This window comes from Anomalospiza imberbis, chromosome 4 (assembly GCF_031753505.1).
Source record: "Anomalospiza imberbis isolate Cuckoo-Finch-1a 21T00152 chromosome 4, ASM3175350v1, whole genome shotgun sequence".
Classification (NCBI taxonomy): Eukaryota; Metazoa; Chordata; class Aves; order Passeriformes; family Viduidae; genus Anomalospiza; species Anomalospiza imberbis.
In genome coordinates, this window is record NC_089684.1 from 22,298,382 (window position 1) to 22,442,258 (window position 143,877).

General features: G+C 38.8%; 6 protein-coding genes across 7 annotated transcripts in view; 5 read left to right on the top strand and 1 right to left on the bottom strand.

The window, feature by feature from the left end:
• The first annotated feature begins 23,610 nt into the window (after positions 1 to 23,610).
• Positions 23,611 to 30,143, top strand: LOC137472407 (radial spoke head protein 4 homolog A-like). The gene is made up of 6 exons (XM_068187475.1): positions 23,611 to 23,941; positions 24,409 to 24,643; positions 26,248 to 26,994; positions 28,201 to 28,336; positions 29,142 to 29,259; positions 29,872 to 30,143. The coding sequence occupies exons 1-6, from the start codon at positions 23,709 to 23,711 to the stop codon at positions 30,089 to 30,091; spliced, it is 1,689 nt and encodes a 562-aa protein (XP_068043576.1). The 5' UTR covers positions 23,611 to 23,708; the 3' UTR covers positions 30,092 to 30,143.
• A 1,246-nt stretch (positions 30,144 to 31,389) lies between these two features.
• On the top strand, positions 31,390 to 72,493 carry CENPE (centromere protein E). Its single transcript, XM_068189199.1, has 51 exons — positions 31,390 to 31,487; positions 31,693 to 31,784; positions 32,646 to 32,735; positions 32,814 to 32,932; positions 33,995 to 34,114; positions 35,025 to 35,106; positions 35,304 to 35,371; positions 35,453 to 35,524; positions 36,607 to 36,658; positions 37,471 to 37,558; positions 37,741 to 37,867; positions 38,506 to 38,625; positions 39,695 to 39,853; positions 40,204 to 40,348; positions 41,337 to 41,431; positions 41,744 to 41,800; positions 41,881 to 42,048; positions 44,001 to 44,075; positions 44,325 to 44,447; positions 44,803 to 44,937; positions 45,546 to 45,723; positions 46,173 to 46,327; positions 47,782 to 48,096; positions 48,900 to 49,211; positions 49,359 to 49,517; positions 50,005 to 50,214; positions 50,754 to 51,041; positions 51,147 to 51,305; positions 52,074 to 52,316; positions 52,830 to 53,056; positions 53,321 to 53,354; positions 53,945 to 54,232; positions 54,338 to 54,496; positions 55,265 to 55,507; positions 56,021 to 56,230; positions 56,771 to 57,058; positions 57,164 to 57,322; positions 58,091 to 58,333; positions 59,527 to 59,769; positions 60,638 to 60,838; positions 60,917 to 61,063; positions 63,564 to 63,776; positions 64,984 to 65,193; positions 65,720 to 65,929; positions 67,029 to 67,250; positions 67,880 to 68,083; positions 68,666 to 68,778; positions 69,270 to 69,367; positions 69,937 to 70,096; positions 70,505 to 70,767; positions 71,541 to 72,493. Exons 1-51 carry the CDS (start codon positions 31,432 to 31,434, stop codon positions 71,636 to 71,638), a joined length of 8,295 nt encoding a protein of 2,764 aa, XP_068045300.1. The 5' UTR covers positions 31,390 to 31,431; the 3' UTR covers positions 71,639 to 72,493.
• A 1,727-nt stretch (positions 72,494 to 74,220) lies between these two features.
• Positions 74,221 to 84,221, top strand: BDH2 (3-hydroxybutyrate dehydrogenase 2). Its single transcript, XM_068187491.1, has 10 exons — positions 74,221 to 74,518; positions 75,837 to 75,917; positions 77,470 to 77,548; positions 78,577 to 78,673; positions 79,136 to 79,244; positions 80,429 to 80,489; positions 81,154 to 81,267; positions 81,787 to 81,845; positions 82,514 to 82,606; positions 83,938 to 84,221. Exons 2-10 carry the CDS (start codon positions 75,846 to 75,848, stop codon positions 83,989 to 83,991), a joined length of 738 nt encoding a protein of 245 aa, XP_068043592.1. The 5' UTR covers positions 74,221 to 74,518; positions 75,837 to 75,845; the 3' UTR covers positions 83,992 to 84,221.
• On the top strand, positions 82,538 to 104,477 carry LOC137472417 (sodium/hydrogen exchanger 9B2-like). Of its 2 annotated transcripts, none has more exons than XM_068187487.1 (12): positions 82,538 to 82,606; positions 89,583 to 89,682; positions 90,852 to 91,032; positions 92,361 to 92,531; positions 95,131 to 95,273; positions 97,040 to 97,167; positions 98,084 to 98,259; positions 98,781 to 98,887; positions 100,033 to 100,182; positions 102,524 to 102,632; positions 102,791 to 102,927; positions 103,917 to 104,477. In XM_068187487.1, exons 1-12 carry the CDS (start codon positions 82,602 to 82,604, stop codon positions 104,154 to 104,156), a joined length of 1,647 nt encoding a protein of 548 aa, XP_068043588.1. In that variant the 5' UTR covers positions 82,538 to 82,601; the 3' UTR covers positions 104,157 to 104,477. The 2 variants fall into 2 exon arrangements, with proteins under 2 accessions (XP_068043588.1, XP_068043587.1); XM_068187486.1 differs by having other exon boundaries at positions 82,539 to 82,606; positions 90,849 to 91,032.
• Positions 104,478 to 109,519: 5,042 nt separating this feature from the next.
• On the bottom strand, positions 109,520 to 116,991 carry CISD2 (CDGSH iron sulfur domain 2). Its single transcript, XM_068187494.1, has 3 exons — positions 116,832 to 116,991; positions 110,878 to 111,089; positions 109,520 to 109,879 (listed from the first exon to the last, which is right to left on the bottom strand). Exons 1-3 carry the CDS (start codon positions 116,932 to 116,934, stop codon positions 109,790 to 109,792), a joined length of 405 nt encoding a protein of 134 aa, XP_068043595.1. The 5' UTR covers positions 116,935 to 116,991; the 3' UTR covers positions 109,520 to 109,789.
• A 13,194-nt stretch (positions 116,992 to 130,185) lies between these two features.
• The window catches only part of UBE2D3 (ubiquitin conjugating enzyme E2 D3), a 22,976-nt gene continuing 9,284 nt past the window's right edge, over positions 130,186 to 143,877 (top strand). Inside the window, exon 1 of the mRNA XM_068187492.1 lies at positions 130,186 to 130,836. Coding sequence (XP_068043593.1) covers positions 130,813 to 130,836 — 24 coding nt within the window. The 5' untranslated portion in view covers positions 130,186 to 130,812. The remainder of the gene's footprint in view (positions 130,837 to 143,877) is intronic.

Here is a 143,877-nt window from a genome sequence, read left to right on the forward strand (position 1 = left end):
AATTTGAGAAATGATAGCATTTAACAGAATACATCGATTTAAGCAATGACCTCTTTAAATAAATGTTACAGATGCAAGATTGCCAGAGCTCTTTGGAGAAATAGCCATCCAAAGACCAAAGTGTGCCTTTAGGACTCAGGAGATCTTGTTATAATTCCCTCTTTAGTCAGAGGCTCTCTGTAAACAGATTCGTAAAATTATTTAGATAATCCAAATTAATGGAATAAAGACATTTAAACGCATCTCAGCTTCAGTGCCCCGTTTTTTCAGCGCTCTGTCATCTAAGCATTCTCCTATTTCACCAGTGCTGGGAGAGAATAAATATATCAGAGAGTGAAAAGTGTTCATATCATTGTGAATGCATTATTTTTTATGTATAATAATAGGAACAGGCATTACATGTGTCATGGTTTGACACTGGTGCAATGCCAGCGCCCTTATGAAAATGCACTTTCCTAAATAATTGCTGTGAGATGTGATCAGGAACAGAGCAGAGCACACCCAAGCTTAATAACAAAAGAAAAAAACTTTATTAAACTACTACTACAGTAAAAAACACAGACACTAAATCTAGGATGAAGACCTTCTAAAACACCCCTCCTCTTCTCACCCAGTTTCTAAACAAAACTACAGTGAGACACCACCCAGGATTCCTGATCAAGTTGCCACCCTTCAGATAATCAATATTCAGTCCCTTAAAGGAGAGAGAAGTCTCTCTTGTACCACAGACTCCCCCAGGAAACACAACTGCCACCCTTGTGTTTCCATGTCACACATGGCAACCGCCCAGAGAAAATCTGCCATGGTGACACTCTCCTTTCCATGTCACAGTGCTCTCACCACCGTGCACAGACAGACTGCCCATAGGGCTCCTTTAAGGATGCTTTGCCAAGGACCAAAAGACACAACAGTTCAGCATCTCATCTTGGGACTACAGTCTCCCCCATTTTCCCCCTGGGGCTGAGGGTCTAAGACCAAGAAATCATCTTCTTCTTGACGACAGAGGGCGTCACTATTTCCTCCTCAGCTTTCTTCTGTTTTCTCCATTTCTGCGCTGGTGGTTGCCGAAGCATGTATCTTTGGTTCACCACTGCATCCCCCTAAAATGCAGTTTCTATTGCAGGAGAATTTGGTTCAGTCTATGGCTAACAGAAAAAGTCCAGCCACAAGCCACTCCATCATCTCCTTCTACCCAAAAATTTCATCTTCTAACATCTCAGATCCCAGACTGTCTCTTTTCTACTTCAAATCGGGGAGGCGTAATATTTTACAAAGCCTTAATTTCTCAGGAAAGGGTTAAAAGTTCAGACTCCCTGGATGGCTGACATCTCTGCCCAGAAGCCAATTCCCAAGGCTAAGGCTGGGCACCTCCCTCCCCCTTCTCCTCCGCTGGGCTGGTGCCGTCCGGACTCTCTCTCTTCCCTCTGGGAGGTGGGGGGACGACAAAGGCATCTCCGCTTCTCTCCACCCTTCTGTCCACAGGAGCTGGCTTGGTTCCAGTCCTTCAGCCCCCTCGGCTCACCTCGACCAGGCCACATGGCTTCCCCTCTCCCACCCAGCCTGTGGCTGGGCAGGGGAGGTCTGCACTGCATTCTGACCGGAACAAAAGAGAGACAGTTCTCCTGGGAGTTCTTGCTTTTAACCCCCTGTGTTCTCAGAGGCGTGTCCATACCTTCAGTGGTCACCTTAGGTGCCAATATCTAAACCTGACCACTGATTGGTTTGACCCAACTTCCTGAAAAAATTCACTCCCATGTCAAACCACGACAACATGTAATTTGGAATCTTATACATGTTCCAATGCAGAGGAAACAGCAATTAGAGCCTTATTATGAAACACTGTAAACAGACAAATCACAATATGGTTCTCTATTAAAGAACTCCCAGTACCAGATGTGGCTCCTGCCATTATCTATGCACAGCCATAACTCAACATAAGTAGTCCACTGACTGATTTGTGACTCCAAGTGTTTCCACAATCAAACCCAAACTATTTGATGACAGGCAACAAGTGGATTATCACCCAGACAGGGAAAAATAATTTCTGAGTCATTTCTGTGCTGAAGCACATTAATATAATCACCTTTAAAACATGTTCATTTTGATTTTCCAAGAGACTGCAAAGTAACTATGCACCCAGGTTTTGATTTAACAGGATTCTACTAACTAGCAATCTCCCAAATGCAATCATGGAATTCTCTAGCATAGAAGCTAATTATCCAAAATACCGCTAATTCTGACTCTTATGCTATGCTAGTCAGAGAAGATTCTAATTAATTCGTATTGCCCTGGAACTTGTCTGCACACAAACAAAGGAAGAAAGATGTCGTGTGGCACCAATGAGTATGAAACGAGAACTACAGCACCCCCAGCTGTTCATCCACAGACAAGCTCTGCTCCTCAGGACACAATGCTGCATGGAGACTTGTCCTCTGACACTTTGTTGACACCAATAACACCTTTATCCTCCATAACTGATGTTCAGATATCAAAGCCTAACAAATCTCATAATGAGGAAACAGGCTAAGAGTTCCATTAATAAGACTCTTTACTGCTGTTTATACTCATCAAGAATGATGCAATCCCTAGTTTTCACAGCAAGCTTTTTCAGTAAGACCATTTTAAAACTAACATATGTTCACACCATATAAACTATGGCCAGCCAATTTTCATAACTTTTTTAATGCATAGAAGTTTTAGCACTTGTCACAGGGAACTGTGGTATTGTATTGGTTCTGTGTCTGATAATGCTTCAGAGACAATTCAACAAATTCTGTAACACATAGTTATGTAGTAGCATCCATACAGATGCTTACTTCACGATAGTTTATGTCATCAGGCACAAGGTTTTGAATTTAAGCCAATTCAACTGGTCTTCCCGCGGCTTTTCATCACCAACCCCATACTCCTCACTTTCTCTACCTTTTCAAAACAGACTTCACAAAAAGCTGTAACTCAGTTTATCACATTCAGGCATTTCCTTGCTTTCTTTCCTGCCTTTCAACTCAGAATTTTATCCTAATTAATTCAAAATACATTGTTTTCTCTTTCTTTTCCTTCCAGTGAACACAACAGTACTACCCTAAGAATAAGACCTCCAGACTCCCATCTTCAAGTGTGATACTTTTAAAATACAAGCTCACTCAACTTCCATTACAACATGAAACCAGTTTGTATATATGATTACCCATCGACTATTTTTTCATTTACATTTTTCATACTGTTGCTCCTTTTCATGTAGACCATTAGTCTGATGTTTTAATAGTATTTACTTCTCAAATTACCTCTATTCAGTAAAAAAAAGTTACTGAAATATAAGGAACTAGGGATGGAGAATCATCATACATCTGAATATACTACTTCAAGGATGCATTTTTGTAAAAAATAAGAGATCAAATGTAAATAGCTTACTTCAGAGTTGTTAAGTGCCATGACAAGACAAACACACGAGGCCTTCCTTTTCCTAAGTTTTCCCTCTCCCTGTTTGGCAATTTTAATCTACAGACAGCTGCAGAACCACATCAGTGTGCAGTGTGGTCACTGCAGTGGCTGCACAGGTCAGCACAGAGGACCCCAGATGTGACTTCAGGACTCTCAGATGATTCAGGACAAACCTCCCTGGAGTTCATTCTCATGGCTTCTGCTGCACCGTGAGCTACAGCTCAGTGAATCCAGTCTCTGCTTTACTAGGACACCAATTAAGCACAATTCTGTGCTTACCCAAACCTTGCTGGGACTGACGTTTGTTCTGTTACCCACCTCAAACACAGGGCTGAGATCTTTGAGTGCCTGTGGCTAACAGCCCCCCAGATTCCTTAGCAGCATGCTCAAGTCAAGGAAAACATTGCCCTGTGCAGACCACAGAAATCCTGGGTACTCAGCAGAGGAAGTGTAGTGAGGAATGGGGCTCTACATCTCTGAAAGAAATTTAGACTGTGGAAAACTGCAGCTGACTTAGGATCTGTTGATAAAAGACTAGCAAGTCATGGAGAGACCATTCTCTTTTCAACGTCAAGTATTAGTATTGTTGCATTTAAGTAGCAACAACTTAAACATTGCTATGTTTTAATATGTTAAAATAATTACACCCAAAAGCATCAAATGTATAGTATCTTGATAAGACAGCAAGTTTACCAAATGAAAAATATTCACAGTAATTCTTCCAAAGAATGTCCTTGAGAACATTATAAATTAAATATGTTTACAGATGAAAAGTATCAGAAAGAAAAACAGAGTAGAAAGGTTATAAAAGACTAACAAAATTAAGTTTGACCAAGTACAGCCAGTGGAACTTCATTATTTATTTCACAATTTTTACCAGATTTTTGAGCTTTCTAGTAGGGAAACAGAAACCACTATCAGATCTGGACATTTCAGAGAGCTCCTTGTTTAGTTCAGAACTGATTTCTACTACTTGTAATTATTCCATCCATGTACATTTTCTGGAAATACTGAGTTCTCAGTATGCCTCCCCCTCTTCCAGGCAGGCGGAAAACTGTGAGCTTCAGTAATCAGTTACATGTAATGACCTTGCTGCATTTAAAATTTACTCCTTGCAACTAACCTTAATAAACCTTGCCTTCTAGTAAGATCAAACCATGGTCAGCTCCAATTTCTGTCTGTTATCCAACCTCCTCAAAAGTGATCATCCAGAAACATTTAAAATTCCATCCTTGCTCACTAACCAAGTGAGAAATAGGTTACATAAGGCCACAAAAACTGTAACTGCAAAGTAATTCAATACTTACATTGCCAAATAGTCACAAAGACCAACACAAAACTTCCACCTTGTTTTATCCATGTACAAATACAAATAAACACACCAAATATACACTATATTAACTGCCTGCTGGTACACCACAGTCAATAATATACCACTATGCCCAACATTCAACACATACTCTGAAGCAACCAATGGCAAGCTCCACCCAAGTATTTGGCATAATCTGACTGCTGTTAATCAAGCTGAACTGAGACTTAAAAATATGAGAGGAAAGCCTGTTAGTTTTTAAACACTTAATTTTCTTTGCATATTTAATAAAGTCAAGATGTGTTGGTAGTCATTCAAATATGGAAATGAAATATGCAAGAAAACCTGAGCAGCAGAGTAAGTGCACTCTGCTTTGACATGCCCCCATCATAGGAGGCATCTTGCTGAGGAATAGAGGTTGGGTTTTTTTTTTTTTTTATTTAGCTCAAAACTTGATAAATTGGTAAATAGGTGATGCAATTCCCATTTCTTGCACAAAGAAAAATTAAATTGAAAAAAAATCGAGGCCAAATTTGTGTATTAGCTTTATGTTCCTGCTTCAAAGCATAATGCAAGCTGACAATGTTTATCTGTCATACATTTAATGTGTCCAAGGGAGCACAGAAAAATACATTATATTGATTTTTCAAAATGTGTTAGATATCTGCCTACTCTGAATAACTTAATTCAAATGGCATTTTAGCTGCTGGAAGACAGTGTTCTGCTCTCCCCTCCCTCTGTACTGCAAAGGACTTCACAGAGACAACATGAAGGAAAAGATTACTAATTTTCCATGAGTCTGGATCTAACCTTACTAAATTTTCACAATCTTTTGCCACAAACTCCACAGCGATATCTTTAGAAAGCCAAGAAACAGCAGTAAAGTAGTTTTCCCAAGTCACTGACAGTCAAACACAACAGCACTGGAGAAACAAAGAAAACAGTAAAACAGACTCTGTGGCTGAGAAGAAATACCTGAGTTAACACCACTTTAGCACAACTACTGACATCTCTTATTCTTTGCTTTCCATGGCATGCAACATTTTAAAGAACCAGAACCTGAGCCAAGGATAATGACAAAAAGCTGTTGCACCAATCACATTTTGGCAGAAAGTCTTCACACCTTTTCTTATCAACTTAGCCCAAATTCTTGGGCAAGGCTCTTTTATATTACACTTCTCAGCTTGCCCACAATTATTATAAAGAATCATCAGAGCTACAAGCTCCAGTTGAAGGTCTCATTGAGATCTAGTTCCTTTACACCACCATGGGACATTAATTAATAGCAGGGCTGATAAGCAACTTGTATGTGGATCACCAGCACTAACTGTGTCTTGCAACACTTCCACATTCCAAGGCAAGAGGACACAACTAATATGACTTGGTAACACTTTTACCTTGTGTGGAGTCCAAAATCACCCAGCTATGAGAAAGCAGCAAAGCAACACTTTTTTTTCTAAGTTACATATATAGAGAAGAAAGTACTAATAAGTTTAAAAGGTTCTAGTCTACAGAACCAAAAAAAAAAAGAAAAAAAACACCACCAAAACTGTTGTGTCTGTATGTATTCTTTTGATAAAATGCATCTATAAATTTGAAGATTTGATCAAATATCCTTGCAGCTTTACACAAGATTTGGCAAGTACAGAGCCTGAAAGCTGACAGCAGATAAAAAAATATCAGCATTATTTTGTATTTTACTCCTCTTCTGAGAAAACTCAGTTTTTATCTTCTTTGCCTGCAAACTACCAAAACACATGAAGTCTCTTCAGGAGACTGTTCCTGAGAAACAAAACATTATTTTTTGGAGTAGTAGAGTAGTAGAGTACTTTGGTTTCAGGGAAGAAACTGGATGATAGGTGTGTTATTTTGAAGTTTTTTATTCCTACCTATGTTCTAGTCAAAACTAGGTTCCAATTTGCTAGTAATTAGGACATTTGGGATGTCTTTTCCTTCCCTTTCCTCCTCTTCAAGACACTATGTGACTAGTTTTCTTCAAGCTTCCAAGTCCTCAGCTGAGTGGCTATGCTAAGTAAACTGCAGATACACATTTTATGCAACTCAAAAGCAGTGAGGTAACATATCCTCCCTATTCTGCAGAAAAAATGAAATACAATGTATAGTGTACAGTGGCTAACAAGTAAAATTTCCCTAAAGCACTTCTATCTCAACACAAGAAATATCAAAAAACAACAATCAAGGATTGACCACGACTCCTGGTAACATAGGAAATATGTTACCATAGGCTTTATTTGGATAGGCTGACTAGCAACCAAATTTGATAACATTTTCACCTCATATGTCCTTTTGAAGAATATACAGCTTCACCAAAAAGGCTGGTTTATTTCCAAAAGGGAAGGAAGAAGTAAAAGCTACACAAACAAAATGAGGCAGTCACTGGAGAATGACCTTACTGGGTCTAGCATTCTTTATGACCACACTAGTGAAACACCCGAAACCTACATTCATGGTGGCACATTAACTGTTCATTGCAGCACCCTGCTTCAGTGGAATTATTTCCATGCTTAAATTTGAGCAAGCGCATGTCTGGCTGATCTCTCCCAAGCTGACATTCCACATGCTCTCTGGACAGTTCTGCTCACATTAAGCCAATTGTGCTACGTGCAGCTGTGTGGGTGCAGCTTTCAACCACAGCCTGTGTACTCCTGAATGAGGGCTGTTAGCTCAGGCTCAGAGCCACACTCATAGAAGGATATTGTTTTGGACAGCTTGAAGGGCACATGGGGTGAGATTGTATCTCCAGGCAAATAACACCATGGACAGAGTATTATGTTAGATTAAGACCTGAGATCTGGCAGATCCAAACTCTAGGTTTCATACCTCTTGCCCCAGAGGCAAAACTGTACACACATCTAGAGTTTACAGATGTAAAGCCTTCCATAAAAGTCTTGGAAAGCTACCTGTCACTCCTAGGAGAAAGCTCAGGATGGTCTTAACTTCCTTCCTGGAAATACTAATCAATCCTTTGACTATAAATTATATATTTTTTAGTTGCAACCTATCAGTTAAAGTTCACTGCTGCTCTGCGCTATCAGAATTGCAGCCCTACCCTGCATTTACAACAGAGACACACAACCATATGTATCTCATATTCAAGGGGAGCAGCCAGAAGGATAAGCTTATGAGTCCCTGTTTGACTAAACAATCACCATGATCCACCACCACTAAAAAACTGCTTATGTAATTCAGGGCAAATTTGAACTTGGAAGGATCTATTACATCAATTTCTCTAAATTAAGGAGACAATATAATGCACACAAGCAAAAATGTTTGCATTGGAAAAAAAAATCAAGTGGTTTAATATAGCAAAAAATTTTAAATCATACAACAATCAATCAAGATAATTAAGGACCTAAAAAACTGCATTAGTGAATATAAGGAAAATTTATGAATTGGTTTCCTTCGGCTGGCATTCTAAGAAATCCACTGTGTTCAAAAAGAAAGTCAGGATCCATACTATTAAAAATAACATATGTAAAAAAAAAGGTTCAGAACTAGAGTGTGCACAGAAGACTTAAGCTAGAGGTGTAAAAAATTCACAGCAATCACCTGATGCTGCTAGTGCCATTTCTCAGTGTGACTTTCAGGTCAAAGTCCCCACACGTGCAGAGAACTGAGCAAAGCAGTTCAAAATTTTTGTATTAAGTCCAACCAGTAACTGTGCTTTCTCCTGCCACTGAAGTCCTCCATGAAGTCTCACAGGGAAAAGTATGAAAGAAAAAAGATATATTAAATAGATTTTTTTTTAATTATAGGGAGTGGGTGCTTTTTTTTATACTGATCTTCTATCAGCGTTCTTTTATTCTATACCAATTTAGAATCAGAATCAGTTCTTAGCCATGCCAGAGCTGACTATAAGGGAGACATATTAAACTCATTGCTGAGATTCGTAGGCACAGATGGGGCCTGACATTTTAAAAGCAAACCAGAAGTTTAGTGCATTCAAGTACAAAGGCTTCAGGACAAGATTAGACTTCAGTTTACACCCCAAACACCCATGAAAGACATAGCCAAAGCCTCTTCTCCTCTCCTCCCCAGCAGAATTAGATCTCTAAATTATGCTGAGAGACTATAACCAACACAGCTAAGGACAGAAAATAAGCACATTCATTCAAACTCAAACCAATTGAAAATGTTAGAAGGCAGATATTATCTAACCACAGGACAGCTGCGGACCAAAGAAAGGAAGACTAGGACAGAATCAAATAAATTCTCACATCATAATGGTACAAATATATAACATCTGGCCACCCACATCTGATTTTTGTGGAAGAAAAACATTTTCCTTCCAAATACTTCCCCCAGAAAGAATAGTGTTCATATCTCTTTTAATGCTTCTTTTATGTTCTGTGACAGAATTTGATATTTGTACAGACAAACCAAGGATCCTCAATATTGGATTAAGGGATTATGTGCAGTGGGTTTTGCAACCATTTTCATTTTCTCACTCCTATCATACCAGAATTTGCCAAGCTGAAGTGGGCTGGAGGCAAGTTCAATTTCCATCTTTGCTCAGGGGAGAGATTAAATTTAACTGATGCTGAGAAAGGAAATTCAGTGTGATGAACATAGCAAGACTTGACTTGCAAGCCTGTGAGACAGGATTAGTACCACAAGCAGAGCAGAGCTACTAAAACACCAGCAGAAAACACAGGGACTTACACTTACAAATGTGGGGGGGAAGTAGGAAGGAAATAGAAATTTAACCTTTAAAAAAAAAAAAAAAAAAAGCAAGCAAAACCCAAACACTATCAGCCCAGGACTAAAGCACATTAAACTCAATTCTGTATTTCAATACCAAAGAGCATTCTAGTAAAATTTTAGTTTCATGAGAATCCCCTTTAATTTTGAGACAGTTTGGAATACAATTTGAGGTTTGGATTGTGTGGCTAATATTCATCTTTTAACAGAACTGAAATGGAAACCTAAGTTCCACTAGTGTTTGGAGCTGATTCAAATTTTACAGGATTTATTTATTCCTGGCAATAAGACATTAAATAGCTGCCTCTGTTAGGAAGAACTATTCAAACCTTTGCTTGTGGCAAACTGGAATAACCTTTCCTACAAACTGAAACTTTCCACCAATAGGAAGAGCAGGCACCTCTTCCCTCAAGGAGATCAATGACCACTTCAAAATTAACCATTGCACAAAAAGGACAATTTCTACTCACACAGTCAATTGAACACCTTATTTTGGAGTTCTATATTAGCCCAATTCCTTCTTTTTTTTCTAACTTAGCTAGATTCAACTGAGAGCACCACCTTGTCAAGACTGGCAAAAAAACGTATTGGCCCAGCACAACTATATTCCAAAATTTTCACTATTTTTACTATTTTAAAAGAGCATGATGTCATCTTAAGAACATCTTATCCCTCATCAGAATGAAGGATTAGAATGTATTTTCCAAGACTGAATCAAACATATGGAAAGAAGGGATTTTCTTTTAAAACCCTGCTTTTCCTCAAGAAGGAAAAACACAAAGGTGTTTTGGGATTCTCTTAGCTTTTTTCTTTTTTTATGAAAGCAAGCAGATCCTCTAGAGTTAAGGCTTGTAAACTTGAGTAAAAGCTAAGGAATAAAAGAGGCCCAAAATTATTTAATTCAATTTTCATTTTGAATCAGTTCAAAATTTTCAGTTTTGAATTAGGAAAAAATATAATAATAATAACATAAAATTATACAATATATAACTGTATTTTAATTAAGCTGAAATATTTATAACAACTATGTCAGATACCAGCATATTAATATCAACAAAATAACCCTGTTCATCTTAAACTGCACAGAACCATTTCTATTTAAAAGCAGCTCAATTTGATGAATTACCATCCACAATATGTGTGTGGATTCATGTGTGTTTTAAAGAAGGATCATATCCACAACTAATTTACTAGTTTACTGGTTTAATAATTTTAATAGTAAAACTGTACTATGGCATGGCCCGCCTGCCCAAAGCAGTGCTTTGTTTTGTCTTTTCATTTATTCATTTTAGCAAATTCACTTTGTATGGGAAAAAACAATTAGCAGAGAAGAGCTCAGTTCAGCTGCTCCTTCCAGATAGTTCATGTTAATATCAGCACATTGATACTATCTGCTCTTCACATAAGACTCGAGAATTAGACTTGAATATGCTCGAAACATTGACCATCAAATTTTATATTTTATATCAAACATAAAATATCTTTTACATCAGGAGCTGAATATATTAGAGTATCTGTACTCTGTCATATTAAGAGTGTTCCTGCCATAATTACACAACCACACTGAAAGAAAATGCCCCATGCTAACACAGATGCCAGCTGACCCAGCAGCTGTCGTAAAAATGAATTCCTACCTTCTACAGGTAAGATGTTGGTTGGTGTTCTCATCTGCATGCACATTACCACCAAAAAATACAGCAAATACACCTGTAATCACAAGACAAAACTCCTTAATGACAAAAGGATAAGAGCTCCTTGATTTTGCACGTGGAGCCATCTGACAAATAATGTTGTACTTGCAGCTCCTCAAAAGCTACAAGAGTTTTCCTAATTGCCCTCTATATGAAGTTGAGAAGTACATTCTAAAGAAATGTATCTAACTTCTGTAATTCATCTTGCTGGAAAATAATAAAATATTTCAATAGTGAATTATTTAATTACAAACAGCACCATCAGTCAGATCTTTCCTTATTTTGTCTCACCAGTGTCTCATCAGATGGCATCTAGATTATATGCCATAAATATACAAGTCCCAAGTAATATAAGGAAATCTCTTTCCTCTTTTCCCAGGAGGCTGAGTGAACTGTCCACTGGTGAGGTTTTTACAATATAATCATTTGTGACATCAAACCAGACAGTGAGCAAATGCTGCCCTAGTGTGTGATATTTACAAAAGGGTGAAGGACAGAAAACATTCATTTAGTTTCAGATTTGCTTTCAAGTTCCAAAACTCATTCAGTCACAGCAGAATCAGCCCACACTTTCAAATCTTGAACTAGAGCTAATCCTTTACAAGGCTTCACTCTTTGGGGATTCAAATCTCCCATGTAAATAAGGCATACGATTTGCTAGCCCAGCTACTCCTTCACATTAAGCAAATGGGCAGTGCCCAATTTTAGAGAAACATAAAACAGTGATTACAATGAAGTCAAGGGGGGAACTGTAAGGGCAAATATTCTAATTGGCTAAAAATCTAGACTAAATAAAAACTAAAATAATGGCTGACATAAAATCCATAACAAGTAAACATTCTCATACATAGCTATTCCCTGTTATATTTACTACTGTGTATTAAATGACGATTGAATACTTCCAAGCAGCTGATTTGTGGGGTTCGAGTTTTGGGAATCAAATAATTTATTTACTATTCATTTGCTAAAATATTTCCCACTCTTTCCCTAAAGGGATTAGCAGAAAAATCTTTCAAGATTTTCCTTTCAAAGGCCCTTCTTCATAGATGACATGTAAAAGCTCCATTAGGACAAGTATTTGATACACAGAAACTAATGAGCTATTATTTAACTTCATCCTAAGTGTCAGAAGCCTAAAGCAAATAGGCTTAATTAAGATGATGTGTGCCCCAAGTCTTCTCCCAGGAAACAGGTGAATCACAGCAGATTCCGTTCACTGCCAGATACATGCACAGAATTATCTGAACACATCTGTCGTCAATATATGAATGGCATGACATCTCCTGCTGTTAATTCAGATTGATTACTTGTTAAACACATTTAATTGAGGCAGAAGGGAGCTTAACTGATGTTTACATAAATATATTTAAAATAATGGAGAAAAAGTACTTGTGGCATTTAAAGAGAGATAGAAGGACTGTTTGAACATCAGATCTTATACATGTTCAGATACAACACATGAAATAACCATAACAAAACTAAAGTTTCCTTTATCTTTTACTGTAGTGTACCTACTGATTTAACCAATTTCAAGGTTTGAATAATATAAAGTAGACATGGCAGACCCTTTATTGTTTCTGACAAGAAATAAATTATATTCCTTCATCAAGCAATGACTGCTTCTAAACCCTAATACTTCACTCTACAGGCTGTTTACAGAAACAGATGCCCTACTAGACAAAACTTATGCTCCTGAAAATACATTACACCTAACTAGAGAAATATTTTCTAAAAATTTTGTGTCCTGTGTTGTCCTGTCCTTCCATTGAATCTCAGAACCAGGGATCCAGCCAACTCAAACTGAAAGATTGCAAACATTCAGTGAGAGTCAAACATTCAGTGAGATCTTTTTCAATTTTTGTAAACTCACCACGATTTTGCCTTGATCCCTCTGGGCTAGATCATGGGAAACCTACCAGAAAAGTCTCGGCTTCTTCTCTGGTAATTGTTCATGCAGAAAACTCTGATTCAGGAAATCCATTTTAGGAACACAGCTATTGTCACTGCAACCCCAACCTTTTTCAGTAATGTCATCTCTACAAGTAAAATAACTATTGCCTTTATCTGCTGACTTTTAGGCATAGTGTTTCAATGTCTTCTGAAATACTACTAGTCAAAGCTGTTTGCCTTTCCTGAGACTTAGCCAACTTGTTGATTAGTAAAAACATCCATTGCTTTGCCACTTTAATCTTACCTGCTCATCTCAAAACACTCTTGATCTTTCACTTTGGAATTAAAATAGGTCAAGAAAGTTGGAAGGGAAAAAGATAGCAAGACAGTATTAAGAATACCACAGATATCTCAAGAGAGATTTTCATCTACCAAAGGGATGCAGTTTTATGGATTACAATAGAGCTATTCTGATTCAAATCTGTTAAAAATAGCCTTCTAAGTACAATTGTATCAATTCAGAAATTATCATGACCATTTATCTTTCTCTCACTATCTTTGTCCAAAATAAAATGTAAAATTAATTTCAGTTGCAAATGGGGCTTATTTAAGTACAGTATCTTCAAATAGTGACACATTTAGTGAGTTTTTTTTTGTTAAAAAGTGCCAATCTCTTTTCCCCAAAATTCATGCAGTAACTTCTTGTATAATTAAACTAGAATGAAAATATACAAGCTCTCTGAATTGTTTTTCTGTTAACACTGGACCAAAAATCTCAAATCAGGGCAAAAGGTAATTTGTGACCTTACTGCAGGAAGAGACAAGAGGACAAACTCCATAACACAGTAACCAAGTTCCTCCTAGCAGGAAATTACTTATTAAACTTCCATTCCTCTCCCCACACACCCCAGGTGAATAGAGCTCGCAGACCCTAAGTTATGAGCTCTCAGACTCACTCAAGGGCAAGTCCACAGTCAGGAAGAGGAGATGGAATGGAAGATAGTTGTTGGCAAATAAATTTATAGCAGATGCTTAGAGGAAATGAACAGCCTGTCAGCTGCAGATACACCTAGGTCAAGAGAGGCAGCTTTCAAGAAATGCCTAGGACCGCAACTGAAAAGGGGAGAAGGAAAGGCTTGGGAAAGAAATACGACTTCTGGAAAAGATCCAGAATTTCACAAACTACACTGTTTCCCAAAAAAAAAGATACATGGCTAGCTTGCCATTACTGTGTTTTGATTCTTATTATATTCGGGTTTCTGTGTTTTTCATAACACAGCCAGAAACCTGTAAAAATGTTAGGATTAAGAGATGTAAAATTCAAAGTACTAATACTTCTATTTAGAAGCCTTTTTTTCCCCCATTTTTGTTGTACTTCAGTATTAAGCAAATGAGGAGAAAGGCAACTTGAACTATACAAATTAAAACTGGACCTGATTTTTTTTTTTTAAGCACGTCAAATAATCCAGTTCTATTACTGCTTGGTTATCAAAGGTGAACTTTCTGATCACACAATTATTTCATACACAGAGTGAAAGGCTGATTATGAACACAGGACAATCATTGCCCAATTAATAATCATATAGAGGTCAATACAAAATCTATACCTCATTCAAGTAAGTTTCAAACTCTGGATTACATATTAAAAGAAGCTTTGAGTCTCTAAGATCTCAGGCTGAAGAAGTGCCTCTTAAAAACAGGTAGAGCATTCACAAACCTGGTAATGAAACCAACTGGATGCTATTTTCATCTCCACAGAAAGAATATTAATACAATGTGTCTTCAGGTGCTGGGTAAACTAATTCAGCATCATATGGTGCACAATTAAATCTGTTAACTCAGAATTCCTCAGCCATTATATTCTTTTGAATACAAATAACAAACTGTCTAAACCTATTCACAAAGGTTTTGATGCTTGTCTCAAAGCAGCAGGTAAAGCAGCACCTCACAACACTCTGCAGTATTTATTAATAATTATCTCAATCCAAAGCACCAATTACCATGAGTTGTCAAGAAGAGTGGAAATGCAACACAGGTAGCAGGCATGTTAAGACTGCTGAAAGTTTTCCTGTTATGATTTATTTTCATCTGTAAATACACCACCTTGTAAATAAGAGGCTTGTTTTTCTTCTTTTAAACTCAAAACATCATTCTTATTGCTTCATACTTATCTGTGCAAAAATTTGGGTTTTTTTTTAATGCATGAGCTTAGTATGTCCTTCTGTGAAATATCATGTATGAAAAAAATGTAATGCAGATTCCTTTCAGACAAGATTTTTGAGCCATAACTGTCTCTCTGAGATAACTAAGTAACTCTACAAAGCAGTTTGGCCCTCTGAATGAAATCATAGTTACTTCAGGAAGCAAACCACTGCAGGAGTAACAGACAGTGCCTGGACCTAAATTTCTTACAGAGAAGTATAAGCTCTATTGTGAATTACTTTAATGCCTGGACTTTTCGCTCTCCATGTTTTCTCCTCACAGTTATGACTGTATCCTGGAAAACCACTGCTGGCTGTCAGGTATTAGCACTCATCGTTTTCATGTTTTCACTGATGGTACTGGAATCTCATAAGAAATCACTCACACCAGTAGTCCAAGGTCATGGTTTTGCTTTATCAAAAATGAAAAGAAAAACTTTGAATATTAAGCTAGGAAAAGGTTAGCAGAAATTTTTAGTGTACCCAAGTCCCCTCAGACAGATCCAGTTCCCTTATTTAGATGAGAGGAATGTGGTTTGAGTCCTGGCCTGAAAGGAGCTGAATTCAGGTCTCTCCCCCAGAGAGCTCTACCCAGGCAAACAAAGGATTTGTGCATGAGCACCTGTTCGTCAGAAAACAAGCCCTGCTCATTTCTTTGGAGTGTAAAGGAAAAGGCAGAAAGTTGCCTTCTCCTTCAGTAGAAGATCAATAAATTTGGAGTCTGAAGCAGATAATTGTGACCCCTTTCTGTCATAAGAAAGGTGCTAAAGCCTGAAGAGATGCATAATTTATAGCATATGATGACAGAATTTCCCAATCATTCACTTAAGCAATCTTTGCTCAATGCACAGATTGTAATGTCTTCTAAAATTCCAAACATTTTACCCCATGCATACTAACTCCAGGCAGCAAAGAGTTCTCAATCTCACTCCAGACAGCTATAAGTGAAATGCCATAGCTCCAAAGTTTTACATACTTAAGGGCACATTTTCTGGTGTTCTTATATTTTCTTACCTGGAAACAATATTTTTTTATATTTTGACAAAGGAATGCAAAAAAAATATTATGGTATAATCTGAATGCTTTGAACATTTATTAACACTAACAGCTGAAACTGTTTTCATCAACAAAGCATAGATGGAAACAAGTTTCAAATGCAGGTGAGCAAGATACTGTCTAGAATGGTTCTATAAATATTTTGCAAGAAAAACACAGACTAACAGAATCTGTTGTACCATCTAAATTCACACTGTATTTTCTATGGAAAACTTATTTATATGTAAAACAGGATGGACAGTCAAGTCACTGCAAAGTTATTAATGTAAAGTAAGGAGAAACACCTCTGAGACACTTCATAGGTACTTCTGTTTATTTCCCCTAAATATAGTATTTTGAATGCTGATGCAAATTTTTGCTTTGTTTATCTTGTGCTTTTCATAGAGGAGAAAAAGAACATGGTGACTAAACAACTAACTGAAAATAAAAGCTCTAACCAACATAATAAAAAGGAAAACAAAGAATAAAACAAAAGCAGTTTTCAAGTGAGCATGTTTGTTACTAGGAGAAGATTGTTTACAGGAAGTTCTACAAGTCTGGAAAAAAGAAAATGGGACAAAATTGTCTACAACAATGGATACTGATCACAGACATCAAATTTACCATGAAAGAGTGTTTGAATTTGTAGGAATTATTTCCAGATAAAATGACTGATCTAATGGCATTTCATGAAAGCTCAAGGATAAAAGATAGATTTCTCTTTAATGGAAATCCAAGTCAACTTTATAGGCTTACTTCCCCACTACACGTTGAGTATTATTTCCAATTAAGAATGCAGTTGCATTATTAACTCAGTGGATACAATTTAAACACACTATTTTCAGTAGACTGCTATCCTCAAACACGTCCATTATTACATATCATACAGTCAAAACACCGTAATATAGGACAACTTGATTGGGTGCTGTTGAAAAGCAACATGGCCTGAGAAGTTGATTTTTTTTTAAGTCCTATTCAGTAGCATGAATTTCATGACAGGAATGCAGTATGAAAATGGATTTTTGAGTAGAATTTCATATTCATGGAGTCTAACATGGCAAGCTCCTCCTGTAAAGAATCAGGTTGAACTTACATATGACTAATGCTAGGGAAATACTTAAACCTTTTTTATATATCCCTAAGTCCCACAAAACCTCATAGCTATTTCTAGTTTCTAATGGAAACAATTCCATCTACACTTCTGGCAAATTTTGGTTTTAGAATATTTTATAATTATTTGATAAATAGCAAAGCATAGGCTTCTATCCTCCTCCTAAAGGGAAAGGGGGAAAGCATCAGGACTGGTTCTCTATTTCCACATGATTTAGATAGCTTTGGTAAAATACTGCTGAATCATTATACCCCGTTTTACACCACTGCTGCAGACTAGAGGGCTTACCATAGTAGGGGGGAAACGAAAGAATCCATTCTCTACAATGAAAGTGCTGTGACACACACAGCTAGGGAAAACCAAAATAAGGAACGAAAATTTTAATCATCTTGAAGTACTTGCACTTGCTCAGCTTCATGCAAGAATAAAACCTTTCCACATAATCATTGTAAATTGAACACAGTCTTTAATAAATATAAAAGATGACTCTCAGAAATACAGCAAAAGTTCCAGATCTGCAAAGTAAAAAGTGAACCTCCCTTCCAGTAATGACAATAAATCATTGCTCCATTTTAACTGTTATTTAATTGACTCTTCACTGAAACAAAATCGCCAAGAATTTTCACAATGAACAAAGCCTCCCCTCCCCTAACCCATGCCCCCCAAAAAGAGAAATTCACATGCACAGCAAGAGAAAACAAGCCTGGTAAGGTTTCACAAGCCTTCAACCAGAGGTGGTTATTTGAAGTTAATTCCACCTCACTACTGCTGCCTGGTTACACTGCTGTAGCAAAGATCCTAAACTCCCACAGTCTGGTTTTGCACTGTTGCAACACAATGATCATCAGGATCTGTACTGCTCTGGGTGTCTTCAACATGAGCCACAGGTTCAGCTGATGGGAACAGTGCTGCAACACACAATTATGCGTAGTCAGAACCTTTTAAGGGAAGACCCCATCCCACCAAGACATTCAGATTTCTCTGTACACCAGTTGACAAAAATATGTAGCAGAAGCTGAGCATCCGAAACAGGCACATTTGAACCCTGTATCGCATCTGTAACATGCTAGCAAGAATCACTCTGCCTTTCTCCCACCCTAGAAAGGGTCACACAACTTCAAAATCTGCAGTTGTGATCTAAGAGACTTGTAGGAAATGGACAGCTCTGAGCACCTTGGCTGGCAGCAGTTAAACTCAGCATTTACTTTAAAAACTGCCATACCCTCTTTGCCAGAAAATTCAGCTTTCTCTTCTTAAGTATCAAAAGTACCAGCACAGTCTGATAGTACTGGCAGATAAGATATTACACATAAACATGATGAAAATTATTACAAATTAGAGACAGCACTCAGGAAGTACTAATCATGCTGTCCCGTGCAATTTTTAGCCAGTTACACAGTGACATACCAGAAAAATACCATTACCTTCAGTAATAGAAATCATTTACACAAAGACATGACATTCCAGAGTCTAAAAAACTATCAACTTCAATTTCTTGTGCTTCTCCTAACAAAAATCCTCACCATGTTGCTGTAATAACATAGTTTGAACTAAAGCTTAGTTTACAAAAAACCTGTAGAACTCAGATTACTAGGTGATAAAAAAAATTTTCCCCATTTGAAACTTCACTGGTCCATGCCAACGCTGCTGCCACTGCACCACCACCTGTAACTCTGAGATTGAGAAGCAAGATGTTTTTCTCTTGCCATCTGTGTAACAGTTGTCTTCTGGGCAGTTTTCCTTATCTCCAGTTAAGGGGCTCATCAATGTCTTGCCATATGGCTCAAAGATAACTCCCTCCAGGAGCCGTTTTCTGTTGTACAGGTGATCAAGGACTCACCCCATGACTCAGAATGACATCAACCCATTGTGAAATGCTCCACCCAGGGGGGAGGAACTAAGCATTCCCACCTAGATATATGCTGGAATTTTTGGGCAGAGAGGCAACCTTCCCACAAGTTTCCAAGAGGATACAGCTAGGGTTTTCACTAGACAACTACACCTTTTCTACAAGACTACTGCTCCAACAGAAACCACATCTGCCACTCCAAGAGGACTGCAGCCGCTCCAACTTAGACTGCTACCAACACACTGGACAAAGGGGTGCCAGGTTGTATTCTGACTTTGTCAGTGGTCTTCCTTTTGTATTTTTGCATGCATTTTGTTTCTTTTCCCTTTCCCCAATAAACTATTTCTGACTTCGAGTCTCTCACTAGTTTTGCTTTCAAACCAGAGCAAACTCATGGTGATTTTCTGAACACAGGGAATGTAAAATACAGAATTCACAGATCAGGATGCAAAGTCACACTCTGCATCAGCCACAGGAACTCTCCACAGTAAGTCAGAATTAAAACCAGTTTGTCTCCCAGCATATATCCTAGCCTACGGCGAAACATGAAAATGAAATGACAAAGGACCTAATCTCACTTTCACAGAAGTCAACAGCAAAGCCCCTGCTGACTTCAATAAGAGCAAAAGCCAGCACTAGAACTCCAAAAGTCATTATTACTTCCTTCAGAGCACCAAATGCATTTCCTATCAGTCCCAGCAGAAGGATGATGGTCTCTCAACTTTCCAATAATATTGAAAAGCATCTCAGACTGCCAATGCTAATCTAATGTCTATGACCACCTGAGGAATACAGTTTGACTTCAGCATACAGCCCAAAGAAACTGAAAGAATCAATTTCCCTATGAGAGAAGATGCATGCCTACAGTAATTACTCAGTGAAAGCTTTGGAACTAAGAGAAAAAAGTCTGCCATATTTTAAGGAGAACTTGTGTGAGTATCTCTTCCTCTCTGCACCATAAACAGTTAGGATTCAGGCAATAATATTTACTTTTATATATACAAGAACTTCCTTAGATATTTACCAGGAAATTACTATCAGAAGTGACATACAAAGAAGAACTTTGACTCGATGGAAAACCATGAAAAAGAGATTTAAAAGTAGTTATGTAGTTAATAGACTTTTAACAAGAATTAACAAAGGTAGCAAGACAAAATCTGTATTTTTCAAGTACCTTTCTTCTTGAAGTCATTTAGAAGCAGTCAGAAAAAGCATAATGATTTAATCCATAAACAAAGTGTAAAGGAAAAGCTATCTCCAGACCCTCAGGAACTGGAGTCTTGACCACAGCAGGCAGTTTGAAACCTATGCTGTAAGAAATCCAACAAGAACCTACTACTTATGCTCTCCTCTTAAGAGAGTTGCCAGAACACCTGCAACTACTTGATGGAACAAGCTCTGAGCAGAAAGCAACAACAGCTGCTTCCTATTGTATAGGCTGGAATTTAGTTAAATTTACCTTGCCAGCTACACAGGAGAGACCAGCTTCACCTCATTAGTTACAGGTGCTACTTACTGGTCCAGAGAAGAAAGCATTCTTCTAGGAAGACACACGTGGGACCTGAATCTGGGCTTTCCAATTCAACACTTGTTTGCAAAGAAATCAATAGAGCAGAGAAGGATTATCAGCTGAAAAGTGAAGCTTTCTTCATATTGTCTGTTATTCCCTTCCCAGTACAAAATTCACATGTTCAAAATTCACAAATGAACCTGTATAGAAACACAATAGCTGTCCAGTTCTATGTTCAACATTTTTTGGATGTCCATTTCAAAGTCAGTAACAGGTAGGAGTTTAGTTTAAAAAAAAAAAAAAGCTACTGAAAAGTGGAATTGATTCCACAGGACAAGAAACAATGGCTACCTGGCCACAGCAGAGACAATACAAACCTCCTTTGGAAAGGGAAAACATGAATACTTTGGTTACTGTTCTGCTAATTAACCCATGCTACTGACAATGATCAGAGTATGTTTATGCTGCAGCATTGCACATACCCATTTCCTACTTTTCTCTATCAACAAAAGACCATCATAGCACCTTGGTGAAACATCCTTCTGCACTGATGTGTTACTTGTCCTGAGCTCTTGCACATTTCACATGTGTCCTAACTTAAGCAACTGCAAAATAAGTACCCCCAGTTTCCTTTCTTTGCTGAATAAAATTGAAAAGACAAAGCACTTGCCCTTTCTTGAGCAGCTACTTCACTCACAAGCAGAAAGGTAACTTAGTTCATACAGTTTCAATAGAAGTGAATTATTAAAAAAGTTTTCCCTCCAAACATGAGGTATGAAAATCAAATAAAAGGGAAGCCGCAAGTAATTTGCAAGTACTGTATCGCCCTCTGCAGTCAATGGATAAGTTCTGCAAAATGAACCTGGGCACATTCCTTGCAAAGATCAATTAAAAAACTTCTACAAGTAGAAACCCAGCAGATCTTTTTTATCATGTCTTACTTGTTGGAATCATAGAAACACAATGCATAAACTTTTCAGTTCTTAATATAAATGCTCCACCTGTTACAGATGTGGAAAAGTATGTTCTGCTGCTCCTTCACAATGGGTCAGATTCCTCAATACTTCTAGCATTTACTCTCTTGGAACGTGACAGAAGTTTGCCATAGCTATTTCATAATTTTTTTCTGGTTGCTTCTCATAAATATCCAAAATAAACCACACTTTTTAAAAGTTACGTTAGCTGATCCATCAATGACAGAGAAGTATATTGTACAGTTCAGGTACTGCACTACTTTATTTAACACAACTTATAACTTTCATAGAGCATTCTGCTGAGATTTTTACAGCACTGTATTGGTTTCACCCTGGCTAGATGCCAGGTGCCCCCCAAAGACAATTTTCTATCATTTCCTCTTTTGAACTAGAGAGGGGAGAAAAAACATAAAATGTCAAGATAAGAGCAGGAAGATCATTCACCTATTCCTGTCACGGGCAAAACAGACTTGTCTTGGAGAAACAGACCGAATCCTTTACCAATGAAATCAGAGTAGGATAATAGGAAATAACACCAATTCTTTAAATATTGTAGTGTCTGAATACTGTTGCAAACGAAGGTTAACTCACATTATGGTCAGCTGTCTACTTAATTCTTCACTTTCTTGACCTGCGACAGGATTTGAAGAAACAGCATGAAGCTGAGTCAGGGGAGGTTCAGGTCAGATACCAAGAAAAGGTTTTCCACCCAGAGGGTGGTTGGCCACTGGAACAAGATCCCCGGGGCAGTGGTCACAGCACTGAATCTGTCTGAGCTCACCAAACATTTGGACAATGCTCTGGGGCACGTGGTGTGACTCTCAGGGTGTCCTGTGCAGGGCCATGAACTGGACTAAGTGATCCTCATGGGCCACTTCCAACTCAGCAGATTCTGTAATTCTCTTATTAACACTGCACCAAATGACAAATTGCTTTCTATCCAAGCACCTCCATTCCAACTAAACTTACAACTGCTTGGGTTTTCCCCCTTGGATGCAGGAATATAATTTTTTCTTTCTCTTAAAAGAAAAACCTTTGTACTTTATGAGCAGTGTATCACTACTAAAATGCACATGAAAGCAATGAAGGCAAATTAATAACCTCTCAAAATAAGATTAAACTTTTGAAGACCCACTCTTTTGTTCTCAGCAGATGGCTGAAAGGATCATACCGCAAACGTTCAAGGGAAAATATTAATAGCATTTCATGGTTTCACAGAACAGGACTGGTTTGGGTTGGAAGGGACATTAGCCATCACCTACTTGTCACCTGGTACCACAAGCAGGGACACCATTCACTAGACCATGCTGCTCAGAACCCGGACAGAGTATGCCCGACAACCCCTTTTCGCCATCACCCTGTGGGTCCCTCCGAAAGTAACGAAGAAGGGCGTAAGAGCCCTCTGGAGAGGGGCGTGGCAGCTGGGGCGGGTCACTGGGGCGGCCCTGCCTCCCTCCCCGCGTTCCCCCGGCGACGCCCCGCCCGCCGCCGCCGTTGCTGCTGCGGGGCCGCGCGGTGTCCCCGGGCCGGGCCGCACCGCACCCCGGGCCTCCAGCGAGCCCCCGCCCCAGGCCGGCCCGCGGGAAGGGCCGGAGCGAGCCCGCCTGTGGTCCGGGCACAGCCCTCACGCTGCTCACCCGCCCCAGCGCGGCCCCGGGCAGCCGCCCTCTGAGACCCTCCTCAGCCCCAGACGTCGGAACCGGGACCGGCTCCCTGGGAATACTGGGAGGCTCTGAGCAGCCACGAGGGCTGAGGAAAAGCATCTCTCATCCGTACCGAGCACAGGACCAAAGGGGAGGTGCCGGCCGCCCCGTGCAGCAGGACAAGCGCGGTGTCGGTCACAGAGCCCAGTTCAACACCTGGGCCACCCACGGCCAGCAGCGCAAGCCGCTGAGCAGCTGCAGGTGCCACCGCCAAACATCGGCCAGAGACGCGCCGGGACAAGGCTCCCGGGGCACCGGGGGCACGGCACAGCATGGATCAGTCGCCAGGATCAGACCCTTCACAGCAACCACGAAGTGCCTACCCACAAGATGCCTATGAAGGTGGGCATGGCCCTTACCAGCCACACGAACCGGGTTATGGCCTTAACCCGCCCGGATACAGCCCGTATGAGGATGAGATTCCCGATCCCCAAGCCCGGATGCTGGCAGTCAAGAATGCAAAAGCCTATTTACTGAAGACCAGCACAAAATCTGGCCTGAATTTGTAAGTCTTAAAAAGGATCACAACAAAATAGGATAGGACGTATGAGTAGAGAAAAAGGTAAAAGGACAAAGGGACGTGCATAAAGAATAGGATAATATTATACATGCAATATTTCATCACTGGTGATACTTGCATGTGTCCAACATCTTTCAGAACTAAAATTCCCAATGGAATTTTATAGACAGTTCAAAAAGAAGTTGATATGATTGAGAATAAGTTTAAATTCAGATTCGGCTCATAGATAGATGGCGTATATACTAGAAATGGAGGATGGGAATGCTCTTAAGTATAATCAGACTAGTCTTAATTCTAATTTGCCTTAAGGCTCCATGATCCCCTTTCTTCTAACTATTCCAATGATTTCTCCAAAGATCCAGATGATTAGCCTTTACTTTTTTTTTTACTAAAAGCATAATATTCTAAGACTTTTGTATAGTAAGCCAGCAATGTTTACATTTATATGACAGATATGATCATTTTGCTAATATACTAACAAAGATCCTGGATGAACAGCCCACAAATACAGTAGACATAATTGAGAATATCAGCAAGGATGTGAAGTGGGCGCAGTTTCGGAAAAAAATGGACACTCTTCGAGATGAGCATCTGATCCCTCCAACATTTGAAGCTGCAGAAAAGTATAAAGCCTTGTTTGTCAGGGAAGGTGGAGAAGATGAACATGAAGAACTAGAAGAAGAGATGGTGAGTTATTATTGGAGTGAAACAGGTACCAAATATAACAGGGAAGGGGTGGGTGAATGGTGAGAAGGGAAAGGAGAAAGGGAGGAAGTTGTAGTCTCTTCTGTAGTGCTGCCTCTCCTGACCATACAAATAATTGCAGTCACAGCGCCACGTACCCTCCTCACAGATCGTCCCATGTCTAGTTCCCAAGGAAAAAACCCATCTGGTTACTTAGTTGAAATTTTTTCCTGTAGTAAATCTAATATTCTGAGCTGTTTAAATCAGGGATGTCCTAGAGGTGATGAACAGAAAGTAAGGTTTATAGCATCTCCCATATGCCAGTTCAGCATGGAACACTGCATCCAAGTTTGTTTTCTTTTTATAAAAGGGATGTTTCTTTACCTAAAGTGAGCATAGTTCTTGTTACCAGTTTGACAATATTGTGCACAACTTCTACTGTAAAATAGCAGAATGCAGAATTTTGTGATTCTTCCAGTTCCTGGTGTGGTCCCAGTCTGTCCTTCTCCAACTGAAACAAAGTATACTTTTAATGAAGAACTAATGCAATTGAAAAGCCACTTCTTATAACAGGATTTTTTATTATTCAGTTGCTTATATACAGAAGCATTTTTACCCAAGAAAAAAATGAGAATTCTTATAATGAGACATATAAGAATATAAATGAGAATTATTATAGCCAAGGGAAATCATTCAACAAGATGTTGCTTTTCATATGAAGTTTACTAGTATATATTCAAATGTATTACCATTGCAGAGTACAAATACCAACCACAGAAGAGATAGTCCTTCATGTTTCCCATAGCCTGTTATGTATCTTACATTAACAGTATAGGATGCTGAAAATGAAAAAAGGTAGGGTATTTCCAAAAGGAATTCTGAATTTTTCATAATCCTGTCAGTCTTGCTTTGGTATAAGAAACCTGTCAGATCCAAAGAAATTCCATATGAAACTAGCACTAATTCTTCCAAATTCCCAACCCTGTCATGTCCAACTTCTAATAACTCTGTGTTATATGATCACCTGACCCCCATTAAATGAGAGATGGGTGGTAGAGCAACTGGAATAAATTATCGACCTAGTTCTGCTTCCACTGAAGCCAGATGAAGTCTTACAATGGACTTTGATAAGAACAGAGGGCAATATTTTAAAAACTGCAGGCAGCTATATGCCAAACAACATTCACCCCAGAGAAATGTTGTTGGTCTGGTGCCTAAATATATAAAATCTGTATTATCTACAACACAAGGCAACACAGTGTCACTGTTTGCAGGCATCAAGGCCTCTTAGCTGACATGCCCTAGCACTGTAGATGCCTTGTAGATCTTGTGTAAGAATGCTGACTTCCCTTATTTTGCAGTAATTAGGAGTTTGAATATTGAAAATCTGTGGTCTAAGAGCTGCTGTGTTCTCTTCTCTACCACTAAAAGACTTTAATTTTTCTAAATGATAGTAAAAAAGTAGTGAATGAATGTCTGCAAAGCACTTTGAGATAATAAGTGGCACTACAGGAGAATGAAGTATAATGTTCAATAGATAACATGTTCAACTTTTAAAATAGGTAATTATCCTATTGTTATTTCTAACTCTGAATCTTCTTTCCTAGGGAAAGCCCCCTCTACCAAATGTGATGGAAACAGCCTTTTATTTTGAACAAGCTGGAATTGGCCTGAGCAAAGATGAATCCTATTACATATTCCTTGCCCTTAAAAACCTAATTAATATTCAGCCAATCCAGACCTGTCGCTTCTGGGGCAAAATTTTGGGCCTGGAAATGAACTATATTGTAGCTGAAGTACAGTTACGGGAAGGGGAGGAGGAGGAGGAAACAGGAGAGGAAGGAGAGGAAACTATTGCAGAAAGACAGAAAGAGATGGGTGAGGCTGAAGAAGAAGATGAGCAGAAAGAAAAAGAACCTGAACCACCGAAGTCCACCTATAAACCCCCACCTGATATCCCAAAAGAAGCAAATGGGACTGGGACTAATAAATATGTCTACTTTGTCTGTAATGAGCCGGGCAAACCCTGGGTGAAGTTGCCTCCAGTGACACCAGCCCAGATTGTCTGTGCCAGGCAAATCAAGAAATTCTTCACTGGTCGCTTGGATGCTCCCATTGTGAGCTTCCCTCCTTTTCCTGGAAATGAGGCCAATTACCTGCGTGCACAGATAGCTCGAATCTCAGCAGGAACTCATGTCTCTCCCACTGGATTTTACCAGTTTCCGGAGGACGAAGAAGAAGAAGAAGGAGCAGATACATATGAAGAAAACCCCGAGTTTGAGCCTTCTCCTGTGGCTGAAATGGTGGAGTCCCTTGCCACGTGGGCACACCACGTCAAGGGCATTCTAAAGCAGGTGTGTGCCAGCATAGCTCACATGGGCCTTGGATGCCACTCACACTGCAGTGCTTGTAGGGTTACAGAATGTGAGTAACACTCCTCACCTGCACATGCAAACTATTCACCAGAAATGGTATTGCTTTGAAAGATTTTTATATAGGAAATACGTTTTATATCATATATATTATCAAAATATCTTACACATAAAACATGTATCTTTATATGTTATATAATACATAAATATCTTGCATGTATTTACATATACTATTTTTATGTGTGTGTATATATATATATATATATATATATATATATGCATATATTTAGGAACCCTCTAGGTTTAGTATATTTTCCAGTGATGTGTTCTTGAGATTGAAACTTGTCTTTAAATAACAGTATGGAGTTAGGCCCTGATAGATAACAATAATTTCTTGCAATCTTCTGTATTAGGTTTTCTGCTTTGAAATCCTTATTTGATAGAAGTGTTTAAAATTCTCTTTTCTTGAGTATTATGCTAAAAAGCAGATAGCTTATGGTTGTATGCTGAATGGAACTTAGGTGGTGTTTTCTTCTGGTTAATTTTTTGTTTTATATTTTCTGCTGTGAAACATTCACATGAAAAAACTTAAAAACATGTTTTATTGGACTAGTGCTAGAAAGAGGTATTACTAATTCGGTTTTTATTGCTGGATGATTTGATGGCCAGTTAACCAATTCAAGAATGCTAGTGTAAAATAACAGCAAACGATAGGAGATAAGTTCTAAACTTACTACCAGCAAAACAATAGTGTAAAAAATAAAATTAAGTATGCATTATAATCTTAAGGTCATTCTGTTATGTTCCTCTGACTGGTAGCCAAATAACAATGCAGATTTTTAAAAAGAATAAGTCCATAGTTTGCAGTAACTAGTAATCTAGCAAGGATATAAACTAAACTGGCCAGGAACTGAAGAATACAAAATGACAAAAAGCTGTTATCAGAGGTATAAGGTTATTCTCAAACAGTAAGCAGGAATGAGTGAGGGGAGGAATGAGGGGAACATTCTGCCAAGAGGATGTTGGCAATAATATTTTGTTAACAATATTCCAGTTATGGAATACGTATTTTTCTTCTTCCTATCCCTTAACTGTGTATGTCTCTGAGCCAATTGTTTTAACTAGTTTTAACTTGCATTCTTTCAATGATTGTTACCTGCATCTATAACTTTTCCACATCAATTATAGGGTCGATGTGTTTGGATTAATCCTGCTCAAAAATCAGAGGAAAATGAAGAAGATGAAGAGGAGGAAGAGGAGGAGGAAGAAGAACAACAGGAAGAAAGAGGACAACCCCTTCTTACTCTAATCTCTGAAGATGAAGGTATTATTTATGGAATATGAAGTTTTTGATAGAGAGTCCCTAGGAATGTTGTCATTTAGCAGTAAATATTTGAAGTTATAAAACTCTGACATTTCTTGGAGCAATATACTTTGCCTCTCTAGGGTAAACACGTTCTTTTACAAAAGCAGTCAAAAGCAAAATGGTTAATAGTATTGACATTAAAACTGAAATCATCAGGTTTACTAGGTAACCATCTTGTTGAGATTAAAAGGAAAAAATAACTTAGACTTATCATGTTATTGCAAGTTCAAAACAGCTTGCTACATGAAATACATTCAGCTATTTTTATCTCGTCTTTTTAGGAAAAAAGAAAAATGTGTGTTTATGTGTAAGTAAATAGAATAATATGTACACACATGCACTGATATACATTACTTGTATAAGAATTTAGATCTTTTAGCATATCACTGCAGCAAATCATGGGAAGAAGGGAGCCTGAATATTAGGTTACATCAGTATTTGATTATTTTCCTACTCTCCATTCTTTAATCAAGGTGAAGTATAGCTATACGATTTATCTGCAAGTGATAAAAAGTCCTTGACAAAAGACCCGGGGTGAATGCTACTGAATTTTTTCTGTATGTGGGGGTCTATCAGCATTCCTGTGTTACCACCTGTTGGAAAAAGAGTGCCTACACTTACTGTTTCTGATTTTCTGTCATGCAACTTAACATAAACCTTGCTTGAATTCTGTGCAAGTCTCACAGAAGCTCAGTCTTAAGTATTTTGTAGAGGCTCATCAAGTCCATTTATTCATAGACAGTGTGTGTTTGGCTGTCTTCAGGCATGAAAAGTATCCCTGCTTGGACGGCTCAGGCTTCTACAAACCTGATCCCGGAATATTCTGTTGCAATCCTGCAATCTAACCGATGGCCTGGAGCTTATGCCTTTGCATCTGGCAGGTGAGAGTCCACCTGACGTGGTTACAACACTGACTGTATGTGCTACACACAGGTGCCTCTCAAATGCAAGCAGAGTTCCTTTATTATTAATTCATTGACTGAATTCCAGCTATTCCAGAGACTGATGGAGAAGGCCACTTAAATGTGCACAGCAACAGTAAATAGGTATTTAAGACTGAAAACAAATAATCATTGGAAAGGCTGGCATAAAGTTAATGCATGTAAACGCTGAGTTAGTATTTGAGCACAGTCCTTGATTTAAAACACATATTCTTGTGTTTGTGGGACTTTTTACAAAACCAGCTACATTCTGTGGTTCTGATGTTCATTTGTTTCCACTACACGTGGTTATTACCTCCATGTATATTTCCAGTACACAGTCATTCCACTACACTGTACTGCAGTGCAGTGCAGTGGCACGTCATCATTTTAAATAGAAGATGCATTAACAACCATTAGGGCAGTTAAAAAGAGGTGCCATGTTTAAAATTCTTCTGCTATAGGATATCTGCACCACAGTGACTTCTTGTGCAGCAGAGTAAGGATGCCTGACAGTCTCTGCTAATATTTTGTCAGGGGGTGAATGTGTGATCTTTCACTTCTCTTTCTCAGGAAATTTGAGAACATCTATTTTGGCTGGGGTCACAAATACAGTCCAGAAAGCCACACTCCTGCACTGCCCCCGCCAGCAGAAGCAGAATTCCCCAGTGAGCCAGGAATCACTGAGACAGTAGACCCCACTGTGGAAGAGGAAATGGCTTTCAAGGATGCACAGGAAGAAGCCTTAGCTGCAGCTGAGGAAGAGGAAGATGAGGAAGGGGAGGATGATTAAAATATGGAAGAAAACAGATTGTTTTAAAAGTTTGAACATAAAAAGAATTTTCTTTTTTAGTATTTTTTAGGAAAAAAAAATTAGTCTTTTTTTTGCTGACCTCAAATTATTTTTGAGTGTGCCTTCTTTTTTGATTCCTGTAGGCTTTTCTTTGCAGCTGTCTTCCTCTCCTTCCCCACCCCTCAAACCTGTCCACACTGGCATGAAGGCTTTTTCTGTTTGTTTGACTAAGCAAACATGGTCTGTTTCCTAAAATGATGCTGCTTTGAACTAAGAACTACCACCCACAAGATGTTCACACTGTTTTTCTAGCCCTCATTTCAATACATATATACATTTTACTTAAATAAACTTTTTTAAAAATCCCATTACGGTGTCAATCTTATATGTAAAAGTGTACTATTCAGAGTCAGTGGGCAGCTTATTGAGGTACTGGGGCTGAGTGCACGGCAGTGATACCGCTCATCATTGGCACTGGGGGCTGCATCCCCAATCCCGTGCTCAGTTTCGGGCTGCATCCCCAATCCCGTGCTCAGTTTCGGGCTGCATCCCCAGTCCCGTGCTCAGTTTCGGGCTGCATCCCCAGTCCCGTGCTCAGTTTCGGGCTGCATCCCCAATCCCGTGCTCAGTTTTGGGTCCCTCGCTGCAAAAGACATGGGGATGCTGGAGCGCAGACAAGGGCAGTGGAGCTGGGGAAGGGTCTGGAGCACTGTGAGGAGCGGCTGAGGGAGCTGGGGGGTGTTGAGCCTGGAGGAAAGGAGGCTCTGGGGAGACCTTATCACTGTATACAAGTGCCTGACAGCAGCGCGTAGCCAGGTGGGTGTTGGTCTCTTCCCTCCTCAATTCCAAGCGACAAGAGGAAAGAGCCTCAGGTTGCACGGGGGAGGTTCACATGGCATATTAGGAAAAACTCCTTAACGGAAAGGGTTCTCAGCCTTGGAACGGCTGCCCAGGGAAGCGGCGGAGTGCCCACGCCTGCGGCTGTTTAAAAGAGCGGCACGTGCGGCTGTGCGGACAGCGCTTCATTCCCTGGCCGCTCCCATCCGGGCGCTGCCGGCAGGCGGGGGGGGAAGCAGAGCTCGGGGACTGCTCAGCCGTCTGTTCCCGACCCTGCTTCCCTCGGCCACACCTCCCCGCCAGTTTGTGCGAGTGGTGCGCTCCACGCACGGCGTGCGTCCCTCGCGAGCCAATAGGGAGCGGCTGCGGGCGCAGTTCAAACTTCGGCGGCGGTTGGGGCGGGTGCTCCCTGCGCTCCCGGTCCCGTCCCTTGTCCCGGTCCCTCTCCCTCTCCTCCTGTCCCGGTCCCGGTCCCTCTCCCTCTCCTCCTGTCCCGGCCGGTCATGGCGGACGAGGGTGCTGTCACGGTGTGCGTGCGTGTGCGGCCGCTCATCGCCAGGTGAGCCGCCGGGCTGGCGGCAGTGGAGGCTCCCTCCGCACCCCTGGGTGCCGCCGTGGCCCCGCACCTGGGGCAGGGAGGCGGACGGAGGGAACCGGAGCGAGGGGCTGGCGAGAGCTGGGGAGAGGGGGTCGCGGTAAAGGGGCCCGCGGTTTGGGAGCAGAATCCTCGCCCAATAAAGGTAACAGAGTGTCTCTTCTTTTAGAGAAAATGCCTCAGGAGATAAAGTGTCCCTGCACTGGAGAAGTGAGGATAATACTGTTTCCGACGTGAGTGGTACCAAAATATTTAGTTACGGTAAGAATATGAAAGCAATTGCTTTACTTAGATGCTTACGCGGAGCTTTGCTACTGTAGTTTTGAACGTGTCGACTGTGGTGAATGCCCTGAGCTTCTTGAAATGTCCTCCCAGCTTCCAATTCCGAAGGAGTGTCATTGGGACACGCAGGATTTCTGGTGTAGGCAGTACTGGGATGTGCTTTTGAGGTCAGCTTCCCGATGGACGTTACTTTCTCTGTTCTGGTTCATGCTGTAGTGCCTTTGGAACGCATTTTTTTGATCTGAAATCCAGTTGTAAATGGACTAAACAAGGGCTAGTCCAGAGCATTTAGGGAGAACGGTATGGGAGAACACAGTCCCAAAAGTAACTAGTGTGAATGTTGGATCCTCGTAACTAAGTAGCTCCCTTTGAGTCTTGTCTTACTGATTCACTCTACTTGTTAATATGAGCCACTACAAATATTTTTCCCAAAATACAGATTCAATAAAAGCATGCACCAGTCTAGGAGTTTAGCAATTAACCTGTCTTGTCAGGCTTACCATCCTTGTAGATAAATTAGCCAAAACCTCTTAGGATTAAATAGGAAGACTATTTAACTGTGTTCATCGTTCTTAGGTTTGTGTTTTTTTTTTTTTTTTTTACTTGTCTATCATCTGTGCATTGTGTCTTTCTTGATTTTGTGTTTAATATTTATTTTAAACCAAAAATTTTAAAGCTTGTATTAGTGGTGCTACAATGATATTTATATTGGGGTTAACCTGCAGGTGATTATCCAAATTTGCTGGATTTGGAGTCTGCAATATTAAATGACAGCTTGTTTTGACTTGCAATAGAGTGGCTTCATATGCTTTATTTTTTTTTTTTGTTGTTTGTTTTAAGATCGTGTCTTTCACTCAAGTGACAACACTCAGCAGTTGTATGATGGTGTAGCTGTTCCAATTATACAGTCAGCTGTGCGAGGCTATAATGGTAAGCTTTAAAACTGTGTTTAAAAAACTTTTGGAATGTATTTCAGAGATAGTTGGTAAAACTTAACCATCTTTCTAGGCACAATTTTTGCTTATGGACAGACTGCTTCAGGGAAGACTTACACAATGATGGGGAATGAAGATTCCATGGGCATTATCCCTAAGGCAATTCAACATGTGTTCAAAATTATTTGTGAGGTGAGCAATTCTATTAAATTGAAGTGGCTGAAAGGACTAGTAATATTTTTGCTGGTTACATAAAAGTTAATTTTAGTAGCAAGAGGCTTATGAAGGAATTCAAGTTATATCGGACTATACGTTGCAGTTACTTTGCCAGCCTGGCAAAGATGAGTGTTTCAAACAAAAAGCTAATGGCACTCTAGTAGTTGAAATCAAATCAGAGCAAAACTGAGGAGGGTTCTTAACTTCCTAATATATTAAACTGATTGCAAATAAAAATATATACTCATTTATTAATGTGGTAGATAAGATAATGCAAAGCTGTGTTTATTCTGCCACTTTAAAAGTCTAAAAAGTTAACAATTAAAGATTTTTTTTTTTAGTGGGAAGAATGACACTATATTTACTTATTTTAGGCTTACAAAAGAATTGCTAATTGCTCAATATTAATAAAAGTAAGGAGAAAGTGTACAATAAAACAGTGATTTCCAAAACACAATTGGTGGAGTGTTTGCTTCTGCCTTGAGGGTTTCAGGTAGTTATTACCAGTGAAGTGAAATGGTCACTCCTCCTTTAAGGAGGTGCAGAGTGCTCTTAGAGGGTTTATAGAAGTAAATAAAAGCAAGAAAATTTTTCTTGAATCCATTGTGCAGCCTTTCTTCATGCCATCATTCTCTGCCAAGAAGGCAGGGGAAGAAGCAGCAGCAGCAAAGTAAATCCAAGCAAGCAAAGAGAGAAGACAAGGTACACAGAGAGGAAAGAGCCTAAGCAGGAGGAAATTGGTTATGGAAATGGCATTTAAGTAGGTGAACTATTGTCATGCTTCTGTTCAGCAGTTACCTTAATTTTATAACCTCTTAGAAGTGATATACCATTAATGCAGCTGGAAGGAGGTGGGATAGAAGAAAAATTATTCTGTAGTGTTAGATGCTAATGTACAGTAAAGATGAAGGGAAAGAAATCTGTGGAACAATATCCAAATATCCAAATCTTTATCTCCAATTTAAGAATACTTGTATTAAAAGATGTTCATCAATTAGTCTGGTTTTGGTTTGATTTTTTTTTTCCTTTCCACATTAGATTCCAGACAGAGAATTCCTGCTAAGGGTTTCATACATGGAAATCTACAATGAAACAATTACCGATTTGCTTTGTGATAATAGGAAAAAGAAGCCTCTGGGAATTCGTGAGGATGTTAATGTAAGTGCATGTTGTGTTTAAGTACTGTATCTGCTTGGAGTAAAAGAAGTTGGAAAAAAAATGCCTTCAGAAGCAGCCAGTGGAAAACTTTTCTGGGACAAACTTTGTAATTGTATCTTCAGCATTAGCAAAAGGGCACTTGATGTAGTTGAATAAGTGACTTTGGGCTTGCTATTGCTAGTTCATCTTTATAAAAGGACTTAATCCTCAAGGTTTCCAGGATGGTATATTTGAACAGCAAAGACTCAAGAGTTGTTTAGCTAGTGACACTTCTACAAACATGTTGTTAAGCTCCATGTGTTACAAGTTTCTGACAGATATACAGAGTTACTTTAATATCATCTTCATATCGTCTACCAAGTAGATACACTTTTCTTCTACTGTGATCATAGAATAACCATGCGACTAGAACTATTCAGTAAGATGATCACTATAGAAAATAAATCGGTATTAACACCATCTTCAGTTTCTTTATATGAAGTTTTGTAGGAAATAATAAAAATTGTTGGTTTGGGTTTTGGGGTGGTTTTTTTTCCTTTGGTTCCCTTAAGTGGTCATGGTTTTGGAACATAGGAAGAAGGGAAATTTACCAGCTGTATGACTATGTCCTTATAAGAGTTACTGAGAAATAGACTCCTAAATTCCCTCAGAAAATGTCAAGAAGGATATTTCACACAGCCCTTCTGTTTTTAGGAAACTTTCTAAATCTTTCGTTTGATTCTTGTGCCCTTAGGCAACAATTGCCTTTGACAGTTTTGGTCAAAGTCTAAACTTTACCCATCCCTTGTGTTTAGCATAAAAAGACATTCAGCTGTTGAAAAATACCATAATAATTGCTGGTAATGTTTACATTATGTATTGAAGTGTGTTTTGGAGTTCAGTAAAATTTATTACTGTGTTTATTTTATAGAGGAATACATATGTAGAAGATCTGATTGAAGAAGTGGTAGTTGCCCCAGAACAAGTTATGGAATGGATCAGAAAAGGAGAAAGTAAGTATTTAGACAGTGTCAGCTGATAGCTTTAAAAAGTGTTGGTTAATCAGGTACATTTAGAACCATGGGCTATCTCTTTGGACTTATATTCATAAACCAAAGTTTTTCAGAAAATCTTAAAATGGTACTTTTTTCTGTTTATCTCCAGTTTATTAGATTATAAGCAGAAGTATTCTAATATTGTTTTTTGACAGGAAATCGCCATTATGGAGAAACAAAGATGAATGAACACAGCAGCCGTTCTCACACTATCTTCAGAATGGTAAAAACTGTTTCGCTATTGGAAGTGGTTTTATTGTTTTCAAAGTAATAAAACCTTTATTGCACTTCATTGCATTTTTAGATCATTGAAAGCAGAGAACGAAGTGACCCTGCAAATGCAAACTGTGATGGAGCAGTCATGGTTTCCCACTTGGTAAATGTCTATTTAATACCTTCTTGGAGTACAGGTTAACTAGAGAATTGAGAATTTGCTGTTACTACTTGTTTGAGAGAGTAATGGCACTGCATAATGACTTACAAGAGTTCTTTGTTGTTAACTCTGATAGATGTTTCTTAAATACAGAGGGAGACTCCTGTGGCATTATCTAGAGCAGATGTTCCCACCAGAGGGAGTTCTACATGAGTTATTCATGCTGGATTGGGGAGTGTTATGACATTCTAGAAGCATAAGGGACTATGTCAGAGTGCTCTTGCATTTTGTTCAGTATATTTTCCCTACAATTGTTTCTGACCACTGACAAGTCCAGTGAAATAACTTGTAAAATGGGTAACCTTAAGACTTCCCTTATCCTCAAATTTAGTTGTTGTTTAAAGAACATATGGCCTACATCTGCAATGGCCAAAAGATTCATTTTTTTCAGAAGTGACCCCTCTTAGCATCTCTTTCGTGGATTACTGGTATATGAAATACCATGAACTGGGGGGAATACCACTGGACATCTCTAGGGAAATATTAAGGTTTCAGAAGCCTTTTCTACAGCCTGCTTGAGGGCTACTTGCTCAGGCAAATCATTATGGGATGCCATAATGTTCAGAGTGAGGCTTTTCCTCTGGTAGTTAATTTATTTTCCTTATCTCCACAATGATAGGCAAGGAGAGACATACAGCCAGCTTAGGACCAGACACTAGATCATCTCAGCTAGGCTCTTTCCCATGAAAGATTCCTACAGCTGGAATTAGTAGTTAACACTTCTGTATTGAGAAACTTCTATATTTTTGTGACCAAGGGTAGAGGTTGTTGCACTGTAAGTTTAAAACACTATTTGGGATAGAATAATAGAGTTCATACAAACTTACTCCACACCCTTATGTACCTTTGAAAGTATTGGTTGTGTATAGTAGCTATGCATTAATTCCAGTAATGACAGACCCTTTACTTTTTTTTCTTTGAAGTTTAACTTTAGTTTATTAAATTCTTAGCAGAGATTTAGAATTCCGAGGGCTTTAAGTAAATTGCCTCAGAACTAATGTGTGAAATATTTAATGCATTTGCAGAACCTGGTAGATCTGGCAGGCAGTGAAAGAGCTAGTCAAACAGGAGCTGAAGGTGAGTTTTAAATGAGGCTCTACTGACAACTTCTGTTAATTAACCTCTGTGAGAAACTACGATAGAAAGGAAATTATTTGATTCATGTGCTATTTTGTTATTTATTGTTTATAAATAAGGCCTTTTCCCCTTGGTAGGACAGGATCTACTCAGGAAAATACTGTAAATGCTGTGAAGTGCAAACAATTAAGTAGTAATATGACTTTTCTAGAGTTGCAGGCCCAGCAACAGTCCTGCACTGAACTAATACAATGGGGATGACTCAGTGAAAATGCACCTGTAATAACAAAATCACAAGAAGCTTTTTAGGCACTTGTGTGTAGAGGTGAAGAGTGAATAGATGGCTCAATCTTCAGTTCAGAGGAAGCTCATCTGTTAACAGTCACAGCATAAAGCTGCGCAAAATGCATTGATCAGAAAAAAGTGATCTGAGAGGGACACAATAGCCTCTCTTACAAAGAGTGACTAACCTAAAACTTGTATCTAAGATAGGTTTGTTAAATGTGTAAATGTGGGCACTTGCAAAATTTAATCAAGAAGCAAAATTGTAGTTGTTATGGCCTCAGGTTCTTACTATGTAAAGGTTCTAAATGTTTATTTTTCATTGCTGTTTTATTTCAATGTATTTTGGCTATCATAAAGGATTGGGTACTGCCTGCTGATGGGTCAATAGTGCATTGTGCACTTAAGGTTTAACTCTTGGACAATCAATCCCTCTGAGCATTACATAGCACAGAAGCTTGACAGGTTGAAAATGTATCTTAATATTGTTATAAATTTAAAATAGTAATAATAAAATGTGTGGTACCTAGGTGTTCGACTGAAAGAAGGCTGCAATATAAATCGGAGTTTGTTCATTCTGGGTCAAGTTATCAAAAAACTTTGTGATGACCCTTCTGGGTAAGCAACTGTTTGTGTACCTGTTATAAGATAAGGCACTGCTAACCTAAGGAATTAAAATCCTTCATTTATAATCTTATGTAGGTAACTGTTTCACATAACCTATTACCTCTAGAAAATTTATTTACCAGCTTTATGCAGAAATCTGACATTTTTTGTTGTTGCTGCTTCTTTTTTATTAGCTTCATAAATTACAGAGACAGCAAGCTGACTCGAATTCTGCAGAACTCCCTTGGAGGAAATGCTAAAACAGTTATTATTTGTACAATTACTCCCGTTTCTTTTGATGAGACACTCAGCACTCTTCAGGTAAAGCTTCTCACCTCTTTTCCAGGACTAGTCATTGTAGACAGGTTTGAGGGGTGGAAAATGTAATCTACTGGATCTTTAATGAGTTGGATCTTCTGAAGGGCTTCTGTAAACTCAGAACTTGAAATATTTTTTGTACACAGCATCTTTTCCCAGTCATCTTGTGCTAGGTTGTCTACCTAGAGCTTTTCGGAAGTTGGAACAAAACTCCTTCTCTCACTTAGCAGACAGGAGATAACCACTCTTATCTCGTTTGCCTTTTCCAAACATAGTTAGAGAAGTCTTTGCTAGCACAAGATGGTAGGCACTGCAAGAATTGAACTGTTAATAAACAGTATATATTCTTTAGGTAGGATTGTCTCCCTTTTTGATGATCTTTCGAGCTTTTTATTGAAAAAATAACTCTTACTTAAATGCTCTGCTTCACGTTTTAGGTATTACTATCAAGCAAGGAAAATGTCACCTTTTCAAAGCTTAGAATTCATTAAAAATAAGCCAATTCAAATATTTGTGTCCTATTATTTGCTGCTCTTTATCTAATAAACTCTCCCTTTAATTCTGTTGGGAAATATGGGACAAAATAAGTCGTTTTAGATATTTATTCTTCAACTATTACCTATGAAAGACTGTTCTTCCAGTTTGCCAATACAGCCAAAGGAATGAAGAATACACCAAAAGTCAATGAAGTTCTTGATGATGATGCTCTCCTGAAGAGATACCGCAAAGAAATTCTGGATTTGAAAAAGCAGCTGGAGGAAGTATGTAATAAACTCAAATAAATCAATCCTTAGTACTGATAACTGTCTGGAGACTAGCTGTTTTAAACCAAAAGCAGTTAAATTTGGAGGGGTAGGTGAACTCTTTAAAGTGATTTCTGCCACTTTTATTGAAAGAAGAAAAATTGAATGGGTGATGAAGTCTAGAGCAACTCATGATAGTCAACATCTCTGTGTGCAAGCTAAGGCTGAATGAGATCAACTGACAGAATTGTGAATTTGTTACACCTGATCAGTAGGTTAACATAATTAAGAAATAGAAATTTGTGATGCCTATAGCACACTTTAATGGATCAAAAGAAACAATTCATATAATTAATCTAAGAAGTGATTGAATGTCCGTTAAAGATCCCAACTTCATGTTATTTCCTCCCTTACTGATGCCTAACTTCAGTTTGAGTTGCAGGAAGTTGCAACTGCATGAATATCACTGGCAAAACTTAGGTCATGTATAGGTGGAAGTTGCATTTAGAAAATGTACAATAATAACTTCTCACCAAACAATGTAGTTTCTGATGTTTTTCCTTCTCTAAAAATCTGTGGACCTGTGGAACTATCTTGCAAGTCTTGTTAGACCACAGATGATAAAATATAAACACATGAAAATAACAATGCCAAATGTACTGTTCTAGTGCCTTAAATCAAATAATGCACTTTTTTTATTGCAAATTATAAATATCCTTAGAGAAATTTTTTAGAAAAATGATTCCTTATTTTTAATGATAATGAATTTGCAACATGAACTTGGGAGTATGTTTCGTATCTTCTGTGATAGCAGGTAGTGAGTTATATTTGGAAGAACGCTCTTTTTATACCTAGAAAAATCTGGGGCTGTATGTTTCTGGGAGTTTTGACCACTTTTAAATACTAAGTCTGCAGTGAAAATGTAGACTAAACTGTCAGTTTCATTCTTAAGGATTAAAGATTTCTCTTCCAGACTAAAAGGAGTATATGTGTGTAGTTGTTTTTAAGTATCAGTGATTGTGTATCTTTTGTAGGAGTGGTTTCTGCTTTTAAGATGTCAGTGTGATTAATATTCTCTTTTTGGAAGGTGTCTTCAAAAACTCAGATTCATGCAATGGAAAAGGACCAACTAGCCCAGCTGTTGGAAGAAAAAAATTCCCTTCAAAAAGTACAGGAAGACAGAATACGAAACCTAACTGAGATGCTGGTGACTTCTGCTTCCTTTGCCTCAAAACAGAATGTTAAAGTAAGCGCCTGTTCCAGATCTTACCTGATAACTCTGAAATACTTTGCAAAGGCAACATTACATACATAGGTTTATATTGATAATAAAGAGTAGGTATGATGGGAAATTTTCACTTTTTTCATATTTTAACAGCCTAACTTATAAATTAACTTTTGTCAATTCAATGTTGCCTTGTGGTGAACAGACTGCAGGGACTTTTTTGCTTTCCAACTAATTTTGAGGAAACTGCAAAATACTGTCTAGTTAACTGGTGATACAGGGGTGCTGATGCAGAACTAGCCTGAGGCAACATTTACTCTCTGCCTAGTAGTTTGGTTTTATCACTTCTTCTGTAAACTTCTTTTTTAAAGGCCAAGAGAAGAAGAAGAGTTACTTGGGCTCCTGGTAAAATAAACCAGGCAAACGTGAGCTTTTTTGAAGACTTTGAAAATGCAATGCCGACTGAAACAAAAAAAATGAAGTTGTCTCTGCCAGCAGTACCAGATGTGGAGGATTGTAAGTAACTAGATGATCTTTGAGGTCCTTTCCAACCCAGACCATTCTATTTCATTTTCTGTGAAATTCCCGCTAAATAACTTTGCAAGCATTGCATTACATTTCCCAAAGGGAATAAGTTGGGCCTTTGAGAGCAGAAATTAAAAATCAAATTAACAAGACTCCAAGTGTTGTTCTACACACTTTTCAATGAAAACTGCTTCTACCACCCCAACTTCCCTGGATATTGAGTTTTTAATTCTTTAAACCAAAGGGGAGAGCTGTGAGGTAAATGTCAAGGTCTACAAACACTTGCCATGCAGCCTACCCACACCCCCTAGTTTTTTGGGAAAGTGTTCTTTAACACAGACTGTCCATTTCAACCCATGTTCTCTCCCCAAAAATGGAGAGGTATGCGTGTGAAATCCCCAAATCCTCCACAAGAATAGGAAGTCGTTACTCAAAGATCAGATTGAGACAGAAATTCAAGGATTCACAAGAGGAGTGAACTGAAAATGGCAAAATAAATTTTCTAACAAAATTCAACTGAGGACAAGAGGACAATTTAGCAGTATTGTTGTTAAATTACATCCTACATCCTTATTACCTCTCCTGTGAAATATGTATTTGCTTGTAAGAGGTTTGTTCTGGGCTATTTTTTTTTTCTGTATGGGGATGGAGTGCTTTTTTTCCCTTAGATCTTGCAGGTTACTGAAGTGGTTCTTTCCTTGACACTCAAATTTTTCCTAGTCTGTAATTAAATATATATTCTGGATTTGGTTTAGACTTCATTAACTTGTGATAAGATGGCCAACATAAGTGTAGAGATTGGACTTCAGTGGTGTTCCCTTTCATAACAGAAAATCATGAGAGTCAGAAATCTTACTTAGTGGGCTGTGGTTTTGCCATTGAATGATTGTTTCCAATGTGGTAAAATTATTTTATGAAGAAATTCTTGTTGCTCAGTTTAAAATCTACTGGTACTTCATTAATACTCGTTTCTTTTCAGCTACCTTAGAGAATTCTGGGTATGACAGCCATTGCCTGATGGTTCCTGATCAAATTTCAGAAGCAGAATGGATTGCTGGTCCTAACATGAATTGGGTAACATCATAATCTGTTTTGACTTTCTGATACTGCGCATGTGCATAACATGCTTCTCAGTAAGATCAGCCTTACTCTTCTGTAGAACACCAGTGTTCTCTGTCTGCAGAATTATTGAAACTGGTTAGAAAGTCTCTTGCCATCTCTGTGAAGCTGTGGTATGTGTCTGTGCTTCTATGGGTTTGTGGCAAATGATAAAGTCAACTTTGGTCTTTAAACAGGATTAGCTATGTGAAAAGACAAGCAACAAGGAATAGCATACTCCACTTGCTTGATCTTGTAGATCTGCTAACTGAGTGTTCCTTTTTCTAGACTCAGAAAGACTTTGAAGAATCTGTGCAGCTCTGTGAAGCATTAGCACTAGAAAAGGTAGGTCTATTCTGAAATTTGTAGAAATCAGGCTGACATTGCAGCAACAGCTTCTAAAGCTTATTGTGCCACTTCTTCAGGATATTGCTGTAAATGAGATCAACGTCCTGCAAGCTAATTTTGATAATTTAGTGCTGGAAAATGAGCAGTTGAAATCAGAAATAAATGAACTGAAAGAGAGACTGAAGGAAAAAACAGAAATAGATGAATTTGAAGCCCTGGAAAAGCAAACACAAAAAGATCATGAGGTAAGTGCACTGAAATAGAGTGATAGGAATTCTCTATGCTCATGCTTTCTGGAGTTTATTCCCTGTACATAGCCTTGAATGTTGATTCACAAACTTTCACAAACACAAGATGATGTTATAAGCTACATTCAGCAACAGAATGAATGAACTCAGGATTTAAACTGGATGTTTTTGGAGAGTTGCATACTGAAGCCTGGTTAAACATGTGTATGTGTATCTATATATTATTTTTATAAATGTGTGATCTGAATTTCACTCTAGACTTGTGTGGCAGTTATTTTGCTGCTTAAATACATTTTAGAACTGTTTTGAAGTTCAAGTATGGTTGCTAAACCATTTTTCCCATATTTCTTGTGTGAAACATCTTGTCTTACATTCTGAGATAGCTCATTTTGGTAATCCATGGACTACATGAGCATTAACTTTTAACATATTATTTAGCTTAGTCATGAAATTCTATTAAAATAATAGTAAGAATACTAATAGTAAAATCAAAACATTGTATTTTGTACCAGGAAAAATGTCAAGTTATCTACTGGATAACTTAGAATATAGGAAATGCTGACTTCCAGTTCTCTTCATCTCTTTGTGTGGTTACTGGAGATGTTCCTTGTTTATCCAAATGTTTATGCTCTGATTCTGTAGTCTAAAATACTTAATACTTGTATTAGGTACTACCTGCCTAAAGGCTGGACTGTGAAACAAGTTATTGCAAAAAGAACCCCAAACAAAACCAATAACTTGAGGTCTTGAGACATGGATGTATTGTTCCATTTCTTTCCTGATATCTTTGCTGGACAGAACTTGTGCATTTTAATCTGTATAATATCTTCTGATCATGACACCAATATTCAAGTTTGTTACATCCTTTTGCATTTTTATTTCAGGTTACAATTTAACAATGTCACTGCTTATTTGCATTCTGTTCCCTACAATGATTTATGAATATTATAGAAAATGGCTCCATAAAATATTACTATCTAGCTTGTATTTAAGATTCTTTTTAGAAGAGCCTTTGTATGCAAGACTGAATGTGCTATCTTCCTTAGCTAATGTTTAACAAATCCTAAGTTACAGTTTTCCCTGCAAAGTTTTTGGGTATCTAATAACAGATGTAATGTCTAAAGTAGCTTCCATTGCAAGAACTGCTTTTTGAATGATTTGTTTTCAGATACCTGAAGACAGTCCATAAAATCTAAGCATTTATTGATACCCATGTAGTAGATTATTTATAGCAATACTGAAAGGTCACATACTTCACCAAATACATTAGATTAAATATATCAGTTTATACAGGTAAACTACATAGGAATACTCAAAGGAGGGTGCTTGTTTTAAAGCTTTTCACTAATATTAAATTTGCAGATTGCATCTTCTTACCTTTGCTTGTGGCTATACATAAGTACTTGTAGATGAGTACTTATTGTAAAACTTTTCTAACAAAGACCAAAAGAAAGAAATTAAAAAAGCTCCTATCTGGTCTACTTGTGACTTCTTTCAGAGAATACCACTGAATGTGTTCATCGCTTGTTTTACTTCCATTTTGGCACCTTCTCATTCCTGTCAGTGAATAGATTAAATCATAAATATCTGCATTGTGTCATAAAAAGCTGCTTAATGTGACTAGAATTTGAAGTGTTGTATCTGTTCAATTTCTGCATTAATTGCTTTGATCATGTTGCTCTTGCTTGTCAAACTGTTGCAGATTAAATTGTACTTGAATCCTTTCTAATTACTGGGGAGCTAAAACAGAGCTTTGCATCTCACATATCCATTTTGAAAGAATATGTAGCATCTTGCTTTGTAGCTGTTTAAGTAGATGTGTGAGTATATACTAATAAAAAAGAAAACACACAATAGACCTGGCTTGTTTTCATGGTGTTGGCAACTAAAACTACTGGTGTGGGTGCTTTCTAACATCCTCTGCAATTTTGCTTTAATTTGCTCCACAGATTCAACTAATGCATGAAATTACCAACTTAAAGAATCTAGTTGCAAATGCTGAAGTGTACAATGAGGAACTTGAGGTGAGCCTCTCCATGAATTTACAGGTAGTAAAACTTGTATGAAATGTGCTTGGTTTGTTTAGCTTGAAATACCGTATCTGCTGAGGACAAGCTAGACATGATTGTGCTTGGGTTAATCTTAGCAAATATTAGGAGGATATGTCTAAGAACCATTAATGCTTTCTGTGTAGGTTTTGATAAATTCTGACCTGAAAAACCAAACTGAGCACTCCAATCTTCTTTCCCCCTTTTTTTTCCTCCAATTTTTAGGCAGAAATAAATTCCAAACTGGAACAGCTGAAAGAGAAAGAGAACAAAATAAAAATATTACAGAATCGTGTGGAAGAACTACAAAAAGCAGGAGTGGAAAAAAAGGAGACATCTTTTGCACTGGTAAACTTGAGTTTTCTACTGGGTTGAGAGATTACTTTGTTTTTCTGAGCTGGATTAAATTTAGGTATAGCCTTGGTATGATGAACATCTGCTTCCCTACAGGTCTTGGGAAATTCTGTTTTACAAAGTTTAAAATTTTAATTACTACATATCATACAGCAGTACTCTGGGGAAGTCAAGCTATAAGAAATGCTGCTGTTTATCCAATCTCTCAAGCAACCTGCTACTCTTCCTCTTAAAGTAAACTTACTGAGTTTTCTGAGCCTGCACTTATATTTTAACCACATAAAAATGAACACATTTACTTTATTATGGCTCTGTCGATTTTTGCTTCTTTGAGTATTGACTTTTTCAGGGAGATTGTGATAAACTAACTGAAGAAATTCAGCAGCTGAATAAATCCCTCTTGGACAGTGAAGCCATAGCCTTGGATGCCAAAAAGGAATCTGCTTTCCTCAGAAGTGAAAATTTGGAGTTAAAGGAGAAGATGGCAAGTACTTGTTGAACTGCATTTATAGCTGTACCAAATGCTGTTAAGGGCCTGTCTGCTTCCAGGCTTGTGAAGAAGGCCATCAGTGTGGTGGAGCACTCATCATTAGCTTTCTCCAAATACTCTAAGAAATACTTTTATTATTCAATTTGTGGAAAATGGGTCTCCAGGAAAGAGAGAAAAAGAAAGTAAAGGCTTTTTCCATAGGAGTGGGTAGTTACTTTTAGGTTTACCAGGAGGGAGAGAGAGAGAGAGCAAAGAAGCAGTCTTTAGTGCGTTATTAGGACGTAAGACTTCAGACCAAATTTTACTAGAGAACAAAGGAGAATAACAGATGTGGACTCAGAAGTGGGATGGAGTTTACTTTTGGCTTTGGAAGACTAAAGACAAAATAGTAGCAGCAGTTATGGCTCTGAACTCTAAGGCAGGTTTTGTTAGAGGACTCTGACAGGAATACAGTTGTTAAGTTGTGCCTTATTCTGCCATATTTACCAATGTCAAAGCTTGTCAGAGTGACAACAGAAACTGTACCAGATGCATTATTTAAATGTCAATTATGTAGACTTTTATTCTCTGTGTGACTTGCATGTTGTATTGTTTTCCTGAAGAATGAACTCTTAAATAACCACAACCAAATGCAAAAGGATGTTCAGTTATATCAAAGCCAAATAGAAGCGGGAAAAGCCAGTTATCGTAAAATGCAAGCTGACTTGCAGAGAGAGCTGCAATCTTTATTTCAAGAAAACACAAGACTAACTTCACTGATGGAGGGTAAAGTTCCAAAAGGTACTGTTCCATGTGATGCCCTTTCCCTGCTCCCTCTCTCCTTCCTTTTCCCTGTACTGGTGGGAGGATAGGCAAGGCTTTGGCTCTGGTCTTCCTCAATACATGGAGACTCTGTCAGTATAAAGCAACCAGAGCATCTGGTATTGCTGGCATGGAGTAACTACTTGAGCATTTCCTTGAAAATTGTGGAAAACTGCAGCTTACAGAATATTTTGCACAGTAAAGTTAATGAAGATTGTTGGAGAGAATCTAAAATAAACTGGATACCAGCCTAAGAAGTGCTGACATAATTCAGACCTGTCTTAGTCTTTTAATTGTTGGCAACAGTAAAATGTACTTTTCTGGAATTACAACTATAAGACATCCAGAATGCAATATAAATCTTCTGCTCAATTTAAAACATTTTTTTGCTCTTGCACTCGCTTATTAGTCTAAACTTAAATTTCTAGATTGGCTTTCTCATGTGGAGCTGGAAAAAAAGGCAGCTGACTTAAAAGGAGAACTAGAAAATGCTTTGAAAGAGAATGCACTTCTACAGAAACAAGTAAATGAGCTATCAGAATTTCAATCTCTACCAAATACTGTTGAGATGCAAAAGAAAGAGGTAAAAAAAAAAACTAACCTTTTTTCTTGGTTTTGTATTGTACTTCACTGGTAACGTACTTATGGAGACCTATTGGATATGAAACTTTAAAGCCAAAAGTTGTCATGAGTGAACCTGAGATTTTACAGTTAAGTTTGTTAAATTGTTGCTTCTCAGATATTTAATATTTGTTCCTAGGAATAAGTTTATTTAGTTTAATATGTTTAGTCACTGACTACTATAATTATGCATTATTTTCTAGTCCAACCTTTGCATGTCTATTTGCTGTGGTCACCACTGACAACTGAATGTATAGATATAATGGTGTTTGATCCTGGGCACTATTCTAGAACTGATTTTTTTTTGTGTAGTTGAGCAAAGAGAAAATGTCAAGATCTCTTAGCAGAAATTCTGCTTGAGAAGTTAGAGATTTACCTTGCAAATTCTAGAAAACTTGTTAGGAAACTTTTATTTCCTGACAGGTAAGGGGTTAGTAGAATAAGTATGCAGTAAATGTTTTAAAGGGTTAGTTTGCAAACACTTTTTAGCTTTCTTTGTTCTACAAACCACTTGCTACTAAGTATGTGCAGTGAAAATTATTCAGGGCAAGTAATCTGCAAACTCATTAATGCTTTGCAAAAAGTTCCAAACCCTTCAAGGGTCTACTTCCACTAATCGACAAAATGTAATTAAATGTTAACAACTTAATCTCTTTGTTGATGCCTTAAGTTTTTAGCTTCTATATTTTTCAGTTTCTGTAGTGCATTAGTGTATAACTCTGAACTCTATATGAAACACTAGTTAGCTTTCTTCACATTTTGATCAGACTGAACAATCCTTCTGGGCCTGGGAACAAAGGTCACACCATTTACCTCAGGCCCTGGAAAATACAAACAAAAGTGAATCAGGGATGGGGAGAAGCAACCAGGGGGAATGTGACATTTACTTGAAGCTATAGTTGGACAATTAACCTCTGATATGCCAACTGACCAAACTTCTATCTGTCTGAGAAAATTTGTGACTATTGTCTATCTTGGGTGTAGTCTCTGCCAGGCTTTTGCACCGCCCAAGGTGTATCCTTTGAAGGCCTTTAATAAATACCCACTTTATTCTCTAACTCTGTCTAGCCTCTGTTCTAGGTAGTCAGTCCGAGGAATCAGTATTATGAAGAAAGCATTGATAAATGTAAAAATTCAGTTGAGGATTCCAGTCTTAGCTCAAACATAGGAAATAGAAAGTGCTGAAGAACACCTAAAGAGTTAGAAGAGAGATTTTGGGTCTTGGGAATCCTTCTCTTTTAATGACTCTTTGTTAGAGAGTTCCCTCTCAACAGAGCAAAACCTGATGTATTGTGTATGTTTGCCTGTACTTTATTTCCTACATCTTAGCATGTAGGAAGATGGTTTTTATTATGTAATTATGACAAATACTGATTCAGAAACCACTATATATTAATACTGTTTTTCTGTTGGCAGATTCTTGAAAAATGTGAGGAGTTATGCTTATTAAAATTAGAAAATGAAAAGCTACTTTCTGAAGTAGTTGATAATGAAAGGAGACTTAAACATATGTCTGAAGAAATTGAAAAATCAAAAGACAATCTCACAGATGTACAACTGAAATATATGAAGTCTGATGAGGAATATGCAGCACTTAAAGAGCTCCATGAAGAAATAGAACAAAAATACATAGCTGCATCAGAAACCAATGAACAAATGAAGCTCCAAATAGAATGCCTATCTAAAGAAGCACAAGAGTCTAAAACAATTTTGGATGAAGTGAAATTAGAGGTCAGTGTCAGCTTGCTCCTTTTTACATATGAGACTTGAGGAATTAATTGAAAGTGCTAAAGAAACTGTTTTGGAGAAATACTCTTAAAGGTGTAAATGACACTATCACTAGCTTCCTCTGGCATGAGTGGGTATTACTTATTCTGTGCCAGGAGTATATTGAAGGATTAGTCAGCTCAATGGACTCTTTGTGGGCAAAGAAATATCATTGCTCCAGATTCTTCTGTAATTGACCTTGTAATTCTTCTTTTTCCATTCTTAAGTTGTATCTTCATTATTTAAGTTTTTTTTCTATCAATGCTGCTCTCACCTACTCTATATATAAAGTCATAGAAACAAAGTTTCCTCATTAGGACTTGGAGACCTTTTAGAACATGTGTTCGTTCAAACCAGAGAGAATCGCCATAGAAATTGGCCATTAGAATGGGAAAATAAATATAAAAAATTTAAAAAGAAAAAGAAGTGAAGCATACATATTTTTGCAAAGGTTTGGGCACTGCTCTGGCTGTCATATTCCAGCTATGGTTTTGATAATTCCTAAGCCATGCTACAGTTTGATGTGTATGTTTTAGTAAGACTTCTACTGCTAAGGAGCCATCCCAGGAAGGTTCCTATGTGACTTAAAGAAATGCTTATTTATTGTGAGCGAGAGTATAAGCAGTGACTTACAGAGAAATAATGACCTTGCTAGCTAGCATCTTTCTTCCTTTCTAAGCTGACAAAAGAATCTGTGAGAACATGTACTTATAATGGAGTTCTGCATTACAATGAAAGTGTCTGTCCTTTTTCTTTGCAAACTAAAGCTCTCTAGCAAAATGAAAGAACTGGAAGAGAAAGAAGCAGAGCAAAAACAACTTCTTGAGCTAAGAGAAAATCTTGTTCAGACTCAGCAGAAGTTAAACGAACTGGAACAATTAAAAGAAGAAGAAGGGATTAGTGAAGTGAAAATTGAGGCAAAAGATTTGGAGATCAAGGCAGTCTTGCAGCAGCTTACAGAATGTCAGGAAGAAATAAGAACTCTAACCCAGGAAAGAGATGACCTGAAGCAAAAAGGGGAGTTTCTCCAAGCTGAGACAGAGCAACTCAGAGAGGATATAAAGGACACTGTTTCAATGGTAGGAGAAAGACTTATGAACTATATTAAAATATTTAGGAGAATATAGGAGTGAGAGTTTGTGTGGTTGTTTTTAATCAAGGAATGCTTACTAATATTACAAAATACATGTATTTTCTTTGTGGATTTTCTCTCTTGTATTCTAAAGAACATCTTGGCACATGAAGATCTGAGAAATACACAAAATTCTCTGAAGGAATCCCAGAAAACTGTCAAGAAGTTAGAAAAAAGTATTTCTGAAAAAGAATCTCAGATTCTGAGTGTTGAAGAAGCACTAGGGAAAACCATTCAAGAACTCCAAATACAGGTAAAACCTTATGCAATAATTAAAACAAGCCCAGTTAATCTGCTTGTAGTCTCTGCTGTGTGTCCTTAAAAACTTTTTAGGTTATTGATAGCAAGTGGGCAGGAAAAGAGTACTGCCTAATCCAAATCTTGACCAGCTGCTGCTGTTTCTGAAGAGCTTCAAGATGTATGTATAGTCAAATAAACCTTTGCTTAACTGTGTGCCCTATGGCTGTGCATTTGAGTGGTGGCAATGGATGGGAAATGGAAGAGGAGATGAGGGTTATTTAATTGTAGAAATGAGGATGATTTATATTTAAAATAGAAATTTCTTGATTTATAACTGTCCCAATGAGAAGTATAACACATGATTGTCAATGGCAGCTCAGATCCCAACATACTGCAGAAGGCTGTTATAAATACTGTAGGAGAGAGAATCAAACAAATCTTTGGCATTTAATTTTATATTGGATTGATAAAAATGCTGTCTTTGTGTATTTTTTAAATAGATCTCAGAAATGACAGAGGAAATGAAAATCATCACATCAGAGAGAGATCAGCTGGCTGAGGAGAAATCAGCAAGTAATAGCTGTAGAGAAAGTGATCAGCTTCAGGTGCAAAAGGAACAAATAACTTTGCTTACACAGGAGAACCATTCATTGCAGGAGAAGCTGGACAGTTTACTTGTGAAAATAGAGGAGTTTGGGGCAGGAACTTCGGTAATTATGCTAAAGCTGTAATGGGAAGCTTGCTTACTTAAGCTTTTGCTTGAGTGAAATGTTTGCAAAACATGGTGCAGAAAAGGGTCGTGGTACTTGACTGCACCTAATAAAACTCCAAGTTGATTATGGTCTGCTTGTAATAGATGCCACCCATAGCATTTGTATAAATATACGTATATATGTATATATTAGGAGAATGTCTACAAATAGAATATTAACATGATACAGGATAGTTGGGATCTGTTCTGATTTGCACAGGAATGTTCTATAATTAAGTAGATGAAGTTAAAAACTGCTCATCTGAAAAGGGTGGTTTGGCTCTTCTAAAGCATAGGTAGATCTGACTTATTCCTGGCAGTGAAAGGGACATTGTACGCAACGCTTCTTATAATTGGATGTGCTGATTATACTTCCCTGTGTGTGCTTTTATAGCAGTGCCTCTGATTGTTGTACGTAATCATTCCGTCAAAGGTGTCAGATAAGTTTTTCCTAAAGCTGCATCCTGAATGTATTTATTTGAATCTCTTACAAAATAGATACCACAGGTTCAAGGACAATCTATGGAGCAAGAGTTATTTCTTCTGAGAGAAGAGCTGAGCCAGGCACAACGGAAATTGCATGAAATGGAGGAAGCAAAGGCCAGTGAATACCAAGGGGAATCTGAAAAAATGGAGACAGCAGATGTTATTCCACAACCAAGTGACTCCCAGGAAGTCAGTACCCAGACAGAAAGAGATGATGATCAGGATTTTAAAATGCAACTGGAAAATCTTCATAATGAGAGAGACCAGCTAAGAGAAACTCTACAGGAGACAATTAGCAAGGTAATAAAAGGCTCTCCTCTCTTCCCACAGGAGAACAGCTTTAGTAGATTTCTTAGCTTTTGCAAGTGTTGTTCAGGTGTTAATGTACTTTAATTGTGTCCAAAGAACTCTGAGATGCTGGAGGAGTTGAGATGTACTCGTGAATCTCTTGGACAACATCAAGAGAAGATTGTGGAGCTCAAAGGAAGCATTTCAGAGAAAGAAAACCAGCTCTCGAAGGTGCAAGGGGCATTGAAGGAAAAAACTGAGGAACTGCAGCAGAAGGTCAGAAGCAGTTTTGTCAAGAAAATTAAAATTTCTGCTGGGTTTGGCAGCCCATGTCTACTGCAAGCTTCCTTTTCTAGGGCTCAAGTACATCTAACAAGGAAGCCCATTATTTATGACTAAATATGTCACGGTGCTGAATGACTGAATATTATTTGGAATCAACAATATATTTTAACCTCTCTCTGTTTTCCCAGTCATAAATTTTATAATTCTAATAATGCAAATTTGCTATCTAATTCTGAAGATCCTTGAGCAGCGTTAGGAGAGCTTAACTCGTTCTTTAATTTATTACACTGTTAGAAATTTGTTCTCTGCTTTTAGTTTTCGTGACTGAAGCTAATGTGGGTTGTAGGCTTCCTTTTAGCATATTGTGATGTCTCGTATGGATACAGCGACTGAGGCATTTTTATGGATTTAAGATGGCTTGCATGTTTTTCCACATTTTACTTTTGCCTTCCACTGAGACAGAAGCACTGACTTTTGATTGGCTTTTCAGCAAAATTTTGTCTTTTTTGGCTTACTCCAGCAGGAAGCCTGGGGGGGTATCTTCCTTAAAACAATCAATTCATAACAACCCATATGTACAGTCAGTGCTCCTGAATGATGATCCAACAACATTCTGCAATCCAAACCTCATTGGTGGCACGAGAACATTGAGGAACTTCTAGTGTTACTGGTTGTATTTTCTCCAAAGCATCAAATTATTTTTGGCCATGCCAGAGGTGATTATAAATACCAATGCTGGCTTGGATTTGTTCTTTCCAGCTCACTGAAGTCACTGAAAACCTGACTCGTGTCTCAGCTGAGTATGGCAATCTCCTGGCAGAAAAGCAACAAACTGAAAGGGCAATGAGTGAGGAAGTGTGTCAGCAGCTTGAGAGAATCACTTTACTTAACAAGGAGAAGGATGAGCTTCAGCAAATGGTAGAGACTTGTAAAGAAAGGGAAGAACACTTGTTAAAGGCTCAGAGGCAGTCGGAGATTTTGAAGGACAGCCTAACAAGCAAGGTGAGGCGTGTTGGTGTTTAGTCACTATTACGTATTCTGACATTTTTCTCACTGGTGTGCCAAACTCTCCATATAAATCCTATTTAATTTTTAATTCTCAGAGCACCGTTTTTATGGTTGGTAAACAAACATGAACATTGGCAAAGGGTTTTGTCTGTTTGTTTACTGGTATTTATTAATAATGTGCTAAACTTGTCTCAGCCTTGTAACCCATTGGATTGGTCCAGCTTTGGAATGAGTGCCAATTTATCGTATGTATGCATTTTTAATTAGAACTTGAACATGTCCTCCAGCTTTTTAAAAGGCACTGTGTAGACAGTATGGACTTAGCTGGATTTTGACTCCTTGGTGGTTTTCACGCTCTGAATAACAGGTTTGGTTTGGAAGATTTTCTATTTTGGTTTTAGTGGTTGGATGTTAAGAACCCTGTAGGAGAGAGAATCAAACAAATCTTTGGCATTTAATTTTATATTGGATTGATAAAAATGCTGTCTTTGTGTATTTTTTAAATAGATCTCAGAAATGACAGAGGAAATGAAAATCATCACATCAGAGAGAGATCAGCTGGCTGAGGAGAAATCAGCAAGTAATAGCTGTAGAGAAAGTGATCAGCTTCAGGTGCAAAAGGAACAAATAACTTTGCTTACACAAGAGAACCATTCATTGCAGGAGAAGCTGGACAGTTTACTTGTGAAAATAGAGGAGTTTGGGGCAGGAACTTCGGTAATTATGCTAAAGCTGTAATGGGAAGCTTGCTTACTTAAGCTTTTGCTTGAGTGAAATAATTTGCAAAACATGATGCAGAAAAGGGTCATGGTACTTGACTGTAGACCATTAAACAGCAGATTTATTGTTTACTTGGGCTATTACCCCTCTGTATATTTATATATGGTTATCTGGTACCAGAATGTTACAAATGTTTTTCTGTAAGTAAAATATTGGCTTGATACAGGATGATTATGTTCTACATTGATTTCCGCATGGATGTGGTTCTTATAATCCAGTAAGCTGAAACTAAAAATTGCTCATCTGGAAAGGGTAGTTCTACTTTTTTAGTCTGTGTGGAACTGACTTTTTTCCTTTTTCAGGAAGGGACATAGCAACCAACACTTGCTATAACTGCATGTGCTGATTGTACTTCTGTGTGTGGGTGGATCTATACATGTAATAAATGTTACCTTCAAAAGAAAAGTAATGTATATGGATTTTTTAATATAAAGAGTCCATGGACAAAATTCAATTAAATAATTTTTTGGGTCTACCTAGTGTTTTATACTGCTGAGACCAAAAAAATAGAGATTAGGTCTCTAGTTTTGAAATGGGAGAGGTTTGCTGTGGGGATTTTGTTGCTACTATTCCTCTCTATGCTAAAACTATGACAGTGAAATTCTACTTCTGATAACTTCTTTTAGAAATTCTTGCGTCAAGTTTTAGTTTCAAATGTCTATTGTTTGACGAAACTTAAATTGAATATGGACTTTGGTCAAATTTTAATAGTCTAAAAAGGTACAAACCAGTCTAAAGCAGTGCCTCTGATTGTTGTATGTAATCATTCCGTCAAAGGTGTCAGATAAGTTTTTCCTAAAGCTGCATCCTGAATGTATTTATTTGAATCTCTTACAAAATAGATGCCACAGGTTCAAGGACAATCTATGGAGCAAGAGTTATTTCTTCTGAGAGAAGAGCTGAGCCAGGCACAACGGAAATTGCATGAAATGGAGGAAGCAAAGGCCAGTGAATACCAAGGGGAATCTGAAAAAATGGAGACAGCAGATGTTATTCCACAACCAAGTGACTCCCAGGAAGTCAGTACCCAGACAGAAAGAGATGATGATCAGGATTTTAAAATGCAACTGGAAAATCTTCATAATGAGAGAGACCAGCTAAGAGAAACTCTACAGGAGACAATTAGCAAGGTAATAAAAGGCTCTCCTCTCTTCCCACAGGAGAACAGCTTTAGTAGATTTCTTAGCTTTTGCAAGTGTTGTTCAGGTGTTAATGTACTTTAATTGTGTCCAAAGAACTCTGAGATGCTGGAGGAGTTGAGATGTACTCGTGAATCTCTTGGACAACATCAAGAGAAGATTGTGGAGCTCAAAGGAAGCATTTCAGAGAAAGAAAACCAGCTCTCAAAGGTGCAAGGGGCATTGAAGGAAAAAACTGAGGAACTGCAGCAGAAGGTCAGAAGCAGTTTTGTCAAGAAAATTAAAATTTCTGCTGGGTTTGGCAGCCCATGTCTACTGCAAGCTTCCTTTTCTAGGGCTCAAGTACATCTAACAAGGAAGCCCATTATTTATGACTAAATATGTCACGGTGCTGAATGACTGAATATTATTTGGAATCAACAATATATTTTAACCTCTCTCTGTTTTCCCAGTCATAAATTTTATAATTCTAATAATGCAAATTTGCTATCTAATTCTGAAGATCCTTGAGCAGCGTTAGGAGAGCTTAACTCGTTCTTTAATTTATTACACTGTTAGAAATTTGTTCTCTGCTTTTAGTTTTCGTGACTGAAGCTAATGTGGGTTGTAGGCTTCCTTTTAGCATATTGTGATGTCTCGTATGGATACAGCGACTGAGGCATTTTTATGGATTTAAGATGGCTTGCATGTTTTTCCACATTTTACTTTTGCCTTCCACTGAGACAGAAGCACTGACTTTTGATTGGCTTTTCAGCAAAATTTTGTCTTTTTTGGCTTACTCCAGCAGGAAGCCTGGGGGGGTATCTTCCTTAAAACAATCAATTCATAACAACCCATATGTACAGTCAGTGCTCCTGAATGATGATCCAACAACATTCTGCAATCCAAACCTCATTGGTGGCACGAGAACATTGAGGAACTTCTAGTGTTACTGGTTGTATTTTCTCCAAAGCATCAAATTATTTTTGGCCATGCCAGAGGTGATTATAAATACCAATGCTGGCTTGGATTTGTTCTTTCCAGCTCACTGAAGTCACTGAAAACCTGACTCGTGTCTCAGCTGAGTATGGCAATCTCCTGGCAGAAAAGCAACAAACTGAAAGGGCAATGAGTGAGGAAGTGTGTCAGCAGCTTGAGAGAATCACTTTACTTAACAAGGAGAAGGATGAGCTTCAGCAAATGGTAGAGACTTGTAAAGAAAGGGAAGAACACTTGTTAAAGGCTCAGAGGCAGTCGGAGATTTTGAAGGACAGCCTAACAAGCAAGGTGAGGCGTGTTGGTGTTTAGTCACTATTACGTATTCTGACATTTTTCTCACTGGTGTGCCAAACTCTCCATATAAATCCTATTTAATTTTTAATTCTCAGAGCACCGTTTTTATGGTTGGTAAACAAACATGAACATTGGCAAAGGGTTTTGTCTGTTTGTTTACTGGTATTTATTAATAATGTGCTAAACTTGTCTCAGCCTTGTAACCCATTGGATTGGTCCAGCTTTGGAATGAGTGCCAATTTATCGTATGTATGCATTTTTAATTAGAACTTGAACATGTCCTCCAGCTTTTTAAAAGGCACTGTGTAGACAGTATGGACTTAGCTGGATTTTGACTCCTTGGTGGTTTTCACGCTCTGAATAACAGGTTTGGTTTGGAAGATTTTCTATTTTGGTTTTAGTGGTTGGATGTTAAGAACCCTGTAGGAGAGAGAATCAAACAAATCTTTGGCATTTAATTTTATATTGGATTGATAAAAATGCTGTCTTTGTGTATTTTTTAAATAGATCTCAGAAATGACAGAGGAAATGAAAATCATCACATCAGAGAGAGATCAGCTGGCTGAGGAGAAATCAGCAAGTAATAGCTGTAGAGAAAGTGATCAGCTTCAGGTGCAAAAGGAACAAATAACTTTGCTTACACAAGAGAACCATTCATTGCAGGAGAAGCTGGACAGTTTACTTGTGAAAATAGAGGAGTTTGGGGCAGGAACTTCGGTAATTATGCTAAAGCTGTAATGGGAAGCTTGCTTACTTAAGCTTTTGCTTGAGTGAAATAATTTGCAAAACATGATGCAGAAAAGGGTCGTGGTACTTGACTGCACCTAATAAAACTCCAAGTTGATTATGGTCTACTTGTAATAGAGGCCACCCATAGCATTTGTATAAATATACGTATATATGTATATATTAGGAGAATGTCTATAAATAGAATATTAACATGATACAGGATAGTTGGGATCTGTTCTGATTTGCACAGGAATGTTCTATAATTAAGTAGATGAAGTTAAAAACTGCTCATCTGAAAAGGGTGGTTTGGCTCTTCTAAAGCATAGGTAGATCTGACTTATTCCTGGCAGTGAAAGGGACATTGTACGCAACGCTTCTTATAATTGGATGTGCTGATTATACTTCCCTGTGTGTGCTTTTATAGCAGTGCCTCTGATTGTTGTATGTAATCATTCCGTCAAAGGTGTCAGATAAGTTTTTCCTAAAGCTGCATCCTGAATGTATTTATTTGAATCTCTTACAAAATAGATGCCACAGGTTCAAGGACAATCTATGGAGCAAGAGTTATTTCTTCTGAGAGAAGAGCTGAGCCAGGCACAACGGAAATTGCATGAAATGGAGGAAGCAAAGGCCAGTGAATACCAAGGGGAATCTGAAAAAATGGAGACAGCAGATGTTATTCCACAACCAAGTGACTCCCAGGAAGTCAGTACCCAGACAGAAAGAGATGATGATCAGGATTTTAAAATGCAACTGGAAAATCTTCATAATGAGAGAGACCAGCTAAGAGAAACTCTACAGGAGACAATTAGCAAGGTAATAAAAGGCTCTCCTCTCTTCCCACAGGAGAACAGCTTTAGTAGATTTCTTAGCTTTTGCAAGTGTTGTTCAGGTGTTAATGTACTTTAATTGTGTCCAAAGAACTCTGAGATGCTGGAGGAGTTGAGATGTACTCGTGAATCTCTTGGACAACATCAAGAGAAGATTGTGGAGCTCAAAGGAAGCATTTCAGAGAAAGAAAACCAGCTCTCAAAGGTGCAAGGGGCATTGAAGGAAAAAACTAAGGAACTGCAGCAGAAGGTCAGAAGCAGTTTTGTCAAGAAAATTAAAATTTCTGCTGGGTTTGGCAGCCCATGTCTACTGCAAGCTTCCTTTTCTAGGGCTCAAGTACATCTAACAAGGAAGCCCATTATTTATGACTAAATATGTCACGGTGCTGAATGACTGAATATTATTTGGAATCAACAATATATTTTAACCTCTCTCTGTTTTCCCAGTCATAAATTTTATAATTCTAATAATGCAAATTTGCTATCTAATTCTGAAGATCCTTGAGCAGCGTTAGGAGAGCTTAACTCGTTCTTTAATTTATTACACTGTTAGAAATTTGTTCTCTGCTTTTAGTTTTCGTGACTGAAGCTAATGTGGGTTGTAGGCTTCCTTTTAGCATATTGTGATGTCTCGTATGGATACAGCGACTGAGGCATTTTTATGGATTTAAGATGGCTTGCATGTTTTTCCACATTTTACTTTTGCCTTCCACTGAGACAGAAGCACTGACTTTTGATTGGCTTTTCAGCAAAATTTTGTCTTTTTTGGCTTACTCCAGCAGGAAGCCTGGGGGGGTATCTTCCTTAAAACAATCAATTCATAACAACCCATATGTACAGTCAGTGCTCCTGAATGATGATCCAACAACATTCTGCAATCCAAACCTCATTGGTGGCACGAGAACATTGAGGAACTTCTAGTGTTACTGGTTGTATTTTCTCCAAAGCATCAAATTATTTTTGGCCATGCCAGAGGTGATTATAAATACCAATGCTGGCTTGGATTTGTTCTTTCCAGCTCACTGAAGTCACTGAAAACCTGACTCGTGTCTCAGCTGAGTATGGCAATCTCCTGGCAGAAAAGCAACAAACTGAAAGGGCAATGAGTGAGGAAGTGTGTCAGCAGCTTGAGAGAATCACTTTACTTAACAAGGAGAAGGATGAGCTTCAGCAAATGGTAGAGACTTGTAAAGAAAGGGAAGAACACTTGTTAAAGGCTCAGAGGCAGTCAGAGATTTTGAAGGACAGCCTAACAAGCAAGGTGAGGAGTGGTGGTGTTTAGTCACTATTACGTATTCTGACATTTTTCTCACTGGTGTGCCAAACTCTTTCTCCATATAAATCCTATTTAATTTTTAATTCTCAGAGCACCGTTTTTATGGTTGGTAAACAAACATGAACATCGGCAAAGGGTTTTGTCTGTTTGTTTACTGGTATTTATTAATAATGTGCTAAACTTGTCTCAGCCTTGTCACCCATTGGATTGGTCCAGCTTTGGAATGAATGTGACTTTATCTGGTGAGGGCATATTTAATACAATAATCAGTACTTGAACATGTCCTCCAGCTTTTAAAAAGGCACTGTGTAGACAGCACGTACTTAACTGGGTTTTGAATCCTTGGTGCTTTGCACGCTCTCAAAGGTGCAAGGGGCATTGAAGGAAAAATTGAGGAACTGCAGTAGAAGGTCAGAAGCAGTTTTGTCAAGAAAATTAAAATTTCTGCTGGGTTTGGCAGCCCATGTCTACTGCAAACTTCCTTTTCTAGGGCTCAAGTACATCTGACAAGGAAGCCCATTATTTATGACTAAATATGTCACGGTGCTGAATGACTGAATATTATTTGGAATCAACAATATACTTTAACCTCTCTCCGTTTTCCCAGTCATAAATTTTATAATTCTAATAATGTAAATTTGCTATCTAATTCTGAAGATCCTTGAGCAGCATTAGGAGAGCTTAACTCGTTCTTTAATTTATTACACTGTTAGAAATTTGTTCTCTGCTTTTAGTTTTCGTGACTGAAGCTAATGTGGATTGTAGGCTTCCTTTTAGCATATTGTGATGTCTCGTATGGATACAGCGACTGAGGCATTTTTATGGATTTAAGATGGCTTGCATGTTTTTCCACATTTTACTTTTGCCTTCCACTGAGACAGAAGCACTGACTTTTGATTGGCTTTTCAGCAAAATTTTGTCTTTTTTGGCTTACTCCAGCAGGAAGCCTGGGGGGGTATCTTCCTTAAAACAATCAATTCATAACAACCCATATGTACAGTCAGTGCTCCTGAATGATGATCCAACAACATTCTGCAATCCAAACCTCATTGGTGGCACGAGAACATTGAGGAACTTCTAGTGTTACTGGTTGTATTTTCTCCAAAACATCAAATTATTTTTGGCCATGCCAGAGGTGAATATAAATACCAATGCTGGCTTGGATTTGTTCTTTCCAGCTCACTGAAGTCACTGAAAACCTGACTCGTGTCTCAGCTGAGTATGGCAATCTCCTGGCAGAAAAGCAACAAACTGAAAGGGCAATGAGTGAGGAAGTGTGTCAGCAGCTTGAGAGAATCACTTTACTTAACAAGGAGAAGGATGAGCTTCAGCAAATGGTAGAGACTTGTAAAGAAAGGGAAGAACACTTGTTAAAGGCTCAGAGGCAGTCAGAGATTTTGAAGGACAGCCTAACAAGCAAGGTGAGGAGTGTTGGTGTTTAGTCGCTATTATGTATTCATATGTTTTCTTACTGATATATTAAACATTTGTGCAAACTTTTTGATTTTTAATTCTCAGAGCACCAATTTTATTGTTGGTAAGCATTAACAAAGTCAAAGAATTTTGTCTCAATTTGTTTACTGATATTTAGTAATGACATTGTCTACTGGTCTCAGTCTTGTCACCCATTGGTTTGGTCCAGCTTTTGAAAGAATGTGAGTTTATCATATGTATGCATTTTTAATGTATTTGAACATGTCTTCCAGCTTTTTAAAAGGCACTGTGCTGACAGCATGATCTTAACTGAGTTTTGAATCCTTGGTTCTTTGCCCACTTTCTGAATGCCAGACGATGTTTCGTAGCCTTGCTCCTATTTCTTGTCAACTTATGTTTTCATAGTGTTTGCTTTTGAGCTTTTCACCTGTCGATCTTTTCCTGTGTAGATCAAAGAGTGCAGTTGAGGATTGCTTCAGTTTAGCAAATCTTACTCTTTAGGAGAGGGAATATAAATATGTTGTCCATTTTTTATGCTCATCTTCTATTTTAATTTTCTTGTGATGTAGGCACAGGTTGATTGCCTTTTCCTTGGATTCCTTTTGCTTCACAGTAGACCAAAGTTGACTGATATAGACTTTTTTGGGTGTCATGCTGTTCCTTTTCCTTGTAATTTTTTTTCTATGTTTTTAGAACACTAAAATAATTTTTAAACTTTTCTTTCTACTGGTGTGAATTTCAGTAATTAAAAGTTGTGATTTTTGTATTTGACGCAACTGATTTGACTATTTTATAGGGTGTATAAAGACCATGACCACCAAATTGTGATTTGTTTTTCTCCACTGTTCTCTGTAGATTCAGCAGTTAACTGAGACCCTTAATAGTGTATCATGTGAGAAGGACCAATTATTAGCTGAAAGAACTAATCACTCTTTACAACTTAAAGAACAAATCTCATCAGTTAATAATGAAAAAGATGAGCTAGAAAAACTTCTTCAGGTTGTTAGGTCTGAGCGGGACCAGCTCAAGACAGAATTGCAAAGAAATTCTGAGATGGTGAGTATTGCAATTTGCATACCTGAGTTACTCATAACTTCTGGTCTCGACTGGTACTTAAATGTGTTTTTATTTTAGTGTTTTGAAACAAAGGCAAAACTGGAAGATGCTTTAGAACAACTAAAGCAGAGAAACCTGAACAATATGTCCATTCAGGTAAACCCAGTGGATATTGCAAAGCAGGTGGCTGATGACAACTTGAAAGAAAAAACCTTGAAAATTAAGGTAAGCTTTTTTTTCCTGTTTGTTTTAAGGATGCACATAGGAACTTAATGACACTTGCCATGGAGCACAAGCCTTTTGTGCATTATGTATTAAGTGGTTTGCATATCGTGCTAAGATGCTGCATACCATGGGATCAGTTGATTTGCTGTTGTTGTTCAGTGATTGCACATCAATTTAGTGTTCCCAGAATATCTCACTTGCTTTCATTACTGTCCAGCCACCCCAATGAAATTAACTAGTCATGTAGGATCACAGAATCTTTTAGGTTGGAAAAGACCTCTTAGATTATAGATTTCAACCCTTAAACCAGTACTGCCATGATCACTGCTAAACCGTGTCCCTAAGTGCCAGATGTACACATCTTTGAAGTAACTCCAGGGATGGTGATTCCACCACTTCCCTGGGCAGCCTGTTCCAGTACTTGACAGCCTTTTCAGTTGAGAAATTTTTCCTAATAACCAGTCTAAACCTCCCTTAGTGCAACTTATCACATGTTACTGGAGAGAAAAGGCCAACCCCACCTGGCTACACCCTCCTGTCAGGCAGTTGTAGAGTGGTATGGTCTTCCTGCAGTCTCTTTTTCTCCAGGCCAAAACACCCCCAACTCCCTCACCCACTCCTCACAGGACTTGTGCTCCAGAGTCTTCCCTACCTCCATTGCCCTTCTCTGGACACTCCCCAGCACCACAATGTTCTTCTGGTAGTGAGGGGCCCACAACTAAACAGAGGATTTAAGGTGTGGCCTTGCTAGTGCTGATCCCTTTCCTAGTCCTGCTGGCCACACTACTCATGACACAATCCAGGATGCCCTTGGCCTTCTTGGCCACTTGGGCACATGCTGGCTCATGTTCTGCCAGCTGTTGACCAGTACCCCCAGGTTCTTTCCTGCTGGGAAGCTTTCCAGACAATATTCCCCCAGCCTGTAGGACTGCATGGGGGGTGTTGTGACCTGGCAGTTTCCCTTGTTGAACCTCAAACAGAAGCACTTTGCCACTTTGGTTTTGTAAAATCCCCCCCAAATCCTCCCTTCCATTATTCCCCATCAAATACTAAATTGATGTCAAATAAACTAATTTCATTAAAGTGCTCCTGCCCTCAAATGAGGAATTCCTCAGACCATGAGTATATTTTCACACAGATATGAGAAGTTCTAGTAACCTGCTGAAAGCCAAAATAAATCAGGCTTTATGAATGTGTATTTTTGCATATAGGTAAAGCCTTATAAAATAAGGGCCTTGTTACCCTTGTAAAATCATGGCTCAGGCCTGCTACTTTGGGTAAGTAACAGGGATCTATGGGAGAGCGACCCAGCTGGCATAGGGGTACAGAGACGCGAGACACGTGCTGCGTGACTGCCACATGTCCCCATTGTGGTGTATGGTGGTTGGTTGACTTGGGCTTGTTGTGCCTTAAAGCTGTGTAAACTGATAACTGGCTAACTGCTTAAAAAGGCCTGGGTTTTGCAGTAAAGGGCCCTCCTTTGCACTGCCTGGGGACTCTGTTGCTCTGCATTGTCACATCTGACACCCAAACAGCAAGAAATAAAATTACAATGAAAAAGTAAACTACAACCAGCAGCAAAGCCCTACAAATCCAAAATACCAAATTACAATGCAGAAATAAATACAACTCAACAAAACAACCCCTTACAACCCTCAAACTACAAAGAGCAGAGCTTAAACTCTACTACAACACAGAACTTTATTTATGAACCACAAATCAACAGAAAACAAAATACCAGCACAGCTTATAAAGGTAAATCATAATGAAGTTAATATCAGCTGATCCCTTTTAAGAGCACTCTCCCCTTCTAACTTCTGTAGTAGATAGGATCTTGTCTGCCTCTTCCCAATGTTCCAGTGCTTTTACTGTGAGGTGAAGAGTTAAGAAAACTGGTGAATCTTTATTCTTTCAAGTAAGAACCAGTGATGGAGGGGGTATGTCAGGGGAGTTTTATACTTATTTTTAAATGCATAACATAGACAATTAAACATGATTCTGGAGTTGCAGTTTACTGGGTCTTCAAGGCTGTAGTACTACTGAGCCTGCTCACTGCTCATTCACAGCTTCCTTTTCATGGCATAGTGCTAGGACCCACTTCATGAGCCCTTTCCTTCAAGAAAGGAGAAGCAGATAAACCTGGGAGTCCATCCTGACAGAAGACCAGCTGGAAAACTTGTAAACAGGGAATTTTTTTTCCTGCCTGATTTACAAGTCTTAATGTGGCCAAGCAATCTAAACCACAATGACAATTTGAGCTTGTGAAATGACTTGCTGAAAAACTAAGAAATTATCTGGGTTTGTGCCTGGATTAGTGTTTGTCATATCCCTGTGGCAAGTCAAAACTAAAGTCTTAATCATAATAACTTTTCCCATTGTAAAACCAGTACATACTGTAGGGGTTAGTCCTGAAGTCAGGTAATTTATTTTATGTTTCTGTTTATAGCAAATCACACTTTTCTTTATTGTGAACAAATTAATTTGTTTCTCTTGCATTTAGGAGCTTCTTGAGACATTCCCAAGTATGGGGAAGAGATATGAATGTCTCTCTACAGTGTCTCTTAAGCTAAAGAGTGAACTGAACAGCCAGAAAGCACTGATAGCTGTGATACTGCCTCAGCTTACACTGGAGCAGAGTAAACAAGTCAAAACACTTCAAACTAAAAATGAGGAAATGAACACTCGTCTCCAGAAGTTATTGACCAAATTGAAGGTACCAACTTATAATGCTCAATATGTGGATGCTTCATATCACTTGGATTTCGGTTTTAGGTTTTTTTTAAATAAGCTCTCAATAGTAACAGCGAGGATTTTACTCTAGCTTTGGGTTTTGAGAATCCATACATTGGAGAAAATAAGTTGATAGCAATTGCTTTACGATCTTAGAAAACTGCAACTACTTAGTTATGTAAATCAAACTTAGTTTTTGACTGCAGTTCAGCTGCTTTGCATAGGATTATTTCTTTAATGTTATTCCATTTTAATTGGAAATTGTAATTTCCTTTCTGTACTCTATAAATTAAATAATAAATTACTTTCTCTGTGGGGGAAAGAGACATGCAAGATGGCTTGGAGATGCATGTTTACTCTGCAAAACTATCCAGGTAGTTTGATGATTTTACAGCCTTGAAGATCTTCCCCAGTTTGGAATCAGTTTCTCCACTGGACTAAAATTTTTAGCAAAAAGGTTAAGAGTAGTTGGGAAAAAATTCCTGTTAACATATGCAGAAGTACAGTAAATAACAGAATTTTTTTCTGTTTCTTTACTTACCATGAAATATTAAGGGCTGGGTTTTTTTTTTTTTTGTTGGAGCATGGAAACATGCACAGGTCTGGAGAGAGAGGGTGAGGTTCTTGAGAGTCAGTGACGTCTACAGATATCCATTAACTTGGAAGCTGAACTAATATTCCAAAGAGCCTCATTTTATAACTTAACACAGCCATTTTAGGTTTAATTTTTTCCACAGATGACTTTTAACTTTCATGGTTAAAGATGTTTAAGATTCAACTAGTGAGCTCTGCTAGAATAAAGTTTTAAATCAGCACAGAGGTATTATTCTCATAGATCATCTGCACCTTTCACAATTCCAAGAGAAAATAAATATAACAAAGCACACTTTACTTTGTTTTTCAAACTTTAGGTTTATTGAAGGCTGTCTAGAGCCTTTTAGATTTCTTGGCTTTTTTTTTGGAGTCTACAAAAAATAGCATACTGGGAAAGTGCTGTCTCAGCTAAAAGTTTTACATGCCATTACTATAATGCACATGTGAACCTGATTTTCTTAGTTATGTGTTAGTTATCCTGGACATTTAGAGGCTCAGAGAGTAAATAGATTGAATTATAAAATACTGTATTTTAGCTGGATGCAGGCTACCATTTTAAAACAGGATCACTTATACATCCTGTGCTTCTGCAACAGCTTCTGTTCAGCTCTGTTTGCACAAAGAGAAGAGAGTACCACACTACTGTTCACAAGTATGAAATGGAATTGCTTGAGGAAAAGAGAAGACAAGATGACCTACAGTCCCAGATTCAATGTCTTGGGAAGATGAATTTGAAGCTGAATGAAGTATCATCTCAAGAGTTAAACAGCAGTGAACAGCTGCAGAGTTTGCACTTTGATGCAGAGGTAATATTTGAGAAAAAAATAGACATAAAAACCCAAAATTCCAAGGCTTGGGGTTATGTCGTGGTGGGAATCTAATGGCAGTGGATTTATCTGTTTAAACTTTTCTTAAGGGGGGGGGGTGAAGGAATAGAGTTACTTTTTTATGCTGCTAGTCCTATAATATGAGAATTTTGCTTCGTAAAACAGCTGAAAATAAAATTAATAGGTTAGAAAACAGTGGGAATGTTATTTACTGATTTGCCCTTTCCAATACATACCATCCAATACCAAGATGACGTGTTCTAAAACAATGGAATAAACTTTTGCTAATAAGCACTTTTTTTTTCCCTTTCCACCTGCCTTAGGAATGTAGACTGTCTTCTTGCTTTCCCAATAGGGTGTAATTTTAAGTTTAGCAAAACTCCTTTTATAGGATAATGAGATACTTAAACAGATTTCCTGCTATACTGATAGCTGAGAGGACAGAAGGTATATTTAGACATGTGGTAATCAAACAAGTACTGAAATTTTAATTCCCTTTTTTAAGAGCATTCTCAAAGATGTATCAGAAATGGAAAATGAACTTCTCTGCATAGAAGCAGAGTTACAGCAGGAAGAAAGTGCTAGAAAAGAAACAATACAGTTCTGGGAAGCTTGTTCAGGAACTCACTGGGATGCAGAGGAACTGAAAGAAGAACTAAAGAAAGATAATGAAAGACTCTTGCAAGTCTTTAAATTCTGGAATCCTAAAGTAAAGGTAAAATTAAATGTTTTAGAATCAGAAATATATTTTGTGTAAGCACTCTGTGAATGCCTATGACTGAAAACAAAACACAAAAAAGGCTCTTAAATGATCATTCATTTATTATCAGCACTTACTCATACTTTAACTGTAAGATGTAGGAATACTTTTAAAAATTTTAAAGGTTTTTTTAAACTTGAAAACTTGCTTTCTAAAAGACTTTCTAGGTAATAGATGGGAGGGGGTGTGGGGTTGTTTATTTGGGGTTTTATTCATCTGAATTTTGGAAAATGTTGCTTTTCTTGCCAAAATTTATCAAAACTACTATAGCCATTTTTGAAACTCACTTGCATTTATATTTACACTTACTGCTTGCCTCCTTTGGAAATCTGGACAGCATTTTTCAGAGTTTAGTGCATCATGGTCAGGATTTCACAAGACTTCATCTTTCTGATTAAATCTTAAGTTTAGCCTGTTTTTAAAGTTTCTTCTGTAGAGTCAGTAGTCAATCTTGACATCTTTGGGATTTTGCAGTGTTGGCAAGGTTTTTGGAAGAATTCCCTGACCCTAATATTACGTGGCTCAAAGCTTTTAACAAACAAACAAAAATCTAGTAAACATTGTCATTTCCTGACAATTGTGAAGTTTTTATTTATCTGACATGTTAAACATGTGGGTTTCTAGAACAGTCCAATGTGTAGATTTCATTTCCTTTAGTCAGTGTATACATTTGAGTTAGAAAAATCTGTGAATAATTATGGTTTTCTGTGGCTGACTTTCAAGAAGTCTTCCCAATATAGTTCCTTTTGTTTCTGATTAGAGTTTGAGTTAATGCAGAACTACTGGTAAACCTGCAATACACTATCATCTTCTCTTGTGTCCCTTCCTGCCTCCCTCTCTTCTGGAAATGAAACTGTTCTTTTGAGTGATAATGTTACCATTTCTGACAGCAAGCATTGTCAAATAGGGCACTGAAACAAGAATGTGAAAATAATACAGGCTAGGGTACTTCCTGTTTCTTCACTTGCCATATTTCTATTCTAGAAATATTTCATATTTCTAGCAGATTAAAAAATTATTTAAAGCTATGCTGTGTGATGCTTCTGGTTTTCAGATACTCCTTGAACTTTCTTCAGAGCTGGATGCCAGAACTGCCAATTATAGTAAAAATTCTGATGCTGAATTAAAGCAGAGAAAAGAGAAAAATGAAGAGTTGCTTCAGGATTTAAACACTCTAAAAGAAAAACTGGCCCCTGGTGGCTTTGCCAGTCTGGCATTAGAAGAAGAAAATTATAGGCTTCATAATAAATTAAAGGCTGCAGAACAAGATAAAAAGGTACCAATACTTGCTTCTAAGAACTTCTTTGATGCTTGCTTTCTAAGGGAGAGTACTCCAAACTGAAAATAAGGATTGATGGCAACGTTATATATGCCACCACAATACAAATAGAGTACACTTTATTTTAGTAGCTCTTTTATTTCCAAAGTGGAATTTTGAGCTCTTGCTTGTAACATGATTATTTTAATGGCCTGATTTCTGTACACAAATAGGTGTTCAGTTTAGAAATCATATTAAAGCTTTTATTTGCTTTTGAAGTATTGACTGTAATTGGGTGATACTCTTGATGCTTCCTGTGAGTATATGGTATTCACTATGTCAGACATGAAGCTGGAGAAGAATTCTCTGTTTAATCACAGCAATTGAAAACTTCTTTCTCTTTTTATGCCACAGTTACCCTTCTCCAAAGGACTTTTTCTTTTTTTAGACATGAGTGTTCTAGACCATTAAAAGATGACACAAAACAGTGACCTGGACACGAAAAGTTGCCATACAGACTGTTGGATTTTTTTTTGTGTGTGGTTTGGGTTTTTGCTAGTTTTTGCTAAGAATATGACCATGTGCTATTACTGTTACTGTCTTTTGACATAACTGCTCATAACTGAGTGATTGCTATATCTCAATAGGCTATGGAAGTAAAAATTCAGAAGTTAGAAAATGTAATATATGAAGTAGGAGAAAGTGTCAAAGAGAAAGATGACAAGATAAGCAAGCTACAAGCACAGATAAGAATAAGAACAGAGACAAGTGAGCTCACTCAACTGCAAGCCAAACTGAATGAGATGGATAATTGCCTCAGGACTGCCTTAACAGAGAAGCAGAGTCTTCAGGTATGAGCAAAATACAACACTCTTCTCTTTCTCCTCTGATGAAAGACACAAAGCATGCTTGACATTAGTTGTAGGTGAAACTTAGCTCTCCATAGTCAATGTATTTGTTCTGTATGGCATTCCTAGAGTAAATTCCACCTGCCTGTTCAGCAGGCAGTTTCACATTCCACCAGTGCAACCTTCAGTGGCAACATTTAGAATCCATATTAGGATGCTAGAAATGAAATGTATCACTTGTATGTGATGCCTTTCTGAAACCCTTCAAACATTTTAACACTTTTAAACTGAAGCAGGAACTATTTTACTCAGTGTAATATATTTGCATGCTACTTTAAAATTCCCAGATTTATATCTGCTCAGAACCCAGCAAAACTTGCTGAAATATGGTTGCATGTAATACACCAGAGTAGGATGCCAACTGCTTCTATAGTGCTGGTTGGTAATGTGAGCCACCTTAGTGAAAAATAACTTCCTGCTCCTGGTCTTGTCCTGCAAAATCTAGATGATCATAATAAAGATACAAGGTAAACAACCCATTACTAAGTAAAAAGCCATTATTTATACTAAATATTTTATTTTCAGGCAAAATTAGATAAAGGTGCTGAGCTGTACAAAGAAGAAATTGACCATCTCAAAACACAATTGGTAAAATGTGATCTGGAAAGAATGAAACAATCCAACTCCTTTGAAGCAAAGTAAGTTTAAATTTTATCTTCTTACAATTCTCAACTACTTCATTCTTAGTTTCTCCTTTGCTCTTTTCCCACATAATAAGAAGTAACTATTCAGCTTGAGTTGTTGTAAGTTTTTATGGTGATTAGAGAAAGTAAAATCTATATGCACCTTGGGCTGCTTACAAAACTTCTTCCCTATACACCCACCAAAATTTCTCAACTATGTTCAGCCATAAATGAAATAACTGTTCTGACAAAAGAAGGCAAGGAGAAAGCACTAACTGAAAGCACTCTCTACTTCACTAGAAAGAAGGGATACACCAAAAATAATTAGTCCCACTTTTGGGTGCACTTTGTCTAAAATCTAACTGATAACCAGGTTTATGTAGTTTTTCTTGTATAACATAAGTGTCTTGTATTTGATAGCTCATTGGAATTCAGCTGAAACTGTAACAACTATTAAACTGAGATTTTCTGATTTTTTTTTCCCCCTCCCTTCCTGCTTCACATAGACTTGCTAATTATAAAGCCCTTGCAGAACACCGAGAACAACAGTTAACAAAGCTAAAAGAAGAACTGAGAAGAGCACACCAAGAGCAAGATGTTACTGGTAAATTCAAGATAAATAGAAGGGACTCTTTAATGTTAAACACTGAGTTTTGAGGTTAAATGTTTGAAGACCAGATTGAGATGCAGGCCTTGCAGTCAAAGGGTATGAGGAGAACTGGGTGCATTGGAAGATGAAATGGAAAGTAGATTACATCAGCTGCACATGAACTGTATTACAATCACAGCAGTTGTTGTGTTTTTCTCCAGCGACGTTTGCCCTTGTGGAGGGATAAGCTGCAGTGATGGTTATTCATGTTGCCACTTTCTCCTTAATATATGAATATCTAGTTCTAATCAAAGCTATGACATACCTGGAACAATAACTAGTTTGCCTCTAAATGGCCCAGTGAAGAATCTGTCATGTTTCTTAATATCTCCGTGGCAGTGTGAATACTAGGAGGTGTATTTTGTGTAGAAAAAAGAGTAACTGTTGTAATGGCACTTGTAACCCAGTGAGGTTTCACATATAAGACCACAAGAAGGATTAGGATAAAAAATTGGTTTGGTATTGGTTTGGTTTTAAGCACTCTCCAAATAATGCACACACATACGTATAAATCTGTTTTCTAGTGCTGAAAGAAGCAGATCCTCAGCAATCCCAAATACCCCTTACTTATGGTGGTGGCAGTGGTATTGTGCAGAGCACACAAATACTTGTTCTAAAATCTGAACAAGCCAAGCTACAGAAAGAGAACTTGCAGCTGAAGAAACAAAATGATCTTCTACTGAGGTAAGTGGATAGCTGACTAGCAGCATGTCAAATAATTTGTTGTATTTATGTTCATCATTAGTGTTTGTTTCTGGGAGACCTATGGAAGTGAGTAACCATGAATTTTACATTTCACATCATAAATTTTTATTTAAAGCTAGTGTTTTATTGCTTATAAAGCCATAAAGGCCTTTTGAACTTTAAATTGCTTGCTTTCTTAAGAATCTCTTAAATGCTGGAAGAGTATGTTGGAAGGAATTTCAGTTTAAAAAAAAAAATCCTCTGAAACAAAGATACACAGCTATTGTACTGCCCTGTCTGTCATACATCATCTGAAAGTACAGGAACTGTCTGTTGTTTGGGAATTTTTTCTTAAAGAAACTGCTTTAAACTCTTCTTAATTGAATGCTGAGGTTCTTTTCTTTGCAGTGATGAACTTCAGCTGAAAGAGGAACTCAGGAAATGGAAAGAAAGAGCACTAAAATGGAGAGAACGATCCTCAAGAGAAACTACTAGAGAGACAATACCAAAGTCTCCTAAGAAGGCAGTGTCATATTTCTTTAAAGAGCAAATGCCTTCACCCTGCAAGGAAACTGTTTCTCAGGAAACAGTGACTGAGGACCTACCAAAGCCTCTGCCTCTGACTTGTCCAACAAATTTCTTTGATAATTCCAACTTGGGTGTGCTAACAGGTACGTAACAGTGGTAGTGTCCTATAAGATTTGAAGATGCAAAATGTAAGGGATGGCCTGAGATCTTAAACTTGCATGATAACAGTTTTCCTGAATGGTTTGTCATATGACTGTTGAAGAGCTGGCAATCTGAGCTGTGAAGCTTCTTATGAATCCACCTGCTGAAGAATATATAAACTTTTTTTTTTTCTTTTCTGCAGTAGAAGTGTTGATGAGTGACTTTTACAAGTGAGTCAGCAAAATATTGTTATTAGATAGCTGGTGCTCTAAAATGTTTTGCTTTTTAACTTTACATTGGTTTAGCACTGATTTCTGGTAAAACTATATGAAGTTAACTGCTGGTTAACTCTTTTCTGAAGTTTTTCAAGATGGTAGACTTTAGTCTTTGATGTTGCATGTGCTACTCTGCCTGGCTCCAGCTGCAATAATAGGTGTTTTGATGAGAACTTCTGTTCCTCAGCCTCACTTCAGATTTCTTATATCTGGCCTGCTGACTTTTAGTGACCTTCTGTCCTCATTTTCAGAAGGCCCCAGCAGACATGTTGAAGAGTAGCCAGTTTTTGAGGTATTAGTAGCAGACTTCCAAAAAGAACATGACTCACTGTTGGCTTTGTGATGGCCAACTTGGTAATAGCACAGCTTTCCTCACAACACAAAACTTCTCAGAGGAAGCTTTCATAGCTGATGTACAAAACACTAATCAAGATTAAATCACTGTATTCATGCTACTTGTCTAACTGAGAAAGGCTTTAATGTTCTTGTCTTCTGTACAGATACACAACCTGCGGGCACAGAGTCCACAGAAGAACATCTTAAGCACTTGTTTGGGACTTCAGACAGAGATAAAGCCCCTGATTGTAGCACCCAGTAAAGATGCTTTGTCGTAAGCTGCCTTTACAGTCCCTGCAGCCACAATCTGCATACACAACAGAAATTTTTTTCAGGTTAAAAACCATCAGCTTCTTCCAGCTTTGCTGTCTTGTTTACTTCCCACAACTGGGAAAGCTGAAATATGAGGACAAAGATGGAAAAACAGATGTTGTCCCACCGCCTGCTAATCTGCTGATGTTCTGCTTAGGTGTTTTGATGTGGATTATTTTGATGGCAAAGAGAAGCTAATGTATTTGAAGAAAAAAATGGAAAAAAGCAATGGATCACAAACTAATCTACTGTGAAACTTCTCAGTCTCAAACTTTTCATTCTGTCATTCCTGAAACAGCCCTTTTCTGGGGTGTTGATATTTATATCTTGAGAGTGCTGTTGGCTTGGCAAGAAATATTATTTTTGTTTCTTAGCATGTGGTTTTTATACCGTACTTTCTTCAGGCCAACAGAAACTGCATTTTCACCACAATCTTGACTTCTTTGGACACTGCAACCGAAGTTACTGATCTTCTGTTTGTAGAGCACACAATCAAGGGTTCCTCTTAAACTCCTTAAAAGTTTCTGCAGCTCAGCCAATTACGGTATCGTGAGTAACTTTGAATTTTGCATCATTTTTCAATATACCTGTCTGAAGTTGTGTATTGGATTGTTTTTCTAAATAGTAAGCAATGGACTTCACACTCTTCTGCTTCTCCCTTCTAGTGAAGGGAAAACCAGATCACTGGGGCAAGATGGGCTCTTTTTTTAACCTACTTATCTGTATTGTGAGACCTATATTTTGTACATTTTATATAAGAAATTTTAACTTGACAATAAAATTTAATGTGTTAAATACGTAAAAATGGTTTCGCTGTTCACTTGTGCTATGATCCAAGGATGCTGACTGCAGCATTCAGTGCCTAAATGCTACCAAATTACTATCTTTTATACTGATTTCATCGCTTCCTTCATTATTATTCTTGTCTCGATCCTTTATAACCTTCTGCAGCAATTACTTGTGCAGAAGTTTACTGTTGTCAGAGTTTTATTTAATTCTTTGAGTTTATCAGAAAATGGTTGAAGTCTACAACATAGCTCCTCCCCTCTGTGCCCTCCACTGCCAACTAAACAGGAGTTGGGCACTCAGAACCTGCAATCAACTCCATTAAGGATGAAATCATCATGAAATAAGAAAGTCATACCTAAGGAAGATACCTGCATCAAAAGCATCATCCTTATTTTATTGGAATAAATCTCTGTGATGCAAGATCCTGTTTGGGTCACCCAAACTGACAAGCAAATGGGTACACTGACATGTTCCTGAGCATTCAGCAGTTACTGGAACTGGGGGAGTCACACAAGGATTAGATACCTCATGGATGTACTTCTTTAGCAAAGAAGCAACCTTCTATTTACTTTGGTTGAAAACTGCCAACTACTGTACCTACTAAGAAGGTGCAAGGATTTATCTCAATCTCTGGCCTGGAATGTGTTTTCGGAAGCTTTTAAAGGTGTGATGAGCCAAAAACATACAAGTTATAAATACCATTACAGAGTTGGTTGCTGCAATGTCTTCTTTCTGACCACGGCCATAGGTATTTATTTTCTGACAGGAATAAATGCAAAATGCTGGTGTGTCTATGGTGGGTTTTTGGTGGGTCTTTTGGGGGGGCGGGGGGGGGGTTTGGTGTTTTTTTTTGTTTTGTTTTGTTTTTGTTGGTTTTTTTTTTTTTTTGGTTTTGTTTGTTTGGTCTTTTTTTAGGTTAGTTGGAAGTTTTCTGGGTTTGTTTTGGGGTTTTTTTTTTGTTGTTTTTTTTTTTTTTGTTGTTTTTTTTTTTGTTGTTTTTTTTTTGTTTGTTTGGTTTGTTACTTTATTTCCCACTATGATTAACAAGATTTCCTTTGCCTACCAGAATTTTGGTGTTCTAATAAATGAATTAGACTTACTTCTTTTCTTCCAGAATTGGGAAAGAAGGTGTGTATATATAGATCTACCTCTTCTATATACAATTTCCATTGGGTTTTTTTGTTAATTATTACTTGCTGGGAACAACAAGTTTGGTGATTTTTCTGGTGATTGAACTAAAAAAAGCAGAGACTGATTGCAACAGGTCTGTGGCTGATTTTGGGTGGCAAAAGCTTAGGGGCAGAAGGAGAAATGCTTTGCTTTTAGCAAATTAAGTCATTACAGGTTTTGTTTACTGGGGAGCTTTTAGAAGGCCTTAAAAGCTATCATTGTTTAGCAGAAAGACAGGATAAACTGAACTTTTGTGTATGTGTGTCCCAGTTTATCCACAGAAGTGGCTTTTCTGAGAACTAACTGATGTTTAGGCAGGACACCAAATCCCTTAATAATACTATCAGGTAGCTTTAAGTCTGGTGTGAACTTCTAGCTAAATTAGTTTGCTCTAGAATTTTTCAGTCTAATGATATTAATTCTGCTTTAATATATGCATGCTAAACCACTAGAAACAAAAGATATGTTGGTAAATCACCAGTTTTAATAACAACAAAAAATAATCACCTAAGTTTTGTCCCAGTTTGGAATTTGATAGTTTATATTGCAAAAAGACATTGCTTGGAAAAATATGTTTGTGGCCTTTTGGTGGGAATCCTCCTGATCTCTTGAATTCCCATTCTAAGAGTCAGCTAATGCTGGTGATTCTTTTGTGTCCTTTCCTGTGCAGGAGAAAAATCACACTTTTTTAAAATCCTGAGTTTCACTAGATGGCAGCATCTCGATGTTTCAACAGGAAATTACGTTAGTTTAGAGAAAGTTAGCAGTTGGACTACAAATCCCAACAAGCACAGTAAAAAAAAAAAAAGCCCATAGAACTTCCTTTTGTACAAGGGTCAGTAAATATAACAAAGCTGTGTGAGATCTCTTGGTGAGTGACTATATTAATATTTATTTGTAAATGCTTCATAGAATCAGTATACCAAATGTTAATGAAACATGATTGTTGGATTGAAAAATGTATTTATAATGCATTTTGCTTCCCACATGTTAAGGTGATTTGTGGAAGTACTCAAACTGATCCAGATAGCTTTTGGAAAGAAAAAAAATTTTCCATTATGTTGCTTCAGAAGTCAAATTTGTTGAATGTGTAACCTTCAGGAAAACAGTTTTGCTGCAACTTTTGTCAGGAAAAACATCTAATTTCTGATCAAAATAAAAGAATAATTTCATCAGAAAGTGGGACATTAATTTGACTCAGTAATCTGAGTCACAGCATGTATTTGAGCATCTCTAGAGGACAGCATTGGCTGCTAACATAGGGAGGATTATGGCACCTATATTTTAATTTCCCTGTGAAGTACTTGGTGTGTTGGATTTATGTGTATATTTAAAGACTTTATTCTTATGATGCCTTTCTACACCCATATCTACGTAGACAAAGTTGCTTGGAAGACTATGAAAATGCAGGAATTTTGCTTATAGGGAACACACTTAAACTCCAGATACTACGCTGTGACTGGAACACAGGGACATCACTTTTTAGGAAGTTGAGACTTTGGTTATTTTGTTAAACCAAACACAGCACTTGAACAGGGCTGTATTTTGCTTTTTGGCTGCTACACCCAGACTAAGGTAGCAGCTCCTAGAGGTTCCCTACTGTCCCAAGCACACTCAATGTTCCCTGAGAACAGGGAACAAGAGGCAAGACTGGGAGCTTCATTCCCCCCCACTTTCCTTGTTTCACTGGGGCTGGGAGCCTGCTGTGCTGGAAGATTCCTAAGACAACTGAGGGCAGATACCAAAGCCAAGGCATTGTGTGGAATGTACTGCAGTCTAAGACATTGAAAAGTTTGTAGAGAAACAGAAGACAGACCTGCTTTCTGAGAATACCATGGACAGTGGAAACACTTGATTACGAATTATTGTACTGCTGTTTCATCCTGGGGTTTTTTTGGCACATTTAAGAAAAAATAAAATCCAATTTCTGTTACAATGAAGCTTAACTTCCGATCTCAAATGCCTTTTCACTTCTTTAGATCCTTTATGTATAACTAAAAAAATAAAAGATGGGGCCGCCCTGTCTCTCAGAACCCTGGATAACTGAGGGTCACACGGCACCCAAGAGGACAATTGTGATGGCAGAGGTACACTCTGGATCATATCTAGTTTTGGGGATATGTTTGCATTTGATTTCCAGGGATGATGTTGGCTTTGTTAAATTTCTGTGCCATCCCATGCCTGCGCAGGTCAGCACCATGGGGCGGCTGGATGGGAAGATCATCCTGTTGTCTGCAGCAGCACAGGGCATTGGCCGAGCAGCTGCTATTGTAAGTTGGAAAATGTATGTTCTGCTGGGCCCCTGCACGGTCTCTCATTCTAGCTTGTCCAATGATACCCAATGATACCTTCACCAAACTAGTTCTAGAATTAATAAACCATAGATGAGGCCAGAACTACCCAGTGAAAAAGTCAGGGAATAATGTAGCCACTATGCTATATCATGCAGGCTTTGTGCTGTTCCAATTTATGAAAATCTTCAACTCTGAGCAAAGATGTTAGATGAGGATAAGAACAAGATTTGAGGACAGCTGCATCTGCTTTTCTAACAATATATGGTTGGTACTGTCTGTACCTTTTATTCAATATCTCTGTTGCTTTGTTCTGGGAGAAAATAGAGATGATAGAGGGAATATTTCCTGGTCTAAGGCTGGATACTGTGAGGATCCCCTACAGTAAAGCCAAGGTATTTTACCTATATTCAGGATTAACAAAACCAAGTTCACATGATAGTAACATATTGTTCACAATGAGCAACTGTAGGAAACCCCTTACAAATTTTGATTACTGTTAAACAGAATTCAAGGTACATATTAACTTTCCAGTTAGGTTGTAACTTCTTTTGACCAGTTCTTCTCCTGCTACTTCCCTTTTCCATGGCAAATAAAAAACGCAGTAGAGTTATCTGATTATCTCCGTAATGTAATTAACACCTCAGGAAAAGCTCCTGTAGCATTTTTGCCAGGCTGGTTAGTTTCTCAAGCGTGTGATTGAGAACACAGAAGACTGCTGATCTTGGCTTTTACAGGAATCAGTCCAAGGAGCAGGTAATCTTCCAGACGGTTTCACTTTGTAAATATCCAACAAGCCATGGAAGGCTGGTATGTTTAATGTCACTATCCTCGTAAGCTGCACTTGGGACACTTATTTTGAAGAGTAGGGGCTACAGTCCAAGATGTCAGAATACTTTTGACAGACTTTACTTCATTAGCTGTTGATTTATCAGTAATCACAATAAAAAGAAAGAGGCTTTTGAGGAGACCATCAAGAATGAAGCAATGTCTCTGGTTAAATATCAAAAGTTATGCTGCTTTTAATACTGTTCTATTTCAATTACTTGAATACAAAGGATTTTGTTAAAAAAATCCTGGTTTATGACTTCTGCCTTTACCTGTCAAATTTCATAACTTAAATTTAAAATCTAACAATAGATTTAAATTAGAGTTAAATTAGTTAGATTTAAATCTAACAATACAGACAGTTCTAGTCCCATTGCTTACTAGTACAGCTAGTAAAGGCAATAATAATATCCATTATCTTAGTCTAGTTACTGTTCTTATACTGTATTTATGGATTCCTTCCTTAAGGGAAAACACCTTAAATCTGTCTTATCACACAAAGTTACATAAGTGTGTGCAACTCCCTGATATGCCTAGAATAAAACCAGAGATCAGCACCCTTCAGCTTGGCTTGGCTTTGATTTCAAGCCAAAAAGCACCTGAAAAGAAAACAGATTATATTTCTGGTACAACCTGGAATATCTAAATATAAATTGTGTGTGTGTGTCCTGTCCAATTGTGTAAATTGTCCTGTGTTCTCCAGGCTTTTGCTAAAGAAGGAGCCAAAGTCATTGCTACAGACATCAATGAGGTGAAACTGCAAGAACTGGGGAAATATCCAGGTAAATGGCCCTACAGCAGGTATTAGTTCAGCTCTTACAAGTTTTGTGTAGGCTGTCTGAGGTGTATGTGAGGTTAGGAAAGCTTGAAAAAGACAGAAAACCAGAAAATATCCAGACTAGTTCTTTTGATATTTGCATGGCTTTATGTTGTGGTGTGAAGTAACAGAGATTTAGCATGTAAATTATTGCAACATCAGCATATCAGAGTATTATTCCAGACATAGGGAATAACTGATTTTCTTGTGTCACAAAAGAAATTGATATTTGTTTACTAGAATAGCACCCATTTCAGTTACCTTTTGGCTTCACTAGGCTAATTATCAAGGGCATCACTCTGGAAGGCACGAAATGCTTTTTTCTCTGATCAAGAGAACATCCCACTATACAAAAAGGTAGACCTAGTGTCTTGCATTTCTATGGTCCACACTTAGCTCGTTCTTTTAATGCATTCCTACTGTCCTGTAGAATCCATATGTCTTCAGAACTTTAATTCTAGCAACACTACGTACATCTATTCTGTTTTCTCTGCAGCACCCTGTTCCAGTGTGATTGCCCTCATGATGTTAATAGTTTGTGCGAAATCATTTTTCCTTATTAATTAAATTATATAAAGCTCATTCATAATATCATCAACTACACATGAAAATGTGGCATGTAGTGGCACTGTAAGACACATGTAACCAGTTCCAGGTGTTATTCTAGGATAATGAGTATGAAAGTTCATTATGATTATATAGGTTCTATAGTTGTGCTGTGTAAGAGTATAGTGGAATACAAATTTATTTGGAATGTTTTTTTGGTAAATTAAGCTAGCTCATGTGCTTGTGTCATGCTGTGTAACAATTAAAAGAGTTGATCGTTTTAACTCCCTCCTGAAATTTTAAATAGCATGATATGCTGTCCCAAATGAACCACTGCACTAACTTAATTGAGGGAATTGAACTGTAAGTGCTATCCTCAGTACATCAGAAAAATACTCGGTTAATCCTCAATCAAATACATTGAAACAAATGCTGTGTTTTTTCTAGGCATTCAAATACGGGTTCTGGATGTCAGCAAAAAGGAGCAGATCGAAAATCTGGCCAAGGAGATTGAAAAGATCGATGTCCTCTGTAATATTGCAGGGTAACCAGATTCTCTTTGCTACTACTATGTTTCCAGTTTTCCCTGTCCTCCATAACTACTTTCTATTACTTCAATGCATTTTATTTATGTTTTAACGGATTTTATACTCTTACTACAAACCTCCATGTTTTCATCAAAACTGAGCTTCTTTTGCACAGCCACATAACCCAGGCCAAGATAGAACAGCTCTAGAACTTATGCTTTGCTCACTCTATGGGTACCCTGCACTGATGGCTTTGGCCCTTTGTACAGTTTGCTAGTGTGATAGTTTGCTAGTGCTTGAGTCTGCTTTGTGTCCTTGAAACTTATCAGAAGAAATACACTGCTGCTTGCATTCTTCAAAGGAGCTCTTATGCTCCTCTTTTCAAGGTTGGGAAAGTTAATTACTACAAAGCAGTGGTGGAAAAAGGACCATAGAAATGTAAACCACAGACAGTAATCCACTTCATCTACTCATTCTAGGTTTGTACATCATGGAACCATTCTGGAGTGCGAGGAGCAAGACTGGGACTTCACGATGAACCTCAATGTTCGCAGCATGTACCTAATGATCAAGACATTCCTTCCAAAGGCAAGGCTTGGCTGCCCATGACGTTTAGTCTCTGCTGCATTGTTTAAAGCATGACAGATCAGAATTGTTGCCACTGTGACAATATACAAAATACAAGCGTGCCACTTTGGATAGGGGAGCCCTTAGATTACAGTGATCCTGCTGTAAAACTTTCTCTGCATTGCATAATATTTTAATTAGACAATTTATCTAAAGGATATGGTAGAGAAGATTTATTTGGGGAGTTGGCCTATGTAAACTAGCTAAAATACTTTAGACTTAATGCAGAGCAGTGAGGGAGCCATTGCAATACAGTGCTAATGTATTATACTACAGCACACAGCTGCACAATACCACTGCTACGAAGTATTAATAAATCATCTATATTAATATGAATTTTACACAGCTCTGGAGACTATCTTGTGAAAAAACTCAGGGATGCTGACACTAACATGCTGATTAGAGCACAACAGCTCAATGAATGTAGCAGCTTGAAGATGCTTCTTGGCTTTACACAATCACTGGGTTTGGGTCTACAAAAACTTGTGGACTGAATAAAGTGTTTGCATTCCCATAAATGCAAAGGCCAGATTTGAAAGCTGTGACCATGACTGGATGACAGCTACTCTTGCCAGTACTGTTCCAGTTCTTTTTGCTTGGTTGGTTTGGTTTTTAGTTTGTTTGGGGGTGGGTTTTTTCTTAGCTGAACTTAATTTTCAAAGTTTGGGGTTTTTTAAGAACTTCAGGCATATCAGATTTTAGGATGCCTAAAAAGGTTGTAACATAAAGAAAATTAGCTACAATTCATAGATGCTAGAATTCTGTGCTTTAGTCTTCTCCAATACAGGAAGAGTTTGAGTGAGATCAGTGAGTTGCTGCTTTGGTAGATGGTGTGGGTGTGGTAGATGTCTGTGGTGTAACTTACTGTCGTGACAGGAGGGCAATGACTGAGAAGTGGCAACCAAGGAAAAAAATCCTATCCTGGCATAGTTTGCAATCCTGACATGGCTCAGGGGAACCGAGTGAGGATTTCAGACTCTGCTTTACTGCTTCAGTCAATGGCACCTACCCATGCCAAGTGAGCTTTGTTGCCCTGTGTATCCAACTGCATGTGGGGCTGTTCTGTGAGCTGCTGTGGGCTGTTTTGCTGAACCTGCAGATGACAAAATAGTTTGCATTTGAGTGACATAAGTACTCTTTTGCAGATGCTTAAACAGAAATCTGGAAATATTATAAATATGTCTTCTGTGGCATCCAGCATCAAAGGTCAGTAGCTTGCTAGAGTTCATATAAATCTTTAAGGTGATGGATATACAATATAAATACTGTATAAACTTTGAACTTAGAGGACATTCTAAATTCAAAACTATTTCTAAATCCTGTGGAGGGATCAGTTAGGAAAAAACAAGTGACCGCATTCAACTCAAACATAAATGCAAGGACACAGACGGAAAATTATAGAAACTCCAAGATCCTTACCTCTGCGCTTTTTCAATGTTTTGTCGCATTCTTTTTGCCAGTATTTATTAACTAAAAAGATAGCACTGGAAGTAATATCTTGTTACATATGTTCTTCAGAGATATAATGAAGAAATGACAATTACCGAAGTGCTGTAACTGGGCTTTCAAAAGAAGCCTGATCATGACTAACAGAGGGATTTCTGCTATTCCTAAATCTTTGCTACTTGTTACATTTTCTAGACTAGTCCCCAGACTTACACTATGGAAAGACTGTGTGCTTTCCTCTGGTTCAACCTGAGTTGAATTCTGGCATTTTGCATTCCAGCTAGCCTACCCTTATGGAGAGGCTACAGCTGCTACAGGAAATGCTGGAGTCCAGAAGCAGGTGCATATTGAACAATCTTGGCTCTTTCTTTTTTTTCCTTTTTAACTCTCTTTCTGTGCTGCCTTAACATGGACCTTCTGTTAGGAGTTGTGAACAGGTGTGTCTACAGTACTTCAAAGGCAGCAGTTATTGGGCTAACAAAGGCTGTGGCTGCTGATTTCATTGAACAAGGCATCAGATGCAACTGCATATGTCCTGGTAAGTGTTCTTACGTTATCCTGTGATCTAGGAGCAGATGCTAGAAGGCCAGATTGAATCTGGCTTTTTTAACAAAGAATAGACTTGCAAGTGGTAACTGAAGTTACCAGCAGTCTACAAGAACAGAGCGTGCTTGAAAGGCTTAATAGAGGAAAGTTGTTATTCTGTGGTTAACTGGATGTTTAGTCTGATTAACCTAGTATCTGCACATACATACATCGTGCAGTATTTGAATTTTTTTTTCAAAGATGCAGTCTCCGAAGTTAGAAGCAGGCAAGAGATTAGCTAACAGTCTGACCATTGTTTAACCATACAAAAAGTATTGAATCTAATTCTCAAAACTCTTGCCTTTTACTGAAATTTAAAATTCTGTGCTCTATTGGTGGCTTTGCAGTCTTTCTCCTGAGTTATATTACTAAGTTAAACGTAGGTGTTAAGACATACATATAGAACAAATAAACTTATATTGTGATTGCTGATGCAGTTAATTTTTAACACTGAATTTAAATTTTTTCTTAGGAACTGTTGACACCCCATCTTTACAGGAAAGAATCCAAGCCCGGCCTAACCCAGATCAGGTGAGAAAGCAATTCATTACCTTGGTCACATGTATATGTGTTTAACTCTCATATTCAAGAACAGTTTCAGAGTACTGTGGATAACTTAATATTGATCTCTCCTTTGAAAGTGTGGTCAGCTTGAACTCGAGACAGAAGCGTTATGGCCAGACCAGAACTGAAGCCTCAGACGGATAATATGCTCAGTGAATGTAGAGGGTCTCTCATCCATAGAAGCGACTCCAAGTGTTGGTTACAGTATCCAGTGCAAAAGCAGAGGACATTTTCTATTGTGGCATGTGTCAGCCACAAGGAAGTGCAAAAACAGTACAGACAGGGCATTCTGGCCTATGCATTTTTCAACATGTTTTGGGATGCTTAACCATCCTTATCATATAATGGCAAGTTCTCATTTGAAGGACATGGGAATATCTACCACCAAAGGAAGAAGGATTTTGTTTGCTTTATTCTGGAACCAGAGATTTATCTGCTTTCTAAAAGTCACCTATTTTTTTTCAACCTGAAATTCACATCCTTATTGATTTTGTTTTTCCAACTTTAATTCCCTACATAGTGCACTAAAGTAAGTTATGACTAGAGTCCTGTTTCCAATATTGCTTCGTAGATGTCAATGGGTAAAAATAATTGGGTTTTTATTTTTGGTATACCACATGCTCTTGTATATCCAGGCATTGAAAGACTTTCTAGCCAGACAGAAGACTGGCAGGATGGCTACTGCGGAAGAAGTGGCCCATCTCTTTGTGTACTTGGCCTCTGATGAAGTAAGTATGAACAATAAAATGTCCTGTCACAGAAACTCATGCTACTTTGCTGCATCACAGTTGAGAGGGTATTTGTTTCAGAACAATTTACATTCTCTTTCAGCTGGATTATTACAAAAATAAAAACCAAACTATATTATTTTACTGAGTTCATCCTGCAATACACAAGGTATTCTGAATGTTGACAGTGATTGCAAGGCTTTATGTATTTGGTGCCATAGCCTGGTGGTTTCATGTTACCTGAGCAAATTGACTGACCCCAGGTCATCCTGAATGATGAACAAAATTAACTTGTCGGCTTTACCAAGCTCACACCATGGCTAGATCGTGTTTTAAGGAGGTAGAATTAGTAGAGCTGCTGAAGATTTTAGCTAATGCTCAGGGAGAATCTGCCATCCCAGCATAAGAAAAACAGCAGACCTGATGTGGTTGTTACACACACCAGACTCCTGATCAGCACTGCAAACAGCACCAACACTAATGAGCACACACCAACGTTATTTCAGCTGCTATAAATTTACTGAGACTAAAAACTGGACTGGATTTGTCTAGACGTGTCCAGCAGTCCTAATGTCCATGTCAAAATACTTCAATGGATATATTTCAGTATTAATGTTGCTATCTATCAGTAGTCTATCTAATGTTGCTATCTATCAGTATCAGTTACTATCAGATTATAAGTAATCTATCAGTAGTCTATTAGCATTATGGAAATACTTAAAACCAAAATCTTGGTTTTAAGTATTTCCATAAAAAACTTAAAACCAAAATCTTGGTTTTAAGTATTTCCGTAATGCTGATAATTTTTTCCAGTCTGCTTACAGGGTTTTCAGTGGTGTGTAAATAGAATTCCATTTTTTCAATATATTTGGCATGTTTCAGCAGTGACATAGGGAAGAATGTCAACAGCTCAGATGCTTTCCCCACTATCCATATAATCTAAGTTTTTTAGTTATGTCCCATTATAATTATTGGCTGACCTGGTCAGATTCTGCTCAGCTGAACAGACCTAATAACATCACAGTGTGAGGTATTTACTCCTTCAGGCAGGATATCTAAAGTCTAGCTTTTGTAAATTTGTACTCTTGGGATGCAGTCTCATCTTAATGCCTTAGTAATACTTTTGTCACACTTCCTTGAATTAAGTAAAAGGCTTCAATTTCTATGTTTGTTTCTATTTAGATAGTATATTACTTACTCAGATATTTTTATACACTTTTTTGTGTTTTACAAAACAAAAGCATATTTTTTAATTTAAGAAAAAGTGTTTCCCTGTAATTAACAGCTGTGAAAAATTACTTGAAATAATTGTTTATTTTATGTAATTTCAGTCTGCCTATGTGACTGGTAGTGAATTAATCATCGATGGAGGATGGAGCTTGTGATTGACTCTACCTGCAAATGGAAATTCATATTATGATGGGCAAAAAATGAGGATGGTGTTTTTTGCAAAGATTGAGATGATGCACATGATGTCTTTCCCAACAAATTTGCTATCTCTAGATTGATCTTACTGATTAACTTTTCCTTAAATAGAGAAACACTGGAGTAAAACATACTTCATGTGGCTTCAATTTATGGCAATTCCAAAAACATGAAAGAACAGCAGTTTAATGTTTAAGATTTCAGGAGGCCAAAAATATTATTCAAGTTACAAAATCTGAGTTATGTTTTAAGCAAGATCTCAGTAAAAGGAATTAACTATTATCTTTATTCTCATCATATGAGGTATTTGGAAATTAAATACTCACAATTAGATTTTCATGTACAGGAACAACTATGCAAGGGCAATATTCTAGCAGGTATGAATGAGGGTATATGTGAGAGGAGTATTCTTAAATACATGGGTGGATCTTCATGAATCTACTTGACTTGTAGCACAAAAGCAAAAGGAATGAATTTTACCACTCTAGATAGAGCCAATATATTTGTCTCCAAAATGATGTACTAATATTGGACAAATTCTGTAAAATCTGTTGCTAGGTGCTGCACTTTAGTGCTCTATGCCTTATTCTTAAGTACCACTACAGCTCACACTAAAGCACAAGGCAAAATTTCTCTGAAAAGGACTGTTTCTACAAGAGTATGTGCTGATGTTTTTATTCTGATAGGACATGGTAGCTTTGATTCATGAAATAGAAACCTATTATTGTCAAGTTTCATACTCTAGGAAAAAATATAGGTCCTGACCCAGAAATCTAAGGCAATGAATAACCTGAATTCACAAAGCATTTGTTTTGCTAACATACTGCTTAAAACCATCATGAATTACATGGTCTGACTGCCTATAAATATGGTTACCTTTAACATAGCTCCATCTATCCAGTTCATAAATGAATCTCTATGTAATTGAATATCTATCTTCTTATACATTATATGTGAGGGAGGAATAAAGGACTAAATACTACTTAATATGATTCATCAGTAATCAAAGCACAGGAAAAATGTACAGAATTGTCTGTGTGTTTCTGTAGCAACATAAACTGCCATGTTTATAAAATTACTGCTTAAGCTTTTCAATATCAGCTGAAGCATGAATATAAATTACTTGATTTCAAAGATAATTAAACACATCTAGTTAAAATCTGGCCTCTTATTTTAAAATAATCATTATGTAAATCTAGATTTTACAAACATGAAAAATATTGTGAACGTTGATTTCATTGGGCTTATTATGGGCTTAACGTTTACCTTTAATCATGGTTGGAGCATTCTGACCTTGTGTAGTTTGTTTATGGAGTTTTAGAGAATCTAATGTTTCAATCAAGTGACCCTGGCAGCTAAGCAGGATCAAGCTGGGGCACAAATCCAAAGTTATCCAAAATGGCCCCAAAAATGTTCACAGACATAAGTTCAAATATTAAAAATTGAGGCTGGCAGGACATGATTTCAATGGTTTCAGAGTTTAATATGAAAGCCGAAGTCCTTCTTTTGTAGTAGGTGCAGAAGGCTTGCATTGAAAAGGGATAATTTCCCCACTGCAGTAACACAGGGAACATGTACTGTGTATTCTGAAAATATAATTAAGAATCTGAGAGAAAATTCATTATACTTATTGCACATTGACCATCATTACTTAATGTTTCTAAAGCTTGCTTAGAAGTGGTTGTAGGTGATTGTAGTGTAGGGTTGCTCAGGGTGAAAAACAGCTGCTGCTGCTGCTGTTGTTGTCAAAGCACTTGTGCAAGAAAATAAGTACCACTTGCCTTTAAATTGCACTAAAGGCACAAAGGACTTTTTTAGTGGTAGGCCAAAAATCTAGTGGACCAGAAAAGTAAAAATCAGCAGAGCTTGCTGCCTCTTGCCTTATTAGCAGTGCTTTTCATGGAGGTGTTAACAGTTGCAACTCTGAAACTGTTCCAATGTCATGAGGTTTTTCAGCAGACTTGCAGGAATAATTAAAGGAAAATGCTTCTTAATGCTCTTGTGACCTAATTCCCTAGTCTGTTTTTAATGGAATTGGGTAATTCTCTTTGTTTTCCTTCCACACCAGTGATAATATTATAAAGAGGCTTTTTGACTTTTCAGATTCTAGGTCACAATTTTCTCTTGTGTGGGAGAGAAGAATAGACTTCCCTGATTCTGAGTCCTTCTGGAAAATTTAATCTGATCAAAAAATGCTTTCATTTTCTTTTGGATTTGTAGTCAGCTTAGTTCTGTGTGATGATACCAGGAGCAAAGTAGCAACATGTGGTATTTGACTTGGCTTTCATATGGACTCAGCGCAGCTTGCAAATTGAGGGTTGAGAAAAAGAGAAGGTCTGAGAGAACATTTCGTTACCTCATGTGCACTTACAAATGAGGTGGATGAACTTGCTTTATCTTTAAGAAGTCAAAATGCTGGCATGGGAACAACATAAATATGCAAGTTGTGTTTGTTTGGGGTGGTTTTGGAGATTGGTTGGTTGGGGGTTGTTTTTTAATTCTCCTGCCTGCCCCAGTGCATTTTGTCTGTGAGCACCCAGAGCATAATCAGCATTAGCTCCTTACCCTTTCCCCTGCACCAAATCTCCAAGTCCTCCAGCGCTGTAGTCTGGGTTGAAGGATTGCGTGTAGCTTCCCCATGGTATTCCCACAGCCATGGAAAAGGCAGCACAGAAAGCCTTTTTCGTGTGTACCGGATGCAGTGAATCTCATGGGGGGACTGACTACGAAAGAGACAAAAATCTTCCTCCTGGGTGCCCTGACGGGTATCCCGAGCCTTGGATGGGCTCAGGTCCGGTCCATCGCTCCCACCACCCTCACAGCTCGGACTATGGGCCGTCTCCTGCTGCCTTTCCCGCGGTGACCCATTCAGCAAGGCCTGCGGGAGCCCTTCGCGGCATCCCCAGCTGCAGCTGCTGGCCTGGCGAAGCTGTGGCTGTGGAGGAGGACCAGTTGCGCCAGCAGCAGCAGCGGCGAGGGAGGAGGAGCCGGAGCCATCGGCGGGCTGTCCCCGGGCGGGGCTGCGCGGGGAGCGGGTCGCCGGCTGCGGGCCCCGCCGAGGCGCAGGTGAGTTTGGCGCCCCTCTGGTCTCGTTGCACCCCCATCCCCTGCAGCAGGAGGGGTGGCCGGGGGTGGGAACGGAGAGCGGGCTTGGCAGGCTGGAGGCTGCTCCCGGGTTTACTTGGCGCCTTTTTATGGATAATGATGGTTTGGGTGTTTTAATCGTTGTTTATTCTGAGCGCCAGTTGCTGCGGTGGTGTTTGCGCTATTGCCTTTGCGTGGCTTTCTGTACCTCCTGTGTGCAAAGCAGAACGCTGACAGTCACCGAGGCAGCAGAGCTCATGCCATAGGCATGCTCGTGCTGTCCCTGTCAGTCAGCTCTCCCTCATACCCGTTCAAGAACAACTGAAACCAGAGGGTCCAGGGCAAACCTTTCTGCTTTCGAAACGAGAAAAGTGTATTTTACAGGGAGGTACTGAAATAGGTCTGTTCCTGCCTGGTTTCCATGGGGGATAGGCCTTAACCCTGAGGTATAAATTCCTCTCAATGATTTTTGTTGGCATAGAAGGTGAAATTGAAAAACCAAAACCCCCCCTCCCCAAAAAAAAACCCCCAAAACATGTGAATTTCCAAAAGACCCATTCTGACATAAGTACACTAACTACTCGCTTTGGTCCCATTGATCCAAAGGACAGTTCTTGGAAGTAGGTTCTTGATCCTGCCAACAGAGTGAATACCGGCCACAAACCAGGTAAGGACAGCACTGTTAGATTCCTTATTCACTCCCTGAAACCATTCCTGTTAAACAGAACATTCAATATCCCTGCTTAGTCCATCTTGCCTGTCCCACATGCTGCTGTGAACAGCACTTTAAGGAGCTGAAGCTGTGGTGAGGTGGACTTGACATTCTCAGAAGTATTAATTAACTCTTAGAAGTATTAATTAATTTTGTGTCAACAGCTACATGACTGATCTGGGATGTTGCTTGTGCAAAGCTGAATGGAGAACAATATCCTTCTGTCCTTTGCTTGCACACAAACCAAGTGCAAAATTAAGTACATAAATCCACCCTGGGAAAGTGGTCAGTGAAGGGAAGGAGGGAGGCACTGGTAGGTTGCTGATACTTTCTGTTCCAGTTTAAAAAAAAAAAAAAAAAAAAAAGTATTACAGATGTCATTTAAAAAACCCTAAAATCACAACTATTTGGTTCTGCAAGTACTAATTAAAAATACAGAAAAGTGCTGAAAATTGAGTAAATAAACACGTTAAATAGGAAAGGGGAAAATGGCAAAACTATTAACTTAAAACACACTGAACATGTTTGCCTATAGCTCTATAATCTTCTGTGCCTTGGTTGTGCCTCAGGCCAGTTTCATATCAGAACAGCTCAAACAGAACTTCGTAGGTAATAGAATGGCTTTTGTCTTTATGGTATCAGCCCTTCCCAAATATCAAATATTTCATTTTAAACTCAAGGCTTGATAATTGTGAAAATCAGCTCTGACTTACTTCCAGCCATCTAGCAAGGAAGGAATTTCTTGGCTTAGAAGTTCTGGCTTAACTTCACTGGTGTTTTATATGGCCAGAGCAGTGTAAAAGACTTGAAAGAAATTTAGCTGATGGAGAATATATGCCAACCTTTACTGTAAGAGGGAACACCACCAAGCTTTGTCTCCAGATATATGCCGCCCCCCCCTTGATGGCTCACACTTGTGAAACTACAGTAAATATGCGCACCAAAAGATAGCTGACATAAAACAGTACACTGCCATGTCTCTTGTTAGAATCTATGGGACAGGTAGCGGACCAGTTAGAGCTGAGCAAATACAATGATAACTATCCACAAATTACTTGGATCTTACATCCCAGTCTGAGAAGTACATCCATGGGATATAATCAGTAAAAAAAGAGCCATGTTTAATCAGGCTGCAAGCTGTGAAAAGTCCTGATCATTACTCAAGCAAGCATTTTCACGTTTTTAGAGACTCAGTCAATGCGTTTGTAACTAGTCGCATCTAATAGAAACACGTTGTTAAAATTGCTCTGAAAATCAACCTGGATCAGTCAGGCTTAAGTTAGCGGGAAAGTGTCCCCTCCTGAAGTTTTAGAAACTATAGTTGTTTGAACTTCATTAAATGGTCACTTGCACTAACATGTACACAGGAGCTGTGACACTTTCAGAACTTATGGTCCTGCTGAGTGGTCCTGACAGCAAATAATCTTTATTATGTACTGAAAGGAGGCATAAATAAAAATTACAGCCATAGTTTTAAGAAGGAATGAAGAGGTTAGCACAGATAATTGTGATTCTAAAACTCAGATTTATTTTTTTTTTGGTGCTTGAATTTCTAAGCTTAATACTGTTCTTCGGCTAGTTTCTGTCTCTTATTCTTAGGTACGGAGGGACACAAAAACCATTAAACCTGAAATTGGGCTGAGAGGATTTTTCCACAAGGTCTGTGGGGAAAAGACATCATTGAGAAGTCAACCATTTGGAAAACAATGTTTATTTGCTTCTCCTTAACTTTTCCACCTTTATTTCTTTCTTTAGGCTTGCAGTGATGGTAAGGGAAGATGTAAATGAGCGTGAAGATTCTGAACCATCGGTATGTGAGAGAAATGGCATGATTCCCATGCATGAGCAAAGTGAGGTAATTAACTAGGATCCCAAAGCATCATTCTAGTAAGACAGAACCCTCCTTTTCCTTTTTTCCTTTTTAAGAATAAAATTCTTAATGTAAAAGGCACTTAAAAGTAAGCATATAATATTGAGTGTATCTCATATAGATGTTTATATGGCGCATCCTTACGCACATGGTGATCACAGAATCATGGGGTAAACAAGTAACTCAGTGCTGAAAGCTCATGAGATTTGTGTTCCGTTTATGACTCTGAGTAAGGAATATATATATTTAGAGAGAGAGAGAGAGGGAAGAGACAGAAAAATAACCAGAAATGTGGAACTATTACTGGAGAAGGGCCAAACCACATTATGAGCAGAATTCCATGTCTATAGTATGACAATATGCTGACATGAATAATCATACAGGCAGGCAGATGATTAACTTGTCAAAAATAATGCTAAAATTAAGTGAGACATATCCAAAAATGGTCAAAAAATGCTTTGGTTATGAATATGGATAAGTAGATGTACCAGTATAAGAGAACAGCTTCAAGGGAATGACTCCTGGTTACAGTATTTCTCCATCTCTGCTTTGACTTACCAGCTTGAGCCTTCCAGCAATGGATCATGTGAGTAAAGCTTGTGCTGGCCAGCTGTGCTGTATCTTTCATCTTTGTTTTGTTATTTTGGTTCAAGGCTTTGCAACGGTAGTTATTTAGGAGTTATATTAAAAGTACCATCTCACTGGAATGATGCTAATTATTAATTCTATTGTGAAATCCAGTCTGGAAGCAGAACCTTATCAAATTGTAGAAAATATTAATAAATGTTTAGTTATGTACATAAGACAAGCTGAGCCTGGCCTGCTATTACTGTTTCTTCATCAAATATGCAAATATTGTTACTGCACAGGTGCTGTATCTATTGGGACAGGAGCCCTGTCAAGTGCAGATAAAAAGGCAAATGTCCTGCAATTTCTCACATGCAGTTCTTGGTACCACGCAAAAAAACAAACACAGGGCCAAAAGTGCCAAAAATTACATCAAAGCTGGACATTCTTATAGTGGTTGTTCAGTTAATGTGGTCACCTATAGCCAGTGGAGATCCAGTGCATCTCAGCTGACTTCAGGTGTTGCACACTACTTCAAATACATACACTGCCACTTCTGAGGGATTCTCCTTGTTTGCCTTCAGCAGGGACCAACAGCAGGTGCCAAAGGTACTGATGGGAATGCACAAACAGAAGAAACTGCTCTCTTGAACCACTGCACTCAGCAACCTCCAGAACTAACAGCAGGGTCTTCAATTCCTGCAAGGACATGGAGGCAAATATTTGCTTGTCCTCCTCAGGGTTTACTGGCCCAAACAGTGACAAATGGTAGGTAAGAGAGACAGAGTGTAATTAAAATGAGAAGTACTTGTTTCTCTGAATGGGATGATATCTGTCCACTGTCCTTGAAAATAATGAATGGAAATAGCTGTGTTTTACTTATCACACCATTGTTTGAATGTTTTAGCCAGAGGAGAAAAGGAAAAAAAGAAACAAAGGTTTGAATGTACAGTTTTGTTTCTCCAGTCTCATATGTTTACTATGGTAGGTATGTTTTTGCACCGCAAACTGTTTTTATCAGAAGAAAGACCTCCTAATTTTTGTCTTGATAGTTTGTCCTTAATACCACAGGCTTGCAAAGCCAAGAGTCCTCCCTACAAAGCAAACTGATCTGTTTTGTTCAGAATATGTCCTAAACTGAAAGCTCCCAAAAGAAATGCCTGACTAGCCAATTTATTAAATAATTTTCCTAACAAAAGACATTTCATGTGTCTTTGCTTCCACAGCTACTTGGAATTCTTGGGCTTTTATGTTTGGAAATCTAATGGTCGTCTTTTGCTACCTGTCACCCTCAAGTAAGATTAAGAAAACTCCAATTCGAAAATGCAGGACATTTAACACATTTTTTTCTTCTCCTTCAGTCTTCTGTTTTATATGTATGCATGCCTGTTCTCATTGGGCAACTGTTGGAACAGATTTGTGAACCTTGAAAGAGCATAATGTTTTCACATATTTCATAAAATTTTCACACACTGTCCTCAAAATATTTTTCAGGATTTTTTTCCCCTCTGTATTATCCTGCTTTGATGGCTGTATCAAGGGAAGTATTTGTACTCCAGATGTCCAGAGACATGACACTATTCACAACTTTTTACCCAGGGATAACAATGTGCTGCACAAACACATTTAGCCAAAAAATTATGCTTCAATTCTTTTAAAAATTAGACTGGAGCTGCATTCATCAGTTCGAAGATATGCCAGGCTGTTCAACAGTAGGTTTTACTGTGGTTCTGAAGCAGCTGAAGATAAAATATAAGGAATACAAGATAAATTAGTGAAATACAAGATAAAGCAAAGACTTTCACTAATTTAAGTTTGGAACCTATGAAGTGCTTTTCACAGCAGACCAAGGGCTCACTAAATTTATTTTGATATTTAATGATGTTCGTGTTACCAATTTTAAAATATTTTAGCATCTATAAAATAAGAACATTAGTTTAGGGACCATCAAAGATTAACGGATTAATTTTCAAGGTAAGCAATTCCATTTCTAAAAGTCATAGCTAACTTTTTTCTTCAATAGCAAAACAAATGTGATCCAACAGCAAAGTTGTTGTTGAGAGATGATTAATTTTTTTTTTTTTGTTTTGTTCCAGTTGCATTTGTGGTCCTGGTTTGGGCTGTGGTTTGGTCCATAACTGGGGCTGAGTGTCTCCCAGGTGGAAATCTCTTTGGAATTCTATTTCTTTATTTCTTTGCTGTCATTGGAGGTAAAATTTTTGGATTCATTAAAATACGAACACTACCCCCTCTCCCTGCTCTTCTGGGTAAGATATCCTTCTTTTCTTCCTGCATATTTTGTGTTGTTTAAGCCATCAGGTAGTATCTGTATGGGTAGATGTGTTTGGATTGGGAACAAATAAACTGTGTCACATTCAAAATCTCTAGCTTTTCCAAATTACTTTTTCTGGTCCTCTCTGAAAAGGTGCAGCCAGACTGGCTCAGGTGAAATTAACTAAGGCTCTCTTCTTAATTCTTTGTGGGTCAGAGAACTGTTTGCCTACAGACTCAAAGTTTATTGTCCTTCTGTCACAGTTACTTAAAATTTGGGTTTGATAATACCAAACAGGAATCTTAATTCAGACATCATCTTACAGTAGAGTAGTAATCTCTTCAAAAAATTACTGCTGAGCTTTTTCCTTAGTACCTCACACAACGAAAATGTTTTCCAAAGAAAACGTTACAGCAATTCCCTACTACTGGTAGTCCAAAGGATTTGTTTCTTCTCCTTCCTGTATCTCAAGATAATTAAAACCTGAGAAAATAAATTCACAACAAGGAATAATTCTTCTGCAGAGAGTTATCTGATTCAACCATGACTTTTTTTTCACATCAGCATTCTATTTTATCTTACACAGAAATGCAAAATAGAAATGGGAGATGAAAATAATGTTAATTCTGACATCTTTAAAATATTTTCCGGTTTCTTTCCTAGAGGAGGTTTTATACTTGCTTAGATGAGTACAATATTTTGAAGTGCTGTGATGTCAGCGAAGCTGGAAATGAAGCTCCAGGTTCTTCTCACCAGCTGTATGCTGCCCCCTTGCTATGTTTAGTGCAGGAATGAGTAAAGCCGCTGACAGACAGTAAAACTCCTTGGCGGGGTGGGCCTGCAGCAGCCAGGTGTGACTGTAGCCTGCACAGCTGGCATTGTGCCTCACACAGGAGCTGCACACATGGCTCTGTCCAGACAGCATGTGTGCGCTCTTGTGCTGCTTAATTTCATCAGAGGAAAAAAATTCAAATGAGAGGGAGGGAGGCTTTGCATATGGCATTCATGCCTGCAGTATGAACATGGAATGTCACACGCAGGGAGTCTGCCCTTTCTAAGTAAACACCCCTCTTAAACAAATAAAAGTATTTCTGACCATTTGGGTTCTGCTTGTTTGTGAGTTTTTAATTACATCTGTATCTAAAAGTTATGAGTTGAACATGAAACTGCTTGTCAGACAGGTAATACTGGACAACTGAAACTTCAGCATGACAGCACATGTCTCTTGAGTTGTTTAGGACAGAGTTCATTGTTCTGATCCCCAGTCTTTGAGAAAAGCTGGAGAAGTCTATGACTCAGAAGACAAGACAGACAATGTCTGTGAATATTCTGTTTTTACATTAAAAATACAGACCTTGTGCTCTTACATACCAATGACCCACTTGGCTAGGTCGGCTGGCTGAGCACTTAAGAACCTTATTAACAACTGCATAATATATTTTAGGTTAGAGAGGTTTCTGCAGCAGGAACCATGGAGCAAATCAGTTAGATATCCTTTGAAGTGGAGTTTTTTTTGTTTTAAGTAAATTCCCAGATCAGGGTAGCTCCAAATGTTGCAAAGAGCATGTGATCACAGTGACAGCCTCATATAATTGTCATGAGTTCCTACAAATTAATTATGACATTGTTTTTCTGAGAGGTGGTGGAAAGGACAATGTCTGAAAGTTCAGAGTGTCCTGTGACAAATCAAGTTCACTGTCAAGGCTCACACTGAGCTGGGACCAACCTGAGCACAGTGATTTGTTTACTTTTTGTCTTTTTTTAGTTTCCTGTTTCTAAACATAACTAATATAAAATTATGCCACAAAAATGTATCTTTGAGTCATCAGGACTCACAATGAATCCTCTGTAGATCCATATTTAAAGTTATCTTTTCCAGTACTTTTCCATATCCTTCAAGAGCTATGACTTCGATAGCTTTGCAGAAAGTCTCTGCTTGGACAGTTTTACTAATATTTGTAAAATGTTGTGTCTTACAAGTAGCTCAAATAGAGGATAAAACAAAGTTTCTGATTTCTCTTCCCTTTTTGTCCCCCCTTTGTATAAGAGTCTCATTGCCAGAGCACTTGAAAATGTTTAAGTTAGTCCATGACGAGCTGGTTTAGATTATATTTGCTAATGATTGCAACATTATGGTTCCTGTGACACCTGCATTTCTTACACCTAAGAGGATTTTTAACAATTCCCAACTTTTAAGATAAATACACAATAGTAGATGTATTTTTGTATTTAAACAAGCTGACAAGAAAACATCTCTAAGAATGCAGAGGTGTCTTTGCTTATGGTAAGTATGACCTGCACCTGGTAAACAAAGCTGAGTTCTTTTGGCTCAGACTAAAGCTGTGTATCAGCATCCTGCTGATTTATTTATTGGTGTCCTGCTGTGTTCTGAGGCCACTTTCACTGCTTTAAATGTGTTTATCTCTTCTCATGCCTCAGTCCCATTGTTAAAACATGGCTAATAATTCGGAATACAAATTGTTTCTTTTTCTCTCATAAAAACATGATATGGTGTCTGTTTTTAAGAGTGCTCTGCAAGCTTTTCTTGTGCAATAAAAATTCATTTGACCGGAGCTTATTTGTTTTGACTTAAGGGATGCTACTTGCTGGTTTCCTAATCAGAAATACCCCGTTCATCAGTGACTTTGTCCAGATAAACCTACGCTGGTCTGCAGCACTGAGGAATATTGCTCTTTCCATTATCTTGACTCGAGCAGGACTCGGCCTGGATCCAAAGGTATGGCACCAGCCATTTGTGTGTGGGTCACTGTATGATAGTAATCCAAAAAAATTGAGTAATTGGTTCCATTAAGAATATTGAACTGCTCAGTCTTGGAGCATCTGCAAATTAGATCATTACAGAAAGCATAATTTCTGTTGTCTAATTATATATATGTTAATATTGGCAGCTGGATTTTTACAGTAGGCAAGCAATCAAAAAAAAAAAAAAACCTGAAAAAAAAGGTTTTATGATTATTTTCATTTCCTGAATTTTGTGAGTGGAACATATTGAGGATATGTGCACTGTCGTGGTCTGTCACGAAGAGTTTACACTCCCTGACAAGCTCCCTATTAGTTTATACTGAAAATTTGAAGCAATGCAAGGGATCCTCAGTTCTTGAAAGAGAATATTTTTGTGTGGCCAGAAATCCAAAAATCCCAACCAATCAAAAAAGTGTAAACCCTGTGTGACTTTTTTAACTTTTTTTTTTTAATCATTGCCATTTTAATGCAAATACGTTAATTGCAAAGATGAATCCTGCTGCACTACTGAAACAATTATTCTCATCACAACGAAGCCTGTAGCATTCCTGTGAATAAAATATAGTCTCTGCCCCCTAAGAAACATTATACTTCATAAACTGATGAAGGCAAGGTTTTGCCTATTCAAAATGAGCTGGCTGAATTAAGCTGTACCATACTGGTTGAAGGAACCACTCAAAATTTATATAAAACTTAGATAAAGTATGGGTAGTTTAGAACATCTAAATTCATTTCTCTTAACCAAGAAAAACTACGGAGTTGCCAATGCTACAGTTATTTAGGAAAATAAGGTTTTGTCAATATTGAAAAATACCTGTTTTCCTATATTACCATCATCTTACTTTCCAAGATGTTGAGGATTGTAGGAGCATGAGAACTGTGTGTTGTTGACACAGCTAGGATGCCCAGTTCTGTGAGATTGCATTTCTTTCTATTCATAACAACTTTTTTTGCTGAGGGAACTTAATTTTTGACTCCTTTTTCTTCCATGTGGTAAGAAAACTGTCACTTGGGCTCTGTGTGTGGTAATGCTTTGATGCTGTTAAAATTGTTCCTCATGTAATTGAAACTCTGAAGACAAAGAAGTCAGTTTCTCTTCTCAGTCCTGATTACGCTAGGATAAACTGGACTGGTAAAAAGTGGAACTCACTGATTTTTTATTTCTTTCTTTTTTTTTTTTTTTTCCCTAATTTCATGTCAAAATTAGGGACCTGTCCTTACAGGCTCCTGTTTGTGACTAAATATTAAAGACAGCTCTTAGAAGCAAATTGCCAATTTATAATTTTTTTTTAAAATGTTGCTGAGCCAAAAGGAGCTTAATCTTTGAATATCAAGTGAGAGACAGGTAAAAGATGGTTGGCTCCTTGTGTCAAGTTGACATAGTTCTGCAACTTTTCATTATTTGTTCATAGATTTTGGGGCAATTTTTGGAGGTGCTCATGCAACTTCTGGGATTACAGTAAAATCTTTTGTGGATGGAGCAAATGACAAGAAGCCAAACAGAATTTTCTGTTACTCCTTCCCATGACATTCAGGAACCTTATCAAACCTAGATTCACTGCCACACTTGAAATTTTATATCCAAATCCGGCTGGGCTTGGGCTTATCTCTAGTTTAGGCCCTGTCATGTCCTAAAGTACAGCTCAGACAGGATTCTTTAACAAGCCATATCAGATTGTAAATGTTTTTCCTCTCTGTGAAGCCAAGGGTACTGACACTATTGTGCCTGTATGATTGCAGGCTCTTAAGAAGCTCAAAGCTGTCTGTTTACGGCTTGCTTTCGGACCATGCCTCTCAGAAACAGGCACAGCTGCTGTCCTTGCCTACTTGTTCCTGCATTTGCCATGGCAATGGGGATTTATATTAGGGTAATGTACTGCCTTTTCTCCTGTAAGACAGAAGTGCTGGTTTCCAGGCTGCAGCTCAATGATCCAGCTGTGGTTGGTTCTCTGTGCCAAGGAGAGACCTCAGTTCAGTGCCATTTGGGAAGCTGTGCTCAGCCCCTCTGCTGTTCTGCCTACCTTTTATGTCTGGCTCTGTGGCCTACATAAAGGTCACCTACGTAAAGGTCATATTTTCAGGCTGTGGAGGGGTACTTGCATCATTACTCTTCTGTGTTTGTGACCTGAGCACTTGAAGAAAGAAGGATGGTGCAATCCTTTTGAGTCTTGAACCACAACAAAGGAGGCTTTTAGGGACAGAAAATTATACCACAGTTTGGAGAATCTTCATTCTGGAATTCAGAACTTCCACACAGAGAGATGTACATAGGACCGCCTTCCTGTCACAAGTCAAGGATATGGTATAGTACATTCTAGAGTAACATCCTTGAAGAGAAGACCTTTTCCATCTAGTCCTGTTATCTAAATAGGTGGACTCTGGCCAGACCCATACACTAGAACAAGATGGGTGAACTCCTTCTCTGACACACACTGAATTTTATGAGAAGGAACTGGGCTACTGCGTCATAAGCATGTCTAGTCCAGGTTTCCAGATGGGACAATCAAGGCATCTATCAGGGAGCATAACTGACCTGCAGTGTAGACTCCAGATTTAGTCTGTAGAGCCCTTTACTTTCAATGTTGCTATGTTGGGCAGAAAGTAAGAGCTGAGTGCAGATGTGCATAGAAATATCCCTGCTTGTAATTAGAGGGGAAAGGTCAGGAAAATGCTTTACATAAAGGTATGCTTATTTATACTTCAAAAAAATTAAGGTCAGAACATTTTGAAATTTTTTTTAGTTCAGTGCTTTCTTTTTGAGATGCTGAACCTGTGTGTTTTCAGTTTTGTTCTAGGTGCAGTCTCCCCTGCTGTGGTGGTTCCCTCCATGCTGATTTTACAGGCTGGGGGATATGGGGTGGAGAAAGGTGTCCCAACTTTGCTAATGGCAGCTGGCAGCATCGATGACATTCTGGCTATCACAGGCTTCAACACTTGCCTTGGGATGGCTTTCTCTTCTGGTATGCTGGTTAATCTGTACATGATGAAATGCAGAACAATGATATTTTGGAGAATGTGTGGTCTGTTATGACTGACTGGTTTGTAACTTAATGGCATCTTGTTATAAAATTCATGTATAGCCTTAAATACTGAGATGGAAATTACCCGTGTTCAAAAGTTAGTGTAACATTGTCAGCTCTGAGTTGTGGGTCACAATAACTTTCAGAGAACATTTTTCCCTGACTGCTCCCTTAGCTACCAAGTCTGGGCCCTGTGTGGCCAACATAATGCTTGGAAATTTCACTGGGTTTAGCAATGTTCTTACAGTGGCTCTTTCTCTGACTTCTCTTGCACCCTTTCTTGGCATGAGCTTTCAGAGAAAGGAAGTTGCACCATCCAGTTCCTTCAGGCCCATAGGTTCCCTCCTGAACTCCTTTGCCCCAAGTAATTTAAGGCAGACACTGTCCTGGAATCACCCTCATAGTTCTAGAGCATGGTTTGAATGAAGGCTTACTGAACGTGTTTTCCTTTTGTGAAATAGGTTCTACTCTCTACAATGTGCTCCGTGGAGTGCTGGAGGTCACTGTTGGCATAGCAGCTGGGGGAGTTCTGGGAATGTTTATTCGGTATTTCCCAAGCCATGATCAGGTAAAAACCTAGTTAAAAAAAAATTACAATCAAGTGATTCTTTGCTAAGGGATTATTTTCTTTAGTTATTAATTTCCAAGCTCCCTGTGAAGCTGGTTTTGGGGAAAGCTTTCTACAGTGCTAACAGCTTCCAGATTGCTAACCTATCAAGTGAGGATGTGTTTTAAAGGTGATTACTTATTTACTGCACCAATAATAATGTGTGATCTCATAGTCCTTCCTGATGGAAGTTTGGAATCCAGCTCACCATCCTGCTCTCTTTGAAGGTAGTAGAAATGGAGGAAATGTCTGATATCCATTTCAGACAGTAAAATAATAATTTATTAGATTGATGCAGGGCACATTTACTTCTTTAAGATGTAGCCAGTAGGCTAAGATTAAAAATAAATAAAGCATATGTATTAGAGGTTTTAAGTGATTGATCATAACATTAGTATTAATTATAAGGTGTTACTTTCCATAAAAATTACATTTATAGAAAGTGGTAGATGAATTTTCTATCAAGGGGTAATTAAATGAACAGAAAATTGTGAAAGAATGTAAATACACTCTGGACAACCAAAGTCAGTATTCAGAGCATCTATTGCCCTCAGTGGCATCAAATTTTCTTAATAAATAATGCAAGAAGTGTGATACAAGAACTAAACAGTTAGATAGAAATGAGGAACAATGGTAGATAACTGTCTGCTGGGAGACTGAATGAAATAAAACTAGATTATTCCTGGCAAATGTTTGACTTGTCATTAAAGACATCTGGTAGCAAAGATTTCACCTTTCTTTTGATAAACTGTTGTAATACTTGACTACACAGGTAGAACATTGTCCTACCGCAGAGTTGAGGCAGAGCTGCTAGAACAGAGCATCATGCTCCTTGTGATAAAAATAGCCTACTGGCAATAAGAATTTGGATGGGTAGAGGAAAAAAACCATACGTTTTTAAAATTTGTATTCTTAGGAATTAATGTCTGAAAAAAATCCTCAATCCAGCTGAGCAGTTCAAGTCTCAATTGGAAGCTTTGATTCCTTCAAAAATATTCATTTTTAATTTTCAAGTTCTTGTTTTCAAAGTTAACAAGAGTGTAACTTTTTTCCCCCCATTTCTGAAAGAAATTCACTTTTTTGTTTGTCTGTTTCCTTCCCTGCAGGCATCTTTGGCATGGAAGAGATCATATTTTGTACTTGGACTGTCCATATTTGCTGTTTTTGGCAGTATCTACTTTGGCTTCCCTGGATCAGGAGGGCTTTGCACATTAGTCTTAGCTTTTGTTGCAGGTGTGGGATGGTCTGATGGAAAGGTGAATGTTTACATAAGAAGCATATCTTATCCAGAGTCTGGTGAATGTACAGCCTGACAGGAGCTCGAATTTCTGTCGGAAGTGGTATTGGTATAGTTGTGAAGCGTTAGAGGGTGTACAGATTTAAAACAAACAAGCAAAATAAAACCCCACCAAACCAAGCAGCACGTTCCAAATTTGTTTTGGAAGTCTTTAGTTTTTCCCAGGCCAGAAAGTATGTATGTCAGTAGAGCAATATGTAGAGCAGTACAGATTGAGAATTGAGAAATGCTCAGCTTTTCTTAGACATCTTAAAGCATATGAAGGAGACTTAGCTGTGAAGGCATTTGACACTAGCAATCCAAAGCTTCAATTCCCAGCTCTGAGAGTCTCTGTACACGGTCACTTTATGGTGAAGTTTACAAATGGGTGTCCAAGATGCAGTTGTGGACATGGCCTGAATACCCTGAGGGTTTGTTCCTGTGGTTTGGAGGGGGTGAAATGAAAAGCAGTGATTAACTATCCTCTCTCATCTTTCCCAAATCCTAGCCAGTGTAATTAGGATAACTTAGAGAGCGGGGTGCACACAATAAATGATGATGTAATGCCATACAAAAACTGTACAAAAGACTGTTTTTTAGTCACTTTCTCCTAGGTACTAGCCTACTTCATCTTATTGCTGCTGCCCCACTGCCTTTCTGTACCTTGCTATGTCTGACTGCCTCTTTTGCTTGATACCATCTACATTTAATGTTTTGAGGGCATCTTTCTCTCCACAGCTGGAGCTTTGTGACATTCCGTAGAAGAAGGGGAAGAAAAAGGAAAGGGGTTTAGATATATTATAGTTCATGTTATCCCCATCTTGACCCTGACTTGTCAAAGATACCAATGTTTGTTATAACAATGAAAAGAAATTAAGATTGTCCAATTTTAAAGGATGAAAAACTCTTCTTGGGACTTAACTAGTTAAGGACATTACAACTGATAAAGCTCTCTACTGAAAAGCTTTTAAACCATTTCAGGAGGAAGGACCTTAAAAGAGAATATGCAGTCTACAAAGGCTTGGTTTAAATTCTTTTGATCTGTGAATGAAGCTTCTTGGCTTTAAGTATATTGATGTCAAATGCCTTTGCTCTTTTTTTTTCTCAGATAGAGGTAGAAGTGTCTGTGTACTCAGTATGTTACCAAGGTTTTTCTGCTGAGCTTCTCAAAGTCCACTGCCTCCCACTGTGCCGTCCATGGTGGAAGGCACTTGACAAACACTGTCTGCAGAGAACAGTGAACATGGAACCTCTTTGCAGAACAGTCAGATGAGCAGTAAATAGGCTGAAAGCCATAAAGAAGGGATTTGGGGGGGCTTATTTTTTTTTAATTTTATTTTATTTTGCCAGAACTGAAAAGGGTGAAATAACAAGGAGAAATGAGGCAAAAAATGTTTATATATATATATGTATTTCCACCTCATTTTCTTCAAGGTTACAGAAGTTTTTGTGTTACTGTAGCCTACCATTCCTTGACAGAAGAGCAAGACATGTTGCAGGATCAGTCCCAAAGAGAATACCAAGGATGGGACATGTCTAGGCCCTAGATTGATTATTAAGAGACAGCACTGCACTTACATTTTCCACATACTCCTGCCTGAAGGTTCATTTGCTATTGTAGAACCCACTTAATTAGAAGATAAGTGCTATTTGATATGCTGTGTGTACCTTGTCATGTAAGTGGAAGATTCCTGTTTACCCTGGCAGCAGTTGTTTTAGGAAAATTGTATAAAGCTCAAATATGAGGAGAAAAGATGGTTTTGTCTTTATACACTATATTGCAGTTGAAAGTTCAGCACTTGTTCCTGCTATGTGATTTCAGACTTGCTCAGTCTGACTTTGCTTCTGCTGACACGGAGAGACGCCTCTGAGTGAGTGCAGCACAGAGTTAGGTCATGACTGAAACTTGGGAGAGTCTGACTCTGCTCAGCTACAAATGGAAGAACATGTTTAGGCATGCAGTTCCCAAAGGCTCAGAAACTTCATGGCAAAGCTGTTGAAATGACGTCTTTTTAAATACTGAGAATCAACAATGCTTTATTTTCCTTCTCTTGTCTGCAAGCTGCTCTGTTACTGTTCAAACACCAGTGCTTTTTATTTCTTCTCTCAAGACATCAAGCATGTATTTATTAGGACAGCTAGACTCAGTCTGACCTTCAAAAGGTGTGCAACTGATTTTAAATGTTTTAGTATTTGGTCAAAGAGGAGCATTCTGGACAATCTTCATGAAACATTTTCACTTTGTCCTATGATTATTGAACTGTTGTGTCTGCTTGGCCATCTTTTTGTGAATTCACAGATTAGTTTTGCTTTTATTACAGAGGGAAATTGAGAAAATTGTGGCAGTTGCATGGAATATCTTTCAACCTTTTCTTTTTGGTTTAATTGGAGCAGAAGTATCCATTACATCTCTTAGGCCTGAAACTGTTGGTAAGATCATTGACAGATTTTCCAGCTTTCATTACTGGCTTTGAAAGAATCTCTATAAAGAAGTCTAAAACAAAGCAGACTATGGCTGACCCCAAAAAAAATTAAAAAACCAGAAGCACCTATGTACAAAAGTACTGAGAAGTGTTTGTCTCTTGCAGGGCTCTGTGTTGCTATATTAGGTATTGCCCTAGTTGTGCGAATCATAGCAACGTTCCTGATGGTGTCTTTTGCTGGGTTTAATTTCAAGGAGAAGATATTTGTCTCACTGGCATGGATTCCCAAAGCCACTGTCCAGGTAAACAATCCAACACCACTTTCATTCCAGGTTAAATCTATTTTCTTTAGCAAAGCTCCCTGTAACTAGCATAGCAGTAAGCAGGGAAAGGTTCAGGCTCAATGACAGCTGAATGTAGAATATTGACTGTTCATACTCTAAAACACTCTAATTGCCTGAGAAGTGTCTGGAGAACTTTGTATGTGCAGGTGTTTTGCTTGCATCCTAGGTTTACTCTTTATAATGACACTGAATTGTACATATACCACAGGAAATTTAACTATTTCTCAGCCATTGCTGATTATTGTGCCTTCACATACAGATTCTGAGACCTCTCAGAGGTAAAAGCATTTCCCTCTTACACATGAAGTGTCTGCAAGGACAGTCACATCAGAACTCAGAATGGGTTTCAGTTTGTGATTCTTTTGGTAAGGAGTAGTCTGAGAGCCATATTAATAGTGATGGCTCATAATAATATATTGGCTACATTCGGCCTGTGCCTTTATTTCAGTGATTGTCAAGTCATTTAGACTTTGCTTCAATAGCATGATTACTTGCAAACAAAAGTTAATAATCAAAACAGGCAAGGTTTATTACATGATCAGTGAATTAAATTTTCAAAAGCTGCCACTAGTTGACTGTTGTCAGGATACATTCTCCAAGTGAGGCATTTTCATAACTGCAATACACAATACACTGGCCAGTTTCATTAATCACACGTTCTCCAGAAATGTGGATAAAATGGCAGCTAAGCAATGTTCTTCACAGGAGGACACCACACAGATAAACTCATTAGGTAAGGAAATTCCAAGCATAGTCAAGTGAAAATTGTTCTCATAGGTGTAATACAATGTTTACTTTGCTATGTAGAGCCTAGAAACAAACGAGTTGAATGTACTAATAATGTCAAATTTATGTGAAATGTTGACTAATGATAGGTTCCCTTTTTTCCTCATTCAGTGTTAAAGATTACTTCTTGCTCCATCTCAGCAATGTTTTCTTCCCTGCAGGCTGCAATAGGTTCTCTTGCCCTGGATACAGCAAGACAACATCAAGATGAACAACTGGAAAAGTACGGAATGGATGTACTGACAGTAGCTTTCTTGGCTATCTTGATCACTGCTCCAGTTGGAGCCCTGGTTATCGGCTTGGCAGGACCCAGACTTCTGCAAAAGGCTCAGACAAATAGCAAGGAGGATGAGGAAGGTGCAGAGGTTGGAGAAGAGGCAGAGGCCAGTGAACCTTCGTAAGACAGACCACTACAGCAGTCTGGTCCTTCAACTGTGACACTTCTCTTGAGTAAAGACAGCATGTCTAATCTTGCTGGAGGAACCTAAAACTATCAGTCACCCGTGCCATTTTTAAAGTAGCCATGGTGGAGTTCTATAAAATATTTTTATGTGAAGCTGGTGCCTTGAGATGAAATAGCTGAACATACAGTGAATAAGATGACCTGACAGTGAGTCACTGAGAAGTTAGCAGTCAAGAGTTACTTGAAATGTGTGGGTGGTGAGGCCAGGGAGAGGGTCAGAATTGTTGAGGCATGGAGTCGAGTCATGAGGTAGAATATATAAGCAAAAAAAATGGAGACTAATGTGAATAACTTCTTGATGGTTGAAGCTGGGCTGTGAGATGACACAGTTCTACAACTCAAAGAAAGCAACTTCCAAGTAAGAGATTGTTGACACATAGTGAACAAGTCCTGCCATCAATTGCTTGATGATTGGTTGGTGATTCCCTCGCCTTCCTCATTTTGTTCCTAAACTTGCCTTTCCCTATTGCGGTTCTTCCTCACAGCTGAGCCCTCCTTTGTTCTTTCAAAGACTTTCAGCTCTGGTTGTAAAGCAAGTGGTACTTACATGCTCAGAGAGACAGTTGGGGCCATCATAGACTGGTAATAAAGATGTTGGTGCCAGCAGAAAAAAGGATGGAGACTGAAAATTAGATGAGGCTTGTGGGATGGCTGTAAGGACTGGGGGAGGGTTGTATGGGATTGGGATGGCTGCTTCTTCGCCTGTGTACCTCAGCCTTCACACAACATGATGTCAAGGGAGAGATGCTGTCCTACAGCCAAGAGTAACCTCTGTTGATCAAAATCCTGCTCTTGCCTTTTAGGTTTGGTATCAATTGACAGATACCAGCAAATCTCTCTGGCTCCAAGTAAGTTGTTGGTAACTCCATGCTGAGGCACAGGGTCAGTACAGCATCCACCAGAAACTGGAAGGCTACTATATTGTGCCTGTAACTGAGGTGGACAACACTCTCCTGCAGATTTCTACACTACAGTTCACTTGAACTCATTTTACAGGAAACTGTATAGAATACATTTGATGGTGTCTAGATTTTGGCATTACTAAGAATCATTTCTATTTTAAATTTTTAATATGCAAAACAAAAAATGTACAAAAATACTTTTAACTACTTAAATACTCTTGATGTTGACACTATACTGTTTGCAGAGTCATATGCCATACAGATGAGCTGTATATGCATGCCTTTGTATAAGCCTTACTCTCTAAGCAGAAAGAAAGCTTCCTGAGAAATACTTAAATTTCATAGCCTGCAGTTCCAGCACAATGATAAAAATACCAGGAAGTTCTTTGGTAAGTTCCCTTATCAGTTGTCAAGTTCTGTGAGGAGTGGCTGAGGGAGCTGGGGGTGTTCAGCCTGGAGAAGAGGCAGCTCAGGGGGCACCTTACTGCTTACAGCTCCTTGACAGGAGGGTATAGCCAGGTGGGGTTGGCCTCTTCTTACACACAACCAGTGAGTGACAGGATGAGAGGACAGTCTTAAGCTTTACCAGGGGGGAAGTTTTAAGTTTGACATATGGAGGAATGTCTTCAGAGAAAGGACTGTTAAGCAGTGGAGTGGACTGCCCAGGAAGGTGGTGGCATGGTCTTCCCTGGAAGTGTTTAAGCAAAGACTGGACATGGCACTGAGAGCCATGGTCTGGTTGACATGGTGGTCGTAGGTTGGATTCAGTGATCTGAGAGGTCTTTTCCAACCTCATTGATTCTATGATTTTGTGAAATGCATGTCGTTTTAATAGGTTAAGTATTTGGAAATTGTAATGTTGGTAAAGCTAACTGACAAAAGGAAATAAGTGTTTGGTTCATCAGTGACTGTCTAAAAAATAGTTCTACTTGAGTAAAACTTACAGTTCACTTTTTTGTAAAGCTTTGTAAAAAGTAGAATCCTCCCACAGGGATCACTATGCCAAATTTGGAATGTGTTCAATAACAGAAGTGTGATGTTGTAAGGATTACAGCCCTTTAAATTTGGACACAACCTTAAGTACCAAAGCAAACCTCTGATGAAGAGCTCTCGTTTGTGATAGCCTCTAATACTTCCTCCCCAGCAAAACAGCATCTCATAAATGGGATTTACCTGTTTCTTTAACCTCAGTGTGCTCTCAGTTATACATTAGATCACTTCCACAATTCTAAGTGCCTGAATAAGCTATACCAATTAAAACTTGTCATCTTTTTTGTTAATCTAAGTGAGATTGAATAGATTTTTCTTTCCCTGCCATTTTATGTCAGTATTTCTCATGAGACCCCTTTCCCCCAGCTTTTATTAAATCTTCAAAAAGTATCAGGTTGGAGCTATTACATAGACCTGCAGATCTAAAATTAAAAGCTTTAATGCTTTATAATGTTCCTTCTCCTTATCTTCCAGAAAGAAAGAAAACGCTTGCATCTTTTCATTAAATGACATATCAGGACTAAGAACTTAAGAGACTAAGTTTTTTTAGTAAGTATCATGACAGTTTCAGCTGCTTTTCAATAGCAACTAACTTTGAGAGATTTCAGTTTTTATCAGAGTATGGGTGAAGCATGACATTAAAGACCACCTCCCTTTTAATAAAATGCCTTGAAAATCATTACTGGATAAGGCATAAATTCAAGCTAATTAAATCATTATGCCATGGTATTCTCTTATTTGCAGGAAATAAGAGCACAATGTGCAGTAACTGATAACCAGAGGCCCGCTGCCATGCAGACATAATCACGGCATAGTGTGGGGGAACTCGGAGCGTGCTGTTCCAGAAGGTTCACAAGAACCTCTGCAGCAGAAAGGTCTGAAAGCAGAAAGTGTTCCCAGCAGCCAGCATCCGGCAGTTACAGCAGGCAGCATATGGAAAAAGACAGAAATTGTCTATCTGCAAGCAGGGAGTCGAACAGGCCAGGGGATATGATGATGATGTGATTATAATCACTGCTTACTCTGTCTTTTTCAGCCAAACTGAGCGTTTTATGGAATTCAAACTCAAGTCTAAAATTAACTGTGAAAGAGTCATGGTGTAATACAGCCACAAAATGGATGATAGTTTCTGCATCTTGCTTTTTAAATAAAGAGTGAAAGAGATCAAATTTTTGGTCAATTGCACTTCAGTAACATTTACTTTGTCTAGTAGTTGCCCCAAGTCAGGTAACTTTCTCTAAACCTTTTTTACAAGTTTATTTGTATTCTGTTATAACCATGTTCAAATTAATTATGAAAAGAAAGGAAAACATTGCTGTTCTTGTAGAGTAAACAGGTGTCACAATAGGCTGATTTCATTTTCCCCAGATTTTCCATCAAGACTGAAGAGCTGGTCCTATGATCTCTGTTCTGGTCTTTATTGGTATTTAGGGCAAATTTATTCTGTGTATGCAGCTTCCCAATTCGATTAGAAAAGTCAGGTAATTGGTTCAGCATCTCAGTTGCTGGTGAGATACAGAGCTGTACAAGCACTTCAGCTTTTAGCTATCTATCTATGTTTCTATCTCTGTAGACTTTAGATAGAACAGATTAGTAAATTCTTTGAGATTTTCTATAGAAAGTTCTGTGGACATGAGACAGTATTACCTTGACAGATTTTGAAATGCAAGAAAATGACGATTTATCTTGCTTGTGATTCTCATTATATTATCATCTTGTGGAAATTACTATAATTTCCTTTCTACAAAAGAACTGTGACTTGCTCTTGCAACACTACAAATTTGTTCCATGCCCTTACTGATATAAGCACAAACAAAAAAAACTGTCCCTGTTTATCTTATAACCATGTCTGTAGATTGCTATTAAACTATTTCATCTAAGAGCAAGTAGGGAGAAAAATTACTTAATCTAGATGTGTTAAAGATGGAGTGTAGAGGTGTGAAGAGGTTAAACCTTATACTGTTCTTCTCTTCAAGGAGCTTTTTGGGAGAAACAAAATGGTGTTGCTGTATTACTCACTTTAACAAGGTTTGTCTTAATTTAACAGATTTGGTTATGATTTCAGAGGAAATCAAACTGTTTGAATACAGATGTATCCTGATAAAAGCTGGAAGCTACAGGCCTGTGTCTAGTAAGTCTGCTACAGTAGACTGTGGTTTTTAAACCCTGAAAAAAAATATGTCAAAGACAGGGCTTTACATTTCACAGGAATTTCTTCACCAAACCCAAGAATTGGGGATTGGTATTGTATATACATCTGTAACACTTACCTTTATGTATTTTTCTCTGTTATAAATGCTTCTTTCCTAATACATTTATGGTTTGCTCATCCATTAAGGTAAAGACCCCCATGAAGCATTTAAACAATAAACATTACACCATGGCTCTGTTACACACTTTGTAAAAGCAGGCATTTAACACACAGTCACACCCTATCTGCCATCTTTTGCTGCAAGGCAAGAGCTTTTGGAACCTAGAACTACAACTGTCACAAATGGAGGAGGAATGATCTGCCTTAACTCTGCTGCTGCTGCAAGAGTCCTTATGTGAGAACATCTTTGACTTGCTTTCTGTTTCAGCACTGTGGTGATCAGCTTTGCCAACAGCTCTGGGGCTTCCCACCTAACAATGGGTCAAATGAAATGCTGTTAAGGAATGGGTGAGATCTCTCATGGTACCATTGTATAAAACTGTAGCATGGACCAAATTTTTATTTTTAAACAGATGGATACACTATTTCATGGGAGAATTAAGCACTTTAGAATAATTTAGAAATCTAGCAGTTAGGTAAGTAGTAATTATCTGCATCTGAATTTAAGCCTCAGCACAGCAACGTTCTGACTTGCCTAAAGAGTAATTCTGAATAGGTAACAAGCCAAGAGAACAGCTCAGCTCTGCATCCTCAGTTCTGTCTCTTAACCCATTCATCCCTTGAAAATTCCCATTGTTAAAGTAGTGACTATAGTGCAAGGGGACTTGCAGGAGGCAAATTTGTGTTTCCTTACCATCAACACAGGGCCCAAATTACAGGGGTAATGGTGGTGGGTGACCTGCTCAGTAGTTTGGTTTATATATATGGCCTGGAACTGCCAGCACTCCACCTGGGATGCTGTGTGAAAGTTTCCAGCAGTGTGAGGTTTTCCTGAGCTGAGCTGTTTTGTGTAAGACCAACAAACTGCCCCTTTAGGCACCACACAGGCCAGACCTTCAGCTTGCATGACACTGATCTGTTGCCTGAAGATACATTCACAAAGGAGGAAGCTGGTATCTTTTTCTCCCCCACTTAAGTACACTTAAATTTGTTGCTGAAAAGCAAAGTAAAACATGATTTCTCAGCAGAACAAACTCAAGAGAAAAGTGCACTTGCAATAGTGACAGTTTTATAATTGTATGTTCATACAAAAAAGGCTTAGTTGTAGAAAGTCAATTTATTCTTGAAATAAACGACTTATTTACAGAGCTAGGTACTTTACAGTTTTACAAAGCAGGTAAAATTCTTCTGAGAATAAGGTACCAAAACAGTGACAAATTCATCACTGTCTAAATGCAGGTTATTCCAAAAGGAATTCTACAGCAATCACGAAACTAAATCATACCAATCACATAACAAAACGCTGTCCCTTGCAACTACAACAGTATATAAGACTTTTTATCAGTCATGACCTAGATTTCGCATCTGCTATACTTCTTTCTTCTTGAGTATTAGTGGACCTACATTATCTCCTGTTAATTCATTGTGCTTGTTGTGGGAGCCATCACAGACAGGGAACTGAAAAAAAGAAAACCAAACACAAGGAATTAGCATAATTCTGTACAGCAGTTGCATGGTGATTTCTGTAGATCTTCCTACGCCCTGTGCGCTCTGATAATGTTGCTAGTTCCTCCTGTGATGTCCTGTTTCATCGTCAAACTCCCTGTCTCCTATCAGACACAGGATACTAAGGAAACCAAACACAGTTAATGGGTAACTAAGTTTGTGAGATCCGAAAATAGCTGTTCTTAGACCCAAAGTCAGGGACAAAGCCTTTTCCATGAAAGAACAGCAAACAGCCATCACAGCTACAAATGGATTTACTGTGCAACTAGTAAGAGTGCTCTTAATAGATTTAGTCATTTGCAGCCAAAAAGTACTTTTTTAAGAAAAGCTGAAATACTTTGCTGAAGCGATTTGTCCAAAGTGAGAATAGCTGAGTTAAGCTTATTCAGTTCAGGGCTTTTCTGTTTTTATTAAAAAAGGAAAGCATTTGGTCCAGGGAGAACAAAACCAGAGGGTGGTTAGGACATTCAAAATTGAATCAGGAAATGAAAACTGAGGCAAGATGAAATACATTCATTTACATCTAGTTGATCTGGGGGATATGGAATATCCCAACCAGTCATCTCACTGCTTTGGACCAGATGGGAATCACCAACACATTTTCATTCTAATATGAACAACTTTCTAAGCATTGTTTTTTGCAAAATGAGAGTAGTTATCTCTTAATTAGTTGCAATGTATTTCTAAATAGTAAAACAGGTTTGCTTGGTTTTATTCTACTCACATGTGGTCACTCCCTAAACATTTCTAGAAAAACCCTACTGTGTTTCTTTCAAGTTTCTACAGTTGCTTTCTTCATGTAGACAGGTTTGTGCCATTCTACAAAGTTCAGGAGGCATGTTCCAATTCCAGACAAAGGCAACAGCTAAACACAGAGCAATCCACCACCAAAGCACTGCTAAAAATATGCAAGTTTAAATCTCTAATCCTACAGTAGCACAATGTCTTACCGTCTTCGAACGCCAACACCTGCAGTAAGCTTTAGTGAGGCAAAGATCTTCAATGTTTATCTCATTCACTACTTTGGGATTTTCCTTCTGGATCTTGAGGTTAATCAAGCTATCCTTCTGCTGTTTCTTCTTAGGGAGGAAGGGACGAACAGCAAGGTAACCGAGCAAGGCCAGCACGCCCAGGAAAGGCAGTAACCGCAGCCATTCTGAAACTAAAGATAAGGTGGGATTTAGGGTGGCTTCTGACACCACTCCAGGATGGTGCAGCATCAGCTGCTTTTGCATGGCTTAGGCTGAGGGTATGAAATGGGGCTGCTCAGTAGGCAGGGCCCTCAGGGCAAACAAGATTCCATTGGTGAGTCTCAAGGAAAAAAAAGAAGACTTAGATTAAGTCCTGGGATTTACTCCAGCCAAAGTAAAAAACTGACTCCTAGAATTTAATCTGAAATTGAATTTTATCACTCTAGAATATGATTCAATGGGAGATAATAAATACAAAACAAATAGAAGATTTACTGAAATGGGCAACCCTAAAGCACTGGCAAAGCCTTCAGAATCTTTTTGGTTTTATTTTTCAGACCTGTGTTTGCTCAGGGATCTGCAACCAGTTTCTACAATAAGGAGAAAGAATGACACCTAAGATCAGTAGGGCAAGTCACAGAAAATTACTTTACGAAGGTAAGGAACTTCTTTCAAGTACAGGTAAAAAATGAAAGTATCCACTGCAGATCTGGCTGCCCTACTACATCATTATAAATCTTCTAGGCATACTGGTGAGAGAAGACGTACTGGATTTTTTAAGAAATACATCAATAATTGGCATTTATCTATATATAATTTTTTTTAATTTTAAATATATATATTTATATATAAAATGTATAGGTGGATCCACTTTTCCAGCAAACATAGGCTGTGGCAATACTCTAGTGCAATTTAAATACCGTGGTACACTAAAGGTTGAGAGCATTTTTCTATATTTCTGAAGAATATATTAAGTCTAAACACTCATACAAAAGAGAGGTTAAAAATATTTTAGAAGAGAAAGTAAAAAAGTATAACGAGCTGGAGCACAAATAGCTGCACAAGCACCTTTTAGACAAGACACTAATCAACTTGCTCTTCTAAATTATTTAGGATCAGAATATACTAAGATTTTGTTCTACAATTTGTTTGTTGAAATTAAGATGTACAAGAAAGAAAACACAACAGAGCAGGCTAAGTCTGCCAGGTGGGTTGTAGCCCTGAAAAAATACATTATTCTGTATAGCTTTTATTTGTACTAGTAAAACATATGGTTATGCTAATACTTCTCCAGTTAGAAGCCAGTGGATTTTTCTTAAGAATTTAAATTCTCTGGAACCAGACCATGTAATGAAAATTATTTGTGGGATTTATTTTTTGTTTTTTGTTGCCTTTGATGTGACAGCCACATTTAGTGCATTTATCTGGAAATGCATCACAGCTGCATAAATGCTAAAGGCACTGCAAGAAGTCTCAGCAGTCATTTCCCAACTGCACCTGCAGCAGTCCCTACAAATCACAATTCACCACATTCACTAAGACTCACTGCAATACATGAATTGCTGGGGCTCTTTCTTTAGTTCCTCCAACAAGCTCTAAGCCCTAAATAATAATTAACACTGAGATACTTAAATGTTTTCAGCTACAAAGAATCCTGAGTTCCTGGACAGCAGTGCCTGTTCGCCTTTTCTAGCATTACTTTTCCAGAACACTCCATCAATTCCATCAGGAATCCAAATACACTTTCTGACCTCACCTGAAGGACTGACTTGGAATGTATTTCAAAAGAGAGGAAAAATATTTGGTCACTGAAAAAAATTTCCAAACTTTGTATTTAACCTGTTGACAAAAATGTGGATCTCTACAAAGCTACTCCTCTGAACTCCAAGACAGAACAGACATTCCAAGAGGCACACCAGGACCAGGGCATCTATCAGGTGTGTGGGGAATATAACTGGGCTAAAACTGACACACAAAAAGGATACATCTCACACTCTCATACAGCATCAAAATAGAACAGTGGTCATGTCTATGAATGGCTCACAGCCAGTTGGGTTCATACAACTGAAAGAGGAACTTGATAGCTGTAACCTCTGAGAAAGGAAATTAGAAATAAACATTAATAGGATGTACAAGGCTGTTATTTAGGATGGTTATTATTTAATATTTGTACCAAGATAACTGCTGATAAATAGTTCTGTCCTCAATAACCAGTAAATTCTGTGCTTACTTCTAATCTGGGAGCCTCTGGAAAGGCCCCAGTTACATTCATATGTACACTAATCATAAACTGGCTTGTTATTGCCAAGACTGCCTGAAGCTCCTGTGTTTAAACTGAAAAATCAATGATCACGTTCTAAGGCATGAGATAGAAGACACTGTCAGAGATCTGGGTGAGCAGGGTTAGGAAAAACCCTTCATCCACACTAATGCAGTGATGCCTTCCTACAACTGTAGACTGCTCTGGTTTTGAAGCCATGCATACCTTTCTGAAGCAGATGTAGAGCAATTCACAAGACTTTATTTTCACAGCTGACAACTCAGAATTCAGCCATTACACTGATTCTGGAGATTCTTTATCGGTTCTGCTGCATGGGGAGAAGCAGATTTTGCAGACAGAAATGAAGAGTAGTGTATGGAACAGGTCAGTCTTCAGACTTGTGTTAGATAGAGACTAATTCCAAAGATAAGTCCTGGAAAATATCAGAAACCAGAGAATTCCAAGAAGCTGAGGCAATGGATATTTTCAAGGAGAGGTGGTCTTAATTTTTAGTCCAACAGTAACATGTCCAAAAACAAAATAAATACATATACAATGAACAAAGGTACAGACCAGCCACTGAGAGGAAAAGCAAAGCAGGTACTCCCAGCTTGTCTTCCATGAACTACTCCTTTGGTATCTTTGACTTATGTTTCAGCTACTTTTTGTGGAAATAACCCTATGCAGACCCAAAAGCAGCTTCTTACAGTAACAGCCCAACTGCAAATCAAAAATTTAACAAGTATTAACTACCAGTCAAAAGGAATATTGGAACTGTGCTTGTATATTCTCTAAACTGATGACATTCTTCAGGCAAATTTGAAGTACTTACTAATTACATTCTCTTCAGAACTAATAAGCAGATCTATCCTGGTTTTGGTTGTTTGCTATTTTGAGGTGAATGTCTATGCTATTTTCATGACACCTTCCAGGACAAAAAGCAATGCTGGCATGAGACAATACTGCTCATTTCACTGAACTTGAGAATGGAAGACTAAAGAAGCAATGGCAAGACACTGAAAGAGGCTTCTGAGCAGTACAGTGTGATAATTTAGATATCCACTTTCAAACCCAAGGTCAAACATTCTTTCCTTCCTCCCCCACTGCTTTTACCTTCAGGAGGTATGCACTGGGTGTTAACAGTCTTTCTCTTCAAACAAGCAGTTTTTCATTGTGGGTTTGTAAGGTCACACCAGAAAACAGATGTCCAGATCTTTATCCAGCACACTATACAACATCCTATAAAAAAGTCAAGGTGCTCCATATACTTTTGTTCTGTTGTTTCTACAACTGGTGCACTACAGGAACTGCAGCTGCATCTGCCTGCAAGCTAATGAGAGTTTACAGAAGCAATGAAAGAGTTAAGAAAAGACTGCACTGTTCCAAATCTGGATTCTGGCCTGCATTTGCAAACAAGGTCTATGTTGCCCAGTGTTTCAATAGTGCTGGTCCCTGATTAAGTTCAAAAGATGCCACCACAGGGCAAATATTAATGGACTTTAAATGTTTTTAGACCAGTGTTACTTCACACTTTCAAAAATGGAGCGAAGTCTGCCATTTGCCAAAGAATATACTTTGTAATTTGTAATAGCAGCAAACACAAAAGGTCACATTAATTTTCTCTACTGTCTAATAGTCTTTCCCTAATGACAATTCAATTCAAAATAACCCCAGGACTGGGAACCCCCTGCTCTTAGAGGACTGTAACTTTAGGACAGGACAAAGACCACAACAACACAGAAGAGGCAGCACTTGCTCAAGCAATCATTTTCTCAAATGAAACTTAAGACTGACAGCAGCTCTGCATGCAAGTAAGCACACAACTCTTCAATGAGCCATGACGTTTCAATGACTTTCAATAACCTTTACACCTTAAGAGATTATAATTTTTTAATTTAGGTGCCTAGGATGCAGTGTCCTACAATATCCTTCTCAAAAGTCTTACTGTGTTGCATTTACCCTATGCCTAACTTGAAGCACTTGTACAGTTTTGCTTTTTTTCCCTCCATTTTCATTCATATTTACCCTGGGTGGAAAATGTACAAACATGGTGGCAGATACCAATCTAGCTTACTATTGAAAAAAAAAAGTAAAAACGTAAAACTGTTCTCTCCATAGCCATGTATTTTTAAATATACCTTTGCCTCCCATTTTCAGACTCCATCCAAAAAATCCCTAAGAACTAGAGGTGGTAGATTTTTCAGTTATGCTCATTAAATCCTATCAGTTCTCAAAAGCAGTTTCTGACTCAGCTCCTTCTTTTGTTGAACTTTTGTTTAATATTTTTGGGACTGACATTTCATGTGTTTGGTCTACACTTAAGAAATCAGTTATCTGCTCCTTGTCCTCTCTCCAAATTCAAGGAAGTACCTTGAAGTCAATGGGGTAAACAATGTGACAACAAAACAGTTCTCCCACGCTTATGACACTATCTAAAAACCCCTGATTTTGGTCCACAGGCCAAACCTTTCAGAGGTTTTCAGAATAAATCATATTACTAGTATGCATTATGAGTACTGAAACTGCACAAATAAAATCCTGTTACAGAAAGACATCGTTAGACAAGTGAAGCAGTAAGATACTAAAATATTACTAAGCTTAACAAATTTTAAGTCAAGTTGTGGTTACAAGGGCAATTGGCTTCTTTAGTAAACTGCCAAATACTAGAAACAGGAGAAGTTGCATTGTTCTGTAGTTTGTTTTATCCTCCCCTCACAGCTTTGTAGCAGTTGAATTTCTCTATTTGGTAAATATAATTAACAGCTTTTTCATATGAGAGAGTACTTGTGGAAGAATAGTTAATTTAAAAGAGATTTGCTTGTTCCTGAGGAAGATAATGAGACTTGCAGTTCACAAGCAGCATAAACAGGCTGGAAAAAAAGGACTGCTCAAAGCTAGCTTTAAATAAACTGCGCCTGTTCTAAATTTAATCATTTTCCGACACTATTACAGTCGTGGTGTTAGTGCTGCGAGATTTAAGTTTGATTCTGCACTTTTGATAACTTCGATACTTCTGCTTTCTGTGGAGTGTTCTTTCCTTGTCACCGAACTGATCCTGTCACTTGACACTGCCTGAGGGGCCGCCTGTGGGCTCCCAGAGCCTCGGCGTGCAAAGCACCGAGCACCCACAGAAGTGGCCACTACCCACTTTTCTTTCTTGTTCACTCTGTCACAGGGCTACAATCAATGAACTGGAGTTTCTACTCCCTCACGCAGAAAATACTTACAAAAATTACTAAATTAAAAAACTACCCTAACTTTATCTTTGTGGCAGGTTCCCAGGAAGAGATTTTTTTGGTTTAACTTGGTACAGATGCTCTCTTTGACCTGTGAAGAAGACGAAGAGGCCGTGCTTTAGGCCTCCGGCTAAATCCCAGTCCATCTTGGCGCACGGCCTCTGGCTCACCGGCGCTGGTTCCCAGAGGAATTTCAGACGCGCGCATTTTACTGCGTCCCTGCACTTCATGCTGACAGCTCCCCCGGCCCCACATGGCCCCTTACACCTCCTGTCTGGTCATCCTCCTGCTGCAACACTTCAAGGTTTGGGGTTCCCCGTTCTGCGACGAGGTCGGCAGACAGCGAGCGATGCCTGGAGCGAGGGGTGAGAGCCGGATCCCAAGCAGGACCGACCGCGCCGCGGGGGCGCGAAGGGGGTCCCGCTCCCGCCGCCTACCTGTGAGGCGGATGAAGCCGCCGACGCTCTCGGGCAGCGGCAGGCGCTTGAGGTACGCGGGCAGCTGGACCTTGACGATGCGGGCCAGAGTCTCCAGCACCATTGCCAGCCTCTCCCGCCGTCCCCCCGCGCGCCGACCCGGGATGCGCACGCGCCGAGGGGTGGCGCCGCGCACGCGCCCGGGCAGCCGGGCCCGTGCCCCCCGCGCGCCGCCCGGGCCGCGCTTCCCGCCGCCGCCGCTAGGGGGAGCTGCCGCCGGCGCGGGGGTGGGGAAGGGAAGGGAAGGGAAGGGGCAGCTGGTGACATGAGGGACTATTTAATAATATGTGGCTTATGCTTTACAGGTTTTATGTAATTACCTGTCATCACCCTGCTGCATTTAAGTTGCATTCCATGTTGACGGTCCTATAAATATTGAAGTAAAAAGATTGAAAGTTTTTCTTCATATGAATGAGGTAGGATAACGTGAGTGCTGAGAGGTTTAAAGTTATAGGGAGAGGCCCATCTGCCTTGTGTTTGGCAATAATTTGCACAGAACAAGACTTATCACGTTTGTTTGTGTTTTGTTTGTTTTCACTTTGTTTTATTGTTATGTCTAGGAGACTGGTAATCTTTGGCATAGAAAATCCTTCCTGCATAGGCAGATGAAAAAGTGGGAAGCATGTAGCCGTTCTGGGTCAGTTTAGACAATCCATACAGACCTGGAGATTCTAATGTCAATCCCTTGGTCATGACACCGTTTGGTTCAAGGTGCTTTGCTATCTTAAGTGAATCTATCAAGTGCTAGTAGCATATAGCACAGAGCATGAGCAGGAAAGCTGAAGCAGCACAATCCTACAAGACCTGTTTCCTTCCTTACATGATGCTGATTGAAGCACAGTTCTCTCTCCTCCCTCAGCGTACTGAAATCCCACCATATCTACCCAAATCACCTGTGTACTTTTCCTGCTGGAAAATACTGGAAGCTAAGTTTAGGATAAATCAAATTTATTTGTGCTTCTGGCCTATTACTTTTCTACCTGTGGCCCTACATTAACATTTCCTGATGAATCATCATCTTTAGCTAATGGGAATATTTCTGTGATCTCAGAGTATCTAAGTTCCCTACCTCACCTAAATTTATTCATGTAATGGCTGTGTCTGATGTCCTAAAATGATTCCTTCTTGTCTAGGCAGATGCCAGCTATTAGACAAGACAATGAAAGAGTAAAACACTTGGTTATCCCTGTAGAAATTGTACATCAGATGTCGTGACGTGACCTCCTTTGTGAGACTTTCTGAGGGAAGAATACATAAGGTAAATACTCCAGCCCTAAATCAAACAACTTCACACTGAAGATGAGAACCTCTGTCCTACCCTCCTCCTCCCCAGATTCTTCTGCTCTTCCAGCCTTCTCTGGATGCTGGGAGCACAGGTGATATTTTGGGGAAGCTCCCGAGCCCTGCTGTGCTGCCTTTGATCAGTGCTGCATGCAGCACGCCGCAAGTCCATCTGCCCTCCCTGTGCCCCTCCTGTTGTGTAGGGATCAGCTGACACGAGTCACGGATGGGTTTGATATATCAAAGTCTGAAAGTCACAGATTATGGCAAACCTATAAAGAAAATGAAACCTGAATGAGATCTTTAACCAAAGAAGAAGCAAAATGTGGTCTTTAGAAACCCAGTTTGAACCAGAGCATAGGAGATGCATGTTCACCCTGCACTTTGGCTGCAGACTTCCTGTTTGCTTTAAGGTGGGAAATGTAAGCTTCAGGCTTGCTCAGTCCTGCAGGAGAGAACTGGGTTTTGCACAGTAATCCATCATTAGGCAGCACATTATGGGTTCAGAACTTAGTCAACATCAGGAGGTTTAGCAGGCAGGTGTGACATCTTCCCTCTGTTACACGTTTAACACCCTGTGTGGACATTCTCACTCCAGAGGCAGATTGCTTCTTCAGGATTTTATCAGCATATTTTTCAACTCAAATATCAATATTTGCAAAAAAGTTTGGTATCTGGAAAATTTTCTCACTTTTTTTGTGGGGAGAGTAACATGCAACAATTTGTTCTTGTATATTTAGTTTAGTCTGTGAGCTGTTAAAAAGTAGAGATTGCCTCTGCTTCTGTGTTTCATGCTAAATTTGGCCACTGAAACTCTGGTATTGGGAGGATATGTAGAAGTTGCTGTAATAAAAGAGCAGCACAAAAAGCCCAAACATAGATATTTGAACAGAACCTAGGTCACCTGTGTGGAAAGATGAATATTCTTTCAGCACTAGGTATCCTCTATCACTGGGATTTTTCATCTAGCAAGAACATTACAGATAAAATGGAGCATGGAGACCACACGAAGAGATTTCCATCCTTAGCGCTAGCTCAGGTCTTTGACATGGAATTCCCCAAACATTGCCCAAATGAGAACCAGACCATGCTTTGATAAGAATGGTAGGAAAGTTTGTGGTGCAGATGTTTGGCAGAATTTGTTCTTGTCATTACAGCAGAGCAACACTGGTCCCACTCACAGCAGAAATAAGAGCTGCCTTCAGCATCCACAAGCTGGTTGGTCCTGGTCCAGCAGACTGAGGATAGATGAAAAGAATCTGTTTGTGTACCTCCTTATATTACCCTTTGAAAGTTGCTCCGTCTCCCTCTGCCCTTAATTCAGCTGTAAAATGAGATAATATTTACTGTTCTCTCTAGAACACGTGAGATTTGCAAAGGAGAAGAATATTTATAAATTACATATATTTATTTTATTTTACCAAGTACACAACAGTAAGGATAAAAGATAAAAGGTTCTGAGGCAGCAGACACACAGTTCTTACATCAGTAAAACAAGCCTAAGTAGCACAGTAATTTGCTCAGTACTCTTTCATGGTAATGACCTTTTCTATCAAGAGGATGCCTGGTGTTGTTTCTACTATTTTCCTGGAATTGGTATTGCCATTTTCCAAACTGACCACCTGGAATAATGTCTGCAGCAGGCTAAAAGTACTACTGCCAACTAAAAGGGCTGCCTTCTGTCATCAGCAAACACAAGTCTCCTGTCTAGGAGGAAGATAGATCTCTCCCTTTGTATTTGAATCATTTCACAATGGGGTGTGATTAGCTGCTGTTCCTGCTGTATGCAAAGATATCTCTCTCTCTTCCACTTCCCCAAAAGCAAGCAAAATCATTACACCCCAAAAGAGCTGTAGGAACTGTGATTCACTTCATGCAATATCCTCCATCAGCTAGTTATGCAGCACTGTTAACATCCAACTATTAAATAACTGAATCTCAAAAACTAAGCAGACTAGCTTAAAACTGGATATAAGACCACAGAGATACAATTACTTTCCTGTATTTTATGCATAATAACATTGTAAGCAAGTTGCAATTGCACTGCATACAGGTTAGGTTTTTATTTCATATTTTTACATCCAGAGGTTTAGTTGCCCAGAGAAGAAAGATGAGAGTGCTGTGCTTTCACTTGACTCTGAGACCTGGCACCTTAAGTGGCTTCTGCTGGTGTTTATTGAAAATAGTTACCTGTCCATGGTGGGCAAAGTGTTTGAGAGAAAAATAAGGAAACAAATCACATTTATAATAAAATCAGTGGGGTAATCATGTGATAGCATAAATATATATAATATAAACATATATTATAAAATTACTACTAAATGAGCAGGCATTACTTTCTAATCGAGCTAATTTCCAAGAATTTTACAATGTAACCATTATGTTTTGAAAGGAGGTGCTATCATAATTGCCTAAGTAACTGCAGTGTCCCACTAACAGCATGTATTATTGTTAAATTTTAAAAATCCCTGCAGCTTAGAATGGCACTTATTGTTGGAGATTGTAGGGAATTAATTTTGAAGAGAATGAAAACAAGAATGTAAAGAAAAATTGCAAGATTTATAAGAATTGCATCAGGTTCCAACATGGCAACTTCGTACATGAGAGAACAGAAGACACTGCTTTTATTTATTCGAGAAAAATGCCATGCTTTGATCTCTGAGCCATGGGTTTAACACTTTAATTCCTTTCTCTGATTGCTACTGCTGGGGAGTGGGAAATATTACCCATGAGTTGGGTATAAAACAAAGTTGAATAAATCTCCAGCTCAAGAAAAAATAAGTGTATTCAGTGCTAATTTCCCAGATATTCCCAGCCAAAGTTCAGTTACTTTCTACTTATATTGTATGGGTTTTTCTGAGCTGGAGCTGTCTTTTTATGAAAGCAAAAGACCAGGTTGTCACTGGTAGTGGTTTCTACAGCTACTCTAACAGCTGCAGAAATAGCACAAGATGAAACTAAGAATATCCACTCTGTTACCCTGAGTTGAAATTGCATTTATTTAAAGCACAGAAAGCAACAAGTTGTACGACATAAACTGTTGTAAAAAATATCAGTCAAGTAACACTAACAATGCACAAGAAAGTGCACAGTAAATTTAATATTGCAATGAGATTTAAATTTTGACCCATTACACAAATCACCCAGTTTTTCCATCCACACTAGGTAGCTGATCCAGTACGTACTGCTCATGGGGATCCAGAATGATCTGATTGCTGGTCACATACAGACTTGCATACATTTGGAACTTCAATAGCTTCCAGTGAGCTGCTATTTCACAAGTTTTACTCAAATCAGAACAAGTGTCTTTAGGATTCGCTAATATGTTCATAAGAGACCAGATATGTTATTGATTTGTAGCAAGTTCTGCCTGGTTTGTTGCAATAAACCAGACTGCAAAATCCCTCATTGTCCCCTGGGAGGAAGCTGCAGTGATGGAAAACAGATACATCCTCCCCTTCACTAAAGGACCTACGGAGGACAAAGCTGACATAATCTGGGAAGTACACACTGTTAAATGAACAGATGTGAAGTAAAACCACTATCAAAACACTACAAGCTGTGCTCATGATGGGAATTCTGGGGACAAGAAGCTATATATATATATATATATATATATGTCAGTATATTCTCAGCAGCAGACCACTCACCTTTCCTTTTTAAACTGCATTGATGAGTGAAGACTGTCTATTCTTGACCAGATATTTGAGGATATATTTTTTCCCTTAGTACTTTACTCCCTTGGCATAAGAGCTGTCACTGAAAGATATTTCCTTCATTTTGGAAGGCAAAGGTGAGAATGCCACAAGACTAATTCCTGTGACGCAATGTGCATTCTTTGGCACCGGCTAATTATAGCACAGAAAAACTACCAGCTTCCCTGCTGAGGACAGAGTAGATGATCTCTGCTGTGGGACTGCACTCTGCTTTTGGGTTCTTCCTCTGTCACAATGTCCAGTGACACTGCAGTGAAAGGGCAGTTTGTCATCCCTTCTCAGACAGCTGTGCAACAACAGCACTGAGGAGATTTCTGAGCCTGCCTCCCCTTTCAAGGTTAGTCAGGTCTGGCACTGACAGTAACCCATACTCATTCTCTGTCATCTCACAAGAATAAAGAGGAGCAAAAGAAAAACCTCAACCCCAAAACACCATGCCTCTTTAGTTTAGACAAGCGTATGTCCAACAGATGGAGATGAAAGCCAGAAAAAAGTAGCTATCTTGATTCCAAGGCAATGACATGGAATAGTATTACAGCTGGTAAATAAGATTAATACGGCCTCACTTATGCCTATCTTACTAATGCTTTTTCTTTTCCATTTTATTCCAGACGTTCCCCATCCTCTGAACCATAATTCAGATATAGGACAGTGCACTTCTAGATCTACACAGCTGGCTATTCCCTAGATCTTTAAGTTACTTCATTTACTTTTAAAGATATTGCCAGAAATTTATCTAAATTCTGTACTCCAGCCCAGTGCACAGAGCTGTAATGTCTGTAAATATTTTTTTTTAATAAAATGCTTTCTCTGCTGATTCAAATGGGAAAAAAGTAACTAACACAAAATGTAGGATATAAACATATCACCCCCAAATTTACAGAACTTCCTTTACAGGAAATGTAATCCTAATGACTGTGAAAGGTACATGATAATTGAGAGGCATTCATATTGAACAACATGCTAGGAGAGTGCTTTTGGAAACTAGGAAAAGATCCTAGATCCCCTTTTTATTAGAACAGCAAGTCTTTTATTGAATGCTAATTTTGTGGTAGTGTCTATAGTTAATTTATTAAAACACTTGAGAATGTTTTAAACTGATTTCCCAAGAGGAATTAAATTATTTTTGTTTAGGTTTTTTTTACTTTTGTGTGAGTTATTTTGACAGTTTCAGAGACAGAAATGTTTTGATTTTTCAGGAAACAAGTATAGTAGAAAGCACTGGTGCACATAGTCCCTCAAATTACCTGTCCAGCACAATTTGATACTGTCAAATATCCTGAATGACAAATGGGTAAGGGTATTATTTAATCTCCAAGTACCCGAGTCCTCCATTTCTATTGTAGCAATGTTTTTCTTATATGGGAGCTAAATGGAGATCATAAAATCATTTAAGATAAGCCATCAAGTAATCAGGAAGGAAATTATATTTTTTGCTGTTATTTTCAATTTAAATTGCTATGACTGAGAAAATTAGTATCTTGGATTCTACTACCAACTCCTTAAGTGAGTATTTTTCAGAGGGTATTTTTTTTTACAAGATGATATCCCATTTTCCAAAGCAAAACAAACCAAAACATTTACAGTCCTCATTGTCTTTATAAAAACAGATTCACATTTATTGCTTGGAAAAGTGACAAATCCATGCAGTATTTCTTGAAAAACTGAAAAGCATGCTTGACCTTGAAGAATAGAAGTCAGCAGGAGTACAGAAGCCAGGTTGCCTTTGCTTTTTGATTTGCAACATTTTCAGCAACTTGCCAACACCTGGCCATATTTCATTACTACCATGTCTGTCACAACCTACCTTCTCAGAAATATTGCCCTGGTCCATCCTTCTAATGATGATGATGAAATAACTGGCTAATTTCAGTACTGGTGACTTGAAATCTTCAACATTATTTGCCAAATTACAATAAAACAGCAAACAAGAATCATATGCCATCCTTCTAAGAGATATATTTGGATGTAATTACCTGGGTATTTGAGGTCTAAGTAAGCTCTTGGATACCTTGTGGTTAACCGGAACATACCAAAGAAAAGATCAGGCAAATCTTTAAAGATGAGATTGCTCAAATGGACAGAAAGAAAGTAAAATGACTCCTCGTTGCAATGATAGTTGGCTAGTTAAACCCCTTGTCTAAATAAACAGCATATACTCCTGACAGTTCAAAGACAAACAAACCAAACAAACAAAAAAAGGTGAAGTGGACTTTCTTATTTTCTTAAATCATTAAATTAAGTCAATACGCCATCAAACAATTAAAACACAGCACTCTGCAAGACACTGTAATAATTTCCCCAGAGAAACAGCATTTTTCTGTATAAAACACAATGGGAGGGGAAAAAAGAGAGAGAAAGAATGTTCAAGGAAACAAATCCCTCTAAATGAAGAGTGACAGCAAGTCAACCTGCTGCCTTTTCTGAAGTGTAAGGTCTATTCAGCTACAAATATGTGAACAATTCACTAGCAGGACTGCCTCAGAAGAAGGAGGCATGGCCAGGAGAAGTAGTTTGCTGCAGGCCATTTGTGACATGAATGGTACTAGGGCTCCTAGGTCAGCGAGGGTCTCTGCCCCAGGTCTTCTGGAAACACTGGCTGGTCTCTTCAGGGAAACCTACTGAGATAAAAGGTTGTTTAAACTTCAGTGTATGAAGTACACCATCAGTGTCCTGATTAGCTTAGGCTAGCTAATTCCCTGTACCTCTATAGTCAAACAGTGAAAATTGTACTTTACAGGTAGCTGGGCAGCTGAATGGAAGCCTGCACTTCAATCAACACAGCCTGCTGTGACCCCTGAACAGTCGTGCCCATGCTGGGGAGCCTGTGAAACACCTGAACTGGCCTGTTTGAGTAATTACCTGTAAGCATTAACATTTTATCTGAACCAGCAACTTTTAAAGCCTGTTAGGTACACTGCTCAAATCCTTTCTTAAACCCAAACACTCCTCAAAGGTTGTGGTTTGCTTAGTACATTTGCATCCTGGAACAAGCACTGGAGTGGCAACCGAATTAGGATGGTCCAAATCTGGTTAGTAATCAATTACATCAAAGTAATAAAAATAGACATATCTTGAAAGCACTCCAGAGAATCCTTTGATGTCTCCTTTAGTAAACACAATAGGTCAAATTACCTACTGCTGAAAACTGCTGTTAAGAGCTTGGTCATTTTCAGTAACAGAGTAGCCCATACAGACTTAGCTTGCAGTCTGAAGGCAGCCTGAGGGGACAAAAAACAGGTATAACAAGGAAGAGCAACCACCTCCAAAGGGATAGAGTAAAGTAGGTCACCATTAAACACCTTTTTAGCAAGGTCTCCAACTGATGTACCCTGGCCTCCTGAAATTGATAAAATACCTGAGTTGCTCCAGAGAGGGGTTTTGCCCACTGAATTCAGCCTCTGTTACCTTGTTTTAGCAACAATGGATAATTGCTTAGCCCTTCACACCCCTCCTATTTTGCCATGTATGTTTATATTATCTATGTTTATTCAGGCATGTAAAGAATTCATACAAAAGAAGGAAACAGAGGTAGTTAGAAACTGCACGACAACAAAAGATTTCAGCTTTCAAATTTGGCATCATAATTATACCACGCACATGCTCATCTGACTTTCATGCTTCAATATCCATAGAGCTGAATCAGCACAGAAAATGAACATTCTTGTTGACAAAAACTGCTGGTGACTTGACAGGGATATATTTTTCATCTAGATCAAATGGTAGTTTTGCTGGAGAAAAAAAAAAAAAAAGAGGGATACTCTGTATGTATACTAATAAATAACCTGTAGTGGTTTTCAGAGATTCTGTTGCTTAGGTCTGAGAAAAAAGCATAAAGAATTTTATGTTGTCATATGTTTATTCTTGTAAAATAGCTCTTATTTTCTGGAAGGATTTCAAGAGAAGAGAAAAATCTTTAACTGACAGAAAACTATGTTGTTGCTATGAAGATAAAAAAGTGCCAAACAATGAAGTGCTATACAAAATCCTGAAGTCCAGAAGATTTTGTGGGGGACTTCAGTCTATTTATCTTGGTGTAAGTTACTGAAGTGTTCTATGCTCTTGTGAATCCCACGTGACTGTGCAAACCATGAAAACTCAGCATATGATTATTCAACAAAGTACCCCAGGTTTTCACTGGGAGTCATATGTAGACTAAACTCTAGGCTTTCCAACTCCCTACACAAAGCTGCAACAGCTTAAAATGGATTGATGCAGGGACTCAGCATTTTGCTTCATGACCTAGAACTGAGATGAAAAGCACTTCTAATTCAAAGGAAATGTGGATTAGCTTGGGAATTGTTTAAGTGAAAATGTCAGAGAAGCTGCTGAAGAAACGATGGGAGATGAAGAACTGGCCAAGTTGGAGTATCAAGGAAGTTACCTTTTATCTGGTATTTGTTAAAAACTAAGTGCGGTCTAACACACTGACCTTGGGCTTCACTCCAGATGTGAAAGGGGGTTGCCTACCTCTTCTTCCTAACAGAAGGAGACATAATGGTCACAGATCCATCAGCCAGGAAACTAAGCATGCACTACTAAGTCTGTAACTGTGACTTAGTCATCTTCATTGAAGGGTAGAAGCCCCCAGCTACACAGAAAGGCCTGCTGATTTTGGAATTTGAAACAGATCAAGTGGAACCCAATGGCATCCCCAAACCTGTTTTTTTCCACTGTCTTGTAATGGCACTTGGCAAATTCAGCCTTTTTTTTTTCTGTTGTTCTGTTAAAAAAAGGCCAATGGAACAATCTTATCAGCTTTCTCCTGTGATCTTATTCTTTGTGGTATCCACTGAATCAAAAGGGTCCTGAATAGGGTGAGTTTTGCTCAGATTAAAGAAGGATTTGGCTGCAAGCTTGATTTACAATAATTAAGGAAAAACAAGTTGGACAGGATGCTGAAGAGAAAATTGAGGCCTGGTAATACATGCAAACAGGGAGAAGCTGTTGTTGTTGTTGTTGATCTTAGTGCTTTGTTTTCCAGCAGCATGAGCTGAAGTATTCCAAACAGGAACTAATAGTAATCTATTGGATGGATTAGATGGATATCTTGCTTTTGCTGAAGTATTTTTTTTCCTCTCCTAAAATGGAAAATCTTTTTGGAAAACATTTCCATCTTGTTTCCCCCTTTCCTCTCAGATATATGAAGCATCCTCTATGGAATGCTGCTTGGTGTCCAGGATGCTTGGTTGCTCCACCTGTTTCGAAGGCAGGTAGAATAGCATGCTCCAAATATAAAACTGGCTGGTCTCGGGCAAGCGGAAGTGAAAAACCAGCACTGATGTACAAGCAACCTATGTTAACTTTTAAACTAAAAGGCTGGGCTGCTTTTCCCTCAAGTCCCCACGGGGCAGTGCTGTAACAGCCAAACCAGGCAACCTCCATTCATGGCTGGACCATTCACTCCTCTGTTGGACCATCAGGAAGCAGCTGAAATGGACTGGTGAATCCAGTCTTTGGAGGCTGTTGATCACTTGGCCACACAGGGCTCTGGAACACCATACTTGAAAAAACAAAATTTAAAGACAGGTTCAAGAGAGCTGGTCTGCTCTCAGTATTTTTGTGCAAACTGTTTATTACCAGGCCACATCTACTGAGGTATTTTGCATAATAAACCTCTAAAAGTCTAACCCGACTCCATTACTGTGGAGGATTAGACATGGTAATACTTCTCTACAGCCGCTTCTGAGGATTAGCTTCAAAAATCAAATTAAAATGAAGCAAACACAAATAGTTCCACAGTAAGTTGCAACACCCGTATTCAGTAACCATCATCTGCACCTCTTGCATTTTATATTACCATATGAGGAATCTATGCAGAAGAATATACATGCTGTGTGTGGTAAAGCTGAAAAACTCTGCATGGGCACATCAACATATTAAGGTTTTAAGGCCTTTCTTGCCCACATATTCCTAGTGAAGTAAAAAAACTATTTGGTTTTATTTATTTCCAAATACTGAGGAGAAAATACATGATTTTTACCTCACAATTTGAGGAAAAGGAGGTGAGTGGAAAGTATAATGTTCTCCAAGCAGAACTGTCTGCTGTGACTTGCAGAACTGGTCACAGAACTGTGACTGCTTGTCTTGTTTTTCATTCCTACACAAGCCATTGTGTCTTGTTTTTCATTCATACACAAGCCATAATTTCTTATTTTTCTCAAAGGTCAGTATTTAAATGGGCATTTTTGTTTTTTAAAAATGACCAGCAAGTGCAATGAAGTGTTTGCCTAAACAAGTATACTAAACTAAAATTTGCAAATCTGTTTCTGAGCAATGGCTATAAACAAGAGCTATCCAATAAATTTGAAATTCTCTTTGGGGTCAAATGCTAACAGACATACTGAATTTAACACGTAACAAAACTTGATTTACCAGATTAACAATTCCAGTTGTCTTAAATTAGCAGGGGAAATTACACACTGTCAACAGTATGTTTGTGCTGTTCTTAATTTCTTTCATTATACAGAAAATGTGAATCACGGGTCTGATCAAAAATGCTAACATAAAGTCATATTAGAGGTCATTAATCTCAAATAATTACAAAATGCAAAACTGGAATACTGCCAAGTATCTAAATCTCCTGAGATGACAAACCATAATGAAGCTCAGAAAGTTTGTGAGCAATTTACAAGGCAGAGCATCATGTCTGTGGTACAAAGATAGACACGCTGGTGATTTGGAGCAGTTTAATAGCATCCGTAATCCAAACCTGGAACAGCAAGGTGTTCTTCAGCAATATTCTTGACTAAGATGATAAGAATGAAAATCAAATAGTTTGTAATTACACTTCCTGAACATGCTGTTCAGTACAATTAAAATAATAAGCAGAAAATGAAGACTACATAAGGAAGTTGCTAGGATTGGTTTAGGAGATCATAGCAAGATAACTGGACTTTACAAGTACAAGGCATTGTTTACTCTTTCGCTTGTAAATATCAGTGTTAAAAAACTATGGCAGTCCTATGACTGTTCTATTTTTAAAAGTAATAAAAAAACTCCACTGCTCTCCTAATTCCCTGCTGCCTATTGTCAAGCTGCATACTGGAAATGTTGTTACACAGTAAGCTTTTCTGAATATTCTGCCTTCTCCAGACCAATAATAATTAGTATCCTAGACAGCCAGACACCTAACACTATGGCACTATGACGAACATAAATGGAGTCCAGTGCAATTATGTGGACATCCCCCCTGGACAGCAAATGCCATGTTTGTCACTCTTATACATCCCATCATTACAGCAGAAGGGCAGTCAGGCAATCTTTCTCTTCTTGTTTCACGGAAATGGAGTAGGAGTCCTTCCCCTTCCCCATGCAGAGAACGATGTAAAACCTGCACCATTTATTACTGTGACAAAAAAAAAACCTGGCTGAGAGTGATCTGTTGGCACATGCTGCACAAAATAAAAAGCCTCCAAGGAGCTGGAAGTGCCACAGATGGTATCACTGTAAATAAAATAATTATTTCTCATTCTCTAGAACTACCTAAAAGGTTGTCATGATGGTATCACTGTAAATAAAATAATTATTTCTCATTCTCTAGAACTACCTAAAAGGTTGTCATGAGGTGGGGCTCAGTCTCTTCTAGACTGCCTGCTGTGAGGAGACTAAAGGAAATGCATTAAGTTGAGACAGGGTAGCTTCAAATTAGATATTAGAATATTTTTTTCAACGTTTAGGTGGTAAAGCATTGGAATAGGTTGCCCGGGAAGGTGGTAGAGTCACCATTCTTGGAGATGCTTAAGACGTGTCTGTAACTGGCGCTGGGTGATATGGTTTAGGGGTAATGCCACGTGATAGTTGGACTTTATGATTTTAAAGGTCACTTCCAATTTTGATGATTATATGATTTTCTTTGATGCTAGTCCTTGGACTGACAATCCACATCACCATATCTTCCTTTTGGTGATGTTTTTTCCCCTGTACTGAAACACTTGGTTTGGTATCCTCGTGTGTGCTGATACCCAATAAAAGGAAGCGTCCAGGCCCGTTACCTCCAGACCAGGCCTGCGCTCTTCCTAGGCAAGAGCACAGCTTTAGCTTCGTCACTCGCACCGCGGCGAACGCTGCAAATCCCATCTCTCTGGGGCTCCCGCCTTGCTCCGTGCCCAGGCGCTCCCGGGACGGCCGTGTGTCGGTGCCGGTTCTTCCCAGGCGCCAGGCCGGCCGAGTGCCGCTCCAGCGACTCGGGCGCGGGGCGGGCGGTGACCCCTCGGCGGCGGCGCTGACAGACAGCCGACGCGCGGAGGAACACCGCGCCGCCGCGTCAGCGGGCGGGCCTAGATCCGGCCGCTGCCGCCATTTTGCGGGGAAGCGGGCGGGGCGGGACCCGCCGTCAGCGGTGCGCGCCTGCCACCCAGCCCCGGGGTCCGCCGAGCTCCGGAGCCGCCGCAACCGCCAGGAGCCGCGGGCAGGAAGAGCCGCACATCGGTCCTGAGGCGGCGTCGCCCGCGGGCAGCCCCAGAACCTTCCTTCCCCTGCCCCGCCCGTCCGCCCTTGGCCCCTCCCCTCGGCCCCGCCTCCGGGAGCCGTTGGCGGCGGCGTGCCGGGCCCGGCCCCGCCTCCCTCCCTCCCGCGGCGTCCGGGCCTGGCCAGCAGCGGCAGCGCGGGGCTCTCTTGCCCTTCCTCTCTCGCTCTTCCTTGGGCGGGCGACGCCTCTCGGCTCTCCCCGCACTTCGCACCCTCTCCCGGCCGTGACGGGCGGCGGCGGGCGGAGCGCTCCCCCGGCAGCCTCACGGCCCCGCTGCCCGCAGGCAGGCAGGACTTCGGGCGGCCGGCCGGTCGGGCGCCCCCCCGGCTGTTTCCGGAGGAAGGAGAAGAGCAGCTGCCCCCTCCCCCCTCTCCGCCTTCCTCCCCGTTCTCCTCCTCCTCCTCCCTCCCGGCCCCCCGAGCGGAGCGCGGAGTCACCGCGGCGCGTAGACGGGCCCGGCACTCGCACACACACAATGGCGCTGAAACGCATCAACAAGGTGAGTGAGCACCGCGGCTCCTCCTCCTCCGCCGTCGTCCCCCCCCCTCCTTCCCCTTCACCGCTTCGCCCTTCTTTTTATTGTTATTTTTGGGTGTTTTTTCTTCCCTTTCCCCCATCGCTTTCCTCCCCACTTCGCCCCTAGAGGAGACGGGCGGGGGGGGGAGGGAGAGGCGGAGGCTGAAGAGGCCGGGAAGCGGCGGCTCCTTCCGGCGGGGCCGTGGCCCGGCTGGGGCTGCGAGGCTGCTCTCTCCGGGCCTGAGCTCGGCCCCGGCCCCTTCCTGAGGGCGGGGGCCGGGGAGGTCGGAGAGAGGCAGCTCCCGGGGCTGCTCGGATGTCAGCGCAGCCCGGGGTCGCTGCCGCTGCCCTTCCGCCGAAGCCGGCCCGGATGGCGCCGGCCCGTGTGTGCCGAGGGGTTTCGGCGCGATGGAGGCGCTGCCCGGGGCAGCAGCTGGGCCCCTCGGCCGGGTTCTTCACTCTGCTGTGCAACTTCTCTCCCGCATTGTAAGATGGCGGCGGGTCCGCCTGGCCCGGGCGCTTTCCGGGATCCCTCGCGTTCCGCAATAACGCGGCACGACACATGGAGCAGCCACCGCGGCGCTGCCCTCGCCCTGCAGTCGCCCCTCTCCGCCGCCCCGGGGCCCTCCGGACACCCGGGAATCCATCGCCCGTCCGGGAATCGCTTCCCCCCGCGCCGGGCGGGAGCGCGCTGCGCGCCGCCGCCTCTCCCCCGTTGCACAATCGGAGCCGGGTGGAGCAACTTCGCGGCGGCTAACTCGGAAAAAATGCCGAGGTGATGAAAGTTTGTTGGTTTGGTTTCCTTTCCTTTTTTTTTTTTCGTTTTGTTTTTTTTGTTTTTTTTTTTTTTTTTTTTTTTTTTTTTTTTTTTTTTTTTGTGGTAGCAGTTGTTTTTTTATTAAACCTCTCCCAGGGTAAGAAGGCTCCCGGCGTGATGTTGCCCCTAAGTAGGTTTAGGTTTTGTCGGCAGGTTTGAGAATTGCTGGGATGTAATGGCAAAACGCGATGAGAGCGCAGCGGCTGAACCGGGAAGTCGCTGTTGGTCTGTGCTCCTTACGCGAGCTACGTGGAGCATTTACGTGTTTCAAGAGCTCAGAGGAGTTTCTTGGTCATCTCATAGCCTGCCAAGATGGCAGAACGTCAGTGTGTCCTGAAATCGGTGAATTTCAGTGCACAAAACACCTTTTGTAGACAGTGTGTAAACTTCATGCCGCCTAGTAGTCTCGCTTTAACTTCACACAGTACTTGTGGTCGTATTTTAGACAAAACAAGCGTTTCTTGTAATGTTTTTAGTGAATGGATAGTACTGTTACCCTCGAAATTTTTAAGTCCGTTCTGGGTAGCTAGCTGAATGGATTGTCTTTGAATTATGGCTGTGCTCTGGCAAGAATTTCAAAACAATTCCTTTTGAATCTGCCATCAAAACTTGTTCCCTGTATTAGTGGATGATATCACTTGAGTTGAAACACAGCTAGGATACTCCCTGGTATGCTTTGTCATCAGCTCATGCTTATGAAACACGTTCAGGTGCTGCAGGTAAGAATTTATTGTCAAATGTAAACCAAGACAAACCCCCACTTATGTAGTAATCTGGTGGTCAGAACCTGGAAACGATTCAGCGTGACTCTTGAGCCACTAAGTCATCTCTGACTTCAGCGTTTTGGCCTGTTGTGTACACTCTTGTCTTGTATTGGTCCTTACGCTCTATTGCACTGTGTAGTAGCAAGGTTCTTCCTTTATCCAGTGCAAGAGTTTAGGATTGGGAAGATAGTTGAGTTAGGGTTTTTTCTTTTTGCCTTCCTTTTTTGTGTCTGTGTGTGTTTGGGTTTTTGTATCAGTTTAATCACACCACACTACAAGATAGACTTCTAAATTCACATGGAGTTTGTAGTTTTGATTTTTGTATTTGCAAGCCTGGAAGATGAAATTCATTTGTGGAATGAAGCCATTCTTTGTGTGTTGCTTTCTTTCCTCTATTGGTTTCCAGTAGAAATGTTTAGAGGGGCTGATGCTGACATAAAAAAAAGCAGGGCCAGTTCTGTAACAAAATGGTTGTGAATGTAATTTTAATCCTGTCAACCAGTAAAGCCCAGAGAGAATGGCATTGTCACTGATAAGCTGGGATTCCCTGTTTTCCAATTGTAAGATCAAAGATCAGACCTTGGAACTCTCTGCTTCGCTGTAGTATGTCTTTAGCAGTAGGTGAGAACAGGCTAAAGAGAAACCAGGACCTCAGAACATTGTAGAACCATAGCTGATTTAGTTTATGTTATTACTTGTCAGGACTAGAATTTGTTGTCTCCTGCAGCAGATGACATCCTGAATGTACCAGTGAAGATACTTTCAGTCATTTTGGTTGACTCCATCTTTGTGGACTTGACGTATCAAGCAAAATAACATTTTTCATTGTATTTAGTAAACTAGACTTGAGACTCTGTTAGAGTGTGTGTGCGTGTGCGTGTATCTTTAATTTGAAGTCTGTTACACATTCAGAATGCAACCACTCTTAAGACATAACTGGCAAATTCTACTTCTGATTTGAAAATGAAAGTAAATGAGTATTTGTGTTGGGTTGTCTCCTTCTGGAGCACCCTGTATAAAGCACTCCTGAAACTGAAGTAGTTGTCAGGTACACAGTCAATCCCAGAAGGATTATTGTTATGCTGGAGTTTGTCGTGGCATCAGTGCCATCTGCTCTGGGGGCAGCTTGTGTTCAGTTGGCAAAACTCTGTCCTTGATATGGCTTGCTTTGCAGTTGTTTTATGATAACAACTTGTTCTTTTCCCGTAAAATTGAGTGTTTTCTTTCCTGAGGATGAAATTTTTCCCCTTCCCCCCCCCCCCCCAAAATTATCAAGAAATTCATGTTGATTTATGAGCATGTATCTAAATGCTTGGTGGATGCTGTGGCACATTGTCTTGATCTGCAGTGTCAACGGTGCCAGCTAAAAACACATCCTGTAATTGCTGCAGCATGCTGGAGCTTCCGCTTCAAATGGTGATGATGATCCAGTAGCAGGGAAGCATTTATGTAGGAGTAGGGAATCAGGAATGCATAAAATTTGGAAAACTTGGAAATGTTACATCATTGGTACACATCCATTTTATCACTGCTGTATGCATCCGTTAAAGTGAGATAATGTAAGTGGCCTAAGTGATCTTGATAGGCTAAAAATAGAATTAATACAGGAGATGTATGCATGAAGTATGTCGTTTGTGTAATCCTTAAGAAGGCTTGTGCCTGCTGTGTTTTATGGCCATTTGATTAAGCATAGCACAAGCCAGCATCATTATATTGGAATAATTTATTAGAAAATCTTAAGTGGAGTTGGCATCCTGGAAGCTAAAGGCTGAAGGTGGCAAAACCATTTATTGCTACTTAAGTACAGATAGAAGGCTTCCATTGACATTGGTGGAGTGGAGACTGAATTAACTGTTTTCCTCAGGCTATAGCCTCCAGCACAGTTCCTAGATATATAATTAATTGCAACTTTAACCCCCCTTCTCCAGATGCCCATAGTAAGAAATGCTGCTAACCCTGGAAATACAGTCTTTTTCAGAGATGAGGTGTAATATGCATCGGTGAGGCCTGCATGGAAATCTGCATTAGTTTAACAAAAGTCGAAGAGTTGGAAAGCCTACTTTTTACTTTATTTTTAAACTGCTACTTTTTTCTTTTGAACTTGGTTTGAATTAAAAAAACAATCTATAATAAAGCTGGTTGGAATTAAGTTTTCTTCTCTGGATGAAACCCACAACACTTTTGCGGGCAGTCTTGGATTTTGTTTACTAGGCTTTCTCAAAGTTGGAAGTTACATGAATGAGCTCATGCTTTGAATGAAGGTCTAGAAATAAGTCTGGATTTGTGTGTTTAGGGGCTCAGAAAGTCAAGATTAGCTAGCTAATGAAATTCAGTTGATGTAAGCTTAGTTGAAATGCTTTAAACCTTTGTAAATGCTTTCTCTATGTATTGAATTACCTTTTTTACTGTAATTTCACTTAACTGTTGTGAATATCCAGGGCTAGACTAAGGCCCTGTCTTGGGTGGGTAATTCAGCGCAACTATCGCACTCGGTGGTAAGAAGGTCACATTGAGCCAGAAGGAAGTGGTTGGTTTTTAAATCATGATACTGCAGTAATGGAGTTTGGGAGGCCCTAGTATTGAAGAACTTAAATGTCTTTTTAAAGTCAGAATAAAATATTTAGCATTAGATGAAAGCTGTCATCATTTAAATTCTGTTTAAGATATAGCTGATCCAAAAAGAAGTGACAGTTCTACTATGAAATTAATATTATTAAAATGGAAATAATGTTTCTTAATTGGATAGGTTTGGTACTCTGTATTGAAGACCAGCATTTATTAATAAAGTATTGGATGTGTTTTAAGAACTGGTCATTTTTTTATGAGAGAGGAAAACCAGTGCTTCCTTAGCTAGAAAGTTTGGACTGTGATAACTTAAAGATTTCTCTTCTTAATTGAACACAGTGCTTGTGAAACAAGTTCCCATTCAGCATAGAACTTTAAATGTGTGCATTGGAGTGGGAAGAGAATGGGGGATTGTTATCTGACTTAAGTGATCTACAGAACTTAAGAGATCAATATTCCATTAGATGGGTACTTCTTGCATACTTCAGAAAGAGTCCTCCAGTGTATCAAGGATTTAGGTGGGATAATGTATACAGAGTAGAAAGAGTGGCCAGCTTTTACAATCATTCCAGCTTTTAGGGATCTTGAAAGTAAGTCTGTGCTTTTGCTGTTATTCCTAGTGTGGGTTTCTTCTACAGAAGGCCTGATGTGGAACTCTACAGAGCAAGCTCCCTTTGACTTGCTGCCCAGTCTGTAACCAGTTCTGAGGCTTTTCTCTGAGCTTAAAATTAATGGTAAGGGAGTGGAGAAGGATGGAAACAGCTGTAAGCAGCAGCTGTTGGGTACTGAGCAGTGAACTGCCTCTTGCCAAAGGCATCTTTCTATTCCTTGTGGAGCCCAGTTCCAGCCTAGTGTGATCTCCTACCCGTGGATGTGTTCTCTGCATCCACTGGGTTGCGCTGTTGGAGGAGAGAGAGGATGGAGGTTCTTAACCTTCTCTGAGATGTCAAGTGACAGGTGGTAAGGTGGAGTGGGTAAGGGTTGAGCTTTTGTGTCATTCATATTAGGGCATTGATACGTCATCCCTGATAAACCTTTCTGTTGCAGATGTGAAGGTTTTGCCACTTTAACTGTCTGCCCTGTGCTCTTGTGTAGGTCCCGTGCATCAGAGCTGACAGATGGGAACTTGTGGTCTGCAGTTCAGCATTAGGTCTGATCTCTCAGAATAAGCTGACTTCTGTTGGTGGTTTTAGGCTGAGATGCTATAGCTTACATGAGAAGGGCTGAGTTACAGGCATTCTTTCCTGTGATTGAGTCAATGTAGTAACCTGACAGTAGAATGTGCAGAAAAAAAATGAAGAAATTAAAGCAGCACTGTGAATGTGTGTTCATATATATATGTATATATAACTGCAGTCAGTAGTGCATTTTTAAATGTGGTTGCTTTTTGCCAAGTTGGTCTTAAATTGTGTAGAGTTGCACATGCTTGACAAAGTTTTGTAAACTTTGGAATATAAATTTAATGTGTTAAACTCTAAATGAAAAATGCAGGAGATTTAAAAAAAAAAAAACCAACAAAACCAGTTTTTCTTTACTGGTCTTCTGATAGGGCACAGATCTGATTAAATTTGGTAGTCTTGTCGGGGAAGCTTTGCAAAAAAATAGTTAAAATTACATTCACAAGTTTAAATTTATGCTTTTAGCAACTTTTTGTGAAACACTTGGATGTAGGCAAGGTTTAATACTGGAAAATAGAGCATTGCAGGTTCAGGACTGAAAGCTAAATAGATGGGGGAATTTTTACCAACAGTAAACTTCAGTATTAAATTTTTGTGTAAAGGAAGCCTTTGTTCTGAACATCATCCCTTTGAGACGTGTGATACAATAGACATCTTCCAGATCCCTTGCAGTTTTTTCCACTGTAATTGTGATGGGCAAGATGAGAGGATTGTGGACTGCTTTGCAAATGTTATGGCCCAGTAGAAAAAGGTGACCAACATTTAAACCTCTCCACAAGCATCTGGACACCAGAGTCGCAAGCTGAACTGAGTGCAGATGCTGAAGTGCTTTAGGGCTTTCTGATGTGGAAGGCAAGAAGACTGTATTAAATATTGAATTAACTTTATAGTGAGCTTTCTCTATAACCTAGAGTTAGGTTGGCCAGGTGTTCATCACCTCTGTGAGCTCTTCTAAATGTCTAATAAATACAAATAAGTGCACTGCTCAAAGGCAGTACTTCTCAACCTTTGTTGGCCTATTTGAGTAGTAATGCCAAAAAATTCTCTTAAATCAGATAAATGCAAAGTTTGTTTTTCCTTTTAGCCTTAGCTGTAATTTTTTTCTTGCCTTGAATAAATATAAGAGAATCTCCTGAATTACTATTTGCCCCATGAGCAAAACCCCCTTCTGTTCCCCTACTGTAGGATGCAGTCTGCTCATAAAGGTGCTTTGAAACTTTTTAAAAAAAAAAACTTTCCTCATTTATTTTTTAAGAGCCTTCTCACTGTTCTCTATATAGCTGAGGTGGATCTCAGCTGTAAGAGCAGTTGTACTTAAGATAGTTTTGAATTTTGTTCTGATGGTAGTTGGTTTAGTCTTGGTGTGAGTTGATTTTGTGTGTAACTGTACCTAATTCTATAGACAGGCCCTTAGAACGATCATGAAGGGTAGTTTCAGAAATAGCATAATATAAAAGGTTAATTGTATGCTGTAGCTAAGGCAGTATAGTCAATCCCACATAGTTGTGTCCATAGAATACACCCCTATGGAATATTGTTATAACTTTCAAATGCATCTTTGTATTCATACAAAATATGGACTGGTGGAAGTCAGGACAGTTTTTTAAAAGGAGAGCTGATTTCCAGAGTTTGTTAGGTTAATTAATACATTTCAGAATAATAGATCAAGCTACTGCTAAACAGTGAATTCACCATGAATACCATGTCATACAGACATGGTATTACTTGTTAGAATACTAATTTGATAACTTTTTGTTACACTGTCCTTGTTTTTTTGAGAACATGGAGAATTCTTGCAGCTTTTTAGAACATGCAGACTGACTGATGTTGTGCCCCATTAAGGCCACTTGTCATTTCTACAAAAACTTGTCCTGCACACTGCCAGTCTCCAAAGTTGTTGTTTGTCTAGTCTTGGCAAACTCTGTGACTCTTCTGTCACTTGGAGCACAGGGTGTACAGGTGCCGCTTCTGGTTATGTGTCAAATGCTGTTCTAAGTTACTGTGCCCTCAACAAGCTGAAGGGCAGCATGCTAGGAGGCTCTTGCATAATGCTTCCAAACTCCAGCATCTAAGGAATATTAAGCCAGCATCCGTGTGAAAATGTCTAGCACAATGTCTAAATTGCATTTCTGAGAGGTAGGCATCAGGACAGAGTGCCTTACTTAGAGTATAAACTTCTTTCCACCTGCATCAGTTTACATTTGTCGGTACTGAATTTCACTTATCCATTTGTTTCCCAGTCGTTCTGTTCCATTTAGCAAGGTGCATCTTGGAGTTTCTTGTGTGGCCTTTGTTTATACCAGTACCCTCTTCTTTGAGGGCTGCATTGTAGTTCTGGGTTACAGAACCAAAGATTACTGTGGTTCTTGCAGGAAAAAACTCAAGGGAAAAGGCATGCAAAGTTTCAGTGTCCGATATTCAAAAGCTTGGAAATGGCCAAATTAAAATACCCAACTGTCACTGAATTAGTCAGTAGTTAACCAGTGCTTCACTTCACACTTGCCCCTTCAATGTACTTTAGCCAATGTATACAGTCCTCATCCTACACTAAGCATAGGGGCGTTTTAATAAGCTCTGATGTTTTCAGGATATGGTAATTGTTACAATACCTCAGAATTTACGTGTATTAAGCAGTCAGATTTTCTTCATCTTGAGTAAGACAGCTTCTGTGGTTTCGGTTACTTTAGGGGAAACAAACTGTACTTTTGAGTTCAAAGCACAGGTACAGGTGTGTAGTTGCCACCTTTTTTTTTAAAGTTTGTTCCGAAAGCCGTTAGGGAGTGACCAGGAAAGCAAAGTCTGTAACTGCATTCCTTTTCCATTTGGATCTGTCCAACTACTTTGCAAAACCTTGGAATAAATAGAGAACCATTTTAGCTGCAGTAACTCTGAAATTTCCCAAAAACTGTTACCTGTATTGTACACCTTTCAGATTTCAGAACAGATGAGAACAACTGTAGACAGTACTCTCATTCATGAAGGGCTTGTGTACTGAAAGGTAGGTTCTTTGAAGAGATAGTAGGTAGTCACCTGAGTAGTTTATATCACAGTCCAGGTACACTGAGTGATTTAATTACAGTGGCACAGCAGTCTGGCATTTCCTTCCTTGAGTGCGAGGCTTAAAACATGAATATTTCAATGTTTATCTTTTATTTTACCACGATGGTATTACGGCTAGACACTGTACAAACAAGCTGTGGAGTGTAGGCTGAAAAATCCAGTACTAAGGACTGAAGGGAAAACCATGAAAAATAGAAGCAGAATAACCAAAAGAGGGAGAATCACAACTGTTACATTGCTAGTTGTGTTTTGGGTTTCTTAGAAACCTGTGTTCCTTGTCCTTGCTGTTTTTTCTGACTGCTTTTCATGTGTTTTCTCTGCATAGTTACTCTAATGCCCTTTTTTAATCAGAGGAACCTATGTCTTTCTGTACTTTTCTGCACTGCCATTACACATTGCTTTTATCTATTTATTTTTCACCAAAAGGCCAGCTTGTTTGAAACAGATAATTTTCTGCTGGTTACATTTTTTGTGCAATGTCTATTATGCCATTGCTTTCTTACTCAGCTTAGAAATCCACATTCAGTGTCCTTACAAACTGTTATTTTCTGCTTCCAGGTGCAGTTAATTTCCATGCTGAAACAAATGTTTCAAATGCAGGTGTGTGGGATGAGACAGTAGTTCTTCACTGCTTGACACTTCTTAATCTTCCAACAGGCTTAAATGTTCTTCCCCTCCCTTTATAGCTGCTTCCAATCCTTCCTTCTTTAAAGCTGTTTTCCGTTGTGAGCTAATGAGTAAGACTAATGCAGTGATGAATTTTTGGTTGCCTAGAGTTTGAAATATCCTGTTTGACACATCATTAGACAAGCAGTCAAGTTAATAAATGTCGATTTTTTGATTGGGCTAAGCGTTCTTTTTTCTCTTTGTCTTTTTTTTAGTTGGATTGGGTTTTTTTCTGTTGGGGGTAGGTTTTTTTGTGTGTGTGCATCGAGGGTTATTGTTTGGGATTTGTGTTGTGGTTTGTTGATTTTTTTTTTTTTTTAAACTTCCAATTTAACTGCATATCACCTTTCATGTCCTCCAAGTTATTTTCTGGAAATTTAAGGCAAACCCCTCTAAATTAACCCCTCTAGGCTTGCTTGAGTACAAACCAGAAAGGTGCAATATGTAATTTTAACAAATACCTGTGTTACGAACGAATATTAAATGTAACCCTGAATTAGGCCTGTGGAGGACAATCTTGAGTCATTCTGGTTGGAGTGATCTTCTGTCACTGTGTTTAAGTCAGCTGTTACTATCATTAAAAGTAAGGCCTGGCTATTTCCAGCTTAAACTAAAAAAATGTTGTAGTGCCACAGGGAGTATGGAATCTGACAAATGGGAAGAAATTATTGCAGATGCTGCTTTATTTGGTACCTTGCAAGAAGGCAGCTTGGTAGGCACCAGACTGTCATCTCTTACAGAATTTTCTGGGGCCTGAAAACTTCTGTTTTCTTGTTCATGCATATTTGGATGAGATATCCTTTGTCACTCTTTAAATTAGTTTCTTCATTCTTTAAATGGCTTCTGTAATCTTTTAAATAGCTGGTAGAGGGGAGTTGTTTGAGGGGTTTTTTAGCAACTTTTCTGTCAAGAAAAGAAAGATACTCTAGTTTTATTACAGAATCATAGTCCTGTATTCGCATTCACATGTCAAAGTTTTGAATCCTCACTTGAAATTTAAGCCATATTTTCTATGTTAGTTGTTATTATATTACTGCAAAACAAGCAGGTTAGTTAGCTTTTTTATAAGCATTTTTTTCTTGAAAGTACTGGTTTGTGGTTTTTTGTTAGGTTTCTGATAAATATATAGTGAAAGAGAAGGGAGGATATAAAAAATGGGGCTGTTTCACCGGTGAAACTGAATCTTGCTAAAAATGTAATGTGAAGCTGGCAGAGAACAATGTGCTGAATTTGTGTTAGTGCAGATCTGTCTGTTGCAGTGATGGGTACTGCTGTTTTATTTCTACTGATCTTTGTTTTCCAAAACTCTGTTGCAGAATTGTGCATGTATTGCTCCTTGTCTGTGTTACATTGCTGTTGTCCTTTAACAGTAGCATTGGTGCTTAGTCTTTTAACAGTGTTCTAGTCTGTAAAATGCTGAGTGACTAATCATCCTTGTGGAGAGGTAGGAACTATCACACTTTATATTTGGAAACTGGGACACAGAAACGGTGACATGCTGGAGCTGCACCGGAAACCTCTGGCAGTGACAGAGACTGCTGGCCACGGTTGTAATTCAAGACTAATCCTTTCCGATAGGTGCATAGCATGACGCTCCTCACCAAATTTGGGTTATTGTTTCTATGTAGTCTTTCACATTTGCTGCTTGGGAGTTTTGTTTTGGTTTTTCTTTAAAGCTGCCTATAAAGTGAAAACTGTAACAAGCTATTCCAGGAAAATGTGGGTTTTATTTTGGGGATTTTTAAGAAAATTTGGAACGTAGTTTAATACCTCTTGAGAAAGGGAAAGCACTACTGAAACCATGTTGACCAAAAGAAGCAAAGTTGGAGAAGTAGGTATGGTAGAAGGAATATGAAAAGCAGAAAGCTCTTATATGTAAAAATATTAGATTCTATACTTATTTGTTATAGAATTGTTACTCTTGATTGCTAAGCTGAGAAAGAAAGTAGATTTGTATTTATATTGCTGAGTGGGAAGCTTTAAAAAAAAAGGCTCCTTCCTTTCTTTAAAAGAAGTGCTTCAACTGCGCTCCAGATCTCACAGCCCACGTGCCTCTGCTTGTTCAATTTCCAGTTATTCCAGTTTGCTTGTTGTGTTCAGTAGAGTTGTAGCTTTCAGAAGGAGGTGCTTTCTAAATTTACTGAGAACTTTCTGCTCCCTTATTGTAAAAAGCCCCCCTTTTTGTGTAGATGTGAAGTGTCACTCGGAGAGATGAAGTAGGCCTGGTGTTACTGTGAACCAGGGTTTGCTTCATGTTTGCCTAAGTTCTTCCACAGCCCTTCACATGCTGCTGAAGTAAACAGCTTTACTGCAGACTCTTCTGACCATAGTACCCCAGAGAAGCAAACACAAGAGCATATGCCACCTCAGCATTTTTTCCCCAAATTTAGTGGGTGAATTACTTACTCTGTGGGTGAAATGCCAGCTGGTGTATCATTTGTTCCCAGAATTATCTGTACATTGAACTGCTTTGATTAGCACAGTTAGGGTGGTTTTTTTTTTTTTACTGAGGTGTTTTAGACAGCCAAAACTTTTGTGCTTTGGTCCTTATGTTTTGTTCACTGCTACTTTGTTATCTTCAGCAGCTCTACTAGTTAAAAGGAGTATAGACATAAATTTTGAAGTGATAGGAGCCTGTAATATTGAAACTCATTTGTTTCAGCTTTAAAATGTTTTTTAGTATTACCAAATGGTTTTTTACACATATGTATCACTGGAACTTACTAAATTTAATTTATGTCTTACATCTGCAATTACTTTTCCTGGTTGAATTATTGATGTTGAATTACTAGTTTTTCTGCTGTGGTAAGATATCTATTTTTATCTTGAGTACTGAATTCTTGTTTCTCTGAAGATAGTAGTACCTTTTGAAGACCTCTCTAGTCTAAAGCATATATCTCTGACAGTCCACTTTATGCTGATATTTTCTCATCCTTGTCTTCATGCTACTACTCAAATTTTATAATTTTCATAAATGGCATGAAGAGCCTTTTCATAGTTCTTGGTCCCTGTGAGAGTTTAAAATAAACCTTGAGGATCTAAATGTACTTCTACTATTAAATAAATCCAGCAATAACTGTACAACTGTATTAAAATAATATCTGTGTCTTTCTGCTTATTCTATTGCTATAGCTTACTTCAAGGGACATGATATCTTTTTTCCTCTCAGATTTTGGAAATGATTGATCATTCTTAGAACTGGAAAATACATTTTGATGAGAAATAAGCCTGATTAACAAAATGTGCTGTGTTTGTTAAATGGAAAAAAATGCTCTGAAAATTAAAAAAAAACACCTTTCTATCAGAAGCTTCTACTACATTCATTGTTTGCCATTACACGGATGACATAAATCTGAGTTACCAAATTTTTCTGGATGACAATGAACAACATATGGACCTAAGAAGTGATATTTAATGACAGAAATAAGTCTGTCATCAGGCCCCCCAGTAATATCTGGAGAGTGTAGCAAAATGCATTCTAAATGCATGTACTGTGATGATCTGGAAAGAGCTGTTTCCCACACTTCTACAAACAGCAGCAGTGAAATGAGCTGTGCTATTACTAACTTCATTGTGCCGTTGCTTATCAAAACTGATATGGTTTCCTTTTGTAAAACAGTTCAATGCCAGTGCAAAATGGAAATATTATTAATTGGAAAATTCATCAGAATTAACATATGTAAGGAGGAGAAACCTAGGACTAAATTTTCTTGGTGTTTGGAGGGAAGGGGATTGTTGTGGGCTTTGGGTAATGTAGTTTTGTTGTTTAGTGGGGATGGTTGGTTGTGATTGGGGTTTTTTTAGTGTACAGACTTGCACATGTTGAAGTGGTGTTATTCTTTGTTTGCAGGAGCTATCATCTTACCAAAGAACAAGGTGTTTTATGTTACAAGAAACATAAGCTGGGTTTTTTTCCTGGTTTTGTGTTGGCTTGTACTTAGTAAATTTTTATGGAGTGCAGAATTTTTGAAACT

Coding starts and splice junctions, on each gene's coding strand:
- BDH2 (XM_068187491.1), top strand. CDS start 75,846: ATGGGGCGGCTGGATGGGAAGATCATCCTGTTGTCTGCAGCAGCACAG. Junction 75,918..77,469: donor TTGGCCGAGCAGCTGCTATT/GTAAGTTGGAAA, acceptor TGTGTTCTCCAG/GCTTTTGCTAAAGAAGGAGC. Junction 81,268..81,786: donor ATGCAACTGCATATGTCCTG/GTAAGTGTTCTT, acceptor ATTTTTTCTTAG/GAACTGTTGACACCCCATCT.
- LOC137472417 (XM_068187486.1), top strand. Junction 89,683..90,848: donor CCATGCATGAGCAAAGTGAG/GTAATTAACTAG, acceptor GTTTGCCTTCAG/CAGGGACCAACAGCAGGTGC. Junction 98,260..98,780: donor TGGGATGGCTTTCTCTTCTG/GTATGCTGGTTA, acceptor TTTGTGAAATAG/GTTCTACTCTCTACAATGTG.
- LOC137472407 (XM_068187475.1), top strand. CDS start 23,709: ATGGATCAGTCGCCAGGATCAGACCCTTCACAGCAACCACGAAGTGCC. Junction 24,644..26,247: donor AAGAACTAGAAGAAGAGATG/GTGAGTTATTAT, acceptor CTTCTTTCCTAG/GGAAAGCCCCCTCTACCAAA. Junction 29,260..29,871: donor TATGCCTTTGCATCTGGCAG/GTGAGAGTCCAC, acceptor TCTCTTTCTCAG/GAAATTTGAGAACATCTATT.
- CENPE (XM_068189199.1), top strand. CDS start 31,432: ATGGCGGACGAGGGTGCTGTCACGGTGTGCGTGCGTGTGCGGCCGCTC. Junction 37,559..37,740: donor CTTTGTGATGACCCTTCTGG/GTAAGCAACTGT, acceptor CTTTTTTATTAG/CTTCATAAATTACAGAGACA. Junction 49,518..50,004: donor TTCAAGAACTCCAAATACAG/GTAAAACCTTAT, acceptor TTTTTTAAATAG/ATCTCAGAAATGACAGAGGA.
- CISD2 (XM_068187494.1), bottom strand. CDS start 116,934: ATGGTGCTGGAGACTCTGGCCCGCATCGTCAAGGTCCAGCTGCCCGCG. Junction 111,090..116,831: donor CGGCTTCATCCGCCTCACAG/GTAGGCGGCGGG, acceptor CCTTATCTTTAG/TTTCAGAATGGCTGCGGTTA. Junction 109,880..110,877: donor GGTGTTGGCGTTCGAAGACG/GTAAGACATTGT, acceptor TCTTTTTTTCAG/TTCCCTGTCTGTGATGGCTC.